The 144179-nt window shown below is 38.2% G+C and overlaps 1 protein-coding gene, 1 long non-coding RNA gene and 2 pseudogenes across 5 annotated transcripts in view; 2 read left to right on the forward strand and 2 right to left on the reverse strand.

Moving 5' to 3' along the window:
- Positions 1 to 8326: 8326 nt before the first annotated feature.
- Positions 8327 to 85114, reverse strand: LOC149119615 (uncharacterized). 3 transcript variants are annotated; one of them, XR_016227711.1, is made up of 3 exons: positions 84713 to 85114; positions 52415 to 52638; positions 8327 to 8882 (listed from the first exon to the last, which is right to left on the reverse strand). It is a non-coding gene; the product is annotated as an uncharacterized LOC149119615 (long non-coding RNA). The 3 variants fall into 3 exon arrangements; XR_016227710.1 differs by lacking the exon at positions 84713 to 85114 and adding an exon at positions 65116 to 65266; XR_016227709.1 differs by lacking the exon at positions 84713 to 85114 and adding an exon at positions 64902 to 65013.
- Positions 8979 to 24891, forward strand: LOC100352869 (eukaryotic translation initiation factor 5 pseudogene; annotated as a pseudogene).
- Positions 85115 to 104517: 19403 nt separating the features above from the next.
- On the forward strand, positions 104518 to 105217 carry LOC149119616 (signal transducer CD24 pseudogene; annotated as a pseudogene).
- Positions 105218 to 136943: 31726 nt separating this feature from the next.
- The window catches only part of LOC100347604 (BTB/POZ domain-containing protein KCTD12), a 10374-nt gene continuing 3138 nt past the window's right edge, over positions 136944 to 144179 (reverse strand). For both annotated transcript variants that reach the window (XM_008272684.5, XM_008272685.5), the window contains one exon: positions 136944 to 142255. In XM_008272684.5, coding sequence (XP_008270906.1) covers positions 141371 to 142249 — 879 coding nt within the window. In that variant the 5' untranslated portion in view covers positions 142250 to 142255 and the 3' untranslated portion in view covers positions 136944 to 141370. The remainder of the gene's footprint in view (positions 142256 to 144179) is intronic.

Genomic DNA, 144179 nt, shown 5'->3' on the forward strand with positions numbered 1-144179 from the left:
GCATGTTCATACACAGAAACTACCATACGCTCCTATAATCCCAATTGTTTATACATCCAAAAAGTGAAATAAGGATATCAGAGAGATATGTGAACTCTCTTGTTCACTTCAAGGCTATTCACAATAGCTTAGATAGGGACAAAGCTAAATGTTCATTTAAGATTAATAGATAAAGAAAATGTTGTATACGCATACAATAGAATATTATTCAGCCTTAAAAAGGAAGCAAATTCTGCCACATCAGATAAAATAGACAAACCTGTAGGATATGCTAAATGAAATTAAATAATCACAGAAGGGAAAATACTGCATAATCCCGCCTATGGGAACTACCTAAAATACTCAAATCAATGGAAATAGAGAATAGAAAAGTGGCTCTAAGAAGACAGTGGGGCCGGCGCCATGGCTCACTAGGCTAATACTCCACCTGCGGTGCCAGCACCCCAGGTTCTAGTCCCGGTCGGGGAGCTGGATTCTGTCCTGGTTGCTCCTCTTCCAGTCCAGCTCTCTTCTGTGGCCTGGGTGTGCGGTGGAGGACGGCCCAAAGTCCTTGGGCCCTGCACCCGCATGGGAGACCAGGAGAAGCACCTGGCTCCTGGCTTCGGATCAGCGTGGTGCGCCAGCCACAGCACGCTGGCCGCAGCAGCATTGGGGGGTGAACCAATGGAAATGGAAGACCTTTCTCTCTGTCTCTCTCTCTCACTGTCCACTCTGCCTGTCAAAAAATAAAAATAAATAAATAAATAAAAGAAGACAGTGGGAGAGAGAACTGGGGAATTATTCAATATGTATAAATTTTCAAGTATACAAGATATGTAACTTCTAGAAATATGCTCTACTATATGATGTGTATAATTAACAATATTTTATTATACAATTGAAAATTTGTTAAGACTGAAAATGTCATGTTATGTGTTCTTACCACAAAAATATGACATCAATCAAAGTGAGACTGCAGAACATAGTCATCTTTACTTCAACCATGAAGAAATGAACTTCTGTGTTTAATTAGGAAATGTGATAGATACAAGATGGCCAAATAGGGAGAAGCTACACTGACTTCACCAGCAATAGGATCTAAAAAAAAAGTAGGAATACATTTCCAGTGGTCTAATAGCAATACTCAGTACAGAAGCAACAGCACAAGAACACTCTATGGGACAGTGAGGAAAGGGGACAAACATGCTACTGAGTCTGGCCACATGACACACAGCCTATTGCTGGCTGGGAATCACCATCCTCCCAAATCAAGGTAGGAAGAAGTTGTCATGCACTCTGCTACCTGTAGCTTTAGATGAGAGAGAATTCCACAGTCACCCATTGATTTTTTTTAACTCCAGTCTGGGGAGCTTACTGTGGTCCAAATGACTTTCTTGCTCAGAGAAAGGAACCCATGTTGCCTCCCTCCCTTCCCCACCCTTACTGAACACTGTACTAGGCTATGGAAAGTCATGCAGCTGACCTGTGTTCCGCTGCTATAAGAACTGACCAGAGCCAGAGTCAGGGCAATCTGTGGTGTGGAAAACAGACCGACCCCTTTTATCTTGCAACTGTGGGAATTTTGTACATAAGCCCCAGACCTGTGATCACTCACTCTACATGATCCAGAGTAAGTTCCCTTCAGCTTCTTGGGTCTAGCATCACTAGCAGACCATAAAAGTTCTAGATCTAACCTGAGGAGTTTCCCTTTTCACATCATAGCTCATGGTGCTTGGAGCGACTGAACACAAACCCAGAAACACCCTGCATGCCTTGTGAGAACCAAGGGCACTTTCATCTTGTCGTGCAAAACTGGGACTCTTGTGTTGGTATCATCTTTGGAGTAATTCCCACTCTCTCCTGGTATCTGGAGTGCTCTGTCTGTAGTGCTCAGCTTTGTACTGATAGTCACCACTATCCCCACCTGGCTCCCACCCTGCAGGATCTGAATAATGACCTCACTGTACCCTACAACACCAGGACTATAATAATAAGTGCTAATTTCCTCAAACCCACTGGAATCTACCTGTTGGACATAGGGAAGAACATGCCTACATTCCACCTCTCTGGACCCATATATAGCTAGGACTGTAGAAGGTTTAAATTCACATGTTCCAGTCCTGGGACTAGGGCTTTAGGTGTTACGTGCCCCAACACCAGTTTCACTCTCCTAGAAGTATCTAAGGAAAGGCAAATCCACATCACACTGTCCTAGTGTTAGCAGATATGAGAATATGTTCTTGTATTTGTGCAATAAAAAAAATTCAGACGTGAAATAGAGGAGTGGCCAGCAAGGTAGAAAGGTTTACTGGGGTAGAGAATCTGAAAGAATGGATGGGCCTTTATCCAGATGGGATCTGAAAGAGTTTGCCCATCCATTCATACAGGGAAAAGCAAGGTTACATAGTACAATGGAAATACTGCAACTGACAGGTCGGGGAGGTGGCTCAGAAAATAGTTGAGAGCTGAGTGCACAGCCTGTATTCAAATTTGGGCTTATAAGGGAAAGAGGTCCAGTTCTTCCTGCCATTTCTCCTTTCCCTCCTTCCTCTTCTCCAGGAAAAAGTGTTTGCTGGTGTGTAATAGGTAAAATTCTTCCTGAGGCTTTGTTACCCAATGTTATCAAACTGAATAGCCCTCTTGGGCCTAGACAGAGGAGATTCACCTAGAGTGTCATTTGCAGAGAAAGGCTGTGAATGTTTTATTGCTCCATGTGAACAGTCTGGGTAACCCATTTGGTACTGAGCACAGAAGATTCTCCTAGGGGGAAAGGCTGGGACAATCTATAGTTATCAGGGTATAGGCAGGAATTTGTACTATAAAATACTGGGCTACTTCTGAGGTGTGTTTCCCAGGTTGCTAGAGTCTGCTGCATTCCTTTCCTTTTAGCAGGAGTTTTCCTTAGGCTCCTCACTCAGACATGGATAATTTCTAACTTTGTGCGTAACAGTAGAGCCATAGATATTGGTGCCACAAGCGCCACACTACTCAGGCTTATCAGTGAGACAGATGACATCTCCCTTTGTCTTCCTCAGCACCAAGAACAAGGCCCTGACTATCATAATTCAAAGTTTAACTGACACCAAAGTCTCAGAGAACTAATTCTACACACCCTAAGAAGCTCACTTTCATCTCAAAATCACAGGTCAATCCCTATGAACTTCAGCAGACTAGACCACCAGGACACATATAGAAACAGCTCACAATGATTAAAGCAAAAAGAAACCACTCAAAGGCTATACTTCAGTCTCACTTAGAAATAATACCAAAACAAGTCAAAGTGATACCCTGAAATCCATCAAGATCACAAACACTTTTAAATGAAAGTTACTCCATAAAGAAAAAAAACTATTGGAAGGAGAATTCCAAGATAGAGGAATATGGAGGGAGATTACTGCTCTAGGCTACGGGAAGATGGTTTAGAAAGAGTAGAGAGAATGCAATCCAGGGAAGAGTTAAGGGAAAACTGCAGTGGAAATTCCACAGAAGGAAGAGGGTTGCTGTGGTTTAGAAAGAGTAGAGAGAATGCAATCCAGGGAAGAGGAAAGGGAAAACTGCAGTGGAAATTCCACAGAAGGAAGAGAGTTGCTGCAGCTCTGCATGGAGGGTATGGACACACAGTACAAGAATAAACACAACACAAGACTCCAGTAGATGAGAGCCTCAGTGCCATCTTTGGAGAGTGAAGTGAGACCAGACTGCGACAGCCCAAGCTACTAGAAATATAGCTGATATAGCTGTAGGGATAACCTGGCATAAATCTGGCCTGGAGCCCTTTTAGGGAACAGGGTAGATACCAACCCAGGAGGAAATGGGGGGGGGGCAAATTTCTCTCTCCTCATCCACCCAACAATGGTGCCCTACCATTGGCTGAGAGAGGGCAGGCACCATTTCAGACCTACATAACAACTGTGCTGGCTGCACCCATGCTGGAGCACTGACCAGAACTTCTGGTCATACCCAGTACAACCTTTAGGTATTTACTGAATGAACAGACATGCCACTAACCCACAAAAGCATAGTCCAAAAATAAAAGCCATCAGAGGGGAAAAACAAGTATCTCCACAAATAAATGCAGAAATTCAAGAAGAAATAATAAGGAAGATAACATGATGTCCCAAAGGAATGCAACAATACTTCAATATTGGAAGGTGAAGATGAAGAGACTGACAAAATGCTGAAAACAAAATTCAAAATATTGATCATAGGGTTAGTCAGAACTTAAAGAAAACCATACATGGCATATATGAAATTTTTAACATGAAAATGAGGTTTTTAAAGATAAATCAAGAAAAAATATTAGAAATGAAGAATTCAGGCAGATGTCCTAAATAGCACACTGGCCTCAGAATCAGCCCTTAAGGCATTCGGATATGGTTGAAGAGCCCATGAGAGTATTTTAGGCATGGAAAGCCAAGACACCCTGGGAAAAAAAAAAGACCTAAAAGGAAGATCTCCAGGTTTGAGATCCCAGTGGAAAGAATGGGGCCATCAAAGAAGGAGGTACCTTTCTCTGAAGGGAGGAGAGAACTTCTACTTTGACTATGACCTTGTCGGAATAAGATCGAAGTCGGCGAACTCAAAAGGCTTCCAAAGCCTTGGCAACTCATGACTAGAGCCAAGGGAGATTACTGACGCCATAAACAAGAGTGTCAAATTGTTAAGTCAACAACAGGAGTCACTGTGTACTTACTGCTCATGTGGGATCTGTCCTTAGTGTGTTGTCCAATGTGAAGTAATGCTATAACGAGTACTGAAACAGTATTTTACACTTTGTGTTTCTGTGTGGGTGCAAACTGATGAAATCTTTACTTAATATATACTAAATCGATCTTCTGTATATAAAGATAATTGAAAATGAATCTTGATGTGAATGGAAGGGGAGAGAGAGCAGGAGATGGGAGGGGTGCGAGTGGGAGGGAAACTATGGGGGGGATCTATTGTAATGCATTAACTGCACTTTGAAAATTTCAATCAAATTGAAACTTGAATATAACCCTACCATTCAACCCAGCCATCCCACTCCTTGGAATTTACCCAAAGGAAATTAAAATGGCAAACAAAAAAGCTATCTGCACATTAATCTTTATCGCAGCTCAATTCACAATAGCTAAGACCTGGAACCAAAACAAATGCCCATCAACAGTAGACTGGATAAAGAAATTATGGGACATGTACTCTATCGAATACTATACAGCAGTCAAAAACAACGAAATCCAGTCATTTGCAACAAGATGGAGAAATCTGGAAAACATCATGCTGAGCGAATTAAGACAGATCCAAAGGGACAAATATCATATGTTCTCCCTGATCGGCGACAACTAACTGAGCACCAAAGGGGAAACTTGTTGAAGTGAAATGAACACTATGAGAAACGGTGACTTGATCAGCTCTTGCCCTGACTGTTGATGCACAATGTAATACTTTATACATTTTAGTATTTTTTTGTTCTAGTACTATTGGTTGAACTCTGTAATTAACACAAAACTATTCTTAGGTGTTTAAATTTTAACTGAAAAGTGATCCCTGTTAGGAATCTGGAAAGCATTATGCTGAGTGAACTAAGCCAGTCCCAAAGGGACAAATACCATATGTTCTCCCTGATCAGTGACAACTAACTGAACACCAAAAAGGAAACCTGTTAAAGTGAAATGAACACTATGAGAAATGTGACTTGATCAGCCCTTGCCCTGACTGTTGATGAACAACTTAATACATTACCCCTCTTAGAATTTTTTTGTTTATTTGTTCCACTTAATACTTTTGGTTGAATATTGTAATCAATACACAGTTATTCTCAAGTGTTGAAACTTAACTGAAAAGTGATCCCTGTTAAATATAAGAGTGGGAGTAAGAGAGGGAAGAGATGTGCAATTCGGGACATGCTCAAGCTGACTTGCCCCAAACGGTAGAGTTTGAAACATACCAGGGGATTCCAATTCAATCTCATCAAGGTGGCATGGACCAATGCCATCTCACTAATCTCAGTGATCAATTTCTGTTCACAATTGATCATAATGAGAGGACTAAGAGTCAAAGGGATCACATAAACAAGACTGGTGTCTACAAATACTAGCTGATAGAATAAAAAAGGGAGAGAACGATCCAACATGGGAAGCGAGATACACAGCAGACCTATAGAATGGCAGATGTCCTGAACAGCACTCTGGCCTCAGAATCAGCCCTTAAGGCACGTGGATCTGGCTGAAAAGCCCATGAGAGTATTACAGGCATGGAAAGCCAAGACACTCTGGAAAAAAAAAAAACCTACATGAAAGATCTCCACGAGTGAGATCCTAGTGAAAAGAACAGGTCATCAAAGAAGGAGGTACCTTTCTCTGAAGGGAGGAGAGAACTTCCACTTTGACTATGACCTTGTCTAAATATGATCAGAGTTGGTGAACTCAAAAGGCTTCCATAGCCTTGGCAACTCATGACAAGTCCCTAGGGTGATTACTGACACCATAATCAAGAGTGTCAATTTGTTAAGACAACAACAGGAGTCACTGTGCACTTACTCCTCATGTAGGATCTCTGTCCTTGATGTACTGTACGTTGTGATTTAATGCTATATCTAGTACTCAAACAGTATTTTTCACTTTGTGTTTCTGTGTGGGTGCAAACTGTTGAAATCTTTTCTTAATATATGCTAAACTGATCTTCTGTATATAAAGAGAGTTGAAAATGAATCTTGATGTGAATGGAAGGGGGGAGGGAGAGGGAAAGGGGAGGGTTGTGGGTGGGAGGGAAGTTATGGGGGGGGAAGCCATTGTAATCCATAAATCGTACTTTGGAATATTATATTCATTAAATAAAAGTTAAAAATAAAGAAAATTTCAATCAAATTAAAAAATGCAGTGGAAAGCCTTAATACCAGAATTGGTGAGTCAGAAGAGAGAATAGCTGAGTTAGAAGACAAATCTCTGTAAATTTTACAGTCAAACCAAAAAAGAAGAATAAATTAAAAAATTAAAAACAGTGTTGGAAATTTATGGAATACTATCAAACGACCCAACATACAGGTATTAGGAGTTGCTGAAAGCATGGACAGGACTGATTAGAATGGCTATTTAGTGAAATAAAACTTCCATAATTGGAGAAAGAAAGGGACATACAAGTACAGGAAGCACATAGAACCCCTAACAGTCTCTACCTGAATTGATCATCACCACAACACATTGTAGTCAAACATTACACAATAAAACATAAAGAAAAGATTCTAAAATGTGCAAGGGAAAAATGTCAGATATCTTTCAGAGGATCTCCAGTTATACTCAAGATGACTTCTCAACAGAAACCCTATAGGCTAGGAGATAATGGCAATATATATACTAAGTCTTAAGAGAAGAAAACTGTCAACCCAGATACTGTACCCTGTAAAGCTCTCATTTGTGAGTGAAAGTGAAATAAGTGCCTTCCATAACAAATAGAAATTGGAAGAATGTTGGGCAGTGAGCAAGCAAAAGGAGAAACAGGAGACAGGAACTCTTCCTCTGAAGAATGCCACCAGACAAAACTTAGCATGTCTTTTTGATTGTCCAGAATTGTATCAGTCATTTGTTCAGCATATGCGTGTGCTCATATAACTCTAAGGTTTCTTTGAAACAAGTTTAAAAGACATATTAGATAAGCATGTCTGGGAAAGCAGCTGTATGTCCTTGAGGATCCCAATGTTCTCATAAGGGCTCAATGCTCTTCTTGTTAGTAGGTCATTCACTATCCTTAATTAATTCCTGCAGCCACACTGTGTCCAGAAGGATGCGTCTTCAGTGAGAGTGCTTTGACAAAAGATATGTTACCTACATACCCCCTTTTCTTGTTTTATAAATGACTGTTAATAATATGTGGATTCCTGGAAGCAGTAATTACAAACGTTACAAGTCTGAATCAAAGAAGGAATGGACTGAAAGAAGCAGCGTTTAAGTATCAATGAGGCCATGACAGGACAACCACAAAAGAATAACTGTTTTATTTTAACCAAGTGAAATTTTTTTTAACTTTTATTTAATGAATATAAATTTCCAAAGTACGACTTATGGATTACAATGGCTTCCCCCCCATACCGTCCCTCCCACCCAAAACCCTGCCCTTTCCCACTCCCTCTCCCCTTCCATTCACATCAAGATTCATTTTCGATTATCTTAATATACAGAAGATCAGCTTAGTATACCTTAAGTAAGTATTTCAACAGTTTGCTCCCACACAGAAACATAAAGTGAAAAATAATAGATGATTTTTTTAAATGATGATGAAATCAGATCAGACCTATTGTCATGTTTAATCCCAGTGAGAGTCAAGTTGGGAATTGATCATTTCTTTTTTTTTTTTTGACAGAGGATCAGTTTAGTATGCATTAAGTAAAGATTTCAACAGTTTGCACCCCCATAGAAACACAAAGTGAAATATATTGTTTGAGTACTCGTTATAGCATTAAATCTCAATGCACAGCACATTAAGGACAGAGATGCTACATGAGGAGTGAGTGCACAGTGACTCCTGTTGTTGACTTTACCAATTGACACTCCTGTCTATGGCATCAGTAATCTCCCTATGCTCCAGTCATGAGTTTCCAAGGCTATGGAAGCCCTCTGAGTTCTCCGACTCTTATCTAACCAAGTGAAATTTGATAACATAAGGCAACACAGTATCAGCAATGAGTTTTTTTTTTTGTCAATTTAGTCCTTATGGCTATCAAGAAAGTCTCAAGGCTTTCTTCTTGGTGTTTTTCTTGAAGCAACTAATGACTTGGTGTCTCCCCAAGTAACCAGTGGTCTATCAGGATGAGGAAGTCTCTGATGCCTTCCTGCAGTCTGAGGTAGAACTGAGGGATCAGGCCCTGAAGGCCTTGAAGCCACCTTATGCTGCTGTTCAGGTGAGGCAATGAATTGGAATCCACACAGGTCCTGTGGGAGAGAGAACAGAATCATACTCTTGCCCCCACTTTAATAGTGGTTCTGGTCTTTTCCAAGTTGTATCAGGGGGATCTTTATAATACACTAATGGATGTGATGCATTCTGTAGAGGACAGAAAAGTTTCCTTGTTGGGTACTCAGCTGCCTTAAAATTGCCCGAAGGGTAATATAAGACTCATAACTGAGACAGAAATTGAAACAGTAATAAAGGCACTCCCAATAAAGAAAAGCTCAGGACCAGATGGATTCACTGCTGAATTCTACCAGACATTTAAAGAAGAACTAATCCCATTTCTTCTCAAACTATTCAGAGCAATCGAAGAAGAGGGAATCCTCCCAAATTCTTTCTATGAAGCCAGCATCACCTTAATTCCTAAGCCAGAGAAAGATGCAGCATTGAAAGAGAATTACAGACCAATATCCCTGATGAACATAGACGCAAAAATCCTCAATAAAATTCTCACCAATAGAATGCAACAACACATCAGAAAGATCATCCACCCACACCAGGTGGGATTTATCCCTGGTATGCAGGGATGGTTTAATGTGCACAAAACAATCAATGTGATACACCACATTAACAGACTGCAGAAGAAAAACCATATGATTATCTCAATAGACGCCAAGAAAGCATTTGATAAAATACAACACACTTTCATGATGAAAACTATAAGCAAACTGGGTATGGAAGGAACATTCCTCAATACAATCAAAGCAATTTATGAAAAACCCACGGCCAACATCCTATTGAATGAGGAAAAGTTGGAAGTATTTCCACTGAGATCTGGTACCAGGCAGGGAAGCCCACTCTCACCACTGCTTTCAATATAGTTCTGGAAGTTTTAGGCAGAGCTATTAGGCAAGAAAAAGAAATTAAAGGGATACAAATTGGGAAGGAAGAACTCAAACTATCCCTCTTTGCAGATGACATGATTCTTTATTTAGGGGACCCAAAGAACTCTACTAAGAGACAATTGGAACTCATAGAAGATTTTGGCGAAGGAGCAGGGTATAATATCAATGCACAAAAATCAACAGCCTTTGTATACACAGGCAATGCCATGGCTGAGAAAGAACTGCTAAGATCAATCCCATTCACAATAGCTACAAAAACAATGAAATACCTTGGAATAAATTTAACCAAGGACGTTCAAGATCTCTACAATGAAAATTACAAAATCTTAAAGAAAGAAATAGAACAGGATACCAAAAAATGGGAAAATCTTCCATGCTCATGGGTTGGAAGAATCAATATCATCAAAATGTCCATTCTCCCAAAAGCAATTTATAGATTCAACGCAATAGCAGTCAAAATACTGAAGACTTTCTTCTCAGATCTGGAAAAAATGATGCTGAAATTCATTTGGAGACACAGCAGACCACAAATAGCTAAAGCAATCTTGGAAAGCAAAAACAAAGCTGGAGGCATCACAATACCAGATTTCAGGACATACTACAGGGCAGTTGTAATCAAAACAGCATGGTACTGGTACAGAAACAGATGGATAGACCAATGGAACAGAATTGAAACACCAGAAATCAATCCAAACATCTTCAGCCAGCTCATATATGATCAAGGATCCAAAACCAATCCCTGGAGTAAGGACAGTCTATTCAATAAATGGTGCTGGGAAAATTGGATTTACACATGCAGAATCATGAAGCAAGACCCCTACCTTTCACCTTACACAAAAATCCACTCAACATGGATTAAAGACTTAAATCTACGACCTGACACCATCAAATTATTAGAGAGCTTTGGAGAAACCCTGGAAGATATAGGTACCGGCAATGACTTCTTGGAAAACACCCCAGAAGCACAGGCAGTCAAAGCCAAAATTAACATTTGAGATTGCATCAAATTGAGAAGTTTCTGTACGGCAAAAGAAACAGTCAGGAAAGTAAAGAGGCAACTGACAGAATGGGAAAAAATATTTGCAAACTATGCAACAGATAAATGGTTGATAACCAGAATCTACAAAGAAATCAAGAAACTCCACAACATCAGAACAAACAACCCACTGAAGAGATGGGTCAAAGACCTCAATAGACATTTTTCAAAAGAGGAAATCCAAATGGCCAACAGACACATGAAAAAATGTTCAAGATCACTAGCAATCAGGGAAATGCAAATCAAAACCACAATGAGGTTTCACCTCACCCCAGTTAGAATGGCTCACATTCAGAAATCTACCAACAATAGATGCTGGAGAGGATGTGGGGAAAAAGGGACACTAACCCACTGTTGGTGGGAATGCAAACTGGTTAAGCCACTATGGAATTCAGTCTGGAGATTCCTCAGAAACCTGAATATAACCCTACCATTGAACCCAGCCATCCCACTCCTTGGAATTTAACCAAAGGAAATGAAATTGGCAAACAAACAAGCTGTCTGCACATTAATCTTTATCGCAGCTCAATTCATAATAGCCAAGACCTGGAACCAACCCAAATGCCCATCAACAGTAGACTGGATAAAGAAATTATGGGACATGTAATCTATCGAATACTATACAGTGTGGGGAGCAACTCGGACTAGACTAAGTTACTGGAATGAAGACTTATTCTATGCATCTGCTCTCCCACAATATGGCGCTGGGAGAGGAGTAAACAACTTCTACACAGCTGCCTCCAGTTCGACCAGTAACCTGCAGGAGCTGATCCTGCTCCTGATTGGAGAAGAGCAGCGTACTCGGCGTGTGGGTAGCAGAGTTGGGATTGGTGGAAGAGGACTATAAAGGAGGAGAGAGACAACATGCACCAGGAACATCTATCTGAAGGAACACATGAGCAGCCCCCGAGAGAGCCGGCCGGTGGTGTACCGCTCCCCTGCGGAAGTGGGGAAAGTGGCAGGGGGAACTGCCCTTCCTGCCAACCCAGGAAGAAACAGCAGCAAACCAGGGGAGGGCTGAGCAGACAAAAGAACAACACAGGGTCCTGTGTCGTTCCTCTGTGAATGGGGGAGCGACAATACAGCAGTCAAAAACAATGAAACCCAGTCAGTTGCAACAAGATGAGGAATTTGGAAAACATCATGCTGAGTGATTTAAGCCAGTCCCAAAGGGACAAATATCATATGTTCTCCCTGATCAGCGACAACTAACTGAGCACCAAAGGGGAAACTTGTTGAAGTGAAATGAACACTATGAGAAACAGTGACTTGATCAGCTCTTGTCCTGACGGTTGATGTACAATGTAATACTTTATCCATTTTAGTATTTTTTTGTTCTAGTACCATTGGTTGAACTCTGTAATTAACACGCAATTATTTTTAAGTGTTTAAATTTTAACTGAAAAGTGATCCCTGTTAGGAATTTGGAAAACATTATGCTGAGTGTAATAAGCCAATCCCAAAGTGACAAATACCACTTGTTCTCCCTGATAGGTGACAACTAACTGAGCACCAAATAGGAAACCTGTTAAAGTGAAATGAACACTAGGAGAAACGGTGACTTGATCAGCCTTCACCCTGACTGTTGATGATCAGGTTAATATGTTATCCCTCTTAGTATTTTTTTTGTTTGTTCTACTTAATACTTTTGGTTGAATACTGTAATCAATACACAATTATTCTTAAGTGCTGAAACTTAACTGAAAAGTGATCACTGTTAAATATAAGAGTGGGAATAAGAGAGGGAAGAGATGTGCAATTTGGGACATGCTCAAGCTGACATACCTCAAACGGTAGAGTTAGAAACATACCAGGGGATTCCAATTCAATCCCATCAAGGTGGCATGTACCAATGCCATCTCACTAGTCCCAGTGATCAATTTCTGTTCACAATTGATCATAATGATAGGACTAAGAACCAAAGGGATCACATAAACAAGAATAGTGTCTGCAAATACTAGCTGATAGAATAAAAAAGGGAGAGAACGATCCAACGTGGGAAGTGAGATACACAGCAGACCCATAGAATGGCAAATGTCCTAAACAACACTCTGGCCTCAGAATCAGTCCTTAAGGCATGTGGATCCGGCTGAAAAGCCCATGAGAGTATTTCAGGCATAGAAAGCCAAGACATTCTGGGAAAAAAAGAAAAAAAAACCTAAATGAAATTTCTCCGCAAGTGAGATCCCAGTGGAAAGAACAGGTCTTCACAGAAGGAGGTACCTTTCTCTGAAGGGAGGAGAGAACTTCCACTTTGACCATGGCCTTGTCTAAATATGATCAGAGTCGGTGAACTCAGGGGGCTTCCATAGCCCTGGCAGCTCATGACAAGAGCCTAGGGTGATTACTGATGCCATAAACCAGAGTGTCAATTTGTTAAGTCAACAACAGGAGTCACTGTGCACTTACTCCTCATGTAGGATCTTTGTCCTTAGTGTGTTGTACATTGAGATTTAATGCTATAACTACTACTCAAACAGTATTTTTCACTTTATGTTTCTGTGTGGGAGCAAACTGTTGAAATCTTTACTTAATGTATGCTAAACTGATCTTCTGTATATAAAGAGAATAGAAAATGAATCTTGATGTGAATGGAAGGGGAGAGGGAGTGGGAAAGGGGAGAGTTGCGGGTGGGAGGGACGCTATGGGGGGGGGGAAGCTGTTGTAATCCATAAGCTGTACTTTGGAAATTTATATTCATTAAATAAAAGTTAAAAAAAGATTAAGTGTAAATAATAGAATAGATATTGTTTGATTAATTTGTGCCAGGGTGTTCCCCCTTTTTTAATTGTTTATTTTAACATGGGCCTTTAACCCACGACCCTGAGATTAAGAGTTCCATGCTCTACAGACTGAGCTAGCCAAGCTGTTAGGTCAAGGTTAAAGTGGTATGCTGAAGGGGTGTACAAGTGGAGGCCAGTAACATAAATTTGTATGAATTGTGGTTTGAAGTTGTTGTAGCTCTCATCCCCAGATAGTAAAGGGAATAGGAAAAATATAAGGATGGATATTACCAACAAGATGATGATCAGTGCTAAGCCAGCACTTGGACTCTGTCGGTTTGGGCCTTACCACCTATATCCACAAGGGGTCAGCAGAAACTGAAGGCAATAATGAAGATCATTGTAAAGGAATGACAGAGACATCAGTGCCAGTATCAATTAACCCAAAAAACTCCAGAGAGTCAATTTGTATAGTCATTTGAGGATGATTATTAGGCATTTCAGTAATGGCAGCCAATATCATAGATCCAAAGCCTCGATCTCCGAACAAAACATCATTACTAGAGTTAGAAATATATGGGAAGAAAAGTAGCTGAGCAACAGGAAAATGAGAGCGTAGTTCTTGGGGGTAAGTTTGACCACAATTGAAAATCTGTATAATTAGCATCAATTGCTCTAGGAATAATAAAAATGCCTTTTTATAGGCATGGAGCTTTTTTATAACTTAGTAAATATAAATTTTCAAAGTATAGTAAATGGATTACAATGGCTTCACCCCCATAATTTCCCTCCCACTCACACCCCTCCCATCTCCCGCTCCCTCTCCCATTCCATTCACATCAAGATTCATTTTCAATTATCTTTATATACAGAAGATCGATTTAGTATATATTAAGTAAAGATTTCATCAGTTTGCACCCACACAGAAACACAAAGTGTAAAATACTGTTTCAGTACTCGTTATAGCATTGCTTCACATTGGACAACACACTAAGGACAGATCCCACATGAGAAGTAAGTACACAGTGACTCCTGTTGTTGACTTAACAATTTGACACTCTTGTTTATGGTGTCAGTAATCTCCCTAGGCTCTAGTCATGAGTTGCCTAGGATTTGGAAGCCTTTTGAGTTTGCCGACTTCAATCTTATTTCGACAAGGTCATAGTCAAAGTGGAAGTTCTCTCCTCCCTTCAGAGAAAGGTACCTCCTTCTTTGATGGCCCTGTTCTTTCCACTGGGATCTCAAACCTGGAGATCTTCCATTTAGGTCTTCTTTTTTTTTTTTTCCCAGGGTGTCTTGGCTTTCCATGCCTAAAATACTCTCATGGGCTCTTCAGCCATATCCGAATGCCTTAAGGGCTGATTCTGAGGCCAGAGTGCTATTTACGACATCTGCCATTCTCTGAGTCTGCTGTGTATCTCGCTTCCCATGATGGATCGTTCTCTCCATTTTTGATTCTATCAGCTAGTATTAGCAGACACTAGTCTTTTTTGTGTGATCCCTTTGACTCTTAGACCTATCAGTGTGATCAATTGTGAACTGAAATTGATCACTTGGACTAGTGAGATTGCATTGGTACATGCCACCTTGAAGGGATTGTATTGAGATACCCTGGCATGATTCTAACTACACCGTTTGGGGCAAGTCCGATGGAGCATGTCCCAAATTTTACATCTCCTGCCTCACTTATTCCCACTCTTATATTTAACAGGGATCACTTTTCAGTTAAAATTAAACACTTAAGAATAATTGTGTGTTAATCACAGAGTTCAAACAATAGTACTAGAAAAAAAGAAAGAGAAAATACTAAAATGGATGAAGTATTACATTGTACATCAACAGTCAGGGTAAGAGCTGATCAAGTCACTGTTTCTTATAGTGTCCATTTCACTTCAACAGGTTTTCCTTTGGTGCTCAGTTAGTTGTCGCTGATCAGGGAGAACGTATGATATTTGTCCCTTTGGGACTGGCTTAATTCACTCAGCATATTGTTTTCCAGATTCCTCCATCTTGTTGCAAATGACCGGGTTTCGTTGTTTTTGACTGCTGTATACTATTCTATAGAGTACATGTCCCATAATTTCTTTATCCAGTCTACTGTTGATGGGCATTTGGGTTGGTTCCAGGTCTTGGCTATTGTGAATTGAGCTGCGATAAAGATTAATGTGCAGACAGCTTGTTTGTTTGCCATTTTAATTTCCTTTGGGTAAATTCCAAGTAGTGGGATGTTTGGGTTGAATGGTAGGGTTATATTCAGGTTTCTAAAGGAATCTCCAGACTGACTTCCTTTTTTTAAAGTTTTATTTAATGAATATAAATTTCCAAAGTACAGCTTATGGATTACATGGCTTCCCCCCCATAACGTCCCTCCAACCCGCAACCTTCCCCTCTCCCACTCCCTATCCCCTTCCATTCACATCAAGATTCATTTTAGATTCTCTTTATATACAGAAGATCAGTTTAGCATCCATTAAGTAAAGATTTCAACAGTTTGCTCCCACACAGAAACATAAAGTGAAAAATAATACATGATTTTTTAAATGATGATGAAATCAGATCTGACCTATTGTCATGTTTAATCCCAGTGAGAGTCAAGTTGGGAATTGATAATTTCTTTTTTTTTTTTTTTACAGAAGATCAGTTTAGTATACATTAAGTAAAGATTTCAACAGTTTGCACCCCCATAGAAACACAAAGTGAAATATACTGTTTGAGTACTCGTTATAGAATTAATTCTCAATGTACAGCACATTAAGGACAGAGATCCTACATGAGGAGTAAGTGCACCGTGACTCCTGTTGTTGACTTTACCAATTGACACTCCTGTCTATGGCATCAGTAATCTCCCTATGCTCCAGTCATGAGTTTCCAAGGCTATGGAAGCCTTTTGAGTTCACCGACTCTTATCTTGTTTAGACAAGGTCATAGTCGAAGTGGAGGTTCTCTCCTCCCTTCAGAGAAAGGTACCTCCTTCTTTGAAGACCTGTTCTTTTCACTGGGATCTCACTCACAGAGATCTTTCATTTAGTTTTTTTTTTTTTTTTTTTTTTTTTTTTTTTTTTTTTTTGCCAGAGTGTCTTGGCTTTCCATGCCTGAAATACTCTCAAATACTCTCATTTGCTTTTCAGGCAGATCAGAATGCCTTTCGGGCTGATTCTGAGGCCAGAGTGCTGTTTAGGACATCTGCCATTCTATGAGTCTGCTGAGTATCTCACTTCCCATGTTGGATCACTCTCACCTTTATTTATTCTATCGGTTAGTATTAGCAGGTACTAGACTTGTTTATGTGCTCCCTTTGACTCTTAGTCCTTTCATTATGATCAATTGTGAACTGAAATTGATCACTTGGAGTAGTGAGATGGCATTGGTACATGCCACCTTGATGGGATTGAATTGGAATCCCCTGGTATGTTTCTAACTCTACCCTTTGGGGCAAGTCAGCTTGAGCATGTCCCAAATTGTACATTTCTTCCCTCTCTTATTCCCACTCTTATGTTTAACAGGGATCACATTTCAGTTAAATTTCAACACTTAAGAATAACTGTAAGAGCTGCTAAGATCAATCCCATTCACAATAGCTACAAAAACAATCAAATACCTTGGCATAAACTTAACCAAGGACGTTAAAGATCTCTATGATGAAAATTACAAAACCTTAAAGAAAGAAATAGAAGAGGATACCAAAAAATGGAAAAATCTTCCATGCTCATGGATTGGAAGAATCAACATCATCAAAATGTCCATTCTCCCAAAAGCAATTTATAGATTCAATGCAATACCAATCAAGATACCAAAAACATTCTTCGCAGATCTAGAAAAAATGATGCTGAAATTCATATGGAGGCACAAGAGACCTCGAATAGCTAAAGCAATCTTGTACAACAAAAACAAAGCCGGAGGCATCACAATACCAGACTTCAGGACATACTACAGGGCAGTTGTAATCAAAACAGCATGGTACTGGTACAGAAACAGATGGATAGACCAACGGAACAGAATTGAAACACCAGAAATCAACCCAAACATCTACAGCCAACTTATATTTGATCAAGGATCTAAAACTAATTCCTGGAGCAAGGACAGTCTATTCAATAAATGGTGCTGGGAAAACTGGATTTCCACGTGCAGAAGCATGAAGCAAGACCCCTACCTTACACCTTACACAAAAATCCACTCAACGTGGATTAAAGACCTAAATCTACGTCCTGACACCATTAAGTTATTAGAGAACATTGGAGAAACCCTTCAAGATATTGGCACAGGCAAAGAATTTCTGGAAAAGACCCGGGAGGCACAGACAGTCAAAGCCAAAATCAACTATTGGGATTGCATTAAATTGAGAAGTTTCTGTACTGCAAAAGAAACAGTCAGGAGAGTGAAGAGACAACCGACAGAATGGGAAAAAATATTTGCAAACTATGCAACAGATAAAGGGTTAATAACCAGAATCTACAAAGAGATCAAGAAACTCCACAAAAACAAAACCAACAACCCACTTAAGAGATGGGCCAAGGACTTCAATAGACATTTTTCAAAAGAGGAAATCCAAATGGCCAACAGGCACATGAAAAAATGTTCAAGGTCACTAGCAATCAGGGAAATGCAAATCAAAACCACAATGAGGTTTCACCTCACCCCAGTTAGAATGGCTCACATACAGAAATCTACCAACAACAGATGCTGGCGAGGATGTGGGGAAAAAGGGACACTAACCCACTGTTGGTGGGAATGCAAACTGGTTAAGCCACTATGGAATTCAGTCTGGAGATTCCTCAGAAACCTGAACATAACCGTACCATACAACCCAGCCATCCCACTCCTTGGAATTTACCCAAAGGAATTCAAATTGGCAAACAAAAAAGCGGTCTGCACCCTAATGTTTATTGCAGCACAATTCACAATAGCCAAGACCTGGAACCAACCTAAATGCCCATCAACGGTAGACTGGATAAAGAAATTATGGGATATGTATTCTTTAGAGTACTATACCGCAGTAAGAAACAACGAAATCCAGTCATTTGCAACAAAATGGAGGAATCTGGAACACATCATGCTGAGTGAAGTAAGCCAGTCCCAAAGGGACAAATACCATATGTTCTCCCTGATCGGTGACAACTGACTGAACACCAAAAAGGAAACCTCCTGAAGTGAAATGGACACTATGAGAAATGGTGACTTGATTGGCATAGCCCTGACTGCTAATGGACAACTTCATACATTATCCCTCATAGTATTTTTTTTTGTCTGTTCTACTTAATATGACTGGTTTAATTCTGTAATTATCACACAGTTATTCTTAAGTGTTGAAAATTAACTGAAATGTGATCCCTGTTAAACATAAGAGTGGGAATAAGAGAGGGAAGAGATGTATAATTTGGGGCATGCTCGGGCTGACTTGCCCCAATTGGTAGAGTTGGAAACATACCAGGGGATTCCAATTCAATCCCATCAAGGTGGCATGTACCAATGCCATCTCACTACTCCAAGTGATCAATTTCAGTTCACAATTGATCATAATGAAAGGACTAAGAGTCAAAGGGAGCACATAAACAAGTCTAGTATCTGCTAACACCAACCGATAGAATAAATAAAGGGGAGAGTGATCCAACATGGGAAGTGAGATACTCAGCAGACTCATAGAATGGCGGATGTCCTAAATAGCACTCTGGCCTCAGAATCAGCCCGAAAGGCACTCGGATCTGGCTGAAAAGCCCATGAGAGTATTTCAGGCATGGAAAGCCAAGACACTCTGGCAAAAAGATCTCTGTGAGTGAGATCCCAGTGGAAAGAACAGGTCTTCAAAGAGGGAGGTGCCTTTCTCTGAAGGGAGGAGAGAACCTCCACTTTGACTATGACCGTGTCTAAACAAGATAAGAGTCGGAGAACTCAAGGGGCTTCCATAGCCTTGGAAACTCATAACTGGTGCATAGGGAGATTACTGATGCCATAAACAGGAGTGTCAATTGGTAAAGTCAACAACAGGAGTCACTGTGCACTTACTCCTCATGTAGGATCTCTGTCCTTAACGTGCTGTACACTGAGGCTTAATGCTATAAAGAGTGCTCAAACAGTATATTTCACTTTGTGTTTCTATGGGGGTGCAAACTGTTGAAATCTTTACTTAATGTATACTAAATTGATCCTCTGTAAAAAAAAAAAAAAAAAAGAAATTATCAACTCCCAACTTGACTCTCACTGGGATTAAACATGACAATAGGTCTGATCTGATAAACTGTTGAAATACTTACTTAAGGTATACTAAGCTGATCTTCTGTATATTAAGATAATCGAAAATGAATCTTGATGTGAATGGAAGGGGAGAGGGAGTGGGAAAGGGGAGGGTTGTGGGTGGGAGGGACGGTATGGGGGGGGAAGCCATTGTAACACATGAGTCGTACTTTGGAAATTTATATTCATTAAATAAAAGATAAAAAAAAGAATAACTGTGTATTAATTACAGAATTAAACCAGTCATATTAAGTGGAACAGACAAAAAAACTACTAAGAGGGATAATGTATTAAGTTGTTCATTAACAGTCAGGGCTATGCTGATCAAGTCACCGTTTCTCATAGTGTCCATTTCACTTCAGGAGGTTTCCTTTTTGGTGTTCAGTCAGTTGTCACCAATCAGCGAGAACATATGGTATTTGTCCCTTTGGGACTGGCTTATTTCACTCAGCATGATGTGTTCCAGATTCCTCCATTTTGTTGCAAATGACTGGATTTCGTTGTTTCTTACTGCGGTATAGTATTCTAAAGAGTACATATCCCATAATTTCTTTATCCAGTCTACCGTTGATGGGCATTTAGGTTGGTTCCAGGTCTTGGCTATTGTGAATTGTGCTGCAATAAACATTAGGGTGCAGACCGCTTTTTTGTTTGCCAATTTGAATTCCTTTGGGTAAATTCCAAGGAGTGGGATGGCTGGGTTGTATGGTACGGTTATGTTCAGGTTTCTGAGGAATCTCCAGACTGAATTCCATAGTGGCTTAACCAGTTTGCATTCCCACCAACAGTGGGTTAGTGTCCCTTTTTCCCCACATCCTCGCCAGCATCTGTTGTTGGTAGATTTCTGAATGTGAGCCATTCTAACTGGGGTGAGGTGAAACCTCATTGTGGTTTTGATTTGCATTTCCCTGATTGCTAGTGATCTTGAACATTTTTTCATGTGTCTGTTGGCCATTTGGATTTCCTCTTTTGAAAAATGTCTATTGAGGTCCTTGGCCCATCTCTTAAGTGGGTTTTTTGTTTTGATGTTGTGCCGTTTCTTGATTTCTTTGTATATTCTGGTTGTCAACCCTTTATCTGTTGCATAGTTTGCGAATATTTTTTCCCATTCTGTCAATTGCCTGTTTACTTTCCTGACTGTTTCTTTTGCAGTACAGAAACTTCTCAATTTGATGCAGTCCCCTTTGTTAATTTTGGCTTTGACTGCTTGAGCTTCTGTGGTCTTTTCCAAGAAGTCTTTGCCAGTACCTATATCTTGCAGAGTTTCTGCAATGCCAGAGTTCCATGTCTTAGGAGAGTTTGGCAAAGTAGCAGGATATAAAATCAATGCACAAAAATCAACAGCCTATATATACACAGGGAATGCCACGGCTGAGGAAGAACTTCTAAGATCAATCCCATTCACAATAGCTACAAAAACAATCAAATACCTTGGAATAAATTTAACCAAGGAAGTTAAGGATCTCTACAATGTAAATTACAAAACCTTAAAGAAAGAAATAGAAGAGGATACCCAAAAATGGAAACATCTTGACTGTAAATGGCCTCAGCTCTTCAGTTAAAAGATACAGACTATTGGATTAAAAAAACAAAATCCAGCTATTTGCTACCTATAAGAAACACATCTCATCAAAAAATATACATGCAGGCTGAAACTGAAAGGATGGAAAAAGATATTTTACGCTAAGGGAAAACAAAAAAGAGCAGGAATAGTCATTCTAATATCAGACAAAATAAGCTTTAACACAAAAATTGTTAGAAGAGATGAAGAAGGCCACTATGTGGCTATTTAAAAGAAACATTAATTGAGCTAAAGGGAGCTATAGACTCCAATACAATAAAAAGTGGCTTCAAAATGCCACTTTCAGCAATGTACAGAAAATCAGGAAAGAAACAACAGAGTTTAATGATACTATAGACCAAATAGACCTGACTGACATCTACAGAAATTTTCATCCTACAGTTGCAGAATGCCCATTCCTCTCACCTGGATGTGGAACTTTCTCTAGGATAGATCATATGTTAGGCCATAAAACAAGTCTCAGCATATTCAAAAAATCAAATTCAAACCATGCATCTTCTCTCACCACAGTGGAATGAAGCTGGAAATCAAGAAGTCAAGAATCTCAGGAACACATGCAAAAAATGGAAACTGAACAATATGCTCCTGAATGAAAAGTAGGTCATAGAAAAAATCAAAAGAACAATTCAAAAATTTCTGGAAATGAATAAAAGTGACAATGCATCCAATAAAAACTTATGGGATTCAGCAATAGCAATGCTAAAAGTGAAGTTAATAGCAAGTGGTGCCTACACCAAGAAATTATAAAGGCATCAAATAAATGAGCTATCAATACATCTCAAAGACCTAGAAAAAGAACAACAATCCAAACCCAAAATTATTACGAGGAAAGAAATAATTAGAATTAGATAAAAAAAAAAAACAAAATTGAAAACAACAACAAAAAAAAGATCAGTGAAAACTAGAGCTGATTTTGGAAACAATAGAAAAAAGTTGATATTCCATTGGCCAAGAGAGGGAGAAGGCCAAAATCAATAAAATCAGATATGAAAAAGGAAATGCAACAAAGATAAGAGAAATAAAAAAAATCATCAGAAACTACGACAGAAGTTGTATGTCCACAAATAAGTAAACCTAGAAGAAATGGATAAATTCCTGGTCACATGCAACCTACCAAAATTGAACCACGAAACACAGAACACCTAAACAGACCAATAACAAAGATGGAGATTAAGTCAGTAATAAAGACCCTCCCAAAAAAGAAAGCTCAGAAATAGGTGTCAACAATGGTGTGTTCTACCAGAATTTTAAGAAGAACTCAATTTTGCTCGTTTTTAAAAAACAATTGAAAGAGAGGAAATCTATCCAAACTCTTTCCACGAGGCCTATATCACCCTAATTCTTAAACCATAAAAAGACACAACAGAGAAAGAGAACTATAGACCAATTTCCCTGATGAACATAGATGCAAAAATCTTCAACCCAACAACAAATCAGTAAGATCATTCACCTGGATCTAGATGGGATTTATCTTTGGAATTCATGGATGATTTCACATTCACAAATCAATAGATGTGATAAATCACATTAGCAAACTAAAGAACAAAGACCACACAATTATCTCAATAGATGCAGATAAAGCATTTGATAAAATACAACAACATTTCATAATGAAACCCTTAAGCAAATTGGGTAAAGAAGGGACATTCCTCGAAAAAATCAAGGCAATTTATGACAAACACATCTTATTGAATGGGAAAAAGTTGGAAGCATTTACACTAACATCTGGAACCAGACATGGATGTCCACTCTCACAATTCCATATAATCTTGGAAGTTTTAGCCAGAACCATTAAGCAAGAAAAAGAAATCAAAGGGCTACCAATTGAAAAGAAGGAAGTCAAACTATGCCTAATTGTAGATGACATGATTCTTACATATAGGGCATACAAAAGATTCCACTCAGAGACTATTGGAAATCAAAAAAGAGTTTGGTAAAGTGGCAGGATATAAAATTAACACAAAAAGTAGCCATTGTTTACACAGAGAATGCCATGATTGAGAAATAACTTTAAAGGTGACTCAATGTAACTACAAAAAATTAAATATCTTGGAATAAATTGAACCAAGGATGTAAAAGTTCTCTATGATGCAAATTACAAAACATTAAGGATCTCATGAGGCGAATAAGCTGCAAGACATGTTGGATGGATTCATTAAAAAATTTGTTCTCTATCCTGAGTGTGAGAATCCTGAAACAGATCTGCATGTCAATCTGAAGAAGCAAACAATAGATAATTCTTGTAAAGCCTGTGGCTATCGAGGCATGCTTGACACACATTATAAACTCTGCATGTTCATTCTCAAAAACCCACCTGAGAATAGTGACAGTGGTACAGAAAAGAAAGAAAAGGAAAAGAAAATAGGAAGGGCAAAGACAAGGAAAATGGCTCCGTATCCAGCAGTGAAACACCACCACCACCACCAAATGAAATCAGTCCTCCTCCACATGCTGTGGAAGAGAAGGAGGATGATGACTGGGGAGAGGATACAACTGAGGAAGCTCAGAGGCGAAGAATGGATGAAATCAGTGACCATGCGAAAGTTCTGACGCTCAGTGACGACTTGGAGAAGACTGTGGAAAAGCACGTCAACATCCTGTTTGATTTTATTAAGAAAAAGAAAGAAGAGGGTGTCATTGATTCATCTGACAAGGAAATCGTTGCTGAAGCAGAAAGGCTGCACGTGAAAGCCATGGGCCCTCTTGTTCTGTCTGAAGTTCTCTTTAATGAGAATATCAGGGAACAAATTAAGAAATACAGGTGCCATTTTCTAAGATTTTGTCACAACAAGAAACAAGCTCAGCAGTATCTTCTTCATGGTTTGGAGTGTGTGGTAGCAATGCATCAAGCTCAGCTCATCTCCAAGATTCCACACATCTTGAAGGAGATGTACGATGCAGACCTTTTAGAAGAAGTCATCATCAGCTGGTCGGAAAAGGCTTCTAAGAAATACGTCTCAAAAGAACTTGCCGGCTGGCGCCGCGGCTCACTAGGCTAATCCTCCGCCTAGCGGCGCCGGCACACCGGGTTCTAGTCCCGGTTGGGGCGTCGGATTGTGTCCCGGTTGCCCCTCTTCCAGGCCAGCTCTCTGCTGTGGCCAGGGAGTGCAGTGGAGGATGGCCCAGGTGCTTGGGCCCTGCACCCCATGGGAGACCAGGAAAAGCACCTGGCTCCTGGCTCCTGCCATCGGATCAGCGCGGTGCGCCAGCCGCAGCGCGCCGGCCGCGGTGGCCATTGGAGGGTGAACCAAAGGCAAAGGAGGACCTTTCTCTCTGTCTCTCTCTCTCACTGTCCACTCTGCCTGTCAAAAAAAAAAAACAAACAAAAAAAAAAAAAAAAAAAAAAACAAAAACAAACTTGCCAAAAAGATTCGTGTCAAAGCAGAGCCATTTATTAAATGGTTGAAAGAGGCAGAGGAGGAGTCTTCTGGTGGTGAAAAAGATGATGAAGATGAGAACATTGAGGTGGTGTATTCAAAGACTGCCAGTGTACCAAAAGTTGAAACTGTGAAGTCTGACAACAAGGATGACGACATTGATATTGATGCCATTTAAAGGGCCGGATGCAACCTAGCTTAACAGTATAATGCTGCAACTTTTTCTATTATCAGACAGAAGTGCAACATGTATGTGCAAAAGCTAAAATAGCTTACCATCATGCTACACTTTATACTAAGAAAATCTATTACTGTGAGTGATCTGTATTTAAGCCCAATGAGAAATCTAGGGAGTCCATACACATCCGTGAGCAGATAGAGTTTGCTTATTTTATAGCACGTTTCTTTTTGAAAAACTAGTGATGGACATATTTGGATCACATTTATACAGTTAACAAAAATAAAGATTTGATTTTGGTCATTCTTAAGATTTTTGGCTCTGAATGACTTTGGCTGAAGTAATTGGCTCCTTTTATAATGTACCATCATTTAACCTGATAGGATTCTAGGAGCCTGTGATACGTTGTTAGGTGCTGAGACCATAATCAGGCATTCAGAGTGTAAGTGCCTGTATTTGTAATGACTTTATTCAGCCACTAAGAAATATAGTACTTGGAAAGTTTTGCCTCTGGTCCCACGGACTGGTGTTTGGTGATGCACGTTTAGGTCAAGGTAAACTGCTGATCAAATGACAGCACAACATCTGAGGAGCAGAAGTGACCTGAGTGTCCTATAAACGTTGATGAAGAACAGGTTTTGAAACTTGAAATTTTGTTTTTCCAGTTTGTGTACAATTTCCCCAAATTTGTAGTCTTTGAAGTCGTGTGCATTGCACGTTGGATGAGCCAAGGAAATGACTACTACATTAACAAGCAAGCATTGTATGTGTACGTAGTGATTGCTTTGTACTAAGAGAACACAAATTCTGAGGTGTGGTTAAATAGTCAGCTGATTTTATTTGGGGGAAAGTTAAAGGTGCACTTAATCTCTAAAAGAAACTGAGCATAGTTTTTAGCTTTTACCATTATGATTTAAATTATAACTTCCGAATGCTTAGACATACTATATATTTTGTTCAGTGTGATTTTTCCCTGAATATTAAGGTTGTTCTTTAATGCCTTTTTCACTTGAACCACATAGCTTACGCTTTCTAGATTTTGATTGCTAGCTTGCCAAAATAAGTGTTACTGTGCTTCAAACTTGATTTTTGTTTTTTTTCTGTCTTATTTTAAAAATAAGATTAAAAGCATATTTCTAAGTCAAAGCCTCTATTTTGGTGTAAGACTTGGGATATTTTTTACTTCACATTGAATCTAGGCAGACACCCGAGAGGTCTGTGATGCTGGCTCTGAGTGCAGGAGACTGGGGCCTCTGCCGGCCCTGCAGGGCTTCGGGTTTGGACCTGTAAGAGAATTCCTTGCTCAGTTAGCTAATGTAAACTCACTCGATCTGAGTTCTGACTATATTTGAGTAATCATCTTCAAGATGGAAAATTGTTGTGTTTATTCCTTTCTGCAAAAAGTGCACTGTGGGAATTGGGAGTCCGTATGGTTAAGCTTGTTTGGAGGATTTTTACAACGTTTCCTTATTTGCTTGTGACCCATTTCACAGATTATGAGACTTTAACAAATGCATGTAAAAATTTTTTCATATTGAAATTATACAGACATTTGATAAAATAAAACCTTGTTAGCTTGAAAAAAAAGAAATAAATAGAAAAAGACAAGAAAAATGGGAAAATCTTCCATGTTCATGAATTGGAAGAATCAATATCATAAAAATGTCCATTCTACCAAAAAGCAATTTACAGATTCAATGAGATTCCAATTAAAGTATCAAGGACAATCTTCACAAATCTATAAAATCGATGCTGAAATTCATATGGAAACACAGGAGACCCCAAACAGCTGAAGAAATTTATACAAAGAAAAAAAGAGACAGAGGCATCATAATACCTGTTTTCAAGACATACTACAGAGTAATTATAATTTTAAAAAAAGTTTGGTACTGGCACAAAAATGAATATGTAGACCTATGGAATGGAATATAAACTCAAGAAATCAATCCACACGTCTACAACTGACTTATTTTTGAAAAAGAAGCTAAAACCATTCCCTGAAGTAAGGATAGTCTCTTCAACAAATGGTGCTGGAAAAAACAGATCTCCACATGCAGAAGTATGAAACAAGACCCCCATTTAAAGCTCACACAGAAATCCACTCAAAATGGATCAAAGATCTATATATGACTATATGACCTGACACTATTAAATTATTACAAAACATTGACTGCCTGTGCCTCCCGGGTCTTTTCCAGAAATTCTTTGCCTGTGCCAATATCTTGAAGGGTTTCTCCAATGTTCTCTAATAACTTGATGGTGTCAGGTCGTAGATTTAGGTCTTTAATCCATGTTGAGTGGATTTTTGTGTAAGGTGTAATTCTGCACGTGGAAATCCAATTTTCCCAGCACCATTTATTGAATAGACTGTCCTTGCTCCAGGAATTGGTTTTAGATCCTTGGTCAAATATAAGTTGGCTGTAGATGTTTGGGTTGATTTCTGGTGTTTCAATTCTGTTCCATTGGTCTATCCATCTGTTTCTGTACCAGTACCATGCTGTTTTGATTACAACTGCCCTGTAGCATGTCCTGAAATCTGGTATTGTGATACCTCCGGCTTTGTTTTTGTTGTACAAGATTGCTTTAGCTATTCGAGGTCTCTTGTGCCTCCATATAAATTTCAGCACCATTTTTTCCAGATCTGAGAAGAAGGTCTTCGGTATCTTGATTGGTATTGCATTGAATCTATAAATTGCTTTTGGGAGAATGGACATTTTGATGATGTTGATTCTTCCAATCCATGAGCATGGAAGATTTTTCCATTTTTTGGTATCCTCTTCTATTTCTTCTTTAAGGTTTTGTAATTTTCATCATATAGATCTCTAACGTCCTTGGTTAAGTTTATTCCAAGGTATTTGATTGTTTTTGTAGCTATTGTGAATGGGATTGATCTTAGAAGTTTTTCCTCAGCCATGGCATTGCCTGTGTACACAAAGGCGGTTGATTTTTGTGCATTGATTTTATACCCTGCTACTTTGCCAAACTCTTCTCTAAGTTCCAATGGTCTCTTAGTAGAGTTCTTTGGGACCCCTAAATAAATAATCATATAATTTGCAAAGAGGGATAGTTTGAGTTCTTCCTTCCCAATTTGTATCACTTTAATTTCTTTTTAGAGAAATTTTAGAGAACATTGGAGAAACCCTTCAAGATATTGGCACAGGCAAAGAATTTCTGAAAAAGACCCGGGAGGCACAGGCAGTCAAAGCCAAAATCAACTATTGGGATTGCATCAAATTGAGAAGTTTCTGTACTGCAAAAGAAACAGTCAGGAGCGTGAAGAGACAACCGACAGAATGGGAAAAAATATTTGCAAACTATGCAACAGATAAAGGGTTAATAACCAGAATCTACAAAGAGATCAAGAAACTCCACAAAAACAAAACCAACAACCCACTTAAGAGATGGGCCAAGGACCTCAATAGAAATTTTTCAAAAGAGGAAATCCAAATGGCCAACAGACACATGAAAAAATGTTCAAGGTCATTAGCAATCAGGGAAATGCAAATCAAAACTACAATGAGGTTTCACCTCACCCCAGTTAGAATGGCTCACATTCAGAAATCTACCAACAACAGATGCTGGCGAGGATGTGGGGAAAAAGGGATACTAACCCACTGTTGGTGGGAATGCAAACTGGTTAAGCCACTATGGAAGTCAGTCTGGAGATTCCTCAGAAACCTGAATATAACCCTACCGTTCGACCCAGCCATCCCACTCCTTGGAATTTACCCAAAGGAATTCAAATTGGCAAACAAAAAAGCGGTCTGCACCCTAATGTTTATTGCAGCACAATTCACAATGGCCAAGACCTGGAACCAACCTAAATGCCCATCAACGGTAGACTGGATAAAGAAATTATGGGATATGTACTCTTTAGAATACTATACCGCAGTAAGAAACAACGAAATCCAGTCATTTGCAACAAAATGGAGGAATCTGGAACACATCATGCTGAGTGAAATAAGCCAGTCCCAAAGGGACAAATACCATATGTTCTCGCTGATTGGTGACAACTGACTGAACACCAAAAAGGAAACCTCCTGAAGTGAAATGGACACTATGAGAAACGGTGACTTGATCAGCATAGCCCTGACTGTTAATAAACAACTTAATACATTATCCCTCTTAGTAGTTTTTTTGTCTGTTCTACTTAATATGACTGGTTTAATTCTGTAATTAATACAAAATTATTCTTAAGTGTTGAAATTTAACTGAAATGTGATCCCTGTTAAACATAAGAGTAGGAATAAGAGAGGGAAGAGATGTATAATTTGGGACATGCTCAAGCTGACTTGCCCCAAAGGGTAGAGTTAGAAACATACCAGGGGACTCCAATTTAATCCCATCAAGTGGCATGTACCAATGCCATCTCACCAGTCCAAGTGATCAATTTCAGTTCACAATTGATCATAATGAAAGGACTAAGAGTCAAAGGAAGCACATAAACAAGTCTAGTACCTGCTAATACTAACCGATAGAATAAATAAAGGGGAGAGTGATCCAACATGGGAAGCGAGATACTCAGCAGACTCATAGAATGGTGGATGTCCTAAACAGCACTCTGGCCTCAGAATCAGACCTAAAGGCATTCCAATCTGGCTGAAAAGCACATGAGAGTATTTCAGGCATGGAAATCCAAGACACTCTGGCAAAAAAAAAAAAAAAAAAAAAAAAAAAAAAAAAAAAAAAAACCACCCTAAATGAAAGATCTCTGTGAGTGAGAGCCCAGTGGAAAGAACAGGTCTTCAAAGAAGGAGGTACCTTTCTCTGAAGGGAGGAGAGAACCTCCACTTTGACTATGACCTTGTCTAAACAAGATAAGAGTTGGTGAACTCAAAAGGCTTCCATAGCCTTGGAAACTCATGACTGGTGCATAGGGAGATTACTGATGCCATAAACAGGAGTGTCAATTTGTAAAGTCAACAACAGGAGTCACTGTGCACTTACTCCTTATGTAGGATCTCTGTCCTTAATGTGCTGTACATTGAGACTTAATGCTATAATGAGTACTCAAACAGTATATTTAGCTTTGTGTTTCTATGGGGGTGCAAACTGTTGAAATCTTTACTTAATGTATACTAAACTGATCTTATGTAAAAAAAAAAAAAAAGAAATTATCAATTCCCAACTTGACTCTCACTGGGATTAAACATGACAATAGGTCTGATCTGATTTCATCATCATTTAAAAAATCATCTATTATTTTTCACTTTATGTTTCTGTGTGGGAGCAAACTGTTGAAATCTTTACTTAATGTATGCTAAACTGATCTTCTGTATATAAAGAGAATCTAAAATGAATCTTGATGTGAATGGAAGGGGAGAGGGAGTGGGAAAGGGGAGGGATGCGGGTGGGTGAGACTATATGGGGGGGAAGCCATTGTAATCCATAAGCCGTACTTTGGAAATTTATATTCATTAAATAAAAGTTAAAAAAAAAACATTGAGGGAATCCTGCAAGGCATTGGCACAGGCAAAGAATTCTTGGAAAACATCCCAGAAGCATACACATAATTAAAATGAAAATTGTCAAATGGAATACATCAAATTGAAAAGCCTCTGCATTGAAAAAAAAATGCTCAGGAAAGTGAAGAGGCAACTGACAGAATAGGAGAACATATTTCAAACTATGCAACTTATAAATGATTAATATCCAGAATGTGTAAACAGCTCAAGAAACAACAAAACAATCCAGTTAAGAAGTAGACAATAGACTAAAACAGGTATTTTTCAAAACAGGAAATTCAAATCGCCAATGGACACTTGGGAAAATGCTCAGGGAAATGAAAATGCCATCAGGGAAATGAAAATCAAAATACAATGAGGTTTCACCTCACCCCAGTTAGAATGGTTTCTCATACAGAAATCAGCAAACATCAAATGCTGGCAAGGATGTGGGGAAAAACATACCCTGATCTGCTGTTGATATGAATGTAGATTGGTACAACCATTGTGGAAGACAATATGGAGATACCTCAGAAATCTGTATGTAGACCTACCATATGATCCAGCCATCCAATTCCTCAGAATTTACCCAAAGGAAATGAAATCAGCACATGAAAGAGTTATCTGTACCCCCATGCTTATTGCAGCTCAATTCACAATAGCTAAGATATGAAATCAAACCAGATGTCCATCACCTGAAGACTGGATAAAGAAATTATGGGGTATGTACACCATGGAATACTACACAGCAGTAAAAGAAATGAAATCCTGTCTTTTGTTGCAAGATGGACATAACTGGAAACCATTACACTTAATTAAAATAAGCCAGTCCCAAAAGACAAATACCATATGTTCTCCTTGATCTGTGGTAACTAATATAGTACCTAAAATGTAATCTGTCGCAGTGAAATTGATACTTAGAGATGCTTTGATGTTGAACAGTACTGTCTCAATTGTTGAGGAACAGGGTTTTTTTTTTAATACTATTTGCTGAACTCTTTACTTAGTGCAGGGTTAGTCTTATGTGTATAAAGTTAATTGAAAATAGAACTTTGTGAAAATAGAATAATAATAGGAGAGGAAGGAGGAAAAAGCATGGGAGTGTGCGTGGGAGGAGGGTATGGTGGGAAGAATCACTATGTTCTGAAATTTGTATATATGAAACACATGATGTTTGTCTATCTTTAAATAAAGGGTTTCCAGGTTAAAAAAAAAACAATTAAAAGCCATACTGTGGCAAAATAAAAAATGTAAATGTTAGTATGACTTTCATGATTACATAAACAAATACATGGATATAAGCAACTCAAATTAACAAATAAAAGTTTATATATATATATGTGTGTGTATATATATATATATATATATATATATATAACTATGTTGGCACCCTGATCTCAGAAGTCCGGGCATCACAAGTATGAGAATTTATTTCTTTTGTTTATAAGCCACTCAATCTATAATACTATAATATAGCATCCTGGATTAAAACAACACCCCTTCCAAACTCTTCTAATCACCACTGTAGAACAAGAATTTTCACATTCTCCTGAATTTTCATGATTTTTTTCCTCAGTTTCAGTTCCAGAACATAACTGTCATCTTCTGTCATACACAGTTGTATCAAAGTGATCTTACAGAGTTGAGATTCGCTGAATTTTCAATTGTGAATTCATCTGTGTATACATGCCTCCATCATGATCATTTCATAGTGTTATTTTTGGTTATATTTTCAAATTATTTAGTTGTACTTCCACCCTCCATAAACATGCAATCTACACAGTACTCCTAGAATCATAATAAAATTGGATTTGATGAAATAAAAATTCACATACAAAGCAGTAGCATTTTTATACACTAATGATGAACTCATCGAGTTTCAAGAAAGGAACTGCAATCACAATAGCCACAAAATTAATCAAGAATAAACTTGAAAGTTATAGTGAAAGATCACTATAATGAAAATTATAAAACAGTGATGAAGGAAATCATCAAGGACAGAAATAAATGGAAAATATCCCTTGCTTATGAATTGGAACAATCAGTATCATCGAAATATTTATATTACCTAAAACAATCAACAGATTCAATGCACTCCTTATCAAAATATTAATGACATTCTTTACATAATTAGAAAAAAATCTTAAAGTCCTTATGGAATCACAAAAATCCCAGAATATCAAAGTGATCCTGAGTAAAAATCAATCTGGTGGCATCACAATGCCTGACTCCAAAGCATACTACAAATCAATAGTAATTAAAACAGCATGGTAATGACATGAAACTGACAAATACATCACTGGAACAGAATAGAAAGTCTAGAAAATAAGCCATATATATGCAGCCAACTGATTTTTGACAAATATGCACAGACCAAACATTTCAGTAAGGTTAATCTCTTCAATACATGGTGCTGGCAAAACTGGATTATGTAGAAGGATGACATTAGATATATATTTCACACCATATACAAAAATTAATCCAAGATAACCAAGGACCTAAATTTAAGACCTGAGACTGTAAAGTTGCTGGAAGATAATGTAGGAGAAATAGAAACATTGGTGTAGTTGATGACTTCTTAGGTAAGACTCCCAAAATAGATGCAGCAAAAGCAAAACTAGACAAATAAGATTATGACAAACTCAGAAGCTTCTGAAAAGCAAAGGCAATAATCAATAATGTGAAGGGGCACCCAAGAGAATGGGAAAAACATTTGCAAGCTAAGTATGCAACAAATGATTCATTTACAGAATATACCAGCAACTGAAAAAAACTGAACAGAAATATATTTAATCCAGTTATCAACAAAGAACCTCAATAGACAGTTCTCAAAAAAAGAAATACAAATGTCCAACACATATATGAAAAAATGTTTAACATCACTAGCCATTAGGGAAATGCAAATCAAGAGTACAATGAGGTATTACTTCATGCCTGTCAAAATGCCCATTATCCAAAAGATAGAGTAACAAATGCTAGTGAGGCCGTGGAAAAATGGGAACTTTTATACACTATTGGTGGGAATATAAATTAGTGTATCAACTGTGGAAAGCAGTGTGGAGATTTCTTTTTCTTATTTTAAAGATGTATTTATTTATATATTTGAAAATCAGAGTTACAGAGAGACAGAGAGAGGGAGATTTTTTCATCTGATGCTTCACTCTCCAAGAGCCATAATGGCCAGGGGGGGCCAGGCCAAAGCCAGAAGCTTCTTCTTGGTCTCCCACAAATGTAACAGAGGCCCAAACACTTGTCCGCCTCCACTGTTTTTTTCCAGGCCATCAGAGGTAGCTGCATTGGAAGTGGAGTAGTCAGTACCTGAATCAGCGATGTCAACATCGCAGGTGGAGGGTTTACCCATTACTTCACAACACCAGCTACAGAAATTTCTTTTAAAAACTGGAAATACACTTGGCATATGATCCAGCAATCACTCTACTTGAGTATATTATCCAAAAAACGTCAACATGTTTTATCACAGAAATACCTGAACCACCATGTTCATAGCAGCATTAAACAGTAGCCCAATTATGTAATTGGCCAAGGTGTCCATCATCAGTTAAATGAATAAAGAAAATGTGGTATATATACACAATGGAATTTTATTCAATTATAATAAAAGAATGAAACTACCCTTTTGCAGCAGAGTGGATGCAATTGGAAGACATCATGTTGAGTGAAATAAGCCAGACACAGAAGACAAATAACTAATGTTCTCCCTTATATTTGAGAACTAAAATTTAAAAAAATTGAAAAACAAATAAAAAAACACAAAGATGCATTGTGTCAGTATTGTTGCAAATATAGTTTTGTCAAACTTTGTTGTAAAAATTGTCAACCTATGGTTAAGAATGATACACTACTATAGTTTTATTGATCTATGATGTTTAAAAAATTAGTATATAGGAGTGAGATGGTCATCTTTTCATTTGATTCATTCATTGTTCACAGCTTATACCTATATTCCTCCTAAATATTGGTGATTTTCCTTTTCACTTGTTCACCTCTTTGTTCAGTAGATTATTGTGCCTTTGAGTATAATGCAAATTAAACATTTTCTCTCAAAAACTGAAAAACAAAAAAAGGGAGGGAAGGAAGGAAATAAGGCAGGCAGGAAGGAAGGGAGGAGGGAAGGGGATGAGGAAGGGAAAAATATATATATTCTTAAAAATTAAAAAAAATTCACATGCTCATGGATTGGATTGGAAGAATCAATATCATCAAAATGTCCATACTACTGAAAGCAATCTAAAGATTCAATGTGATACCAATCAAAGCACCAAGAACAATCTTATTGGATATAGAAAATGATACTGAAATTCATATGGAAACACAGCAGACCACGAATAGCTAAAACAATCTTATACAACAAAAACAAAGCCAGAGACATCATAATATCTGATTTCAAGACATACTCAAGGACAATCATAATCAAAACAATCTGGTACTGGTACAAAAACAGATAGATAAACCAATGGAACAGAATAGAAATGCCAGAAATCAATCCAAGCATCTATATCCAATGCATCTTTGACAAAGGAGCCAAAATCAATACCTGGAGCAATGACAGTCTCTTCAAATTGTGCTGGGAAAACTGGATCTTCACATGCAAAAGAATGAAGCAAGACTCCTACCTTTCACTCTACAAAAAAAATCCACTCAAAATGGATTAAAGGCTTAAATCTATAACCTGATACTGTCAAATTTCTAGAGAACATTGCAGAAACTCTGCAAGACATTGGCATAAGTAAAAAGTTATTGGAAAAGACCCCAGAGGCACAGACAGGCAATCAAAGCCAAAGTCAACAAATGGTATTGCACAAAATTTAGAAGCTTATGTAGTGCAAAAGAAGCACTCAGCAAAGTGAAGAGACAACCGACAGAATGGGAGAAAATATTTGCAAACCATACAGCTGAGAAAGAATTAATAACTAGAATCTACAATGAGATCAAGAAACTCCACAACAACAAAACAAACAACCCAGTTAAGAAATGAGCAAAGGACATAAGCAAACATTTTTTCAAAAGAGGAAATTCAAATGACCAAGAGACATATGAAAAAAATGCTCAGGATCACTAGCCATCAGGGAAATGCAAATCAAAAGCACAATGAGGTTCTACCTCACCCTGGTTAGAATGGATTACATAAAGAAATCAACAAATAACAAATCCTGGAGAGGATGTGTGGAAATAGGCAACCTAAACCACTATTGGTGGGAATATAAACTGGTACAGCCACTCTAGAAAACAGTATGGAGATACCTTAGGAATCTAAATAAAGACCTACCATATGATCCAGCCATCACACTCCTCGGAATTTACCCAAGGGAAATGAAATCAGCAAATAAAAGAGCTATCTGCACCTCCATGTTTATTGCAGCTCAATTCATAATAGCTAAGACATGGAATCAGCCTAAGTGCTCCTCAGTGGAAGACTGGATAAAGAAATTATGAGATACGTACTCTATGGAATACTAAACAGTGGTAAAAAAAAATGAAATCCAGTCATTTACAACAAAATGAATGAAACTGGAAAATACTGTACTTAGTGAAATTAGCCAGTCCCAAAGGGAAAAATACCACATGTTCTCCCTGATCTGTGATAGCTAATAGAACACCTAAGGTCAATCTGAGGAAGTGAAACTGAAACTTTGTGAAGCAATCGCTTTGAACCTCTCTTGTCTTGATTGTTGAAGAACAGTTTGCTTTTTTTTTTCCTTCATTTGTTTCTCTTTTTTCTTCTTTCTCATACTATCTGTTGAACTTTTACCCAAAATAGAGATAGTCATATATGTATAAAGTTAACTGAAAATAGATCTTAGTAAAAAACAGGAGTGGAAATAAGAGAGGTAAGATGAAAGGGGGTAGGAGTGTGGGTCAGAGGGTGGGCACTGTGGGAAAAATCATCATGTTTCTAAAGACATAACTGTGAAACATATGAAGTTTGCAACTGCAAAACTGTATAATTCTTCATATATTCATACAGACCTATTCCTAAGGATACAGTTTAAAAACTTACTATGAGTTCCCAAACTTCCTTAAACTGGGTGGAAAAAATAGCATTTGGAATGTTAGAGAGAGCATGGAGATAAGATTAAGTGATAAAGTGATCACATTGATAGGATTTAGATTTAAAGTGATCATATAAATAGGACTAAATATTTGAAAATAATAATAGAAAGAATCAAAAAAAAGTGAATGCTCCAACATTGGAAGCAATCCATTCAGCAGACTCAGAATGACAATCACTTCAAATAACACTCTGACTTCAGAATCAGCCATTAAGGCATTGTGGTCTGGCTGAAAAACCTCTGAGAGCATGTTAGGAATGGAAAGCCAAAACACTGTGACAAAAAGTTTCCCACATGAAGGCCTTCTGTGGGTGAGACTCCAACAGAAAGAAGTGATCATCAAAGAAATATGTACTTACTCTGAAGGGAGGAGAGAACTTCCACTTTGCCCATGGCCCTGTCTAAATAAGGAAGGAGTCAGTGTATTCAAAGAAGCTTCCACAGCCTAGGCAGCTCACATCAAGAGCCTTGGGTGATCACTGTTGTCATACATAAGAGTGTTACTTGTTAAATTAACAATAGTCACTGTGCACTAACTTCCCATGCAAGACCTCAAAGACTTATACTATGAAAGTTAATGGTAAAACTTGACCACAACGATTGACTTCGTTTTAAGGTAAAGTGGAGGACATCATCTATGTATGACAAGCCATAGTCTAACCACTTGCAAAAGATGCATCATTCCTGGATTCTTCACCAAAGTTAACTCTCTAAAAAAATAGATAGATAGATAGATAGATAAAGTCAAATCTCAAAAAAGTTTATTTTTATTGACTTAAAAAGTATTTTCTTCCCTTATTGTAATAGCAAGTCTGTTGTTGTTCTATTGCACAGTAGTGTAATAATAATTAGCAATAACATACTGTATGTTTCTAAATAGCTAGAAAAAAACTTCTGAATATATACACTACAAAGAAACCTTGAATATATGAAATGATGGATGCTAATTATCCTGAATGATCATTCAAATGTATGCATGTATCAAAATATTACATTGTACCCCATAAATAGTCACAATTACTGTTTGTCAATAAATTTAAAAATTTTTGAAATTTAAAAAAATAAAAAGAAAAACATGCAATATATATATATTCTTAAAATGGTATCTATGTACTACACTGAATCTGTTCTCTTTGTATTGATGTTAGATTAACATGAAAAAATAAACTAAAAATAAAGAAAATTTGACTTTATGGGCAACTGAATCATCAATAAATTTGTGATATTTTCATGTCATTCTGGTAACAGAGAAAAAAATTTACCTCAGCAAAACTAAACAGACATTGTGGGGATATATATTGATGAAACATCTCTATTCTAAGATTACACATGCTTCAATTGTACTATGGTTTCATTTGTCAAAACCATGATCATACTTTGAATTAGTGTGAAAATTATGAAATGTTATTCAAAAAGAGGAACATATTGAGACTGAACTTTATAATCAATTAAGTATATTGAAAATAAGAAGCCCATTTGATCTGAAACCTTTTTCAAAGCCTTCCTTTTCAATACCTGTGTTAATAAAAATAATCTTATCTCTGCTTGGGTTGCTGCATAGACTATAAATTGGATATAAAGCAAAATTAGTGGGAGGGCAACAGTTAAAAGGTTCTTATAAAAGTATAGAGATCTGGGCAGGCACTGTGGTGTAGCAGGTAAAGCAGCCACTTGCAGTGCTGGAATCCCATATGGGTGCCAGTTCAACTCCCAGCTGTTCTAATTCTGATCCAGCTCTCTGCTATGGCCTGAGAAAGCAGTAGAAGATGGCTCAAGTCCTTGGGTCACTGTACCTACATGAGTGACCTGGAAGAAGCTCCTGGCTCCTTGTTTCAGATTGGCCCAGCTTCAACTGTTGTAGCCATTTGGGGAGTGAACCAGCAGATGGAAGACACACTCTCTCTCTGTGCCTCTCTGTAGCTCCACCTTTTGAATAAATAAATCTTTTAAAAAACGTATAGAGATTAGTAATGAAAACACAAAATAGGGAAGTGTCACTGCGACTGGAAAGTATAGAAAATACTGAAGAAACATTTATGGAGTAGAAGGGCAGGATTTGATAACTGATAAGAAATAGAAATCAAAAAGCATGGAGAAATTAAAATGAGTTTCAGATTTCTAGTATGGCTGAACGAAGTAGAGTATGTTAGCAACCTTAGACCAGTAGGAATTTTAGACTGTATTTGGAGATGTTAAGTTTGAGGCATCTAAGATGTGGAGACCATAATAAGGTCTGTGCAAGTAACAGAAATTATGGTATCACCAATAGAGAGGAGGAGTTGGAAACATTCAACCATTAATCTACAAAGTATTAAATAATCAAAATGTAAAATGTATGGTTCTAGACACAGGGTGTACAGTGATGATTGAGGGAGACCAGATCTTTCTTCATAGAGCTGACACACTAGTTTTTGGAATTGTCCAGAAAGACTATAAAAAAGAGGGGCAGGGACATGGCGTTGCACTTATTTGTGACATTCACATTTCACGTTGAAGTGCTCCGTTCATGTCCCAGTTCCTCTGCTTCAAATCCAGCTTTTTGTTTATGTGTACCCTGGGAAGCAACAGGTTATGTTTCAAGTATGTCCTTGCCATCCACATGGGAGACCCAGATGGAGTTTCAGGCTCCTGGCTTTGGCCTGCTCCCACTCTTACCTTCGCAGAAACTTAGGGAGTGAGGTAGTAGCTAGACAATTTCACTCTCTCTCTCTCTCTTTCAAATAAAATGTGAATAAATAAAAATTTCAGAAAATAATAAAACAAGTACAGGACAAAAATAGTCCTAGAATTCTAGGGAATATTAATATTAAAGTACAAGATTGAGGAAGTAGATATATCAAAGGATGCCAAGAAGAAATAGTCAAAACTAGAACAAGTTTGAGGTGATGAAATGTAAAACCGAAGCATTTTAAAAAGATTGATAGTATCAGATACAACAGAGGAATCAAAACAGAAAAGGAGTGGAAACAATTACTGTTTTGTTTTGTTTGGTCACTGTTTTATAACAATCTATTTGCTAGATTAAAATGTTCCATATAATAGCCATAAAATATAAAACTATGAAACTTCAAAAATATTTATTAACTGATATTAAAACTGTCCAGAGCATACTGTTTAAAAAAGAATCCCAAAGTACTGCAGAGCAGTGTGCATTAACTACTGAACACATTGCCCTACTGATTTCAAGAGGGAAAATAGTGTATATTCTGGCCTTGTTTATTTTTCCATAAATACATTGGTAGGAGAGGCAGCAAATTATTGAAAGTATTCAAAAGGTTCTTGGTTTGTGAGGGAGAAAGGTATGACAGCAGAGTGCAAGAAAACTTTTGATGCATATCATTTTATATTGTTTTGTTTATTAAACTATGCTTGTATTATCTAGTAAAAATGATAGAGCAAAAATGGCTTATAATGAATTTATATTGGTAAACATTGATAGCTAAAAACATTTTAGAGGGGCTAACATTGTGATGTAGTGGGTTATGCCACTGTTTGCAACACCAGCATCCCATATTGGAATACCAGTTACTGTTCCCCTTCCAATCCAACTTCTTTTTTTTTAACTTTCATTTAATGAATATAAATTTCCAAAGTACGATTTATGGATTACAATGGCTTCCCCCACATACCGTCCCTCCCACCCACTACCCTCCCCTTTCCCACTCCCTCTCCCCTTCCATTCACATCAAGATTCATTTTCAATTATCTTAATATACAGAAGATCAGCTTAGTATACATTAAGTAAGGATTTCAACAGTTTGCTCCCACACAGAAACATAAAGTGAAAAATAATAGATGATTTTTTTTAAATGATGATGAAATCAGATCAGACCTATTGTCATGTTTAATCCCAGTGAGAGTCAAGTTGGGAATTGAGAATTTCTTTTTTTTTTTTACAGAGGATCAGCTTAGCATACATTAAGTAAAGATTTCAACAGTTTGCACCCCCATAGAAACACAAAGTGAAATATACTGTTTGAGTACTCGTTATAGCATTAAATCTCAATACACAGCACATGAAGGACAGAGATCCTACATGAGGAGTAAGTGCACAGTGACTCCTGTTGTTGACTTTACCAATTGACACTCCTGTCTATGGCATCAGTAGTCTCCCTATGCTCCAGTCATGAGTTTCCAAGGCTATGGAAGCCCTCTGAGTTCTCCGACTCTTATCTTGCTTAGACAAGGTCATAGTCAAAGTGGAGGTTCTCTCCTCCCTTCAGAGAAAGGTACCTCCTTCTTTGAAGACCTGTTCTTTCCACTGGGATCTCACTCGCAGAGATCTTTTGCCAGAGTGTCTTGGCTTTCCATGCCTGAAATACTCTCATGGGCTTTTCAGCCAGATCGGAATGCCTTTAGGGCTGATTCTGAGGCCAGAGTGCTATTTAGGACATCTGCCATTCTATGAGTCTGCTGAGTATCTCACTTCCCATGTTGGATCACTCTCCCCTTTATTTATTCCATCGGTTAGTGTTAGCAGGTACTAGACTTGTTTATGTGCTCCCTTTGACTCTTAGTCCTTTCATTATGATCAATTGTGAACTGAAATTGATCACTTGGAATAGTGAGATGGCATTGGTACATGCCACCCTGCCAATCCAACTTCTTGCTAAGCACCTCAGAAGGCATCAGACAATGACATAAAACTTGGGCCCCTGCCACCCATGTAGGAAGCCAGGATGGAATCCTGTCCTACACCTGGGTGATGTGACCATTTGTAGAGTGAACCAGTGGGCAGAGGACTGATCTCTCTCTCTCTCTCTCTCTCTGTGTGTGTGTGTGTGTGTGTGCCTCTTTCTGTTTCTTTGCCTTTTGAATAATAAATAAGAAAATAAATCTTTAAAAAATAAACATTTTTCAAAATTCAAAGCAATCATTAAACAAACGTTAACTTGAGGCATTTTTAAAGATTCAAACATATGAGTAGGCTTATTTATGGTTGATGATGTTTGGTTTTTCATAAAGACAATGTAATGCTTTTATAATTTAAAAACAAATGACAATATAAATTTTCATCTTATGCTTGAAATATGTTTAAAATTTAAGTTTTAATTTAAAATTTAAATTTAAATGTTTCCTTTGTAAACTTAAAACTATTATGAAATGGAAAGATTTAAAAATCATTTTGTCTATATAGGATTACTTATGGATGATAAATGTGTGTCAATGTATGGCTGTGAGTAAGATTACAGTTATAGGAACAAATAAAAAAGACCATTAAAGGTAAATATATTCAGTAGCTTTAAGAATGCAAGAGTTACAGATAGCAACATTTCTAGAATAAATGAACATAGATTCCAAGTGATAGTTTTTAATGAGGAACACTTCATATTTTTATTGTGTCAAAAAATAACAGAAGCTGGCGCCGTGGCTCAATAGGCTAATCCTCCACCTTGCGGCGCCGGCACACCGGGTTCTAGTCCCGGTTGGGGCGCCGGATTCTGTCCCGGTTGCTCCTCTTCCAGTCCAGCTCTCTGCTATGGCCAGGGAGTGCAGTGGAGGATGGCCCAGGTGCTTGGGCCCTGCACCCCATGGGAGACCAGGAAAAGCACCTGGATCCTGGCTCCTGCCATCGGATCAGCGTGGTGAGCCGGCTGCAGCGGCGGCCATTGGAGGGTGATCCAACGGCAAAGGAAGACCTTTCTCTCTCTGTCTCTCTCTCTCACTGTCCACTCTGCCTGTCAAAAAAAAAAAAAAATAACAGAAAATCTACTCTGTTAAAAATATTTTGAATATGGGGCCGGCGCCGTGGCTCAATAGGCTAATCCTCCACCTTGCGGCGCCGGCACACCGGGTTCTAGTCCCGGTTGGGGCGCCGGATTCTGTCCCGGTTGCCCCTCTTCCAGGCCAGCTCTCTGCTATGGCCAGGGAGTGCAGTGGAGGATGGCCCAGGTGCTTGGGCCCTGCACCCCATGGGAGACCAGGAAAAGCACCTGGCTCCTGGCTCCTGCCAGGATCAGCGCGGTGCGCCGGCTGCAGCGGCGGCCATTGGAGGGTGAACCAACGGCAAAAGGAAGACCTTTCTCTCTCTGTCTCTCTCTCTCACTGTCCACTCTGCCTGTCAAAAAAAAAAAAAAAATTTGAATATGAGCTACCTTGTTGCTAAATACATGCAAAATTTTAAATAGCAGACCTAAAACTGTTTCATCTTTCATGACTGAAACTCTATACCCGTTGAACAATAGTTCCCCAATTCCCTCTCCTCCCATCTCTGGCAACCATTATTCTATTTTTTTCTTTTAAAAATGTTTAACTTTTATTTAGTAAATATAAATTTCCAAAGTACAGTTTATGGATTACAATGGTTTCCCCCCTCATAATTTCCCTCCCACTCGCACCCCTCCCATCTCCTGCTCCCTCTCCCCTTCCATTCACATCAAGATTCATTTTCAATTATCTTTATATACAGAAGATCGATTTAGTATATATTAAGTAAAGATTTCATCAGTTTGCACCCACACAGAAACACAAAGTGAAAAATACTGTTTCAGTACTAGGTATAGCATTACTTCACGTTGGACAACACATTAAGGACAGATCCCACATGAGAAGTAAGTACACAGTGACTCCTGTTGTTGACTTAACAATTTGACACTCTTATTTATGGCATCAGAAATCTCCCTAGGCTCTAGTCATGAGTTGCCAAGGCCATGGAAGCCTTTTGAGTTTGCTGACTCTGATCTTATTTAGTCAAGGTCATAGTCAAAGTAGAAGTTCTTTCCTCCCTTTAGAGAAAGGTACCTCCTTCTTTGGTGGCTCCGTTCTTTCCACTGGGATCTCACTCGCAGAGATCTTTCATTTAGGTCTTCTTCTTTTTTTGCCAGAGTGTCTTGGCTTTCCATGCCTAAAATACTCTCATGGGCTCTTCAGCCATATCCAACTGCCTTAAGGGCTGATTCTGAGGCCAGAGTGCTATTTAGGACATCTGCCATTCTATGAGTCTGCTGTGTATCCTGCTTCCCATGTTGGATCGTTCTCTCCATTTTTGATTCTATCAGTTAGTATTAGCAGACACTAGTCTTGTTTATGTGATCCCTTGGACTCTTAGACCAATCAGTGTGATCAATTGTGAACTGAAATTGATCACTTGGACTAGTGAGATGGCATTGGTACATGCCACCTTGATGGGATTTTATTGTAATCCCCTGGCACGTTTCTAACTTCACCATTTGGGGCAAGTCCGATTGAGCATGTCCCAAATTGTACATCTCCTCCCTCTCTTATTCCCACTCATATTTAACAGGGATCACTTTTCAGTTAAAATTTATACACCTAAGAATAATTGTGTGTTAATTACAGAGTTTAACCAATAGTACTAGAACAAAAAATATACTAAAAGGGACAAAGTATTACATTGTACATCAACAGTCAGTACAAGGGCTGATCAAGCCACTGTTTCTCATAGTGTCCATTTCACTTCAACAGGTTTCCCCATTGGTGCTCAGTTAATTGTCGCTGATCAGGGAGAACATATGATATTTGTGCCTTTGGGAATGGCTTAATTCACTGAGCATAATGTTTTCCAGATTCCTCCATCTTGTTGCAAATGACTGGATTTCGTTGTTTTTGACTGCTGTATACTATTCTATAGAGTACATGTCCCATAATTTCTTTATCCAGTCTTCTGTTGATGGGCATTTGGGTTGGTTCCAGGTCTTAGCTATTGTGAATTGAGCTGCAATAAACATTAAGGTGCAGACAGCTTTTTTGTTTGCCATTTTAATTTCCTTTGGGTAAATTCCAAGGAGTGGGATGGCTTGGTTGTATGGTAGGGTTATATTCAGGTTTCTGAGGAATCTCCAGAATGACTTCCAGAGTGGCTTAACCAGTTTGCATTCGCACCAACAGTGGGTTAGTGTCCCTTTTCCCCCACATCCTCGCCAGCATCTGTTGTTGGTAGATTTCTGTATGTGAGCCATTCTCACCAGGGTGAGGTGAAACCTCATTGTGGTTTTGATTTGCATTTTCCTGATTGCTAGTGATCTTGAACATTTTTTCATGTGCCTGTTGGCCATTTGGATTTCCCCTTTTGAAAAATGTCTATTGAGGTCCTTGGCCCATCTCTTAAATGGGTTGTTTGTTTTGTTGTTCACTTCCCAAATGCTTATAACAGCCAAGGTTAAACCAGGAGCTGGAAACTCCATCCTGGTCATTGCTGTGAGTGGTAGTAAACAATGTACTTGAGCCTTTCTCTAATGCCTCCCAGGTGCATTATCAGGAAGCAGGATTAAAAGAGAAGGAGGGGTTCAATACCAGGTACTTAGCCACTTTCATATGTGTTGTAGGCATCCCACGTGGTGGCCTAACCTGTTGTGCCACAATGCCCACATTGAGAATGCATTTCTAGAAAGTTCTTGGATGATTCTTGAGAACTAATGGATTAGAGCTGTATAATTCAACGTTTGCTTTATGTTTTTCTGTATACATATATATTTGACATAAATGTTTTTATCACATTATTGTTAATTCACTAAGCTAATTTGTGTTAGAATATGATGATTGCATATGGTAAAATTACATGATAAAAATGCTTTAAATTTTTTAAGATACAAGGTAGCATTAGTAAAAAATGAGACGTGCCTTACATCATGACAAATATAAGAAAGAAACATTCACAAAAATGAAAGGAGTAATAGACAGAAACACAAAGCTCTCATTTGTAAACTAAGATGAAGTAAAGACCTTCCAAAATAAGCAGAAAATTAAAGTGATTTATCACCATTTTTCCAGTCTTACAAATGATTCTTAAGGATGTGCTACACACAGGAAGAGAGAACAATTATCATCATTACAGAAGACTGTGAAGACAGGAAAAATTGCTTAATAAAACTACAAAGCAAACAATAGCAATAATTATGGGAAAATGATAGGTGCAAATCATAAATAATCAATAATGAATCTGAATGTAAATGATCTAAAACTTGAATATAAATGAGCTAAAATTAATAGATGCAGACTAGGTTAATTAACAAGACCTACCTATTTTCTGCCTACAAGAAGCATACCTCACCAACAAATATACATGCAGACTGAAAGTGAAACAATGGAAAAAGTTATTCCATGGTAACTGAAAGCAAAAAGGGCAGGTGTTGCCATCTTAATATCATACAAAATAGACTTTAACACAAAAACTCATAAAAGATACAATCAAGAGCTTTATATAATGATTAAAGGTTAAATCCAACAGGAATATTTGAATATAAGTGTATATATAACCATGCCAGGGTATCTGGCTATTTAAAAAATATTAATAGATATAAAGGGAGACATAGATTCCAACATAATAGTAATGAGGAACTTCAACCCCCAACTGTCATCAATGGAGAGATTAACTAGACAGAAAATCAACAAAGAAAGGGCAGAGTTAATCGACACTATAGACCAAATGGACTTAAATGATATCTACAGAATTTTTCACCCTACATTTTCAGAGTAATCATTCTTCTCATCAGTGCATGGAACTGTATCTAGGCTATACCATATGCTAGGCCATAAAGCAAGTCTCAGCAAATTCAAAAAATTCAAACCATACCATGCATCTTCTCTGACCACATGGAATGAAGTTGGACATCAATAACTCAAGAATCTCAGGATCATATGCAAATATATTGACAGCAATATATTGAAAAACACACTCTTGAATGAATAGTGGACCATAGAAGAAATCAAAACTGAAATCAAAAATTTTCTGGAAACAAATGAAGATGGCAATACAACATATCAAATTTATGGGATTCAGCAAAAGCACTCTTAGGAGGGAAGTACATAGGTATTAGTGGCTACTCAAGAAAGTGGAAAAGCATCAAATAAATGACACATTGATGCATCTTAAGGACATAGAAAAATAGCAACAAACCAAAGCCAAAGTAGGAAGACAGAAATAATTAAAATTAGAGAAGAAATAAGCGCTTAAAAAAATTAAGCAAAGTTGAAACCAAAGGAAAAAAAAACACAGATAGGTGAAATTAAAAGCTGATTTTAAAAAAATCAACAAAATTGATATCTCACCATCCAAAGTGAACAAAAAAAGAGGGAGAAGACCCAAAATAATAAAAATCAGAGATGAAAAAGGAAATGTAAAAATGAATATCAAAAAATAAAGAGAATCATCAGGAATTACTATAATTAGTTATTTAAAAACAAATTGGAGAATATAGAAGAAATAGATTTCTGGATATAACAATCTACCAAACTTGAGAATGAAGACAAAGAAAACCTAAACAGACCAATAACCAAGATGTAGATTGAATCAGTAATAAAGACCATTTAGGAAGAGAGTATGGAAATTCCTCAGAAATTTGAAAATAAATCAACCATATGATCTAGCTATCCCTTCCTGGTTATTTACCCAAATGAAATGAAATTATCCTATGAAAGAGTTATCCATAACTCCATAATTATTTTTATTTTAATTTTTGAAGATTCATTTTATTTATTTGAAAGACAGTGTTAGAGAGAAAGAGGGAGAGACACAGAGAAAGGTCTTCAATCAGCTTGGTCACTACCTAATGGTTGAAGCCAGGATCCAGGAGCTTCTTCCATGCCTCCTACATGAGTGCAGGGGCCCAACAACTTGGGCTTTCGTCTGCTGCTTTCTTAAGTGCATTAGTAGAAAGCTGGATTGGAAGTGGAGCAGCTGGCACTTGAACCGGCAAATGTATGGGATGCTAGTGCTGCAGATGTTGCTTAAACCATTAAACTACAGTATGGAATGAGGTTTCACCTCATCCTGGTGAGAATGGCTCACATACAGAAATCTACCAACAACAGTTGCTGGTGAGGATGTGGGGAAAAAGGGACACTAACCCACTGTTGGTGGGAATGCAAACTGGTAAAGCCACTCTGGAAGTCAGTCTGGAAGTCCCTCAGAAACCTGAATATAACCTTAGCATACAACCCAGCCATCCCACTCCTTGGAATTTACCCAAAGGAAATTAAATTGCAAACAAACAAAAAAAAGCTGTCTGCACCTTAATGTTTATTGCAGCTCAATTCACAATAGCTGAGACATGGAATCAACCTAAATGCCCATCAACAGAAGATTGGATAAAGAAGTTATGGGGTATGTACTCTACAGAATACTATACAGAAGTAAAAAAAGTGAAATCCGGTCATTTACAACAAAATGGAGGATCTGGAACACATCATGCTGAGTGAATTAAGCCATTCCCAAAGGGACAAATATCATATGTTCTCCCTGATTGGTGACAACTGACCGAACACCAAAAAGGAAACCTGTTGAAGTGAAATGGACACTATGAGAAACAGTGACTTGATCAGCCCTTGTACTGACTGTTGAGGAACAACTTACTACTTTATCCCTTTTAGTATTTTTTGTTCTAATTAATACCACTGGTTGAACTCGTTAATTAACACAAAATTATTCATAGGTGTTTACATTTAACTGAAAAGTGATCACTTTTAAATAGAAGAGTGGGAATAAGAGAGAGAGGACATGTACAGTTTGGGACATGCTCAATCAGACTTGCCCCTAATGGTAGAGTTAGAAACGAGCCAGGGGATTCCAATACAATCCCATCAAGGTGGCATGTACCAATGCCATCTCACTGGTCAAAGTGATCAGTTTCTGTTCATAATTGATCATAATGATAGGGGTAAGTGTCAAAGGGATCACATAAACAAGACTAGTGTCTGCTAATACTAACTGATAGAATCAAAAATAAGAGAACAATCCAACATGGGAAGCAGGATACACAACATACTCATAGAATGGCAGATATCCTAAATAGCACTCTGGCCTCAGAATCAGTCCTTAAGGCATTCGGATCTGGCTAAAAAGCCCACAAGAGTATTTTAGGCATGGAAAGAAAAGACACTCTGGCCAAAAAAAGAAGAAGACCTAAATGACAGATTTCTGTGAGTGAGACCCCAGTGGAAAGAACGGGCCATCAAAGAAGGAGGTACCTTTCTCTGAAGGGAGGAGAGAACTTCCACATTGACTATGGCCTTGTCTAAATATGATCAGAGTTGGCAAACTCAAGAGGCTCCCACAGCCTTGGCAGCTCATGACAAGATCCTTGGCTGCTCATGATTACTGATGCCATAAACAAGAGTGTCAAATTGTTAAATCAACAACAGGAGTCACTGTGCACTTACTCCTCATGTAGGAGCTCTGTCCTTAATGTGCTGTACATTGTGATTTAACAGTATAACTAGTACTCAAACACTACTTTATACTTTGTGTTTCAGTGTGGGTGCAAACTCTTGAAATCTTTACTTAGTATATACTAAATTGATCTTCTGTATATAAAGATAATTGAAAATGAATCTTGATGTGAATGGGATGGGAGAAGGATGGTTGCGGGTGAGAGGGAGGTTATGGGGGGAAAACCATTATAATCCAAAAGTTGTACTTTTGAAATTTATATTTATTAAATAAAAGTTAAAAAAACTACAGTGTGGGCCACTTCCCAATGATAATTCCATCTCAGTTCATGAAAGCTAGGACAGGGAGTCAACCAAGATGTCCATCAATCAATGACTGGTAGAGAAAATGTGTTATATATCCATTACTCAGCCATAAAAAAGAATGAAATCCTGTCTTTTGCAACAAAATAAATGCAACTGAAACCATTATGCTTAGTGAAATAAGCCAGTCCCCAAAAGACAAATATTGTATATTTTCCCTAATCTGTGGTAACCTTAGAGGACAAAAAAAGTAATGTATATATGAGCTAAATTGACATTTTGAGATTTGATTATTTTTTGCAGCCCTTGTCTCTACTGTTGAGGAACAGTGTTTTGTTTTGCTTCTTAAAATTTGTTGGTTGAAGTGTTTACTGGGTGAAGGATTAAGCTTGTGAGTATAAAATAAACATACTACAGCCATCCCACTCCTTGGAATTTACCCAAAGGAAATTAAATTGGCAAACAACAACAACAAAAAAGCTGTCTGCACCATAATGTTTATTGCAGCTCAATTCACAATAGCTAAGACCTGGAATCAACCTAAATGCCCATTAACAGAAGATTGGATAAAGAAGTTATGGGGCATTTACTCTATAGAATACTATACAGAAGTAAAAAAACAATGAAATCTAGTCATTTACAACAAAATGGAGGATCTGGAACACATCATGCTGAGTGAAATAAGCCATTCCCAAAGGGACAAATATCATATGTTCTCCCTGATTGGTGACAACTAAACGAGCACCAAAAAGGAAACCTGTTGAAGTGAAATGGACACTATGAGAAACAGTGACTTGATCAGCCCTTGTACTGACTGTTGAGGAACAACTTACTACTTTATCCCTTTTAGTATTTTTTTGTCCTACTTAATACTACTGGTTGAACTCTTTAATTAATACACAATTATTCATAGGTGTTTAAAGTTAACTGAAAAGTGATCTCTGTTAAATATAAGAGTGGGAATAAGAGAGGGAGAAGAGGTATATTTTGGCACATGCTCAATTGGACTTGCCCCTAACGGTAGAGTTAGAAACGAGCCAGGGGATTCCAATACAATCCCATCAAGGTGGCATGTACCAATGCCATCTCACTGGTCAAAGTGATCAGTTTCTGTTCATAATTGATCATAACGATAGGGGTAAGTGTCAAAGGGATCACATAAACAAGAATAGTGTCTGCTAATACTGATAGAATTAAAAATGGGAGAATGATCCAACATGGGAAGCGGGATACACAGTAGACTCATAGAACGGCAGATGCCCTAAATAGCACCCTGGCCTCAGAATCAGTCTTTAAGGCATTCAGATCTGGCTAAAAAGCCCATGAGAGTATTTTAGGCATGGAAAGCCAAGACACTCTGGCAAAAAAAAAAAAAATGACCTAAATGAAAGCTCTCTGCAAGTGAGATCCCAGTGGAAAGAATGGGCCATCAAAGAAGGGTAACTTTCTCTGAAGGAAGGAGAGAACTTCCACTTTGACTATGACCTTGTCTAAACAAGATCAGAGTCGACAAGTGTGGGATGGCTGGGTTGTATGGTAGGGTTATATTCAGGTTTCTAAGGAATCTCCAAACTGACTTCCAGAGTGGCTTTACCAGTTTGCTTTTCCACCAACAGCAGATTAGTGTCCCTTTTTCCCCACATTCTCACCAGCAACTGTTGGTAGATTTCTGAATGTGAGCCATTCTCACCGGGGTGAGGTGAAACCTCATTGTGGTTTTGATTTGCATTTCCCTGATTGCTAGTGATCCTGAACATTTTTTCATGTGTCTGTTGGCCATTTGGATTTCTTCTTTTGAAAAATGTCTATTGAGGTCCTTGGCCCATCTCTTAAATGGGTTGTTTGTTTTGTTGTTGTGGAGTTTCTTGATCTCTTTGTAGATTCTGGTTATTAATCCTTTACCTGTTGCATAATTTGCAAATATTTTTTCCCATTCTGTTGGTTGCCTCTTCACTTTCCTGTTTCTTTTGAAGTACAAAAACTTCTCAATTTGATGCAATGCCAATTGTTAATTTGGCAGCCATCATTTTAACATGTGTAACTTCAATCATTTACTCAAACGTCTTCATTGGTTTCCTATGTTGATCCTTAGTTTTGCGTGTAAGGCGCTACACAATCTTCATCACCCTATCTACCTAATTTTATTCTCCTTTACCTTTTTTCTCATTCTTTCCCCTGGTTTATTCCACTCTAACCACTCTGGTCCCTTCGTGTTCCATTTTTTGGAACACACCAAGTATAATCTCTTCTCAGAGCTATTTGTAGTTCAGAACCATCCTCTGCCTAGAATGCCCTTCAGCTAGAAAGCCATGTTAATTGATACCTCACTTTCTTCAAATATCTACAAAATGTAAATCTGAATCTCCCTGACTAGCCTATATACAAAAATATCCCCTTGCTGCTTATTCCTTTTAAGATGTATTTTGTTATTTGAAAAGCAGAATTACAGAGAGAGAATGGGAAACCCTCCCCCACACACACACGGAAGGAGAGAGAGAGAGAGAGAGAGAGAGAGAGAGAGAGAGAAAGACATAAGAGAGGAGACAGATCTTACATCCATAGTTTCACTCCCCAAATGGCTGCAATGGCCAGGGCTTGGACAGACCAAAGCCAGGAGTCAGGAGCCTCTTCCTATGTGGGTGCAGGGGCCCAAGCACTTGGGCCATCTTCTGCTGCTTTCCAAGGCACATTAACATGGAGCTGGAATGGTAGTGGCTCAGCAGGAACTAGAACTGACACCCACATTGGATTCCAGTGATGCAGGCAGCTTTACCCAGTATACCACAATACCACAACCCCCCTTGTCACTTTCTAACTAATATCCTTCCCTTGGTTTTTCTCATAAGACTCAATTAACCTAATTTACTTCAGATAATTAATTCATTATTTGTTTAGTGTCTGTCTCTTCCAGTGAAATGTCAGCTCCATGAGGGCAGGCATTGATACCTGTCTTGTTTAGTACTGAATCCCCAACTCCTAGGGTGGCATCTGGTACATTATTGGCACCCAATAAATATTTGTTCAATAAATTAAAGGGGGAAAGGAAATTAGCTGAAGGAGAGATGAGGTGGAAAGGGCAGTTCTCCTGTATTTTTAAACATGAGATTTGTATATGTTTTTAAGCTTAGGCGATAGAAACAGAGATTAAGCAGTTAAAGATATGGGGAGAAAATATGAAATAACAAATGGAAATTCAATCTCTATGGACACAGGATTTGATGGGAGGGAATAGGTTTGTAATAACTGGTGAAGTTTTTGAAAGAATAGGAAAACTTTCCTTTTTTAATCCAGGGAAAAAGAAAGAGGATGTAATGCAAAGAGAAGGAATTTATTGAATGCATGCTCTACTTCAGACTCTATCCTAGTTGTTTTCACAAATCATTCTCACTTAATTGTCACAAAAATCATGTATGGTATATATCACTATGCTTATTATTCTTAAATAAGGAGAGTTTTTACAAAGTTTAAGTATTTTTACAAATATGATTCAGGTAAAATGTTGTAGAATCAGAATTAGAAATCCATGGGAGGGCATTTGGAACAGTGATTATGATGCGACTTGGGACACTCACATCTCATATCAAAGTATCTGAGTCTCACCTCCAATTCCAATTCCGGCTTCCTAATAATGTGCTCCCAGGAACCAGCAGGTGATGGCTTGAGTAGTTGGGTCTCTGCCACTATGTGAAAAACTGTGATTGAGCTTCTAGATCCAACATCAGCCTGGGCCAGCTCCAGCTATGGTGGGCATTTGAAGAGAGAGACAGCAGATTGAAAATCTCTCTCTCTCTCTCTCTCTCTCTCTCTTTCTCTCTCTCTCTCCCCTGCCAATCAAATAAAAAAAGTTAATTAAAACCATTAAAATCCAGTTATATATGACTCCCAAATCCATGGCATTTCTAATATACATATTGCATGACAAATAAAGAAATAAATTTTTATGAGAAGTTTTAGAGTTCAATTCTCAACAAGTAATATATTTTCTGTGAGATGATCTGCTGAGATTAAGGAAGCAAGATGATGTAAGGGGTTAGGGAAACTTTAGGAGAGCTATAATAGGAAGCTGACTGTGGAAAAGTATATGTATTACTGAACTACCCAGAGGGAGGTAAATGAGAGGAAACATAAGAAGAACGTAGCAGTATTCTGCCCAAAATCAAAGACATCCCTGAAACAAAGAATTCGCTGAGATTAATTCCTGGGTTTTCTTGAAACAGTTAAGGAACTGAAGTCCAGTAGTTAAAATGGGCACAAGGTATTCTCTGAACCACTTCAGAGATAGATAGATAGATAGATAATAGGGAGAGATATAGTCTTCCACCCCCGGGTTTACTACCCAGGGGATTCCAATACAATCCCATCAAGGTGGCATGTACCAATGCCATTGCACTAGTCCAAGTGATCAATTTCAGTTCACAATTGATCACAATGATAGGTCTGGAGTCAAAGGGATCACACAAACAAGACTAGTGTCTGCTAATACTAGCTGATAGAATCAAAAATGGAGAGAACAATCCAACATGGGAAGCAGGATACACAGCAGACTCATAGAATGGCAGATGTCCTAAATAGCACTCTGGCCTCAGAATCAGCCCTTAAGGCAGTTGGATATGGCTGAAGAGCCCATGAGAGTATTTTAGGCATGGAAAGCCAAGACACTCTGGCAAAAAAAGAAGAAGACCTAAATGAAAGATCTCTGTGAGTGAGATCCCAGTGGAAAGAATGGAGCCACCAAAGAAGGAGGTACCTTTCTCTGAAGGGAGGAGAGAACTTCCACTTTGACTATGACCTTGTCGGAATAAGATCGAAGTCAGCAAACTCAAAAGGCTTCCATGGCCTTGGCAACTCATGACTAGAGCCTAGGGAGATTACTGACACCATAAACAAGAGTGTCAAATTGTTAAGTCAACAACAGGAGTCACTGTGTACTTACTGCTCATGTGGGATCTATCCTTAATGTGTTGTCCAATGTGAAGTAATGCTATACCTAGTACTGAAACAGTATTTTACACTTTGTGTTTCTGTGTGGGTGCAAACTGTTGAAATCTTTACTTAATATATACTAAATCGATCTTCTTTCTGTATATAAAGATAATTGAAATTGAATCTTGATGTGAATGGAATGGGAGAGGGAGCGGGAGATGGGAGGGGAGTGAGTGGGAGGGAAATTATGGGGGGGGGAGCCATTGTAATCCATAAACTGTACTTTGGAAATTTATATTTATATTTACTAAATAAAAGTTAAAAAATATTTTTCTTCATGATCCATAATAAAAAATTCATTTCCATTATGATTCAGTATGAAAAAAAAGTTTAACAACAAAATTCTTATCTCTTTCATAGGTAATAAGCCAAATAATACAAAGCAAGTAACTTATATACTATTTTAATTTTAAGTGCAACATAGGTAACCTAATTGAAACAAATTTAAAACCAAGAATTGGGAAATCAGTACAGTTTTTATTAAATTAAATGGGTATTTGTGATTCTTTTTATTAATTAATGTATTAAGATTTTCATTAAAACATGTCTGTTTCATGTTAGTGAGTTCCTATTTGGTGGAGTGAAAATTAAGGTCAGGAAGAATCAGAAGAAAACAGAACTCTAAATTCTTAAAACGTATTTAAGTCTTCCAATGCTTTATGCTCCAAGAACTGGTTTATGTGGTCTATTTTCTATAAAACTGAATAATTCAATTTAATAAAACTTATATAAGTACTTAAATATGTCCCTTCCCCGCTTTACTCTATACAATAGATTTACACAAGTAGGAGAAGGCAAATCAGGTTAGCTTAGACTTTTTTTTTTATTTTTTATTATTTTTATTTTTTGACAGGCAGAGTAGACAGTGAGAGAGAGAGAGACAGAGAGAAAGGTCTTCCTTTTCCGTTGGTTCACCCTCCAAGTCGCAGCTATGGCCGGTGCGTTTCGGCCGGCATGCTGCACTGATCTGAAGGCAGGAGTCAGGTGCTTCCTCCTGGTCTCCCATGCGAGTGCAGGGTCCAAGGACTTTGGGCCATCCTCCACTGCACTCCTGGGCCACAGCAGAGAGCTGGAGTGAAAGAGGAGCAACCGGAATAGAATCTGGCACCCCAACCGGGACTAGAACCCGGGGTGCCGGCGCCGCAGGTGGAGGATTAGCCTAGTGAGCCACAGCGCTGGCCGTTAGCTTAGACTTTGACAGATAACAGGGTACTGGATGAACAGGAAGGTGGCCTCTGTCTCTATCTCTTGTTACTAAGCATCACAAGGACATGCTTTGCAAAAACTGAATAGGGAACTTAAAAAGAAAAAGGTTAGAGACTGCAAATTTACAGAAAACTAGAGAAAACCTTGTGATTGTCTGCTAACAATCCCACGGCTATGAACAGCAATATAGGTTAGCATGGTTAAACCATAGCTAATACACCTGGGACCTAAGACTGATCAAATTGGGGAAATGGGAGATACGAAGGCAGGATGAGCTCACAGAAGAATGAAGATTTTTCTTAAAAAAACCCTTTACAAACTTTTCAGAGGGTATAAACACTTTGATCACTTCCTTTCAATGACTTTTCTTTCTTAGATAAACCCTTCCAGGTTAATTTCTTCTCCTTTCAATAAAGTCTTGCTTCACTCTGCATCCACCCTCTGTCTGTGGTCCTCATTCTTCCTTGACAAGACAATGAACCCAGGTGGCTAAGGAAAATTAGGACCTTAGCCTCAATCAAGATAAGTATTTAGATTCATGAAGGTCACAAAATAACCAAAAACACCATGTGTTTTTTTCTTCAGAACTAACAATTATTAACCCTTGCCCCATTTCCTTCATTTTTTTTAGAACAAAAGAAATAAAAGATCACAGGTAAAACAAATCCTCTTTGACAATAAATAGTCACTTCTTCATTGGTTCCCTTCCCTCATCCATCCAATTCCCACCCTGAAAAAAAAATTAACCTGAATTTAGAAATCACATTTTTGGGTGCCTGTGTTGTGCCACACTGGGTTAAGCCACCATCTATGACACTGGCTTCCCATATGAGCACTGGTTCAAGTCCCAGCTCCATTTCTGATCCAGTTCCCTGATAATATGCCTGTGCCTAAGAAAACAGCAGAGGATGCTCCAAGTACCTGGGCCCCTGCCCTGATCATAGGAGAATACGATGGGGTTCAAGGCTCCTGGCTTCAGCATGGCCTACACTAATATTGTGGCCATTTGGGGAATGAACCAGTGAATGAAAGGACTCTCTCTCTGTCTCCCCCTCTCTCTGTAATTCTGACTTTAGAATAAATAAATAAATAAATAAATAAACAAACAAATAACGAAACCATCTTCCCAGAGCAAGGTGAGAGGATTCTGCAGAATCCTGTGCTTCAGACTGTGATATTGTTTGAGGACAAGAATTAGTCCAACTACCATTGATTGTAGGCAGACAATTTGGTGCAAGGAAGATTGCCCACTTAACTCTTTGAACTCAAGGCCCATCACTCCTTGTCCCAAGCGCTGGGAAAGTGCCATCTTCCCAGAATAAGGTGATTGGAGGCTGTTGTGGCCTGTATGCCTCTGGTGGATTTTGTCAGAGGGAGAACCCTGTAGTCCCCACTGACTTTGAGTCCAGGTAGAGGAGTTATGGGGATAGGGTTCCCACTTAACTCAGTGAATGGAGGACACATTGCCTTGCTCCCCTATCCTCACCACAGTGCCCAGCTCAGAGATAGAGAGGCTCGTTCTTTGGGTGGATTGGCTCCCAGGGAAAATAGTGGATCCCCCAGTGTCTGTGACTGCAGGAACCCTGCATCCTGTGACCATGGGAATTCTGGGACTGTGCAATAAACCAGGAGGACTCCATGCTAAGACTATGCAGCATATAGATCTTTGTACAATTCATTCAGCTGGGGGAGGTGCAGGCAAAGAGAGATTCACCTTGACAGAGATCACCAGCCAGAGTGATCATATCCTCTCCCCTACTGACTATAGAGCAGAGCTACCACACATATTTTGGGTGTTTCCCTGTACTTCTACCCAACCCATAAATGCAGGCCAGAGCTCCCTGCTCCCAATCAGCACATACCTCTGGGTATCCACTGAAGGTGTAGAAATCTCACTATGCCTAGGGACACATTCCCAAAGACATCAGAGGAAATATGGTTTCTCTAAATGCATAACAATCATAGAAATACAAAAATATGAACAATGAAAAATATATGACTCCCAAAAGGAACATAATAATACTCCAATATTATACTGTGAAAATGAGGAGATTCCTGGGAAGGAATTCCAAAGACTGATTGTAATGTTACTCAAAACAGAGAAAAAATAACAGGAGTTAAAGAAATTGGTGAAAGCCATGGATGAGAATTTCAGCTGGGAAACAGAAATATTAAAGAACAATCAAACTGAAATATTGGAAAAGAATTAAATATGTCAAATAAAAATGCAGAGGAAAGCCTGAGCAACAGACCTGGTGAGAGAAAGAAAGAATATCTAAGTTTGACAACAAAGCTTTTGGAAGACAAAGAAGAAGAAAAAGAAGAAGGAGTAGGAAGAGGAGGAGAAGGAGAAGGGGAAAAGAAACAATAAGAAAAAGAAGAAAACAGTGTTCAAGATCTATTGAATACCATCAAACAACAAGATATACATGTCCTATGCATTCCTGAAGGGGTGGAAAAGTAGAATGAATTAGAAAAGTTATTCAGTGAAATAATAGCAGGAAATTGCTCAAATTTGGACAAAGATATACAAGTACAGGAAGCACATAGGACCCTAAATACACACAGCCAGAAATCTTTACACAATACAGTATATTAAAACTTTCAAAAGTGAAAAAAGCAAAGAAAAGATCTTAAAAAGTACAAGATAGAAATTCCAGATTACCTTAAAAGTCTCTCAAATCAGATTGACAGCAGATTTCTCATCAGAAATCAAAACAGGAGAGGACAGAATGGGGTGATATAGTCCAAATTCTTAAATGATAGTAATAAAAAATCTTTCAGCCCAAAATACTTTACCCAGAGAGCTCTAATTTATAAATGAAAGTGAAACAAACAGAAATTAAAAGAATTTGTTGGGGCTGGCGCTGTGGCATAGTGGGTAAAGCTGCCGCCTGCAGTGCTGGCATCCCATATGGGAACTGGTTCGGGTCCCAGTTGCTCCACTTCCAATCCAGCTCTCTGCTATGGCCTGGGAAAGCAGTAGAGGATGGCCCAAGTCCTTGGGCCCCTGCACCCACCTGGGAGATCCAGAGGAAGCTCCTGGCTTAAGTCACCGCAGCTCCAGCCCTTGCGGCCAATTGGGGAGTGAACCAGCCTATGGAAGACTTCTCTCTCTGCCTCTCCTCTCTCTGTGTAACTCTGAATTTCAAATAAATAAAATAAATCTTTAAAAAATGTCACCATGAGGCCAGCCTCACGAAAGATACTTAAAAATGTGCTACAAACAGAAACAGAGAATGATAACCAACATCATGAAAGAATGTGAAGGCAGAAAATCTAATAGTACAAAGGAGATACAAAACAAACAATAGGAGTGTCTATGGTAAACTAGCAAGATCAAGTGATCACTTATTAATAATAACCTTGAATGTAAATGTACTAAACTCCCCAATTAAAACATATATACTAACTGAACAGATTAAAAAGCAAGACCCATCTCTATGCTGCCTACAAAAAACACACTTCACCAATAAAGATACACACAGGCTGAGAATGAAAGGATGGAAAAAGATATTCTATGGTAGTGGAAGTCAGAAATGAGTAAAAGTGGCTATTGTACAAAAAGAGACAAAGAAGGTAATTAAGTAATGATTAAGGGAGCAACTCAAAGGAAGATGTGACAGTAGTAAATGTATATATGACCAATGCTAAAGCACAAAATAGTTTAAAACAAATGTTAATGGATCTAAGAGGAGACATAGGCTCCAATACAATAATAGTAGGGGCTTGAACACCCTACTTTTATCAATGGATGTATCAACTAGACAAAAAATCAACAAGCAATGGAGTTAATCTACACTATGGTCCAAGTGGACCTAATTGATAGCTACTCAACATTGTATCCCATAGCTGCAGAATACACATTCTTTTCATTGGTTCATGCAACTTTCTCTATGATTGACCATGTGCTAGACCATAAAGCACATCTATGCAAATTCAAAAAAATTGAAATCATACCATGTCTCCTTTCTGACCACAGTGGAATGTAGCTGGAAATCAACATAAGAAACTCCAGAAAATATACAAACATGTGGAGACTGAATAACATGCTCTTAAATGAATAATGGATCATAGAAGGAATCAAAAGAGGAATGAAAAAATTCCTAGAAATAAATAACACACCAAATCAAACTTTTGGGATACAGTAAAAGGAGTGTTAAGAGGAAAGTTTATAGCAATTAGTGTCTACATCAAGTTATTAAAACATCAAATAAAATCTAAAAATACATCTCAAAGACAAACAAGAACAAACCAAACCCAAAATTAATAGGTGGAAAGAAATAATTAAAATTGGATAAGAAATTTAAAAATTGAAACAAATAAGTAATACAAAAATATGTACATGAAGAGCTTGTTTTTTTGAAAATATAAGCAATATTGATGTAATTGGCCCAACTAACCAAGAAAAAAGAAGACACAAAATAATATCAGAGTTTAAAAGGAGTATGTTACAAAGGATATCACAGAAATAAAAAGAATCATGAGGAATTGTGACAAACAGCTTTATGCCAACAAATTGGAACATCTAGAAGACATGGACAGATTTATACACACGTACAATTTACCAAAATTGAAGCACAAAGACATAGAAAACCACAATCAACCAATAACCAAAACTGACATTGAATCAGTAATAAAAACTCTCTCAAAGAAAAGCCCAGGACCTTATGGCTTCACTGCTGAATTCTAACAAACTTTAAAGTACTAAATTCAGTTCCTGTCAAACTATTCAAAACCATTGAAAATGAGGAATCCTCCCAAACTCTTCTAGTGAGGACAGCATTATCTTAATTCCAAAACCAGAAAAAGATACAACTAAACAGAACTAGGATAAATATTCCTGATGACCATGGATGTAAAAATCCTCAACAAAATATTTGCTAATTGAGTCCAACGATGCATTGGATACATCATTCACCAAGACCAAGGAGGGATTTATCCCTGGAATGCAGGGATAGTTCAACATGAATAAATCAAAAAATGTGGAAAACTAACAGCACATTAACAAACTGAAAAACAAAAATCATATGATTATCTCAATAGATGCAGAGAAAGCATTTGATAAAGTACAACAACTTTTATGACTAAAACCTTAAGCAAATTGAGCATAGAAGGAATATTTCACAACAAAATATGTCAACTCCACAACCAGCATCATATTTAATGGGGAAAAAATGGAAGGATTTTCACTAAGATCCAGAACAAGAAAAGGATGCCCATGATCATCAATGTTTTTCAATATAGGTCCGGAAGTTTTAACAAGAGCCATTAGGTGATTAAAAAATAAATCAAAGATATATAAATTAGGAAGGACAAAATCAAATTATTCCTGTTGGCAGATGACATGGTCTTATATAGGGGAACTAAAAGACTCCACTAAGAGACTATTCAAAAGCAGAAGAGTTTAGAAAAGTTTCAGAATATAAAATCAACACAAAAAACAAGAGCTTTTGTATACACAAACAATGTCATGACTGAGAAACATTTATAACATCAATATCATTCAAAATAACCATAAATTTTGAATAACTTGGAATACAATTAACAAAGGAGCCAAAAGATCTTTATAATGAAAATTACAAAATAATAAATGAATAGAAGAAACAAAAAATGGAGTGGAAAAATTAATATCAAAATGCCCATACTATCAAAAGTACTTTACAGATTCAATGCTATCCCAATCAAAATACCAAGGGCATTCTTCTCAGATCTAGAAAAAAATGATGCTAAAATTTGTATGGAAACACAAGAGACCCATAATAGCTAAAGCAATCTTAGAAACCAAAAACAAACCCAGAGGCATCACAACACCAATCTTCAAGACATACTGCAGGGCAGTTAGAATTAAACTTCCTTATATTAGCACAAAAATAGAAATGTAGACCAATAGAATAGAATAGAAAACCCAAAAATTAATCCACACAGCTACAACCAATTAATCTGTGATCAAGGAGATAAAATTGATCCTTGGAGAAAAGACAATTTGTTCAACAAATGGTGATGGGAAAAGGGGATCTCTGTGTGCAGAAGTATGAAATAAGAACCCTACCTTATACCTTATTCAAAAATCAACTTACAATGGATCAAGGATCTAAATCTATGACTTGATGCCATCAAATGACTAGAGGAAAACATCAGGGAAACTCTGCAAGATATTGGCATAGCCATAAATTTATTGGGAAAGACCCAGAATCACAATAATATAAATGCAATAAATGCAAAAAAAGACAAATGAGATTGCATCAAGCTAACAAGCTTCTGCACTGCAAAAGACACACTCAACAAAATAAAGAGGCAACAAACAGATCATGAGAAAATATTTTCAAACTATGCATCTGATCATGGATTAATATCCAGGACATATACGGATCTCAAGAAACTCAACAATAGGAAAACAAACAATTCAGTTATGAAATAGACAAAGGACATGAACAAACATTCAAGGATGAAATATAAATAGCCAACAGATACATGCAAAAGTGCTCGGGATAACTAGCCATCAGGCAAATCAGACCCACAATGAGGTTTCACCTCACCCCAGTTAGAATATCTATCATCCAAAAAAATCAAACAATAAATGCTGTCAAGGATATGGGGGAAAAGGTAACCTAATCCACTGTTGGTGGTAATGTAAACTAGTACAACCATTGTGGAAGACAGAATGGGGATTCCTCAGAAATATTAAAACAGACCTACCATGTGACCCAACCATCCCACTCCTGGGAATTTATCTACAGGAAATGAAATCAGCACATGAAAGAGTTATCTGTACCCCCATTTTTATAGCAGCTCAACTCAAAATAGCTAAGAAATGGAATCACCCCAGATATCCATCAATAACTGACTAAATAAAGAAAATGTGGTATATATACACTTTGGAAGGCTATTCACTCATAAAAAAAGAATCAAATCCTGTCTTTTCTGAATGCAACTGGAAATCATTATGCTTAGTGAAAAAAGCCAGTCCCAAAAAGACAAATATCATATATTTTGCTTGATATGTGATAATTAACACAGAATACAAAGAAAATGTATAGGAATGAAACAGATATTTTGTTATTTAATTTTTGTTGTCAGCTTTTCTTTATATTCATGTGGAACTGTAGTCTTTCTACTTTTTACTGGTTGTATATTCTGATTGGTATTGCATTAAGCCTATGAATATAGAGTGTATTGAAATTCTGTTTTTACCAAATGAACAATAACATAAATTAAGAAAGGAAGGAAGAGGTAATAGAGGGAAGGAGAAAGATAGGGAGGGAAATACGGTTATCTTCTTACAATTGTACCTATTAAATACATGAAACCTGGTTTTTAAAAACATTTAAAAATAAATAAATATGGGGCTAGCACTGTAACTTAGCTAGTTAAGCTTCTTCCCACAATGCCAGCATCCCATATGGACACTGGTTTGAATCCTGGTTGCTCCATTTTCAATCCAGCTCCCTGCTAATTCACCTGGAGAGGCAGTGTAATACGGCCTAAGTCACTGGGCCCCTGCACCCATGATGATGCTCTTTGCTCCTGGCTTTGGCTTGGGCCCAGCCCCAGTCCTTGAAGACATTTGAAGAGTGAACCAGTGGGAGATAGATCTCTCTCACTCTCTCTCTCTCTCTTTCCCTCTGCCTTTCTTTGTAACTCTGACTTTCAAATAAATACATAAATCTTTAAAAAATAAATAAAATTCACAGGTTTCCTTCCTACCCATTTTTATACTTTGATGTACATAGATAACTATAAACTTTGTGTAGCAAGCTGTAGACTTTTGCAATTGTAATGGACACAATTTATTTCACACTGAGTATCTTTTCTAACTTTCTTTTTCAATGAACATGTTTTTAAGAGCAATCTCTGTACAGTTATATAAATTGAGGCCATTCCATTTAACTACTGTGTAGTATTCTATTGTATACATAACAATTTTATTATAATTTTTGTGGATATTTAGGATATTTCTAATTTTTACATTATTATGAAACTGCTGCAGTGAGCATCCTTGTACTCTATTCTTCTTGGATAGGATTTACAAAACATTGGTAGGGGGGCTGGCATCCCATATGGGTGCCAGTTGAAGTCCTGGCTTCTCCACTTCTGATCCAGCTTTCTGTTATGGCATGGGAAAGCAGTATAACATGGCCCAAGTCGGGGAAGGGCTCCAAGATGGTGGAATAGGGAGAGAGCTCACTGATAGTCCAGGGAAAGATAGTTTAATAAAAGTGGAGATACTGTAGTCTCAGGGAAGAGTTAGGGAAAAAACTGCAGAGGAAACTCTTCCAGAATTAGTGGGACATGGTGGACCTATGGGGAGGGCATGGACGCCCACGGCTCGGGACCCCAGCTGCTGAGTCTAAGCATCAGTGCAGGAAAGGCAGGCGAGGTGAAAACACAGTAGCCCAAGACACTGGCAGAAAAGTGGCAGGAAAAGCCTAGAAGGAACGAGATTTGAAGCCCCAGCCTAACTATAGGAGAGAAAAAAATATAAAAGGGACTGTTATGGACATGATTCTCTCTCTCCACTCTCCTTACAAAGGTGGGGAAGACAATAGAGCAGGGGCCATTTTGGACATACATAACAGCTGTGCCAGCTAAAGGCTGCCCCTGCTCTCAGCCAAGTGGAAAAACCTGACTCTGGTGGGGAGCAATTACTGGAGATTAAGACCTAGTGAATGTGTGGAGCTTATGAACCAGGACTGTGAAAAAAAAAAAACTGTGGGTGTGTGGGAGAACTCACACTGTGGCTGAGACGTGAGTAGTCTCAGTGAGAGACTCCACAAACTCGGCAACCTTGGCAACCCGGTGAGAGAGATTGCAGGGGAATCTGAGCTTATACTGAGGACTTGACCGATCCTTTGAGTGGTCCTTGGGACAGAGCAAATACTATACCCACTGGGGCTAGCACCCAGGCACTGATTGCCATAAAAGAGAAGAGCTCAGCTGAGTGGAAATACTTCCCTTCTGAATAAAAAAGAGAGAGAAAGAGAAAGAGAGAGAGAGAGAGGGTTTGATTTACCATGCCAAACCTGGGTGTGTCACTTTTGGCACACCCTAAACCCTGAAATACTGAACAGAGCTCTCTGGCCACACCCACCACAAGCCACTAGAGATGCACCAAAAGCAGACAGTCCATTTAATGTAGAGCCATAGTATAATGAGAAAAGCCACCAAAGCTAGAAAAAAAAAGAAGAAACCAAAGAATATCTCCATGATGCCAAAAAACAAACGCAAAAACCAAGGAAACAAGAACAAGGAAAACATCATGATGCTCCCAAATGAACATAACACTCCAATACAAGATTATGAAGGTAATGAGATAGAAGGAATGCAAGATACAGATTTAAAACATTTATGATAAGAACATTTAGAAATTATCAAAAACAAATGCATGAACTATAGAAATCCATACAGGACAGGACAGAAAATCTCTCTCATGAAAATGAAATCTTAAGGAGGAATCAAAATGAAATGAGGAATTTAGTAGAACATGAAAATGAGATATTGAAGAGAAATCAGAATGAAGAATTTAATAGAACAAATGAAAAACACATTTGAGAACCTTAAAAACAGAATCAGTGAGACAGAAGAGAGAATATCGGACTTAGAAGACAGAGCACAGGAAAGTATACAGTCAAAACAAACCAAAGAAGAGGAAATTAGAAATCTAAAAAATATTGTTGGGAATCTACAGGATCCTATTGGAAAACCCAACATTCAGGCTCTAGGAGTTCCTGAAGGCATGGAGAGAAAGAAAGGATTAGAAAGCCTTTTTAGTGAGATACTAGCAGAAAACTTCCCAGGTTTGGAAAAGCAAAGAGATATCCAAGTAAAGGAAGCACATAGAACCCCCAATAAACATGACCAAAAGAGATCATCCACGGGTTTCTTTCTCTTGGCTCACCTCTCAAGGGCGAGCAAGACAAAGAACAGGCGCCATCTTGGACATACGTCATAAGCAGAGCAACCTCAGGTCTGCACTGGCCCTGAGCCTAGCAGAAAAACCTGACTCTGGGAGGGGTGAATTAACAGAAGATTAGGACCTAATAAATTTGTGGTGCTACTGAACTGAGACTGTGAAAAAAGAGACGGTGGGGGAGAGAACTCACGGAATTCACCTGAGTACTCTCCAGAGACGCTACAATTCCGTAACTTTGGCAACCCAATGGGAGGCTGAAGGAGAATTTGAGCCCACTCTGATGGCAGATCAGATTCCCTGTGTGGTCCTTGGGAAAGAGCTTCCGATCTCTGGCTCCTGTGGGTATATCATTTGCCTGTTAACTACCTCCAACTTCGTTCAGCTGTGCGGAATTACTTCCCTTTTGAATCAAAAAAAGAAAGAATGAGAGAGAGAGAGGTCTACCACGCCTAACCTGGGAGTGTCACATTTGGCACACCTAACAGAGCTCTCAGGCTACACCCATCTCAAGCCCTAAGGCTCCATCAAAAACAGACAGTCCACTTAATCTAGAGTCATAGTATAACAAGAAAAAGCACCACAGTGAAGAAACCAAATATCTCCAATATGCCAAATAACAAACGCAAAAACCGAGGTAATAAAAACAAGGAAGTCACCATGACGCCCCCAAATGAAAAAGACACCCCAATTCAAGATTATGAAGATGATGAGATAGAAGAAATTCAAGAAGCTGATCTCAAAAAATTGATAAGAACATTAAGAAGTTCTCAAAAACAAATTCTTGAACTACATAAAGCCTTAATGGACAAGATAGAAAATCTCTCTCGTGAAAATGAAATATTAAGGAGGAATCAAAATGAAATGAAACAATTAGTACAACAGGAAACTGCGATAGTGACGAGAAATCATAATGAAGTGAAGAATTCAATAGATCAAATGAAAAACACAATAGAGAGTCTTACAAACAGAATGGGTGAAGCAGAAGAGAGAATATCAGACTTAGAAGACAGAGAACAGGAAAGGATACAGTCAGACCAAAGAAAAGAAGAGGAAATTAGAAATCTAAAACATATTGTCAGTAATCTTCAGGATGCTATTAAAAAACCCAACATTCGGGTTCTAGGAGTTCCTGAAGGCATGGAGAGGGAGAAAGGATTAGAAGGCCTTTTTAGTGAGATATTAGCAGAAAATTTCCCAGGTTTGGAGAAGGACAGAGACATCCTAGTACAGGAAGCTCACAGAACCCCTAATAAACACGACCAAAAGAGATCCTCACCACGACACGTTGTAATTAAACTCTCCACAGTGAAACATAAAGAAAAGATTCTAAAAGGTGCAAGAGAGAAATGTCAGATTACTCTCAGAGGATCTCCAATTAGACTCACAGCTGACTTCTCATCAGAAACCCTACAGGCTAGGAGGGAATGGCAAGATATAGCCCAGGTACTAAGAGAATAACACTGCCAGCCCAGAATATTATATCCTACAAAGCTCTCATTTTTGAATGAAGGTGAAATAAAGACCTTTCAGAGCAAACAGAAATTGAAAGAATTTGTCACCACTCATCCAGCCCTGCAAAAGATGCTTAAAGATGTGTTACACACAGAAACACAGCCATCAATATGAAAGAAGGTAAAGCAAGAAAATCCCCTAGTAAAAGGTCACAGGAAGTTCAAAGCATATATTAGGAATATCTTTGGGAAAATGGCAGGGCAAAGTTACTACTTATCAATAGGCACATTGAATGTAAATGGCATCAGTTCTCCAGTTAAAAGACACAGACTGGCTGAATGCATTAAAAAAAAACAGCTATTTGCTGCTTACAAGAAACACACCTTTCCAACAAAGATGCATGCAGACTGAAAGTGAACGATTGGAAAAAGATATTCCATGCCAACATAAACCAAAAAAGAGCTGGCATAGCCATCTTAATATCAGACAAAATAAACTTTAACACGAAAACTGTTAAGACGAAGAGGGGCAATATACAATGATTAAGGGAGCAATTCAACAGGAAGATGTAACTATTATAAACGCATATGCACCTAATTATGTGTCAATGGTTTATTTAAAAGATATGTTAAAGAACTTAAAGGGAGACTTAGACTCCAATACAATAGTATTGGGGTTCTTCAATACTCCACTTTCAGAAATAGACAGATCAACCAGACAGAAGATCACCAAGGAAACAGCAGATTTAATCGAGACTATAGCCCAAATGGATCTAACAGATATCTACAGAACTTTTCATCCTACACTTAAAGAATTTACATTCTTCTCAGCAGTACATGGAACCTTCTCTAGGATTGACCACATACTAGGCCATAAAACAAGTCTCAGCAAGTTCAAAAGAATTGAAATCATACCATGCAGCTTCTCAGACCACAGTGGAATGAAGCTGGAAATTAGCAACCCAGGAATCCCTAGAGCATATGCAAACACATGAAGACTGAACAACATGCTCCTGAATGAACAGTGGGTCATAGAAGAAATCAAAAGAGAAATCAAAAATTTTCTGGAAGTAAATGAGGATAACAATACAACATATCAAAACTTATGGGATACAGGAAAAGCAGTGTTAAGAGGAAAGTTTATGTCAATAGGTGCCTAACTTCAAGAAAATGGAAAGGCACCAAATAAATGAGCTTTCAATGCATCTCAAGGATCTAGAAAAACTGCAGCAAACCAGACCCAATTCTAGTAGGTGAAGAGAAATAATTAAAATTAGAGAAGAAATCAACAGTATTGAATCCAAGAAAGCATTACAAAAAATCAGCCAAACGAAGAGCTGATTTTTTGGAAAAAAAAAAAAAAAAGAAATAGGCACAGGCAAAGACTTCTTGGAAAAGACCCTGGAAGCACAGGCAGTCAAAGCCATAATTAACAATTGGAATTACATCCAATTGAGAAGTTTCTGTACGGCAAAAGAAACAGTCAGGAAAGTGAAGAGGCAACCAACAGAATGGGAAAAAAAAATTTGCAAACTACAAAACTGAAAAAGAATTCATAACCAGAATTTACAAAGAGATCAAGAAACTCCACAACAACAAAACAAACAACCCATTTAAGAGATGGGCCAAGGACCTCAATAGACATTTTTCAAAAGAGGAAATCCAAATGGCCAACAGACACATGAAAAAATGCTCAGGATCATTAGTCATCAGGGAAATGCAAATGGCCTAGGGTGGAAGCTGGGCCGCTGAGGCGCTCAGCAGAAGCACCCTGCCCTGCTCCCACAGGTTGGAGGGCCAAAGCTAATTAATCTGTCACACTTAGGCTGTGGGTGGGCACAGAAAGGGCCAGAGACATGAAGGGTGCAGGTTTCACCTCACCCCAGTGAGAATGGCTCACATACAGAAATCTACCAACAACAGATGCTGGTGAGGATGTGGGGAAAAAGGGACACTAACCCACTTTTGGTGGGAAAGCAAACTGGTAAAGCCACTCTGGAAGTCAGTTTTGAGATTCCTTAGAAACCTGAATATAACCCAACCATACAACCTAGCCATCCCACTCCTTGGAATTTACCCAAAGGAATTTAAATTGGCAAACAAAGGAGCTGTCTGCTGCTTAATGTTTATTGCAGTTCAATTCACAATAGCCAAGACATTGATTCAATCTAAATGCCTATCAACAATAGACTGGATAAAGAAATTATGGGATATGTACTCTATAGAATACTATACAGAAGTAAAAAATGAAATCCTGTCATTTGCAACAAAATGCAAGAATTTGGAAAGCATCATGCTGAGTGAATTAAGCCATGCCCAAACGGACAAATATCATATGTTCTCCCTGATCTGTGACAAATAACCGAGCACCTAAAAGGAAACCTGTTGAAGTGAAATGGACACTATGAGAAACAAGGACTTGATCAGCCCTTGTTCTGACTGTTGAGAAACAGCTTACTACTTTATCCCTTTTAGTATTTTTTGTTCTAATTAATACCATTGTTTGAACTCTTTAATTAACACACAATTATTCATAGGTGTTTATACTTTATACTTTGTGTTTCTGTGTGGGGGCAAACTGTTGAGATCTTTACTTAATATATACTAAAAATAATTTAAAATGAATCTTTTTTTCTATAGAAACAATTTGTTTTTATTGCCATTGAATACTGCAGAATAAATTCATGTCAAAGTAAAGTTAATCATTTGGAGTGACTATTCAAATATTCTCTCTTTTTTTAATTTTTATTTAATGAATATAAATTTCCAAAGTACAGCTTATGGATTACAATGGCTTCCCCCTCACAACTTCCCTCCCACCCGCAACCCTCTCCTTTCCCGCTCCCTCTCCCCTTCCATTCACATCAAGAATCATTTTCAAGTCTCTTTATATACAGAAGATCAGTTTAGCATATATTAAGTAAAGATTTCAGCAGTTTGCACCCACACAGAAACACAAAGTGTAAAATACTGTTTCAGTACTAGGTATAGCATTACTTCACATTGTACAACACATTAAGGATAGAGATCCCACATGAGGAGTAAGCACACAGTGACTCCTGTTGTTGACTTAACAATTTGACACTCTTGTTTATGGCATCAGTAATCACCCTAGGCTCTAGTCATGAGTTACCAAGGCTATGGAAGCATTTTGAGTTCACCGACTCTGATCATATTCAGACAAGGTTGTAGTAAGAGTGGAAGTTCTCTCCTCCCTTCAGAGAAAGGTACCTCCTTCTTTGATGACCTGTTCTTTCCACTGGGATCTCACTCGCTGAGATCTTTCATTTAGGTCAGAAAATGAATATTGATGTTAATGGGATGGGAGACGGAGCGGGAGATGGGAAGGTTGCAGGTGGGAGGGAGGTTATGGGGGAAAAAGCCGCTATAATCCAAAAGTTGTACTTTTGAAATTTATATTTATTAAATAAAAGTTAAAAAAAAAAGATCACCAAAGTCTTTGATTACGGCCTTGTCTAAATAAGGTCGGAGTTGCTGAACTCAAGGGACTTCCATAGCCTTGGCAGCTCATGAAAAGAGCCTCAGGTGATTACTGATGTCATAAATAAGAGTGTTTATTGCTAAGTCAACTACAGGAGTCAATGTGCTCTGACTCCCCATGTAGTATCTCTGTCCTTAACGTGTTGTACTATGCAAATTAATGGTAAATCTAGTACTCAAACAGTACTTTATACTTCGTGTATTTGTATGGGTACAAACTGTTGAAATCTTTACTTAGTATATACTGTTTATCTTCTGTATATAAAGATAATTGAAAATGAATCTTGATGAAGAATGGGATGGGAGAGGGAGTGGGAGATGATTTCAAGTGGGAGGTTGGTTATGGGGGGAAAAGCTGCTATAATTAAAAAGTTGTACTTTCAAAATTTATATTTATTAAATAAAAGTTAAAAATAATAAATAAGTAATGTAAATCTTAAAAAAAAATGGCCCAATTTCTTGGGCCTCTGAACCCACGTGGTGTTCCTGCTTTCAGATCGGTACTGCTCCAGCCATTGCAGCCAGTTGGGGAGTGAACCAGTAGATGGAAGACCTTTCTTTCTCTCTGCCTCTCCTTCTCACTCCCTGTAACTCAAACAAGTAAATAAGTCTTTAGAAAAAAATGATAATATTTGCTAAGTTTAAATTTTAACTGAAAAGTGATCCTGTTAGGAATTTGGAAAACATTATGCTGAGTGAAATAAGCCAATCCCAAAGGGACAAATACCACATTGTTCTCCCTGATAGGTGACAACTAACTGAGCACCAAAAAGGAAACCTGTTAAAGTGAAATGAACACTATGAGAAACGGTGACTTGATCAGCCCTTGCCCTGACTGTTGATGATCAGGTTAATATGTTATCCCTCTTAGTATTTTTTGTTTGTTTGTTCTACTTAATACTTTTGGTTGAATACTGTAATCAATACACAATTATTCTTAAGTGCTGAAACTTAACTGAAAAGTGATCACTATTAAATGTAAGAGTGGGAATAAGAGAGGGAAGAGATGTGCAATTTGGGACATGCTCAAGCTGACTTACCTCAAACGGTAGAGTTAGAAACATACCAGGGGATTCCAATTCAATCCCATCAAGGTGGCATGTACCAATGCCATCTCACTAGTCCCAGTGATCAATTTCTGTTCACAATTGATCATAATGATAGGACTAAGAACCAAAGGGATCACATAAACAAGAATAGGGTCTGCAAATACTAGCTGATAGAATAAAAAAAAGGAGAGAACGATCCAACATGGGAAGTGAGATACACAGCAGACCCATAGAATGGCAGATGTCCTCAACAGCACTCTGGCCTCAGAATCAGCCTTTAAGGCATGTGGATCTGGCTGAAAAGCCCATGAGAGTATTTCAGGCATGGAAAGCCAAGGCACTCTGAGCGGGGGGGAACCTAAAAGAAAGATCTCCGCGAGTGAGATCCCAGTGGAAAGAACGGGTCATCAAAGAAGGAGGTACCTTTCTCTGAAGAGAGGAGAGAACTTCCACTTTGACCATGGCCTTGTCTAAATATGATCAGAGTCGGTGAACTCAGGGGGCTTCCATAGCCTTGGCAGCTCATGACAAGAGCCTAGGGTGATTACTGATGCCATAAACAAGAGTGTCAAATTGTTAAGTCAACAACAGGAGTCACTGTGCACTTACTCCTCATGTAGGATCTCTGTCCTTAGTGTGCTGTACATTGAGATTTAATGCTATAACTAGTACTCAAACAGTATTTTTCACTTTGTGTTTCTGTGTGGGTGCAAACTGTTGAAATCTTTACTTAATGTATGCTAAACTGATCTTCTGTATATAAAGAGAGTCGAAAATGAATCTTGATGTGAATGGAAGGGGAGAGGGAATGGGAAAGGGGAGGGTTGCGGGTGGGAGGGAAGTTGTTGGGGGGGAGCCATTGTGATCCATAAGCTGTACTTCGGAAATTTATATTCATTAAATAAAAGTTAAAAAAAATTTTGCTAAGTTTTTGTGAACTTAATGATGTCTATTTTATTTTCCCTAGTCACTAGTGATTTTAATACTGTTTTCATTTTAAAAATTAGTTAAATAATTTTCATTTTACTTGAAAGATATAGACAAACAGAGAGACAAAGAGATGTCATCCATCTGCTGATTCATTCCACAAAGTCCCACACAGTATTCATGTCTGCAACAGGCCAAAGTGAAAAATCTGGAACTCAGTCCTGGATTCTCAGGTAGGTGGCAGAGACACAACCATTTGAGCCATATCTGCTTCTCCCAGTATGTGCACTAGTGAGAAAATGGGTTGGAAGAAGTGGAACCAGGACTCAAACCAGACACTCCAATGTGGGATGTAGGTATCCCAAGCAGTGTCTTTACTATTGTACAAAATGTCTACCCTGAATGCATTTTCATATGTTTACTAGCTATTTAATTTCCTTTTTTGTGAATTGCTGTTAAAAGCCTTTGCTTGTTTATTCTCTGGTAATTATTTGTCTTTTTCTTTCAATATTTTAAAAGATTTATTTACTTGAAAGTTTGAGTTAGAGAGAGGGATGGAGTGTGGGAGGGGGAGAGAGAGAGAGAAAGAGAGAAAAAGAGAGAGAAGGGCTGGGACAAGCTGAAGCCAGGAGCCAGAGTTTCTTCCAGGTATCCCATATGGGGGACAGAGGACCAAACAGTTGGGCCATCTTCTGTTGCTCTTCCCAGGCCATTAGCAGGGAGTTGGATAGAAGTAGAACAACTGGGACTTGAACTAGCACCATATGGGATGCTGGAGCTGCAGGCAGTGGCTTATCCTGCTATGCCACAATACCAGCAAGAATTTTAAAGCGTTTTTACCGAGTTGCTTTCGCAGAAAAGGGGAAGGCCACAGAGACCTAAGGATTACATGTTTTAAGTTATTTCTGTATCAAGTACCTGGGAGATCAGAATTCCACTGTTTCAATTATTTGAAAGACATAGATGGATACAATTCTACTAAGAAAAGCCTGGTGATAGTTAATTGTAATGTGAATTGGTACACTGAGTATATTTTTAAATATCTCCTTAACCAAAGATCAAATTATTGCTGATAGCTCTATCCATCTCCCTAGGGCCAAATCAAAATAATGAGGACAAGTTTTTTGGGGTGAAAGAAAGAGAATATTTAATCTGTACACAGATGAGAGGGTAGAAGACTTCTGGTTCCTATGGACTACAACACTCTTAGATAGGTGTTTTGGTGCTTATGAAGGGGCTACAAGGAAGGTGGTATAGATATAGCAAAATCATGAAAGAGCTGTAAGTCTTTGGTGTCAGGTGCCAAGACATGTCACTAGATCCATGACAATACAATACATTCCTGTTATTTTTCCTCGTGGTGGATCTTAGTGTCCACTCATGATGATATTATATCTAGCTTCATCAGGTCTTCCTGTTCTGCAAAAGAAGTTAAGAGAAGAGAAAGTATGTTGCACCTTATGGCATGGGCAAGCGGGAAGTCATCAATCCATCCCTGAATCATCAGCTTCCCAGCTTTACATTTAAGTAGTAAAAGTTGCTTACCTAATTTTTTGCAATTTTTATTAAGTTAAAGAGAATAGAATTCATGTATTTCATAGATAATATTTTAAGGTGATAACCATACTTGCCCCCACTCAATTTACCCTCCTACCTTTTTCCTTTAATTTTCGCAATAACATACTTTCAATTTGCTTTATAATCACAGGCTTAATGCACTACTAACAATAATGTTCAACAAGTAAAAGGTAGAAATATCAAAGTTCTACAGGAATACAACAAGGGCTAAAAGCAATAATCAAATTATAAGATGTCAGATTCGTTCTTACTTTTTGTATTTGAATACTTTTGTATTCCCTCATGTCAGGGAAAATATATGATATTTGTCTTTTTGTGACAGGCTTATTTCACTAAGCATAATGGTCTCCAGTGGCATCCACTTTGTTGCAAGATACAGGATTTCATTCTTTTCAATGGATGATTAGTAATCCATTTTGTTAATGCAGTCATCAGTTGATGGGCATCTGGGTTGATTTTATATCTTAGGTGTTGTGAACTGAGCTGCTATAAGGCCATACAGATAACTCTTTTTCTATGCTGATTTCAATTCTTTTAGAGAAATTCCCAAGATTGGGATGGTTGGGTCATATGGTAGACCTATTTTAAGATTTTTGAAGAATCGCCATATTGTTTTCCACAATGGTTGTACTAGTTTAAATTATTATCAACAGTGTATCAGGGTGCCTTTCCCTCCACACCCTCACCAGCATTTGTTGCTGCTTGATTTTTGAATGATAGCCATTCTAACTTAGGTGAGGAGAAACCACATTGTGGTTTTGATTTGCATTTCCTTGATGGGTAGTGATCCTGAGCATTTTTTCATGTGTCTGTTGGTAATTTGTATTCATCCCTGAAAAATGCCTGTTCATGTCCTTTGCCAATTTCATAACTGTATTGCTTGTTTTCCTGTTGTTTTCTTGAGCTCCTTATTTGTTCTGGATATTAATCCTTTATCAGATGCATAGTTTGCAAATATTTTTTCCCATTCTGTCAGTTGTCTCTTCACTTTGTAAAATGTTTCCTTTGGAGTGCAGAAACTTCTTAGGTAGATGTAACCTCTTTTACATATTTTTGCTTTTATTGCTTGTGCTTCTGGTGTCTTATTCAAGAAGGATTTACCTATGCTAGTGTCTTGCAGAGTTTCCCCAATGTTTTCCTCTGGTAATTTGACAGTATCAGCTCATGGATTTAGATCCTTGATCCATTGTAAGTTGATTGTTGTATAAGGTTACATAAAGTAGGTGTCTTCTTTCATACTTCTGCAGGCCCAGATACAATTTTCACAGGGCCATTTGTTGGAGAGATTGTCCTTCCTCCAGGGAATAATGTTACCTTTTTTTCCCAAAGATTTATTGATTATAGATGAGTAGATTCATTTCTGGAGTTTCTATTATGCTCCATTTGTTTGTTTTTGTGCCAGTACCAGACTGTTTTGATTATAAATGCCCTGTAGACTGTCTTGAAGCTTATGTTATTCTATGCCATTTTACACAATGGCTACCATTTTCTCTGGGGATTTCCCTCCTCCTATATTCAAAGTGTTAATATTTGTGTAGCCATGTTTGTACTGTGCCATCCAACCCATTTGCTGTAACTGACTGGACCAAAATATTCATCTAATTAAACAATATCCTCTCTTATGAGAATTTGCAATAAGGATCAAGGAATAAATTTAAGCTTTGTATAAGTATGTAATCTGAACTTTAACATATAAAACTGACATTTTGCCAGAGCCATAGTCAAAACACCATATGCATACAAAGAATCAAAAGAAAAGTGATCTTCCTAAGAAACTAGGACAAAACATACACATGGGTAAAAGCTGATCCAATCAGTTGAGAATTATTTGAAATGATCTCTGAGACTATGTTTTTTGTCCCTTCCTAACAGTCTATGAAACTCCAGTTTGGGACATAATGGTTTCAGAATACATTCCTGAATATTTTTATTCCATTTCCTCTTTTTTACATAGATTAACCTGAATTTGTTTCTGGTAATTGCAAAAAAAAAAAAAAAAACTGTTTTAAGTTAAAGAGTGAGGTCTACAAGTTGTAAACAAACTGATTTTTTTTTTTTTGACAGGCAGAGTGGACAGTGAGAGAGAGACAGAGAGAAAGGTCTTCCTTTGCCATTGGTTCACCCTCCAATGGCCACTGCGACCAGCGCGCTGCGGCCGGCGCACCGTGCTGATCTGAAGCCAGGAGCCAGGTGCTTCTCCTGGTCTCCCATGGGGTGCAGGGCCCAAGCACCTGGGCCATCCTCCACTGCACTCCCTGGCCACAGCAGAGAGCTGGCCTGGAAGAGGGGCAACCGGGACAGAATCCGGCGCCCCAACAGGGACTAGAACCCGGTGTTCCGGCGCCACAAGGCGGAGGATTAGCCTAGTGAGCCGCGGCGCCGGCCAAGAAACTGATTTTTTAGAGTGTCTGTTCGAGACGTTTTCCAAGCAACTTGAGCCCATATCCTAAAGAAAGCAAGTAACGAATGATAGAAATTTGCTATAGCATATTATATCAGTGTCTCAAAGGGAGCTCAAAGATTAAGTCCCACCTAAATTTGTCCGTGTGAATTTTCATCTTTTTTTAAATTTAAGTAAGTTGTCCTAATTGTAACAAGCATATTACCACTGGTTAAAAGTCAGAGATTTTTGAGTGACAACATTTACTTACACTAAACTCTTTTGTTCTGTTTGAAAGGATGTCTGCCAAAATCATGCAACAAAAGACAATACATGCAGTAGGGGAGTGGGAATAAAAAGGAAACAGCTCACCAAATGAGTCAAGGACAGAAATCCTGTTTGTATAAAAATTTCTTTATAGGAAACTAAGTTCTCATGCTGCCAAGAATTTTCTTCAAGCAAAATGTAGAATAGAACGTACTGTCCTTTTTAGCACACATAGGAACACAGATATCTTGAAACTGCCTGGGTTTAACAATTAATAAAATATCAATAAAACCTATCTTTTAACTAGGCTTTGAGAGTTAAATGAGTAAGTGTTTGAGGCTGAAATACAGCAGCTAACATCTCCAGTTTGATTTTCTCATTCTGCTGAAACAAATTTCTTATCTGTTAGGAGATTTTTGACAGTTGGATATGTTACAGAAAGCAAAATTTCAACCTTACCTAATTAATATCTGGCATGAAAGGATAAACAACAAATATTGTTCAACATTTATTATAATTGCTTGAAACTGAGCTTCAAAGTCTTAAGGAAAAAGCAAGAATGATGTTTTCCTACTGTGTTATTATTTTTCTTTCACATTTCCAAGTACAGCACCAAACTTCTTTCTATGAGTAAATGCAGATTTACCATTGAAGTTAATATTAAATCTTCTCAAGGGCTATAGTTGGATCTTTGCTTCTTCTACACAATTTGAGTATGAAGATCAATAAAAAATAGAGTGCTAGTTCTTTACAAATCGGTTCATGCTTCAGCATCTTAACAAAACTCTTCTTAATACTCCAAGTTTAACCTTGGCATCATTCTTCATTATTTCCCGAAGTAAATGTGGCCACCCTCTATAAGTGTAGATTGTTAGTTGACAGGTAAGATTATACTATATTTATCTTTGTATTTTCCTCAGCTAATATAGTGCTTTAGACAGGGTTCAAAATTATTGTTGAATAAATTATAAATATAACAAGCACTTAAAGAATACTTGTTGAATGAGTTCTTGCTCTACTGCTGAAAAACTACTATTCTTCATTGGCACACAATCAAAAGACATTAACTACTCCTAAGTTAACTTGCTCAGACTAGAGGTACAGACTATAATCACAGAGAAGTTGGCTCATACAGATATGAGTTCCATAACCCTGACTCATTAGTTCATATTGAGACAATAAAGCAAAACAAATAACTTTCCTGTTAACTAAAATGGAGTGTGGAATAACATTTTGGTAATTACTGTCAGAATATATTAAAAAAGTCAAGTCCATATTTCAATTTAGTTTTCTTTGAACTCATCTTCCTCATTCATAAGCACATTTTTATGGTATGTTCCAGAACTAACTGGCAGAATTTCTCAGTGACAATATCTTTTTGTCAATGAAAATTTATAGATAAACCATAGAAAAAGATCACTCGACCATAAGTAATGATCATTATCCTTTTAATAGCCATAAGAGTTTTTTAATTTACCTCTATTGTTTGTCCTATTAGTTGCAGCATGATATCATAACCTATTAAGCATCAGGTGTAACGGGTTAGGCAGCTGCATGTAGTGCTAGCATCCCATGTGCTTGCTGGTTCAAGTCCCGGCTGCTCCACTTCCAATCCAGACCCCTGATAACATACTTGGGAAAGCAGCAGAAAAAAGCCCAAATCTTTGGGACCCTGTATTCATGTGAGATATCTGTATGAATCCCCTGGCTCCTGGCTTTCTTGGCCCAGCTCCTCCTGTTATGGCCATTTGGGGAGCAATGAAATAGATAAAAGTTCTCTGGATCTGTAGCTCACTCTCTATAACTCTGATTTTTAAATGAATACATAAATTGAATCTTTAAAAAAATCATTCCTGTTTCAGAACAAAAATCAGTCATAATCAAGAATCACAAGAGATATTTCTAGGATTAGAGGAGATACAAGATTAATAATCTATTTTTTCCACATAAGTACATTAGGCACTTTAGGATATGATTAGATAACTATTAAGTACCATAAAACCTAATCAAGATACATGGTGAGAGATCAAAAAGCACACCTCTTAAAACTTCTTCTACGATACAGATGGAAGAGAAAATCCATTTTTACTACACACTTTCCTTCTCCAAAATCCCCCAAGAAAAGAAAATCACCAGAAAGAAAAATAATGAAAAGATGGATAAATAGGTAGATATCATCCATTTGATTATTTAAAATCTTCCTCTGCTGAGATCACCTTTTGGCAAGAATTCATGTGAGATATAAACATGTTTTTCCCATTATGATAAGTTTTTCCACTGTCATAACATTCTATAGGCCATTTCTTCTATGAATCAACTTACTTCACATCAAATAAAATGACATAACTGGTCCATACTCTTGAAGTTCACTGATCTTAATATGTTCTCCATCATACTAAAACAGCTGCCTTTACTAACATTGGAATGTCTTTTTGAAGACTCAGTTATCAGATAATTGGGAATATTTTGCAGGACTGAGGCAAGGTACTCCAGAACATTATATATTTTCTGAAATTGTGGGAACTATATGGAATTGCTCCTATGATAGTCAGAAATCATAATTACAGGAATCAAATGGTGGAAATGGGAGTGACCTCATCCATTATTGCCTGTAATGACCCACCAGTAAAATTTTTGCTTCCTGTTCTCACAGCTGTACTCTACTAGCCCAGAGGTCTTGTTTCCAAGGAGAGAACTGTTTCCACCAGAAAATACCATAAATAATGGAGGTACTGCATTAGTTGGTTCAGTGATTCTGAATGCTCAGGGGAAACTGGATGACTATTCCACAACGTATGTAAAGGTTATGTCAACAATACAGGAAACCCATTAAGAAATTGTGCCTTGTTAAGAAAGCAGTGTAAAGCTATAAAAGCCCAATCCAGACAGGACTACTAATGGCCTAGGCCCTTTCGAAAGGAAGGCTTGTCTCACCCCACGAGGTAAACACCTAAAAATAGATATATTGCTTGCTGAAGACAAAGGAAACGTGTACTAGTCCAAAAATATAGTTTTAAATGCAGACTACAAGACATGGTCAATTACAGAAACAAAGGCTTTAATAATCAAATTATTTCTCCTTATTTTTATGAACATATATGTATAATATCTTTCTGCCATATCTTGCTCCTTTATTACATAACACAAAATGTACTGGTTTTAGATCACAATATTAAATATACATCCCTAAGGATTTTACCTCTTTTTCAAAGGAAACAATTAGTGCATTTTCAGTTATAGACCATATAGATGTATCATATTTGATGGAATTGTGATCATTTATTATCTTTATCTAAAAATTAAATATGTTTTAAGGATAGATGTATGGCTGTCAAATAGACAAGTGGTAGACTTGTGATGACTGATTTTCTTTATGTTTCAATTTGACATGGCCATGGAATGTCCAAATGTTTCAGACATTATGAAAAATTATGCTGTATGAAACATTATGTTGCATGCTTTTTAAGGGTGTTTTTGGATGTGATTAATATTTAAATCAGTAGTCTGAGTGGATTGCCCTCCCTACTGTGGGTGGACCACATATAATCCACTGGAGGCCTAAATAGAACAAAAAGACTGAACCCTCCCCAAGTAAGTAATAATTCTCGTATTCAACTGTCTTCTAATTGAGACATTGGCTTTTCCCTGTGTTTTAACTCTTAACTAAAACATTGATTTCTTTGTCATTTCAACATTGTCAGTCTTCAGACAAGAACTGCATTATAAGTTTTTCTATACCTGTTGCTTTTTTACTCACTCTGCACATCTTGGTAATTACCCTCCTCCATAATCATGTGAGCTAATACCTTACCATTAATCTCTCTTTCTCTCTCTCTCAGATAATTAGAATATATATATATATATCTGAATATATATATAATATATTATATATTATCTCTCAGATAATTAGAATATATATCTGAATATATATAGTATATATATAATATACATATTATCTGAATAACCCTAAAGAGATAGATTGATAAATACAAAAATTACAACTTCAGTGAAACAAAGACACTACCATACTAAATCACAAATTGTGGAGCATTCCTGAAATGCTTTGACACAGAGTAGGGAGTATACTGACAGCCAATGATTGCTCCATGATTTCTTAGTGGAGGTAAGGAGAGTTAGAAGCAGAAATCTTTGATGCCAAAATAAATAAAAAATGGACAGTGAAGAACAGGTGAACACATTTCAGAGAAGAAAACACAAAATGAAATCAAGATGACATAAGATGTTAATATTACTACATTAAAAAGATTATTGATATTCAGGTTAGAAAAAAAATCATGAGTATAACAAAAGAAAACTATTCAGAAATAAAGACAATGGTGGGCTTTTGGCTTGGTAGTTAAGACATCATATGGTATGTTCATATACAATATCAGAGTGTCTGGATTTGAATCCTGGTTCTGATCCCAATTCCAGCTTCTTTTTGCGATACACCCTGGGAGGCAAGAGATGACAGCACAAATGATTTGTTCCATGCTAGCCATGTGGGACACTTGGATTGAGTTATCAGCTTCCAGCTTTGGCCTAGCCCATTCCCCTAGCTGTTGTGAACATTTGGGAAGTCAATCAATAGATGGAAATGTTGTCTCTCTCTCCAATTGATTCATTCATTCGTTGATGTGAAAATAAAAAAAAAACTGAAGGTGTAGGCCAAAAAATGTTAAGTATATTCCAGTTTCTGATCAAGCAGGTAAGGAAATTGGAAGTTATTTCTTCCATTTACACAAGAGAAATACTGCAAAAACTAAAAATAGATAGCATTCCTAAGATCAATCAGAGAATTAATACTACAGGCAGTTACACCAACAATCAAAGAGACAGATAAACAACTATACACAATCAATAATTACCAAAACAGAAGTCAAGATCATAGAACTTCACAAGAACAATCACCACAATAGGAAAACTTAAACTATAATTAATGAATCCCAGAAGACTTTGTGTGGACACGTTTGAGAGTTAAAATTCCAGAGTGGCCACTTTGTAATATATTTAGACTTTACCAAAGCTAAACTGACCCTCTTAAAAGGAAATATCCAAATCCATCTCCTCCTGCTTTCAAAGTAGAGGAAGGGAAGCACTAAAATGAAGTACATTCTAACCCTTTATGTGGGGGAAAGGAAACAGTTACAAGCCCACTGTAGCCCTCCTGTCACACTTAAGAATGAACAATCACAACAATTAAGAAGCATTTGTAATGATACAAACAAGAGACACAGGCTCATGAAATCCAAGAACTAATCACTGTGTTACATAACTCTTTCCTCTCATACTTTACCACCACATCAGAAAGGATCCTTTCATGACAAAAGTACAATACAGTTGAAAGAACTATGCATTTCTGATTACGATTAAGAAGACTACAGGGAAGTTCAAATATAAAAGGGAAAACAAACTACTGGGTATATCCCCAAAAGACATGAACATGCTGTCTCAAAGAAATGCCTATGCCACTATGTTTATAGAAGCACTATTCACAATAGCCAAAATATGGAATCACCTGAGATGTTTATCATCAGATGTATGACTAAAAGAGTGTTACACACACACACACACATACATACACACACACAAGAACATTATTTAGCTATAAAAAAGAATGAGGGGCCATAGTTGTGATGAAGCAACTTTAAACTGCTGTGTGCCATGCTGGCATCCCATATGAGTGCTTGTTTGGGACCCTGCTCTGCTTCTTATCCAGCTCCCTGCTAATGTGCCTAGGAAAACAGTGAGAGTTGACCCAAGTGCTTTGGTCTCTACATCCATGTGGGAGAACAGAAGAAACTCCTGGCTCCTGGCTTCAGCATGGCACGGCCCTGGCCAATGAAGCCATTTAGGGAGTGAAGTAGCAGGTGGAAGGAAGACCCATCTCTCTCTCTCTCTCTCTCTCTCTCTCTCTCTCTCTGTCTCTCCCTCTCTCTCTGTAACTCTTTCATTTTTTTTTAATTTTTAAAAAAGAATGAGGGGCCAACACTGTGGTGTAGTGTGTGAAGCCACTGCCTGCAGTGCCAACATCCCATGTGGGGCACCAGTTCAATTCCCAGCTACTCCACTTCCAATCCAGCTTTCTGCTGTGGCCTGGAAAAGCAGTAGAAGATGGCCCAAGTTCTTGGGTCCCTGCAGCTGCATGGGAGACCTGGAAGAAGCTCCTGGCTCCTGGCTTCAGATCGGCCCAGCTACAGCTGTTGAGGCCCTGTGGGGAGTGAACCAGCAGATGGAAAACTTTCTCCCTCTCTCTCTCTCTCTCTCTCTCTCTGCCTCTGCCTCTTTGTAACTCTGCCTTTCAAATAAATAAATAAATCTTTAAAAAAAGAATAAAAGTCTACCATTTACATCAAAATGGATACAACTTAAAGACATCATGTTGAGTGAAACAAACTGGACATGAAAAGACAGAAACACATATCCTCCCTTATATGTAGGAGTTAAAATTTAAAAATAAATCAAAAAGTAAGAAGTGACTGTGTGTATCAGTATTGCTGCAAATATAGTTTTTTCATACTTTGTCTTATATCTTTGACAAACTAACGCTTAAGAATGATACACTAGGGGCTGGCGCTGTGGCGTAGCGGGTTAACTCCCTAGCCTGAAGTGCTGGTATCTCATATGGGCGCTGGTTTGAGAACTGGCTGCTCCTCTTCTAATCCAGCTCTCTACTGTGCCCTGGGAAAGCAGTAGAAGATGAACCAAGTCCCTGGACCCCTGCATACGCATGGAAGACCTGGAAGAAGCTCCTGATTCCTGGCTTCAGATTGGCGCAGCTCCTGCCCTTGGGCCTAATTGGGAAGTGAACCATCAGATGGAAGACCTCTCTCTCTCTCTCTGCCTCTGCTCTCTGTGTAACTCTTTCAAATTAATAAATAAATCTTTAAAAAATGATATACTACTATAGTTTTAATTATCTGTGATTATTATTAAAATTTACTGTAAATATGTGAAATGAACATCTTTTCATTTGATTATTGTTTGTAGCCCTTGACAATATTCCTGCTGAGCTAGGGCCTTCTATGTTTTACTTGTTGAACTCTTCATTTAGTGGAAATTAAGCCTTTGACTATAATGTAAATAAAATATTTATTCAAGAAATAAAACAAAGAAAAAGAAAAGAGACAGAGAGTGGAGGGAAGGAAGGTAGGGAGGAAAGTATCATTATATTCTGAGAATTGTATCTATGAACTACATTGAATCTGTTCTCTTTGTATTAATATCACATTAACATAAGAATTGTATTGTAGTAATTATCACACATTTGCTGTGACCCTGAGAACCTAATGTATTAATAAATTACTTCGAACAACAAAAAACAAAGATGTTAGTGATAGAGCAAGGGCAAAAAACCTTAGATCATGTTGATCTCTCACCTACATAACAGCAAGCAGGCCCCCATTTCTCTGTCCTGCTAACACAGCTCCACCTTGATTGACAAATGCTGCCCTGCTTTGACTGCTGGACACACCACTATCTGAAGAGTCCAGCTATCAGCCTGAGCTCTCCCCACTCCTCCCAAACTCCCAAGTCAACAGCTCAGCCTCAGGGTCCAACCTCAACCTCAGCCCAAATCCCTCACACTGTAATCTCACAGGACCTTTAAAATTATCCCAAGCTCTCCCTCTATCTCAGGAGCCCAGCTTTAGCTCAGATCCCCAAGCCCCTTCCTATTACTTTGTACTATATAAACCAATAGTCTGTAAGGGAGACTCTTGTGTGTTCTCTGCTATGTTTTTGCTGGCAACTCTGCTGTGTGTTCATCTTGGAGTGAGCCACTCCCAGACTTTATTCTTCTAAAGAAACCTGGTCTGGCTGTGGCTTCATGCTGTGTCTCTTCTTTCCTGACAGGATAAAAAACAAACCATAAAGATAGCCAATAAACATAAAATTCTTATTGATGGCATAATTCATCATAGGACAAAGAAGACAAAAGCACAGATCACAGAGATAAAATAAGTATTGGGACTAGATTCGTAAGTGGCAGAACTCTTGCATGTATCATAACAGGAATGTAAAATAACTAAGATTCATATATTTAAGACTATAATGAAGAAGGACACTACATTCGAGACTATAAAGCTAACACAGAAATCGAGAAACTTGAAATAAGAGTCAAAACAACATATGTTGGAGCCATAAACAAGGAAAAAGCCTCAACCTGAATACAGAATGTTGATTACCTGAGGCTGGGAGGTGTGGTCTCAAGAGATAATGGGAACTTGGATTAAAAAATAAAAAAAAAAAAACAGGGATCCGGCAAGATGGCGGAATAGGAAGGGAGCACACTGATAGTCCGGGGAGAGATAGCTTAATAAAAGTAGAGATACTGCAGGTTCAAGGAAGAGTAGGGGAGGAAACAGCAGAAGAAACTCTTCCGGAACGCGTGATTCACAGCGGACCTGCGTGGAGAGTGTGGGAGCTCACAGTTCGGGACACCAGCAGCAGACTCAACACACCAGCGCTGGAACGTGAGGTGAGCCGAACCTCAATAGCCCGAGACACCGGCAGGCAAGTGGAGAGAGGAGACTAGAGGGAACGACCCCCGGGGGGGAAAGTTCACCGGGCTAACTGGAAGAGAGAGAGAGGAAAAAAAAAAAGGTGACTGGTACGGACATGGGTTTCTCTCTCTCCACTCACCTCTCAAGGGCGAGCAAGACAAAGAGCAGGCGCCATCTTGGACATACGTCATAAGCAGAGCGACCTCAGGTCTGCACCGGCCCTGAGCCTAGCAGAAAAACCTGACTCTGGGCAGAGCGAATTAACAGGAGATTAGGACCTAGTAAATTTGTGGTGCTACTGAACTGAGACTGTGAAAAAAGAGACGGTGGGGGAGAGAACTCACGGAATTCACCTGAGTACTCTCCAGAGACGCTACAATTCCGTAACTTTGGCAACCCAGTGGGAGACTGAAGGAGAATTTGATCCCACTCTGATGGCAGATCAGATTCCCTGTGTGGTCCTTGGGAAAGAGCTTCCGATCTCTGGCTCCTGTGGGTATATCATTTGCCTGTTAACTACCTCCAACTTCGTTCAGCTGTGCGGAATTACTTCCCTTTTGAATCAAAAAAAGAAAGAGAGAGAGAGAGATTTACCACGCCTAACCTGGGAGTGTCACATTTGGCACACCTAACAGAGCTCTCAGGCCACACCCATCTCAAGCCCTAAGGCTCCATCAAAAACAGACAGTCCACTTAATCTAGAGTCATAGTATAACAAGAAAAAGCACCACAGTGAAGAAACCAAATATCTCCAATATGCCAAATAACAAACGCAAAAACCGAGGTAATAAAAACAAGGAAGTCACCATGACGCCCTCAAATGAAAAAGACACCCCAATTCAAGATTATGAAGATGATGCCATAGAAGAAATGCAAGAAGCAGATCTCAAAAAATTGATAAGAATATTAAGAAGTTCTCAAAAACAAATTCTTGAACTACATAAAGCCTTAATGGACAAGATAGAAAATCTCTCTCGTGAAAATGAAATATTAAGGAGGAATCAAAATGAAACGAAACAATTAGTACAACAGGAAACTGGGATAGTGACTGAAGTGAAGAATTCAATAGATCAAATGAAAAACACAATAGAGAGCCTTACAAACAGAATGGGTGAAGCAGAAGAGAGAATATCGGACTTAGAAGACAGAGAACAGGAAAGGATACAGTCAGACCAAAGAAAAGAAGAGGAAATTAGGAATCTAAAACATATTGTTGGGAATCTTCAGGATACTATTAAAAAACCCAACATTCGGGTTCTAGGAGTTCCTGAAGGCATGGAGAGGGAGAAAGGATTAGAAGGCCTTTTTAGTGAGATATTAGCAGAAAATTTCCCAGGTTTGGAGAAGGACAGAGACATCCTAGTACAGGAAGCTCACAGAACCCCTAATAAACACGACCAAAAGAGATCCTCACCACGACACGTTGTAATTAAACTCTCCACAGTGAAACATAAAGAAAAGATCCTAAAATGTGCAAGAGAGAAACATCAGATTACTCTCAGAGGATCTCCAATCAGACTCACAGCTGACTTCTCATCAGAAACCCTACAAGCTAGGAGGGAATGGCGAGATATAGCCCAGGTACTAAGAGAGAAAAACTGCCAGCCCAGAATATTATATCCTGCAAAGCTATCATTTGTGAATGAAGGTGAAATAAAGACTTTCCATAGCAAACAGAAATTGAAAGAATTTGTCGCCACTCGTCCAGCCCTGCAACAGATGCTTAAAGATGTGTTACACACAGAAACACGGTCATCAGTATGAAAGAAGATAAAGGAAGGAAACCTCACAGCAAAAGATCACAGGGAATTCAAAGCATATATTAGAACTTATCTTTGGCAAATGGCAGGGCAAAGTTACCACTTTTCATTAGTCACATTGAACGTTAATGGCCTGAACTGTCCAGTTAAAAGACACAGATTGGGATTTGCTTCTTAACCTGATGCAATTTTAAATGATGCTTAATTTTGTTTTTAAATTTCAAATCCTAGCTCTTACCCATACATGGAACAACAATGAAATTGTACATGTAATTTGCCACTTTGCTACACTAACATTGTTCCAGGGGTACTTATGATGTACTTTTGAATTTTCTCTACATGCAATAATGACATTTGCTAGCAGTTTTATGTCTTCCTTCCCAATATGTATGCATTTTGTATCCTTTCTTTGTGTTACTGCACTGTCTAGTAATTCCACCATAATATTGAAAAGTAGTGGTGAGAAAAAGACACTTCCCCCTTTCTCCAACTTAAGGGAAAACTGTCCAATTTCACTATTAAAGCTGGTTTTGATAGATATTCTTTATCTAGATGAGGAATTTCTCTTCTGTTCCTTGTTTGCTCAGTTTTTTTATGCCAAATATCTTCTACAAAAGTTGATGTAATCATTTAACATTGTTGCAGTTTGTGTAGTATGTCCAATTTATTGATTTTTTTAAATGCTGACAGCCTTGCTTACATGGGATAAATACCACTTGCTTGTACTACATAAAAAAAAATAAAAATAAAAAAAAACAACTAAGAATGAGGCCAGCATTGTCTAACAGTGGGTAAAACCACCACCTACAACAACAGCATCCCATATGGGCAGTAGTTCCTATTCTGGTTGCTCCACTTGTGATCCAGCTCTCTGCTAATGTCCTGTGAAAGCAGCAGAAGACGGCCCAAGTCTCTGGGACCCTGCCACCCACATGGGAGACCTAGAAGAAGCTTCTGGTGCCTGGTTTCAGCTTGGCCCAGCGCTGGAGGAGTGAATCAGTAGAAGGAATATGTGTGTGTGTGTGTGTGTGTGTGTGTCTCCATAACATTGTCAAATAAATAAGTAAATCTTTTAAAAATAGAGGAAGCCGGGAGTGGTTCTATAACTGTGACAAATACACTAATGTGATATGTCAATAGGGGGAATCAGGAGAGGGGTATATGGGAACTCAACTAGTGTGAAAACAAGAGGCTAGAAATCAAAAACACTACAACGTAAATGAAGAAGTCTTTGATGGACTCATGGATATTCAGTTGAAATCAGAAAAGACACATAAATAGACTTGACACATCTGAAAAGAGGAATCAGTAAAAAATATAATAAAGTCAGTAAAAACTTCTAAAACTGAAATGCAAAGGGAAAAAGTAGACTTGGTCTGAACTTGGAATTGTAATTGTTAGCTGTTTGGAAGGATGGAATGAGGGAGATAGAGGGAAGTTGGAGAATGTTTACTGTTAGGTTTTAGTATTTTAGGGTTTAAAAAAGGAGAGGAAGTGGCTAAAGTAGAAAATACTTTATTTCAGAGGCTACAGAATGGGGGGGGCGAGAGAGAGAGAGGAGAGAGAGAGTAGGGGGTGAGCCTGCCCAGACAGAGAGCAGAGGGTTAACCTGGGCTTCATTCTGTTTGAGCAGCAGGTAGAGTTCCTTCTTAAGCTGCTTGTTTGGGGTGGTGCAGAGTGACACATTGACCCTGAAAATGTGATTGGGGGCTACAGACAGGCTCCAACAGTGTAATGTTAGCAGTTTAGAATATGTGGGGCTTTCTGAAACAATAAACATTCAATTAGCCTTTACATTACCTACCAGTGTCCAGCTTCATCAGGCCTGTTGGTTCAGGCCCAGTACTCTCACAGGCACCAAAACACAGTTAGATTGAAATAATAAGTCATTTTTAAAAAATCAATAATAATTTCTGGCATTCCATAGCACAATGAGGCAACTACAGTTTACAATAATGTAGTATATACCATCTGAGGAAACAGAAGAGAGGAGCTATAAACTTGAACCAAAGGTGAGAAAATAAAAATGCTAGTTACCTAAATTGATCAGTTTATGATGCACACTTGTGTTGAAAGATTTTACTGTACCACAAGTATTACATGTTCCTCAAATTTTTAAACCAAAGGGACAACTACTACATGTTCATCAAATTTTAAATCAAAGATACAAGAGAATGAAAAGATAGAACATAATGTTCAATAATTGAAGGATAATTACACAATATGTTACATACATGTACTAGAAAAAAGAAGAAATCTAAAACTGAACCAGATGAAATATTTGAAGCAATAATAGCTGAGAAATTCCTAATACTAATGATAGACACCAAATCACAGATACAGAAAGGCCAGAGAACAAGTAGGGTAAATACTAAAAGAATTTGCACCTAGGTGAACCGCAGAAAATTAATGACAAAGCATGAAAGAAACCAAAGGAAAAAAAATTTTACTATAAATGTACATGAATAAGCATTACATCAGGCTTCTCTTCACAAACCATGTCAGAAATAAGATAGTAGAATGAGATATTAAACATTTTAAAAAGAAAGAGCCATCAACCTAGCATTCCTTACCCAGCAAAATCTCCCTTCACACATGAGGAATAGTAAATACTTTCTCAGATGAACAAAAATTGGGGGAATTTGTCATGAGTGGACCTCCTTGAAAGAAATATTAAAAATATTATTCAGAAAGAAGAAAACCTATTATAGGACAGTGTTAGATTGGAAGATAGAAATTGGCCTACATGTGTGAGAGCGGCCTAAGGAAAACAAAGCACCAGCACTGGCAGAAAGGAATGTAGCAGCCTCTGGCATCCTGAGAAGCAGGCCTTGGAATCAGCCCAGTATTTTACACTACAAGGTCCTCTCCATACTCCCAATAACTTTTTAAGTGATCCTCCCCTGCTAAGGAAATCACCTTAGGAGAATCCTCTCTGACTAGAGCCAAGTGGGCCACTTTGTCTGATGATATTGGGCAATAAAACATTCATAGCCTTCCTCAAGAAAGTCACCTCAGGACAATCCTTTCTGTCTGGTGCCAAATGTACCACTCAGTCTGATAAGCATTGGGTAATAAAATATTGAAGGAATTTTATTTATTTCACACCCAGCAAATCATTTTGTCCAGGATAAGAGGGTGGGAGGAAGGAGAAACCATGGGAAGAGCTGGACCCCATTCTCTTATAAGACCCACTCTGAGTACATACTGCTCTACAGCCCTTTTTTGAGATGCTGCCTTGACTATTCAGGTGTATTACTGTCAGCTTTCAGCTCTCTCTGCTCCCAGTCCCTTGCTGAGATGCCCACCTGAACTGTCAGGTGTATTTGCTCCATTAAACTATATAACCTTATTTACCCCAGCCTGAATGGCTTGGCACTCTCAGCTTCCATCTGGAGACATGCCATTCTGATGCATGCTCTACCCCATTAAACCTTGCAACCTTGATTACTACCACTTTGTTTCATATCTGAATTCTTTCATGTGCAAAGATAAGATCCTCTGTTCCAGCCATGTCTGCTAATAACAGGAACCCAGATTTACTTCAGATCTTGAGAGTGTGAACAAATTTAAGTTAAAAATATTTTATGCCTCTCACACTTAATTATAAAAAAGTAACATCTTGCTCAATCTAACAATTGAAAGCTACATTCAGTGATTATAGCTCATGGATTAACAACAGCAATATTTTAAGACCTAGAAAGGGGAATTTGTGAATACAGTGTTATACTTTCAGGACTTGGATAAGTTGGAAACATACATAGCAGTCTAGAGAAACCATTTAAAAGAGAAAGAAAGTTAAAGTGAGAGAAGAAAAAATCCAATCAGACAAAACACTGAATGAAAGTCATAGAGGGCAGAAAATTAGTGGATGGAAAAAACAGAATAAAGAACAAGAGCAATAAACTGCAAGTAGTAACAAATGTGGTAGATATTAAGATAACTGTATCAATTGTCACTTTAAATGTCAATGGTCTAACTAAAATGATTAAACTATAGCTAATATCAGAGCTAATAAAAATGATTCACATAAATGTTATTTCTAAGAAACACAATTTAAATGTAAAGAGATTCATAGATTGGAAGTGAAGAGATGAGTAAAGATACATTATGTTAATTTTAAGAGGGGCTGGTGCTTTGCACAACAGGTTGAGCCCGTCTGCAGTGCCAGCAGCCCATGTAAGGGCCAGTTTCAATCCTGGCTGCTCAACTTGTGATCCAGCTCCCTGCTAATGCACCTGGGAAAGCAGTGGGAGGTGGTCCAAGTGCTTTGGGCCCTGCACCCATGTGGGAGACCCAGAAGAAGCTTTTGGCTCCTGGCTTCGACTTGACCCAACCCCAGACATTGCAGCCATTTGGAAGTGAACCAAAGGATGGACTAGCTCTCTCGTTGTCTCTCCTCTCTCTGTAACTCTGCCTTTCAAATAAATAAATAAATGTATCTTTAAAAGATATCGATATAAATAAAAAGAAAGCTAGAGTAACTATATCAATTACATGGCAGACTTCAGAGCAAGAAAGATTATCTGAATCTAATTGATATCTATAGAACGTTTCATGCAGCAACACGGGAATATAAAGTCTTCTCAAGCTTATAAAGGATATTCCCTATAATGAACAAAAATAATCTAGGTAACAAAAACATCCTGCCAAACTACAAAGACTAAAAAGAATGTTCTCATTGAACATTTTGTTCACAAAAACAATGTTCTCATTGAACAAAATTAAATTAAGAATGATTAAGAGAAACATGAAATAGCAGATTATTGTTTAATAGATACATTCTAAATAATACATAGGCTACAAAAGTCTCAAAAGAAAGTAAAATACATTTCAAATAAAATCAAAATTAAAACGCAATTTAACAAAATTTATAAGATGCAGCAAAAACAGGGCTTAGGGATAAATTTGTGCTATTTAATGCATGTACTATTTTAGAAAAGAAGAAAAATCTAAAATTAATAATTAAGCAATTGCCTTAGGAAACTGAAAAAGGAAAGCAAATTAAAGTCAGCAAAAAAATAACAAAAATTAGAGAATAAATCAATGAAAGTGAAAACAAAAGTCAATAGAACAAATCATGAAACTAAAAGCTGATTCTTTGAAAAAATAATTAAAAAGTAGAGGAAACAATAATAGCTGATATAAGAAAGAGGCAATTTTTCTAATACAATCATCATGAAAAATTCAATGGAAACACTATACAGGGTCAGTGTTGTGGTGCAGTAATTAAGCTAGCATATATGATAACATTGTCCCAGATTAGAGCAACAGTTCAAATACCAACTGCTCCACTTCGGATCCAGCTTCCTGCTAATACACCTGGGAAAGTAGTGGAAGATGATCCAAGTGCTTGGGCCCCTGCAACCCACGTGGAAGACCCAGATGGAATTCCTGGCTCCTGGCTGTGGCCTGGTCCAGCCCTGGGCAATTGTAAGCATTTGGGGAGTGAATCAGCAGATGGAAGAATCTCTCTCTCTCTCTCTCTTTCTCCCCTTGTCACTCTGACTTTCAAATAAATAAATCTTTTAAAAGAACACTATCTACATAAATTTGATGGGATGGATCAACTTCTTAAAAGGAAATCTACCAAAAGTAATACCAGGAGAAATGAACAATTTGTGTAGAGTTGTATCTGTTAATGAAATTAAATAAACCATTAGTAACTTACTAAATTAAAAAAAAAAACACCTGGCATAGGTGAATGTAATGGCTCAGGTAAGAAATTGTGCCAATTCTTGACATTTCTTCAAAAAAATAGAAGAAAAGGGATCACTAATTCATCTGGGATACAGCAGTAGCCTAATGCAAAACCTAACAAAGACACCACTTGAAAGGAAAAATATAGCTCAACATCTCTTATGAACCTAGATTAAAACTCCTAGATGAAATGTTACCAAGTCAAATATAATAATGTGTAAAGGGAATAATGCTTCATGACAAAGTAAAATTTGTTCTCGATATTAAAAATTGACTAATATGCATTACAGACTGAAAAATAAAAATCTTACTAATGATAACAAAACTTCCAAAAATTCTTTGACAAAATTTAACAATCTTCATGATAAAAACTCTCAACAAGCAGGAATCCAGGGGAACATACTCACCTTGGTAGAGAGTTGCTATAAATAATCTATAATTGGTATCATAGTTTTAGTTGTGATAAACTAGGTGCTTAAGAGCAAGGAAAAAGCAAAGATGTTCTCCTTCACTAACTTGGTTCAAAATCATTCCAGAATTTGCAGCTAATACAATAAGACATGAAAAAGAAATCAAAGGCTTAAAAATTAGGAAGCAGGGAATGAAATTACTTTTTTTCCAGAAGCCATGATTGTGTGTGTAAAGAATCCCAAAGAATAACAAAAAAAACTTTGGAAAAAAGAAATAACTATAGCAAACATACAGGATACAAAGTTAGTATATAAATTAAAAAAATTATTTGTGTTGATTATTGATTTGTTATTTGACAGATAGCAATCATGCAAGATTGTGGGATATGATGTGGTGTTTTGATCTATGCATACACACTATACAAAGATTCAGTCTAGTTAATACATCCATCATCTTAACATATTATATTTTTGTAGTAAGCACATTAGAATCTATTCCAATAGCATTTGTAAATATAGAATACATTATTTTAATTGTAATCACTAAAACTTATTCTTGTCATTTATTATGAGCAATGAATAAATGGAACTTCAAATTAAAAACATAATGCCATTTGTATTTACTTACCAAGTATTTAAACATTTAGATATCAATTTTGAAAAGTTTACAAAATCTAAATGAGAAAAACTACAAAATTCTGATAAAATAAGTTAAAGATCTATATAACTGAAAAATAATTCACATGTGTGAATAAGAAGTCTCAATATTTTCAAAATGTCAGTTCTTGCAAAAATTCATCTATTGATTTAAGGAAATTCCAACGAAGTTCCAGATATTTAGAAGATAATAAGAAGCTGCTGCACAGCAAAAGAAAGAGACAATAAAGAGAAGAAACAACTGACAGAATGGAAGAAATATTTGCAAACTATGAATCTAATAAAGAATTAATATGTAGAATATATAAGGAACTAAAAAATAACCTCAACAACCATAATGCAATGACTGGTTAAGAAATGGGCAAGGGATTTAAATAGCTCTCCAAAGAGGAAAGACAGGGGTGGACATTTGAGATAGTGAGCAGGAGTTTTCATTGGACATCTGCAGCTCTTATTATGAGTGCCTGGGTTTGAGTCTTGACTGTGCTCTTGATTCAAACTGTATATCAAATGTATACCATGGGGAGAATAAGGAAACCACTCAAGTAGTTGGGTCCTCACCACCAATGGGGGAGACCCAGGTTGAATTTTAGCTTCTTGCTTTAGTCAAACTTGGACTTTGTGGGCATTTGGGAAATGAGCAAGCAGATGGAAGTCAGTTTCTCTCTCTCTCTCTCTCTCTCTCTGTCTCCCTTTATTTGTCCCTCTGCCTTTCCAATAAAAGTAAAGAAATACAGATGGCCAACAAATACAGGAAAATGCTCCATATCACTAACCATCAGACAAATGTAAGTTAAAACCACAATGAGGTATCATATTACCCTGTTAGAGTGTCTATTGTTGACCTAAATCTATGACTCAATACGATCAAATTATAGAACACTGGAGAAGCACTGCAAGATATTGGCATAGGCAAAGACTTCATGGAAAACACCTCAGAAGCAAAATCAAAATTGACAAATGCGATTAAATAAAATTGAGAAGCTTCTGCACTTCAAAGTGAAGACGCAAATGACAGGATGGGAGAAAATATTTGCAAACTATGCAACTGGTAAAGTGTTGACATCCAGAATCTGTAAAGAGTTCAGAGAATGCAACAACAACAACAACAACAAAAAAAATCCGGTTAAGAAATGGGCAAAGATTTTTTTTTCAAAAGAGGAAATTCAAATAGCCACAAACACATGAAAATCAGGATCACTAGCCATCAGGGAAATGCAAATCAAAACCAGAATGAGGTCTCACCTTACACCAGTTAAAATGACAGCGGCCATTGGAGGGTGAACCAATGGCAAAAGGAAGACCTTTCTCTCTGTCTCTTTCTCTCTCTCACTGTCCACTCTGCCTGTCAAAAAAAAAAAAAAAGAAAAGAAAAGAAAATACATATTACATATGTCAAATAAGCAAGTGGTAACATTATCAGTGTAATGCATCATTAGGCAATTACAAATTAAAATAATAAGATATTACTAAACACCTATTAAAATGACTAAAGTATAAAACACTGAAATTTTAGAGCTGCTGTGCTATGTCTAACCCAACAAAACTTTTCTTGCTGGGACTTTTAACTGGACTCTCTGTGTCCCGTCTAAACACATCACTTTGCTCCTGCTTGCTGGGTTCTCTGGCCCAGAGTTTCTGTGCTCTGGCCAGGATAAGCATGAGGCTCCTGGCTCCAACCCATCTGACACAGAAGTTGCCAGATTTTTGGTGCTTCTGCTTACTTGTGGCTTGGATCTGAGATTATTGTACCAAATGGAGCCCAGCATGAGGGGTGTCCCAGATTTCTTATCATTCTCACAGATCCAGCCACACTTTCGATGAGAATCTGTAGAACCAACCTCCTCCACCTAGCATTAGTGCATCTTTTGGATCTCTGGAGCTGGACAGCAGCTAGGAGTCTCCAAGACTATCTTGTTCCTGGAGCCAACACTGATATTGCAACTTCTGCTCTTGACTTGGATACTGGCTTGGAGTCTATGTGCCAGGCACACCTACAACATCAGTTAGGCCTGCTCCTAACAACTGAGAAGCACATTGATTCCTCACTTGACATACAACTGGAAAACTGCATAACAGAGATCTCAGTGACCACACAGAACCACAGGAACCACCCACAACTACCATCAACTAAAGCAAATAAAGTATACAGGAATTATATTACAAAATGCAACCACAACTAAAGCTAAAATAGTCTAACAAATTAATATCCAAAGACACGTCTCCAGGAAAAATCTCTGAACCTCATGATGATACATTATAGATAAATTTTCAACAGTAAAGCACAAATAATATGCTAACATTGGTAAGAAAAAAGTGCCAGGACACTTTTAAAGGAACTCAAATCAGATTGACTGCAGGTTTCTCAACAGAAACCTACAGACCAAGAGAGACTGGAGAAAACAGTACAAGTTCTAAGAGAAAACACTTCCAACCCAGAATACTTTATTTACCCAAGCAGGCTTTCACTCATATATGAAGATAACATAAAACTCTTTCAAGACAAGCAAAAATTGAAGTAATTTATTACCAACCAGACAGCCTTACAAATGATACTTATGAATATACCACATTGAGAGACAAAAAGCCAATCAAAATAATAAAAGAATGTCAAGGTAGATAATCTACATATAGAAGAACAAAGACTATCAAAAATGAGAATTTTAAAGTAAAAATGGCAAGACCAAGTCATTACTTATCAATAATAAACTTGAAAATAAATAGAATGATTTACTCTAGTTGAAAGATACACACTGACTGAACAGATACAAAAAAAAAACAGACTGTAGTGTATGCAGACTTTAGAATAATCAAAATTCACCAGCACAGACAAACATGGACTATAAGTGAAAGAATGGGAAAAAGATATTCATTGTAAATGGACCTCAAAAGCAAACGGGAGTAGACATACTTATATCAAACAGAATATATGTTAAAGCAAATACTTAAAAGAGACAAGGAAAGTCACTAAATAATGCTTAAGAGATAAATTCAGCAACAAGATATGACTATAGTAAATGTGTGTGCACCTAATTCTAGGTCATCCAGCTTTATAAAATAAGTGCTAATGTATTTAAATGGGGAATAAACTCCAATATAGTACCTGGAGATTTCAAAACCCCACATTCATCAATGGACAGATCAAATAAACAAAAAAGAATAGAGAGACAATAGCGCTAGTCTACACTATAGACCAAATGGACCTAATAGACATTTATAGAGCATTATATATCATAGCTCAGAACACATATTTTTTGTCAGTGCACAGAACATTCTCCAGCATAGACCATATACTAGGCCATGAAATAAGTCTCAATAAATTTGAAAAAATGAAATTACATCATGTATTTTTTCTGACTACAATAAAGTGAAGCTAGAAAGTAACAAGAAAAAGTGTATTAGCATGCTGTTTTCTCCACAACATCAGCAGCAGTTGTTATTTTTTGATTTTGTATGAGTCATTCTATCTTTAGTGAGATGATAACTCATGGTAGTTCTTATTTGCATTTCCCTGATAGTTAGTGATCCTGAGCATTTTTCATGTGTCTTTTTAAAAATATTTTTTTATTTTTAAAAGATTTATTTATTTATTTGAAAGAGAGAGGGAGGGAGGGAGGGAGAGAGAGAGAGATTCAATCTGCTAGTTAACCCCAGATGGTCATGTTGTCCAGGGCTGGGCCAGGCTGAATCCAGGAGCCAGGAGTTTAATCTGGTTCTCCCATGAGGGTGGCAGGTGTCCAAACACTTAAGGCATCTTCTAATACTTTTCCCAGACCATTAACAGGAAGCTGCTGTATTGGAAGTAGGGAAGCTGGGACATGAACTCATGCCCAGATGCATCGTTTGCACATGATTTCTGTGTTTATGTCCCTTGTCTCTTCATTCTATTGGTTTCCTTGTTATGCAGAGGCTTCTTAGTTTGATATAATCCCATTTGTCTATTTTTTTCTTTTATTGTCTGGGCTTTTAGGATCTTCAACCAAAAGTCTTTGCATAGGCCAATCTCTCACAGTGTTTCTTCTAAGCTTTCATCTAGGATTTGGATAGTGTCAGGTCTTAAATTTAGAACCTTAATACTTTAAGTTTATTTTGGTGTAGGTGAAAGATAGGGAACTTTTTTAAAACTTCTGCAATGGGGAAATCTAATTTTCCACATACCACTCATTGAAGAGTCCATTATTTTTTGAGGGAAATTTTTAATAATATTTGTTAAAGATAAATTTGTTGTTAGAAATGTGCCAGGAGATTCCAATACATTCCCATCAAGATTGCATGTACCAATGCCATCTTACTAGTCCAAGTGAACAATTTCAGTTCACAACTGATCACACTGATAGGTCTAAGAGTCAAAGGGATCACATAAACAAGACTAGTGTCTGCTAATACTAACTGATAGAATCAAAAAGGGAGCTAATGATCCAACATGGGAAGTGGGATACACAGCAGACTCATAGAATGGCAGATGTCCTAAACAGCACTCTGGCCTAAGAATTAGCCCTTAAGGCATTCGGATCTGGCTGAAGAGCCCATGAGAGTATTTCAGGCATGGAGAGCCAGGACACTGTGGCAAAAAATGACCTAAATGAAAAATCTCTGTGAGTGAGATCCCAATGGAAAGAACGGGCCATCAAAGAAGGAGGTACCTTTCTCTGAGGGGAGGAGAGAACTTCCACTTTGACTATGACCTTGACTAAATATGATCAGAGTCGGCGAACTCAAAAGGCTTCCATAGCCATGGAAACATGACTAGAGCCTTGGGAGATTTCTGATGCCATAAATAAGAGTGTCAAATTGTTAAGTCAACAACAGGAGTCACTGTGTACTTACTCCTCATGTGGGATCTTTCTCCTTAATCTGTTGTTCAATGTGAATTAATGCTATAACTAGTACTCAAACAGTATTTTACACTTTATGTTCCGTGTGGGTGCAAACTGATGAAATCTTTACTTAATACATACTAAATTGATCTTCTGTATATAAAGATAATTGAAAATGAACCTTGATGTGAATGGAATGGGAGAGGGAGTGGGAGATAGGAGGGGTGCGGGTGGGAGGGAAGTTATGGGAGAGAAAAGCCATTGTAATCCATAAACTGTACTTTGGAATTTATATTTACTAAATAAAAGTTAAAAAAGATAAATTTATTTCTGGGGTTTCTATTTTGTTCCATTGGCCTATATGTCAATTTGTATGTTAGTACCATGCTGGTTTTAATATCTCTGTAGTATGTCTTGAAATCGGTGTTGTGATGCCTTCATATTTGTTTTTTATTGTTCAAGAGTGCTTTCTCCAGCGGAAAAAAACACAAGCCTTTTGCCAGTACAAGTTCTAAGAGAAATCACTGCCAACCCAGAATACTTTACCCAACCAGTCTTCCCTTAATATATGCAGATAACATAAAGAACTTTCTTTATTTCTTTTTTTTTTTTTTTTTTTTTGGACAGAGTGGACAGAGAGAAAGGTCTTCCTTGGCCGTTGGTTCACCCTCCAGTGGCTGCCGCGGCCACCGCGCTGATCCGAAGGCAGGAGCCAGGTGATTCTCCTGGTCTCCCATGGGGTGCAGGGCCCAAGCACTTGGGCCATCCTCCACTGCACTCCCTGGCCACAACAGAGAGCTGGCCTGGGAGAGGGGCAACCGGGACAGAATCCAGCGCCCAGACCAGGACTAGAACCTGGTATGCTGGTGCCGCAAGGCGGAGGATTAGCCTATTGAGCCACAGCGCCAGCCATAAAGAACTTTTAAGACAAGCAAAAATGGAAATAATTTTAGGGCCGGTGCTGCGGTGCAGCGAGTTAACGTCCACGCCTGAAGTGCTAGCATCCCAATTTTGCTGGTTCTAGTCCTGGCTGCTACACTTCTGATCCAGCTCTCTGCAACAGCCTAGGAAAGCAGCATAAGATGGCCCAAGTCCTTGGGCCCTGCACCCATGTGGGAGACCTGGAGGAAGCTCCTGGCTCCTGGCTTAGCATCAGCACCGCTCTGGCCATTGCAGCCAATTGGGGAGTGAACCATCAGATGGAAGATCTCTCTTTCTCTCTGCATCTCCTCTCTATGTAACTCTGACTTTCAAATAAATAAATAAATCTTTGTTAAAAAAAGAAATAATTCATTACCAGTCAGCCTTACAAATGATACTTATGAATATACCACACTGAGAGACAAAAAAGTCAATCAAAATCATAGAATGTCAAGGTAGATAATCTACTTGTAGAAGTAATGAAAAAGAATAGGGAGATTCCTCAAATTAAAAAATAGATCTACCATATGATCTAATTACCACCCTTCTGGGAATAAATTCAACAGAAATGAAGTCAGGACATGAAAGAGATACTTACACTTCCACATTTATAGCAGCCTAATTCACAATAGTTAATATGTGGAATCAGCATAGATGTACATTAACTGATGATTAGATATGTAAAAGTTGGTATATATACATGATTGACTATTACTCAGCCATGAAAACAAATGAAATTCTGACTTTCCAACAAAATGGATGGAATTGGAAATCATTACACAAAGTGACATAAGCCAGACACAGAAAGAAAAATAGCACACCTTTCCCCATACATGGAAGTTAATACATAAAGACAACTTTTATGAATTAGTTATTGTATTTTATCAAACACAATTATTTTATAAAAATTAGAAAGATATTTCTTAGAATAATGAAGATTTTTTTCTCATTTCATTGTTAAGGTGATTTTGAATAGGAAAATTTTGCATTATGGAGAATCACATTTATTATTTGCTTTATGTGTCATCAGATATTCTTTAGTGTTTTATGTAGAATGATGGGTCTATTTTAATGATAACATTGGCTTGTACTTGTATTTCATATACTATCAAGAATAATATAAGTAGGTGTTAGATTAATGTTTATAGAGACCTCAATAAATGAATCAAGAGGTGTAAACTCTTTCTCTACTTTGTTGTTTTCCCTAAGCAGATCAAAAAAATCCAGAAAAAAATTTTCCATCAGAAAAAAGAATTTTCATAGGAAGGAAAAATCCTTACTTTGAAAATGGATATCTGATGTTCACATGGATATCTGATGTTCACTCAACATAGATTAAAGATCTAAATCTACACCACAAAACCATCAAATTATTTGACAACATTGGGGAAACCCTCAAGATATTGGCACAGGCAAAGAATTCCTGGAAAAGACCTCAGAGGCACAAGTAGTTAAAGCCAAAATGCACAAATGGAATTACCTCAAATTGAGAAACTTCTGTACAGCAAAAGAAACAGTCAGGAAAGTGAAGAGGCAACTGACAGAATGGGAGAAATTATTTGCAAACTACACAACCAATAAAGGATTAATAACCAGAATCTACAAAGAGATGAAGAAACTCCATAGTAACAAAACAAACAATCCAGTTAAGAGATGAGCCAAGGACTTTAACAGGCATTTTTCAAAATAGGAAATACAAATGGCCAACAGACACATGAAAAAATGTTCAAGATCTCTAGCTGTCAGGGAGATGCAAATCAAAACCACAATGAGGTTTCACCTCACCCCAGTTAGACTGGCCCTCATATAGAAGTCAACAAACAACAAATGCTTGAGAGGATGTGGGGGAAAAGAGCACCCTAACCCACTGTTGGTGGGAATGTAAACTAGTAAATCCACTATGGAAAAGATTATGGAGATACCTCAAAAATCTGAATATAGACCTAACATATGACCCAACCATCCCACTCTTGGGAATTTACCCAAGGGAAATGAAATCAGTAAACAAAAGAGCTATCTGCACCTCCATGTTTATTGCAGCTCAATTCACAATATCTAAGACATGGAATCAACTTAAATGCCCATCAACTGAAGACTGGGCCATGAGAGTATTTCAGGCATGGAAAGCCAAGACACTCTGGCAAAAACAAACAAACAAACAAACAAACAAAAAAAAAACAAATCTAAATGAAAGATCTCTGCGAGTGAGATCCCAGCGGAAAGAATGGGCCATCAAAGAAGGAGGTACCTTTCTCTGAAGGAAGGAGAGAACCTCCACTTTGACTATGACCGTGTCTAAACAAGAAAAGAATCGGAGAACTCAAAAGGCTCCCATAGCCTTGGAAACTCATGACTGGAGCATAGGGAGATTACTGATGCCATAAACAAGAGTGTCAATTTGTAAAGTCAACAACAGGAGTCACTGTGCACTTACTCCTCATGTAGGATCTCTGTCCTTCATGTGCTGTACATTGAGACTTAATGCTATAACGAGTACTCAAACAGTATATTTCACTTTGTGTTTCTATGGGGGTGCAAACTGTTGAAATCTTTACTTAATGTATACTAAACTGATCTTCTGAAAAAAAAAAAAAGAAGAAGAAGAAATTATCAATTCCCAACTTGACTCTCACTGGGATTAAACATGACAATAGGTCTGATCTGATTTCATCATCATTTAAAAAATCATCTATTATTTTTCACTTTATGTTTATGTGTGGGAGCAAACGGTTGAAATCTTTACTTAATGTATGCTAAACTGATCTTCTGTATATAAAGAGAATTGAAAATGAATCCTCATGTGAATGGAAGGGGAGAGGGAGTGGGAAAGGGGAGGGTTGCAGGTGGGAGGGATGTTATGGGGGGGAAGTCATTGTAATCCATAAGCCGTACTTTGGAAATTTATATTCATTAAATAGAAGTTTAAAAAATAACGTAAACATAAAAAAAAACTGAAGACTGGGTAAAGAAATTGTGGGATATGTACACTACAGAATACTACACGGCATTCAAAAAGGATGAAATCTGGTGCTTTGCAACAAAATAGAGCAAGCTGGAAAACCTCATACTTCGTGAGATAAATACCATATGTTCTCCCTAATTTGGGAGAATTAATAGTGCTCCTAAAATAAAAGCTATAGAAGCAAAATTGACACTTTCAGAATCAATGACTTGAATAGTCCTTGGCCTGACTGTGGAGGGACATTTTATTATTGTTACTTTTTATTTTGTATATCCTTTTTTCTCTGTTTTCTTTCTTTTCCTTTTTTCTTCTTAATACAATGTGTTGAGCTCTTTATGTAACATAGAGTTAATCATTTGTACTTTAAGTCAATTGGAAAAAGATTCCAGTTAAAAACAAGAGGGTGAATAAGAGAGGGAGGAGGTAGTCTATGATTGTAAAGCAATATAGTTCTGCATACAGTCCTACAGACTTATTTCTAAGGGTACAGCCTAAAAACTTGACATGGGATTCCAAACCCATAAAATCAGTGGTATAAATACATCTTAACTGTTGAAATGATCATGTTAAATGTTAAAGTCAATATATACATAGTGTAAAAGTGATCTTGTAAATAACATCAAGTACCTGTTAATAATAATAGAATTAAAAAGGAAGGAAAGTCCAATATGGGAAGCAGTACACAGCGCAAACTCCTTAGAATGACATTCGCTGTAAATAACACTCTGACCTCAGAATCAAACCTTAAGGCTTCCTGGTCTGGCTGAAAGGCCTGTGAAAGCATTTCAGGCATGGAAAGCCAAGATTCTGTGACAAAAAAAATATCCGACACAGGGAATCTCTGTGAGACCTCAGAGGAAAGAGAGTCATCAAAGAAGCATGCACTCTTCACTGAAGGGAGAAAAGAACATCCATTTTGCTTATGGCCTTGTCCAAATACTGATGCAGTCTATGGTCACAAAAGGCTTCCATAGCCTTGGCAGCCCATGGCAAGAGCCTCGGGTGATCACTGACATTATAAATAAGAATGTTAATTGTTAAAGGAATAACAGAAGTCATTGTGCACTTACTCCCCTTATAGGACCTCCATAGTTAGTTGTACCACGTGAGAATTGACTGCAAATCTTGTTCTCAAACTGTACTCTATATATTGTATGTGTGTATGGTGCAAACTATTGAAATATATGCTTAACATGGAGTTGGTCCTCTGTATATAAAAATCAAACTAAAAATGAACCATAGTGAAGAAGGAGATGTGAGAGGGAGAGGGAGGTGGGATGGGAGTTGGGGTGGGAGGGTGGGTATGGGAGAAATAATCACTATATTCCAAAATTTGTATCTATGAAAAAATCCATTCATTAAATAAAAACTTTAAAAAAGAAAATGGGTATCTGAATGAGCTTTTGTCAATAAAAATGCCAATTCAATGCCAGGTTCAAGACTTTTGAGTAAAGTATAAGGATCTTGCTTGTCTACAGTTACAGTATTCAAACTGAAATCCTTTGTGATCTGCCACAGTGAGAATCCCAGATCTTTCAGCATATCAATAAGTCTACTACAGGAGAAATGTCATGGGTGACACAGTTCATCTTCCAAAATGCTCTACTGAAGTTCTAGGCCAGAGAAGTGGAGAAGTTCTGCTTGGGGAATAACATACCTTTCAGGAGTTCGTTTATTTTTCATAACTCTCCTGTACATCCTCCTTTTATTGCTGATCATCCTAATATTAAAGTGGTATTTCTCCATGCAATCACTACCACTATGATCCAATCAATGAATAAAAACTTATAGGCGGTCTTAAAGTCTACTATTTAAGAAGGACCTTTTCCCAGGCTACTGCTGGAACTGAAGAAAACATTAAGACACTGATGTAATTATGGATGAATTAAAGAATCTATAACCACATGTATAATCTTGCTTTTGGGGTGGGCATAGGAAATTGCAGTTAAGCTGCTGACTGGAAGGCCTGCATCACACATCAAAATTTTTATGTTTGATGCCCAGGTCTAGATTCCAGCTTGCTGATAATGCAGACCCTAGGAGACAGTGGTGATGTTGCGTGTAGTTGGGTTCCTGTCATCTACATGGTAGAACTGGATTGAGTTTACAGCTGCCAGTTTTGCCATACTCACAGCCATTGCAGTAAGTTGGCTCATTAACCAGGAGATAGGAGATCTCTCTCCTCTCTCTCTCTCTCTCTCTCTCTCTCTCTCTCTCTCTCCTCCCCGCCCGTGTGTGTGTGTGTGTGTGTGTGCAACTCCCTCTCTTTCTGGTCTCTCATATTAACTTTTTTAAAAATGAAGAACCTTTTTTGTTCTTAAGGTATATCACCAAGTCTGTATACATGACATCCAGAAGGTATTTGAGAGATTTGTCTATGCTTTCAATTGACTTGTCAAACTTGAGGAGGTTAGGGGCTGGCATTGTAATGTAACAATGCTGCCACCTGCAATACAAGCATCCCATAGGGTGCCTGTTTGATTTCTGCCTGCTTTATTTCTGTTCAAGCTCCCAGCATGGAAAACAGCAGAAGATGCCCCATGTTCCTTGGCCCTTGCCACGCATATGGGAGACCTGAATGAAGCCCCATGCTTCTGGCTTTGTTAGGCCTGGCTGTTGTGGTCATCTGGTGAGTAAATGAGTGGATGGATCTTTCTTTCTCTGTCACTCCCTTTTTCTCTGTAACTATGACTTTAAAAGTAAATTTAGCCACCTCGCCTGCGCCCGCCCGGAGCCTGCTGATCCCCGCGCACCCGGCATCCCACGAGACGCGCCGCGCACCGACGGAGTGGACATGGGCAGAGCAATGGTGGCCAGGCTTGGACTGGGGCCGCTGCTGCTGGCACTGCTCCTACCCACGCAGATTTATTCAAATCAAACAACTGTGGTAACAATGTCAAGTAACTCCTCCCCGAATGTTTCTTCGACTGCTCCAAGTCCAACCAATGCCACCAGTAGGGCAGATGGCAATGTCCTACAGTCGTCAGCAGCCAGTCTCCTCATGGTCTCACTCTCTCTTCTACATCTCTACTGTTAAAAGAGACTCAGACCAAGAAACATCAGCATTTTCCCCTCTTCTAAACCCAATCCAGATGGCGACTAGAAGTCCAGCGTGGCCAGGAAAAACCAGATCTTTATCAAATCTACTGATTCCATGCCATGTTTTGTTGACACAGAGAATGTTGCGAATCCCGAATTTCATTGGCTTGAAGAACACAGGAAGAGTTTGGCCAGGTGATGAATGCCAATATTAAATCTGCTGGAGTTTTATGTTCAAGATGAAGAGAGACAACATCCAAAATTAAAGACATCATTTTCTTGAATGTGGTTGAAGAAATTCATGAACACTTAAAACTCTACCTTGAAAATCCAAATAGATTTTTGTCTTATCTAGAGATAAAGGGTGGGATGTGGAATGGAGATTCACTTTTCATTTGGTTTATCAAATGTATAAAGCCATAAACCAGTTAGGTGATACAAAAAGCGCCCATGATTCTATTTATATGTACATTAGAAGGAATTCCAGGTGTTCTTGTAGCTCCTCAGTGTGTTGTTTCAGCAGTACTAATTGAATGCTGATCCTCTCTAAAGTTTCACATGGTTAAGTTATCTGTTCTCTTAAGGACTGAACTCTTTCTTGGAGGCTTTGGATTTGACATTGCATTTGACCTTTTGTGTAGTACTTGACTTGTACCAGGGCAATGATGGATTGGTATCTACCCCCAAATCCAAGCATGAGTAAATCTTGCTTATCCTCATAAAGTCAAACGGTAGGCATTTTCCACCCCGTATTTTCTTTCAACAAGAGTGTCAGGATCATTTAAACCGATTCCAAAGAGTAGAATTGCACTGACCTCAACTAATTTCAAAATGCTGCTGCTTTATTTCTGCCTCTGTTGAGTACTTTTTGCAGTTTCCAAAAGGGTCTGTTCTAAAGGTGAAGTGAGACATGTTGAAATAAAAAAATAGGCAAGAATGCAAAGAAGCCAAAATGTAAATCAAGTATTTGGGAAGTGAAGACTGAAAGCTAACTTGCATTAAATTCACAAAAACTTTTATACTCTTTATGTAAATACTTTTTTTTAGAAAAAAAGAATCCAACAACGATGGATCAGAATAGCCACATTTGGAACACTTTCTGTTACCAGTCAATATTTTTAGATAGATAGTTTTAAGCCTAACGTTGGCTTCAGTCTGCAGTAAATCTTTCACAACTCCCTCGATGCACAGAGACCTTTTAAAAGAAAAAAGACACTCCCTGAAATCTTTTGTTCGCATGGTCACACACTGATGCTTAGCTGTTCCACTATCTAATTATGGCCACAGGAGTCTTTAACCAAGGTCTTTTGTTTTTTTCTTAACCATCCCTAGAGACCTACATGGGAACAACCAGATTGGACAGATCTGAAGCTACTGTGTGTGTGAATGAACACTCCCTTTTGCTTCATACCTAAATGCTGTACATCTATTTTGGATTGTATATGTGTTTGTGTATTTATGCTTTGATTCATAGTAACTTCTCATGTTATGGAATTGATTTGCATTGAACACAAACTGTAAATAAAAAAGAAATAAATGGCAAAAAAAGGTAAATTTAAAAATCTTTAAAAAATTAGCATGAGGAAGATGCAAAAAGTCAACAACATGTGGTTGAGATGGCAAGCAACTTTAATCTGAGGGTACATAGGAGGATCTGTTCTTGAGAGCTCCAAGTTGGCTGAACAGGGGAAAGATGTACTGCTTTAGACAAGAGGAAAATGGGGAAAAAGTTGAGGGAGTGCATTTCCAGGGGAGAGTTGTAGAGAAATCTGCAGTGGAAACTCTACAGAAGAAAGTGGAAGTTGCATACACCCAGCAACAAGAGCAGGCTCCACACACGACCCAAGTAGCCGAGAGCTGGAGGATATGGCAGCTTTGGAGAGTGACATGAGAACAGACCGAAGCAGTCTGTGCCACCTAGTGATATTGCCTAAATAAGAGCCTTGAGGACCACAACGTCGTCGAATCAGGCCTGGAGCCCTAACAGAAGGCAGGGTATCTACTTAATAATGTGGGGGGAAAGCATGTTTCCTGCTCTTCATACCCCAAAAAAGGGTGCTGGGCAATCAGAAGGGAGAAGGCACCGATTTGACACCAGGAATGGCTGTAGCAGCTCTTTTGCATTCCTGTTACCCAGGGATTTTATGAAAGGAATAAATTTATGTTCTGCACTGACTTTGAGTCTGGCTGGAAGAGTTCACAGGAGGATGGGCACCCACATAGAACTCTGAGGTGCCTTCGGTCTCTCAACATATCACAGGCTCCGGGACTCAAACCACCAAAGTAGAGCATTTGCAGGGAACTTCTAGGAATTTCCTGCTCTTTCAGTGGACTGTACAGGCCAGCAGGGTGGAGCAGTTCTTCTTTATGCATTGACTATGGGAACTGTGTACTGAGACTGGGGGAGCTACATAACTACAGAATAGGGTGCTGGTGTAGCTGGGTCTCTGGGAAATCACTATGTCTGGTGCCAGAGCCTGAGAGCTCCCTGATTGCATGGTATACATCATTTAGAAGGATCTGTGCACTGAGGATTGCACAGATACGTTGGTGAGTTCATGCCACAGCACAAATGAGTGTTGCACCCACTGTGGGCTAACTCCAGACATTGAATTACTTGTAAAAGAGGAGGTGAGTATGTGAATACACCAAAGAGGTGATCACAGCACCCCCCCAACAGAAAATAGAGGAGATCTACCATGCTTAAAGTCAACATCAACCTTAATACTCAGCCCAAGCTGAAGCACTGACCAGAACTCAAAGGGGACACCCAGCACATGCCTCTGTGTATTCACCTTAAAGAGCAGACTCCATTAAGCCATAGAGGCAGAGTTCAAAAATAAAAGCCATCAAAGGAGAAAACCAACAACTATTTCCACAAATGCCTAGGAATAAACATAGAAAGTCATAAAACAAGAATAAGGAATAAGGAAGAAAACATGACTCTCCCGAGGGAACATAACACCTCAATATTAGAATGTGAATACAGAAAGATTTATTAAATGCCTGAAAGGGAATTCTGAAGATTGATCATAGGATTACTCAAAATCAATGAAAATCAAATTCACAAATTAAAGAAATCTATACATGACATGGAGGAAAATTTTTTTCCATGAGACTGAGATTTTGAAGGAAAATTAAACTGAAATATTCAAAATGAAGACTTCAATATGTCAAAAAATGCAACAGAGAGTCTTTTTAAAAATATTTATTTATTTATATGAAAGTCAGAGTTACACAGAGAGAGGACAGGCAGAGAGAGAGAGAGAGAGAGAGAGTCTTGCATCCGATGGTTCACTCCCCAATTGGCTGCAATGGCCTGAGCTGTGCTGATCTGAAGCCAGGAGCCAGGAGCTTCTTCCGTGTCTCCCACGTGGGTGCAGAGGACCAAGGACTTGGGCCATCTTCTACTGCTTTACCAGGCCATAGCAGAGAGCTGGATCAGAGTGGAGCAGCCAGTACTAGAGCCAGTGCCATATGGGATGCCTGCACTTCCGGCCAGGGTATTAACATATGCCTTACATATGCTTTACATATGCCTTGCCCTTGGCACTGACCCCACGTCCAGCCCAGAGAACACTGGAGGAGGACACTCTGGTTGGTTCTGCGTGTCCGTTTTCTTCTGTGCCAAAGACAGACAGAGGCTGAGAGGCCACTTCCACGTCCTCACAGGAGCCGGGTTTTCCCCCAGAGCCGGACTGGCTGGGAGGAGACAGCAGGAGCCCTGACCTCCGTGGCCCCCCATGGCCCCCAGGGGTGGTATTACCAAGACGGAAGGGGTCCGTGGGTTCAGTCGTTGCACTTTGGGGAAGGCTGGGGCCTCCTTGCTGGGGGACCCCTGCTCATCCCTGTCCCCACTGCAGAGATGGCTCTGGGCAGCTCCCTCCTGGCTTGGCAGACCGCCTGTGGGGAGGGGCCTGTTAGCTGTCAAGGGTGCCTTCCCCTCCTCCCCGCCCCAGGCGGACCCTCTGCCCGGCTGGGAGCCAGCAGCACTGCCAACTACCTCGCAGAGCCCAGAGGGCCTGCTCCAGCCTCCCATCCCCTGGGGCCGCCCCCACCCCCGCACCTCAGGCACTCCCCGTGAAGTGTTGGTGGGAGGAGTTCCTAGCGGCTTTGTGGTTCCAACTCTGGCTGTTTTCCTAACTCGTTGACATCCAGTAGGAGGAAAACACGGCCCATCCTAGTGATCGCAGAAAGCAGAAGAGACCCCCACCCGTGCCAGGGGACGCGACAGCCATCTTCCTTCCAGGGATTCCATAGCTTGGATACACGTTCTCTCACATTTCCACGTAAACTTCCACCAGCGGGAATCTCCCCGGTGTCTTTCCTTTGGATACACAGGGCTTCTCCCTCGGGTAACAGAAGGCGGCTGGAGAGGGTGGGCAGGGCCCTGGCCCCAGCCCGCCCCCGGCCCTGCGACCCTCTTGGCAACAGTCAGCAGGTTCAATATGGACTGACAAGAAGAAAAGGATTTTTTGTTGTTCTTAAATGAAATAGCAAGGAGCTCCTTGGGAGCATGTGTTTTGAGTAACCACAGGTAATGGATGCTACGAGTATAAATGGATTAACTACCTCAATCCTTACAGTCAGACTGGAAGCTGAGGGCAGGGACTCGTGCGTCAGGGTATGGATCCCAGTTGGAAGTGAATTTGAAGCTTGTGCCACGAAAGGTTTGTCCTCGGGGGACAGACAGGCCTGCCAGGACCCCCACTCAGACAGGTTGGGTCCGGAGAGGGGGCTGCTTCCGGCCCCCACCCCTGACCTTCCTTGCCTATGTTCTGCCCCGTCAGCTCTCACTGCTACAGCCGTGTTGGACCAGATGGTGAGGAAAGGTGTAGCCGCCCCCGCTCTCAGAGGGGTTGCGCGGGCTGGGGCTGGGGCTGGGGTCTGGGCCTGGCCTGGCGCCCATCACTCGGCCCCAACATCAGGAAGCTAGGGGGGCAGAGCTGAGACCTTTTCCAGCCATGTCGTTGGGGTTCCCCGCCTCCCCAGTGGTCCCCCCACCGTCTTCAGCAGGGCGTGGAAGGTGGTCCGAGGTCCTGGCCTCCCCCGCACGCAGGCGTCTTGGTAGTGGGGCAGCGTCACCAGGCGAAGCCGGCCCCTCCCCACCCGCTGATGGACCTCCTCCTAGAAGCCCCGTTTCACCTTGTTTTATCTACCTCTTAGCAGGCACTTGCTTAGGTTGGGGGGGGGGGGGGAAATGATGTCTTTTTCCAAAGGAAAAAAAAAAGTTACCTTAAAAATACTTTCCAAAAAACTACAAAAAAAATTTTTTTTAATAAAAAGAGGGAGATATTTTCCAGTGACCACTGGATTGTTTTAATTTCCCAAACTTTACTCCCCCCCTCCCCATAATGAAGTTTCACTCTTTGGCGATTTTCTTCACGTATTTAAGATAATGCTCTAGCTGTTCCGACAGGTACACCTGTCACTCTGTCCCCTTGGCTCGTCTCACCCGTACCCCGTTCCAAGGAGCCCTACCTGGACCCCTCACCTCCTCCCCCTCCCAGCCAGGTGACTTCCGGGGTCTTCACCAGGGACGAAGGCGTTATGTGTATGTGTGTGTCGTGGGCACTGACGTCTGGACCCTGAACTGCCTCCGGAGGGGCTGGGGGACCCCTTGTAACATTTCTGTGTGGATTTCCTGGAAGCCACTGCTACGGGAGGGTGTTTGAAATGAATTTCAACAGCTCATGAGTTGGCATAACGAATGAACCACCTCTGTTTTTGTGTGAGTTCTCACTCTTTTTCCAGAATCTGCAGCCAGAATGTGTCACAAGAGCCCCTTTCCTGATGTTGGGTGGGTTGGTGTGCATCTCCTCCCGACGCGGGAGAGCGGCGGGTGTATTTTTATGAATGTGGGAGGGGGGCTGAGCACTCCCTCTTGTGACTTGTGATTTTCAGAACGAGTGCTACCTTACTCTGTAATTGCGATAACTTTGAAAACTGTACATGACTGGAAATCTGCCAGCCACCGCCATCCCAATTCTGATTGTACCTCTTCCAAGCCTTCAGTCTGTTCTGTGCTTGTCTGGGGGGTGGGGCAGCTGGCTCTGACCTTCGCAGGGCACACCCTCTGCTTCTCTTCTCCGTGACAAACCACTGCATTCCGCTGTTTCAATTTCAAAATAAAAGCAAACTTATATTCAAAAAAAATGTTTGGGGGGGGCAGAGTTGTGCTGCACTGGATTAAACCATCACCTGAGACACTGGCATCCCATATGAAAGAAGGTTCAAGTCCTAACTGCTCTACTTCTGATCCAGATTCCTGCTCATGTGACTGGGAAAGCAGCAGAGGATGGCCCAAGTACTTGGGCCCTGCCATTCATGCAGGAGACCTAGATGGAGTTCCAATATCCTGGATATAGCCTGATCCAACTCCAACCATCGTGGTCATTTGAAGAGTGAACTAGCAGATGGAAGATACCTTTCTGTTTGTGTGTGTGTATGTATGTGTATGTGTGTGTGCATGCATGTGTATGTGTGTATGTATGGAAGATACCTTTCTGTTTGTGTGTCTGTGTGTGTATGTATGTATGTATATAGCACACATGTATGTATGTATATGTGCTATATACATACATACATACACACAAACACACACACTAGAAACTTATTTCTCACATTTCTAGAGCCTGGGACACCTAAGATCAAACTGTCAGCAGATTTGGTGTCTAGGGATGGTTTAGAATTAGTGGTGCCTTCTATGGTTCCTTGCATGTGGAAAGGTCAAACAAGCTCCCTCAAGCTCTTTTGTAAGGGCACTAATCCCATTCATGACAGGAAAACCCTTACAAACTAATCACCCCAAAAGAGTTCAAATATTTTGTAAAATTTTATTTCATTTTTGATTAACATTTAATATTTGCATGTTTTGTGGAATGCAGTGAATTATTTTAATACATGTATACAGTAGAAACTCAAAATTAGGATAATTAGCCTTTCAACTTTTCTTTATGCTTGGAGCCTATGAGTTCCTCTATTCAAAATGTTCATACTATATATGATACATTATTCTGATGTTCTTGGCTCAGAAGCCATTTATTACTCGATAGGTAATATGTGAGTCAATGTAAAGAAGAGGTAGGAAAAAGCAAACACCTGTTCACTAAAGAGGGCTTCATTAAATAATGAAGTGCCAGGGGATTGGTAAGGAGACAACTCAAGTATGGAAAACACAAATTTTGTATTCAGACATTCATCATGATTATTTTAGGTGTACAATGCCATCTTACTAGTAAAACCGATAAGTTTAAGTTCAAAATTGATCATAAAGGTAGGATTAAATGTCAAAGGGAGCACAGAAACAAGACCAGTGTCTGCTAATAATAACTGATAGAATTAAAAAGGAGAGAATGAACGATCCAACATGGGAAGCTGGATACACAGCAAACTCATAGAATGACAGATGCCCTAAACAGCACTCTGGCGTCAGAATCAGCCCTTAAGCCATTCGGATCCAGCTGAAAAGCCTATGAGAGTATTTTAGGCATGGAAAGCCAAGACACTGTGGCAAAAAAAAAAAGAGGACCTAAATGAAAGATCACTGCGAGTGAGATCCCAGTGGAAAGAACAGGCCATCAAAGAAGGTGGTGCCTTTCTCTGAAGGGAGGAGAGAACTTCCACTTTGATTATGACCTTGTCTAAATAAGATCGGAGTTGTAGAACTCAAGAGGCTTCCATAGCCTTGGCAGCTCATGTCAAGAGCCTCTGGTGATTACTGACGTCATAAATAAGTGTGTCAATTGTTAAATCAACAACAGGAGTCACTGTGCACTTACTCCCCATGTAGGATCTCTGTCCTTAATGTGTTGTACTATGTGAATTAACGCTATAACTAGTACTCAAACAGTACTTTATACTTTGTGTTTCTGTGTGGGTGCAAACTGTTGAAATCTTTACTTAGTATATACTAAGTTGATCTTCTGTATATAAAGATAATTAAAAATGAATCTTAAGAATGGAATGGAAGAGGGAGTAGGAGATGGGATGGTTGTGTGTGGGAGGGAGGTTATGGGGGGGAACCATTATAATCTGAAAGTTGTACTGTTGGAATTTATATTTATTAAATAAAAGTTTAAAAAATTTAGGTGTAAACTTGACTTGATACATAAACATCTGGCAAAGCATTATTTCTGTATGTGCCTGTGAGGGTGCTTCAGGAGAATGGAAAGTATATCAGTGAACCAAGTGAGGAAAAATTGTCTTCAATGCAGGTAAGTACCAGCAAATGCACTGGGGACCCAGATGCAAAAAAAAACTTCCTTCCGGAGCTTAGACAGATTTTTCTCCTGCCCTTGGATATCAAAACTGCAAATTCTATTGTTTTTTTACTCTAGGACTTATATCATCAGTTCTCAGGCTCTCAGGTCTTTGGTACAGGACTGACTATACCAAATACTTCCCTGATTTTGAGGCTTTCGAGCTACTGGGTTTCCTAGTTCTCTAGCTTGCAAATAGCATAGCATAGAAAGTTTTAGCCAAACATGCATGTGAGTTTTGTTCCCCCAACGAATCCCCTAATCCAGTTTCTTTCTCTCTCTCTGTTTCTCACTCCCTCTTGGTTCTCTGAGTAATCTTAACTAATCCAGACACACAACTTCGTTTGAACTCGAGTCTGTTGTATGCTAATAATACACAATTTGGAGAACATTATACCCCTCTGAGTTTCAATATTGTCATCTGTAAAAAGGATAATACCACTTTCCTCCTGGGTTTCTTTTCTTTTGAAAGATGCTGTGAAATGAGAGACTACAAACCTCAATGACATTTCACACATGAGGGTGATCATTACATATTATTTCCTTCCCATTTTAGGAAGTCCAGATTCCAAACTTGAGAACATTAGCAGAAATCCATGGAACTCACAGGAAATGTGAGTTTAAAATTCAAAGGTCCATGTCAGGTGAGTCTCCAGAACTTACAATTAGTCAATGTTTCATCAACTCCCTTTCAAATTATTTAAACCTTCATTTAACTGAGTTAACACAATTCTTATCCAATACTCAGCTTCTCTAACTCAGGATACTGGAATCATATATTTTGTTCAGTAATTATGGAAAAAAATTACTAGGGAACAGAGATAAAAATAATTATACAGACGAAGACAATGATGCTGAGAAAGTTGTAAAGTAAGTTGTTGGGCAGGATTCAAACTCAAAAACCTACAAGGGACATAAATGCGCAAAGCAAGTCAAGTATCTACTATTTGAAGAAAAATAGAATGACAGGGATTTGGGAACTGAAGAGTAATCAAAGGCAGGCAACTATAGTCAATTCCCAATAACTGCTGGCATGTAAAAATGTGGGTCCATTGTTACCAGATACCCTGATTTTAAAGAGAAGCAATAAACTGACTGAACACCAAAAAGGAAACCTGTTGAAGTGAAATGGACACTATGAGAAACGGTGACTTGATCAGCATAGCCCTGACTGTTAATGAACAACTTAATACATTATCCCTCTTAGTAGTTTTTTTGTCTGTTCTACTTAATATGACTGGTTTAATTCTGTAATTAATACACAGTTATTCTTAAGTGTTGAAATTTAACTTAAATGTGATCCCTGTTAAACATAAGAGTGGGAATAAGACAGGGAAGAGATGTACAATTTGGGACATGCTCAAGCTGACTTGCCCCAAATGGTAAAGTTAGAAACATACCAGGGGACTCCAATTTAATCCCATCAAGGTGGCATGTACCAATGCCATCTCACCAGTCCAAGTGATCAATTTCAGTTCACAATTGATCATAATGAAAGGACTAAGAGTCAAAGGAAGCACATAAACAAGTCTAGTACCTGCTAATGCTAACCGATAGAATAAATGAAGGGGAGAGTGATCCAACATGGGAAGTGAGATACACAGCAGACTCATAGAATGGCGGATGTCCTAAACAGCACTCTGGCCTCAGAATCAGCCCTAAAGGCATTCCGATCTGGCTGAAAAGCCCATGAGAGTATTTCAGGCATGGAAAGCCAAGACACTCTGGCAAAAAAAAACAAAAACAAAAACAAAAACAAAAAAACAAAAAAAAACCAAACACCTAAATGAAAGATCTCTGTGAGTGAGATCCCAGTGGAAAGAACAGGTCTTCAAAGAAGGAGGTACCTTTCTCTGAAGGGAGGAGAGAACCTCCACTTTGACTATGATCTTGTCTAAACAAGATAAGAGTCGGTGAACTCAAAAGGCTTCCATAGCCTTGGAAACTCATGACTGGAGCATAGGGAGATTACTGATGCCATAAACAGGAGTGTCAATTTGTAAAGTCAACAACAGGAGTCACTGTGCACTTACTCCTCATGTAGGATCTCTGTCCTTCATGTGCTGTACATTGAGACTTAATGCTATAACTAGTACTCAAACAGTATATTTCACTTTGTGTTTCTATGGGGGTGCAAACTGTTGAAATCTTTACTTAATGTATACTAAACTGATCTTCTGTAAAAAAAAAAAAAAGAAGAAGAAATTATCAATTCCCAACTTGACTCTCACTGGGATTAAACATGACAATAGGTCTGATCTGATTTCATCATCATTTAAAAAATCATCTATTATTTTTCACTTTATGTTTCTGTGTGGGAGCAAACAGTTGAAATCTTTACTTAATGTATGCTAAACTGATCTTCTGTATATAAAGAGAATTGAAAATGAATCCTCATGTGAATGGAAGGGGAGAGGGAGTGGGAAAGGGGAGGGATGCGGTTGGGAGAGACGATATGGGGGAAGCTATTGTAATCCATAAGCCGTACTTTGGAAATTTATATTCATTAAATAAAAGTTAAAAAAACAGATAAACAATGTAAAAAAAAGAGAAGCAATAATTTAATTTTTAAAATTTGAAATATCATGTTTTTTTTAAATAGTGATATGTTTGATTTTAAAATTTGAGTTTATGTGGACAAAGAATATTCAGTAAAATAAATGCACTTTTGAGATGCCTTTGCCCCACAATCCTTCAGCTTACCATCTCTCTTCTAGGAACTGGAGAATTGGGTAGGCTCCATGATGAAATGATTAAGATTAGAGGCATTGAGAAAATGATTCTAATGCACAAAAAATGAAAGAAAATGAGATGCAAACTTAATAGAAATAAAGATACTGTACAGGTGTAGGTTCATTTCAAGGTAGTTAATAAAGCTGATGTGTCAAGGATTCATTGAACCAAATCTGGTAAACACTTAATCTAAATTAAGCCTGTTGTGACGAGAACAGGATTATCCTGAAATGAGGCTAGATACAGATTGCTATTTTAAATTTATTTCCTTTTTTTAAAGACTTATTTATTTGTTCGAAAGGCAGAATACAGAAAAATAGAGGTAGAGGCTGAGAGAGTTCTTCCATCCACTGTTTGACTCCACAATTGGCCACAACGACCAGAGCTGTGCCAATCCAAAGCCAGGAGCCACAACCTTCTTCCAGATCTTCTCATGAGGGTGCAGGGGCCCAAGGACTTGGACCATCTTCCACTGCTTTCCCAGGCCCTAGCAGAGAGCTGTGTTAGAAGTGGAGCAGCCAGGACTTGAACCAGTGCCCATATGGGATGCCAGCACTGCAGGCGGTCGCTTTACCCACTATGTCACAGTGCCAGCCCACAAATTTATTTTATTTATTTGAAAAGCAGAGGGAGAGAGAGGGAGAGGGAGAGAGAGAGAGGTTTTACATCCTCTGGTTCACTCCCCAAATGGCCACAATGACCAAGCCTGGACAAGTCTAAAGCCAGGAGCATGGAAACTCTTCTGGGTCTCCCAGACAAATGTAGGGGCCTAAGAACTTGCCATCTTCCACTGCTTTCCCAGGCACATTAGCAGGGAGCTGAATCATAAGTGGAGCAGCGGGGACTTGAACTAGCACCCATGTGGGATGATGGTGCCACAATCAGGGGCTTTAACCCACTGTGCCACAGCACTGGTCCTATATATTTTTTTAAATTCATTTGAAAGGGAGAGAGGAGAGGGGGGAGATAGAGAGAGAGGGAGAGAGAGAGAAGAGAGGGAGAAGGAGACAGAGAGAGGAGAGGGCAAAGACGAAGGCGAGGAGGAGAGGGGGGGAGGGGAGGGGAGGAGAGCGAGCGAGAGAGAGAGAATATCCACGTTATTAAAGGGGCAAGTGCTGACTGCTACTAGTTCCTGAAGAGTTTTTAGAGATGTTAAAATTCTTTAATTCACTGTTTCTGAAAATAATGCATTCCTCAAAGCCTTTTTGCACTATACTATAGTGGATACAGCAAGGATGGTATTACAGGAAAAACTAATGGTAGGTAATAGAAGCAAAATCCTTTTCTCTCCATCTGCTAGACTTGTTGCTGGGGAGATTCCCTGGGAATGTGCAGGCAACAAATGGAAATGTTTTTGCAGACTCCTGGATTTCTCTTAAATCTCACAAACATGTAGCATAAAAAAGTTTTTGGATACTTTCTCAAATGATAAATTAAACCTTGTAGTCAGATTTTGCTTGCCTTCTCATCCCACACTATTCTTAGCCAACTATGTTAGACACTACCAAATAAACATATACTCTAAATTACAAGCTCTAGGCTTGCTAGTCAAAATGGCTTCACTTTAGCTCTTAAGTAACCACACAATCATAAAGCAGAGGTTTCACTAAACTAAGATCCCTTCCAGGCAAACCTATTACCCCTCTCTGAAAAAGACTGTCATTCCAAAATGTCTATGATTCAGAAATCCAAGAGGCCGGTGCCGCGGCTCACTTGGCTAATCCTCCACCTGCGGCGCCAGCACCCCGGGGTTCAGTCCCGGTTAGGGCACCGGATTCTGTCCCGGTTGCTCCTCTTCCATTCCAGTCTCTGCTGTGGCCCGGGATAGCAGTGAAGGATGCGCAAGTCCTTGGGTCCTGCACCTGCATGGGAGACCAGGAGGAAGCACCTGGCTCCTGGCTTCGGATCGGCGCAGTGCACTGGCCGCAGCGGACATTTGTGGGGTGAACCAATGGAAGGAAGACCTTTCTCTCTGTCTCTCTCTCTCTCTCTCACTGTCTAACTCTGCCTGTGAAAAAAATAATAAAAATTAAAAAAAAAGAAATCCAAGAGCTGACACTGATTAAGCAGCTTAATCAAAATGTAGTTTTCGTAAAAATCTGTCCATTGATGCCATTTTTCAAAAAGAAAAAGCTAAGTTTTAACAATTCATTAGTCAATGTGTAATGCAGATAGGCAAAATTGTATGACAATGATAGAGAGCACAGTTTTGGAATAAATACTTCTTAGACTTGAGTCCTCACTTCAGACTCTCTTAGCTTTCTGTTCTTTAAAATATCTCTTTAAAAAAACTTCATTTATTTACCTGAGAGGCACAGTTACAGATAGAGAGCCAGATCAGAAGAGGAGCAGTTGGGACACAAACTGGCACCCATATGGGATACTAGTGCCTCAGGCAGAGGCTTAGCCTACTATGCCACAGAGCCAACCCTAAAAGATCTCTTAAACTTACTAAGCCTCCTTCCCAATATCTGGTATAATGGAAATCTACATCATAATTTTTATGTGAAATAATACACAATAAGTGCTTGATGCAATGCCTGGGAGATAGTAAGTACAACATAAATGAACATAATTGTCATTATTGGAGAGGAACCAACTGGGATTGAGTTTGTGATAGATGTGCAGGTTCATTTATATTTTAACATTGTTGGATGTATATACCAATTATAAAAGCCACTTCAAGTACCTTTTGTAAACAGACAATATGCAACATTATAAAGCAATGTATAGCTATGTAAATATGGAGAACATTTTGCACTCTAGATATACTTTTATGGAAATAATCATATTTTAGAAGAAATGATTTAATAAACTGCTTGAGATAAGGGGTGATTAAGCTGCAAAGGGAGCTGGGAAATCATTATGAAGAAAATATGGAAATTAATTTGTTTCACTCCTAATATGGGAAAAATAATGTCTGGGTGGGGGAAGAGGCAGCTAAATCAGTGAATTCATAGACTTGACATTGCATGATGTGGTGGCAGACTCATAGAATAGCGGATGTCCTAAACAGCACCCTGGCCTCATAATCAGCCCTTAAGGCATTCGGATCTGGCTGAAAAGCCCATGAGAGTATTTCAGCCATGGAAAGCCAAGACACTCTGGCAAAAGAAAATGACCTAAATGGAAGATCTCTGCGAGTGAGATCCCAGTGGAAAGAACAGGTCATCACGGCCGGCGCCGTGGCTCAATAGGCTAATCCTCTGCCTTGCGGCACCGGCACACCGGGTTCTAGTCCCAGTCGGGGCGCCGGATTCTGTCCAGGTTGCCCCTCTTCCAGGCTAGCTCTGTGCTATGGCCCAGGAGTGCAGTGGAGGATGGGTCCTTGGGCCCTGCACCCGCATGGGAGACCAGGAAAAAGCACCTGGCTCCTGGCTTCGGATCAGTGCAATGCATCAGCCGCAGTGGCCATTGGAGGGTGAACCAACGGCAAAAGGAAGACCTTTCTCTCTGTCTCTCTCTCTCTCTCTCACTGTCCACTCTGCCTGTCAAAAAAAAAAAAAGAAGAAGAGGTCATCAAAGAAGGAGGTACCTTTCTCTGAAGGAAGAAGAGAACTTCCACTTTGACTATGACCTTGTCTAAATATGATCAGAGTTGGCGAACTTAACAGGCTTCCATAGCCTTGGAAACTCATGACAAGAGCCTAGGGGGATTACTGACGCCATAAACAAGAGTGTCAATTTGTTAAATCAACAACAGGAGTCACTGTGCACTTTCTCCTCATGTGGGATCTCTGTCCTTAATGTGCTGTACATTGTGATTTAATGCTATAACTAGTACTCAAACAGTATTTTTCACTTTATGTTTCTGTGTGGGTGCAAACTGTTGAAATCTTTACTTAATATATGCTAAACTGATATTCTGTATATAAAGAAAATTGAAAATGAATCTTGATGTGAATGGAAGGGGGGAGAGAGCGGGGGTGGGGTGGGAGAGAAGTTATGGAAAGGGGAAGCCATTGTAATCCATGCGCTGTACTTTGGAAATTATATTCATTAAATAAAAGTTAAAAAAAAAAGACATGGAATCAACCAAAATACCCATGAATGGAAGACTGGATAAAGAAATTATGGGATATGTACTCTATGGAATACTACACAGTGGTAAAAAATATATACAGTGATTTGTCCCAAAATGGATTAATGTGAAAAACATTATACTTAATGAAATAAGCCAGTTCCAAATGGACAAATACCATATTTCTCCCTAATCTGTGATAACTAACAGAGCACCTAAAAGGAAACCTGTAGAAATGAAATACACACTATGAGAAGCAATGTCTTGAACAGCCCTTGACTTGACTTTTGAGGAACAGTTTATTATTTTTTATCATTTTTTTGCTAATTAATACCATTGATTGAACTCTTTACTTAACATAGAATTAATCATAGGTATTTAAAGTCAATTGAAAATAGATCCTGGTTAAAAAAATTAGAATGGGCCTGCGCAGCGGCTCAAAAGGCTAATCCTCTGCCTGCGGCGCTGGCACCCCAGGTTCTAGTTCCGGTCAGGGCGCCGGATTCTGTCCCGGTTGCCCCTCTTCCAGGCCAGCTCTCTGCTGTGGCCCGGGAATGCAGTGGAGGATGGCCCAAGTGCTTGGGCCCTGCACCCGCATGGGAGACGAGGAGAATCACCTGGCTCCTGGCTTCGGATCAGCGTAGTGCGCTGGCTGCAGCGCGCCGGTTGTGGCGGCAATTGGAGGGTGAACCAACGGCAAAGGAAGACCTTTCTCTCTGTCTCTCTCTCTCACTGTCCACTCTGCCTGTCAAAAAAAAAACAAAAACAAAAACAAAACAAAACAAAACAAAACAAAAAAAATTAGAATGGAAATAAGAGAGGGAGAAGCTGTATAGTTTGGCACACATTCCCATGGACTTATCCCTAAGGTTAAAGCTAAAAATCTGTCATGGGACTCCAAATTCCATTAAGCTGGGTGGTACTAATACCATCATATGTGCTAAAGTGATCATATTAAGTGTGTAATTTACCATATAGATAGGATTAAGTGTCAAAGGGATTGCATAAATGAGACAAGTGTCTGGTAATAACAATAGACAGAATTAAAAAGGAAAGAATCTTCCAACATGGCAAGCAATCCACATAGCAGACTCATAGAATGACAAACACCCTAAACAGCACTCTGACCTCAGAATCAGTGATTAAGGCAATCAGATATGGCTGAAAATCTCATGAGAGCATTTAAGGTATGGAAAGCCAAGACATAGTGGCAAAAATTGTCCTACATGAAGAATCTCTGTGAGTGAGACCTCAGTTGAAAGAAGGCGTCATCAAAAATGTATGTACTTTTCTCTGAAGGGAGGAGAGAACTTTCTATTTGCTTCTGGCCCTGTCTAAATACTGATGGAGTTTGTGGACTCCAAAGGCTTCCATAGCCTTGGCAGCTCATGTCAAGTGCCTCAGGTGATCACTGACATCATAAATGAGAGTATTAATTGTTAATTCAACAACAGGAGTTACTGTGCACTTACTCCCCATGTAGGACCTCTGTCCTTACTGAGTTATACTATGAGAATTAACCGCAAAACTTGTTCTCAAACAGTACTTTATACTTTGTGTGTGTGTGTGTGCAAATTGTTTAAATTTTTACTTAGTATAGAATCAGTCTCTGTATGTAAAGTTAATTTAAAAAGAATCTTAATGAATAATGGGTTGGGAGAGGGAATAGGAGGTGGGATGGGAGTGGGGGAAGGAGGGCAGGTATGGGGGGAAGAATCATTATATTCCTAAAGCTGTACCTAAAATTTGTATTCATTAAATAAAAGCTTTCAAAAAAACAAAAAAAAAGAGAAACAGACTGACTAAATGGATTAAAAAATAAAACCCATCTATTTGCTACCAAATAGAAACCCATCTCACCAACAAAGATGCATGCAGACTGAAAGTGATAAGATAAACTAAAATGTGATCCCTGTTAAATATAAGAGTGGGAATAAGACAGGGAAGAGATGTACAATTTGGGACATGCTTAAGCTGACTTGCCCCAAATGGTAGAGTTAGAAACATACCAGGAGATTCCAATTCAATCCCATCAAGGTAGCATGTACCAATGCCATCTCACCAGTCCAAGTGATCAATTTCAGTTCACAATTGATCATAATGAAAGGACTAAGAGTCAAAGGGAGCACATAAACAAGTCTAGTACCTTTCTCTGAAGGGAGGAGAGAACCTCCACTTTGACTATGACCTTGTCTAAATAAGATAAGAGTTGGAGAACTCAAAAGGCTCCCATAGCCTTGGAAACTCATGACTGGAGCATAGGGAGATTACCGATGCCATAAACAGGAGTGTCAATTTGTAAAGTCAACAACAGGAGTCACTGTGCACTTACTCCTCATGTAGGATCTCTGTCCTTAATGTGCTGTACATTGAGATTTAATGCTATAATGAGTACTCAAACAGTATTTTTCGCTTTGTGTTATCTACAGATCTTTTCATCTCACAGTTGCAGAGTACACAGTGTTCTCATCAGTGCACAGAACTCTCTCTGGGAAAGATCATATACTAAGGCATAAAGAAAGTCTCAGCAAATTAAAAAATAAAATAATAAAATGCATCTTTTTGATCAAAATGAGTTGAAGATGGAAAGCAACAACTGTAAAATCTCTAGAACATATGCAAACACATCGAGCCTGGACAACATGCTCCTGAATGAACAGTGGGTCATAGAAGAAATCCAAAGAGAATTTTAAAAATTTCTTGAAATGAATGAAGAAAACAACACATCATATCAAAACTTATGGGATACAGTAAAAGCAATGTTACAGAGAGACGTTCATAGGATTGGTGACTCAATCAAGAAATTGGAAAGGCACCACATAATGGGCTGTCAATGCATCTCAAGGACCTGGAAAAACAACAGGAAACCAAACCCAGATTAGTAGCAGGAAAGAAATAATTAAAATTATAGAAGAAATAAATAAAATTGAAACCAAGATAACAATACAAAAGGTCAGTGAAATGAAGAGCTGTTTATTTGAAAAAATAAACAAAATTGATACACCATTGCCCAGCTAACCATAAAAAGAGGGAGAAGACCCAAATCAATAAAATATGAAATGAAAAAGAAAATATAAAAACAGCACAGAAATTTAAAAAATCATCAAGAATTACTACAAAGAGCTGTATGCAAACAAATCAGGAAACATAGAAAAATAGATCCCTGGGCGCATACAATCTATGAAAATTGAGTCATGAAGACATAAAACACCTAAAGCGATAAATAACCAAGATAGAGATAGATTGAGTCACTAATAAAGACACTCCCAACTAAGAAAAGCCCAATGGATTCCCAATGGATTCACTGCTGAATTCTAACAGACATTTAAAGAAGAACTAATTCTAATTTTTCAAGCTACTCAAAACAGTTGAACAGAAAGGTACATCCCAAACTCCTTCTGTGAAATCAGCATCACACTAATTCCTAAACCAGAAAAAGAAACAACACAAAAAGAGAATTATAGACCATAATCCTTGATGGACATAGATACAAAAATATCAACAAAATACTAGCCAATTGAATCCAACAACACATCAGAAAGATCATTCACCCAGATAAAATGGGATTTATCACTGGTACGCAGGGATGGCTCAACATCAGCAAATCAATAAATTTGATACATCACATTAACAAACTGAAGAATAAAAAACATATGGTTATCTAAACAGAAATCATTTGTTAAAAGGTAACATCCTTTCGTGATGAAAATCTTAATCAAATTGTGTATAGAAGGAACATTTCTGAACATGGTCAAGGCAATCCATGAAAAGCCCATAGCCAGAATCTTTTCAAATGGGGAAAAAATAGGAGGCATTACCATTAAGACAAGGATGCCCATTCTCAACATTGCTATTCAATATATTCCTGGAAGATTTACCCGAAGCCATTAGGCAAGAAAAAGAAATCAAAAGAATACAAATTGGCAAAGAAGAAGTCAAACTATCCCTATTTGCAGATTACATAATTGTACACATTAGAGATCCAAAGACTCCACTGGGAGACCACTGGAACTAATAAAAGAGTTTGATAAGGTAGCAGGATATAAAATCAACACACAAAAATCAACAGCCTTTGTATACACAGAAAATTACATAGCTTAGAAAGAACTTCTAAGATCGATTCTAGTCACAATAAGTATAAAAGGAATTAAACACCTTCAAATACATTTAAGCAAGGACATCAAAGATCTCTAGGATGAACATACAAAACATAAGAGAAAAAGTAGAAGACGACATAAAAAGTGGAAAAATTTTTCAATGTTCATGCACTAGAAGACTCCATATCACAAAAATGTCAAAATTATTAAAAGCAGAGCATTCCGTTCGGTAGAGGCACTTGATCAGCATAGCCCTGACTGTTAATGAACAGCTTAATACATTATCCCTCTTAGTAGTTTTTTTGTCTGTTCTACGTAATATGACTGGTTTAATTCTATAATTAATACGCAGTTATTCTTAAGTGTTAAAAATTAACTGAAATGGGATCCCTGTTAAACATAAGAGTGGGAATAAGACAGGGAAGAGATGTATAATTTGGGACATGCTCAATCGGACTTGCCCCAAATGGTAGAGTTAAAAACATACCAGGGGATTCCAATTCAATCCCATCAAGGTGGCATGTACCAATGCCATCTCACTATTCCAAGTGATCAATTTCAGTTCACAATTGATCATAATGAAAGGACTAAGAGTCAAAGGGAGCACATAAACAAGTCTAGTACCTGCTAACACTAACCGATGGAATAAATAAAGGGGAGAGTGATCCAACATGGGAAGTGAGATACTCAGCAGACTCATAGAATGGCAGATGTCCTAAATAGCACTCTGGCCTCAGAATCAGCCCTAAAGGCATTCGGATCTGGCTGAAAAGCCCATGAGAGTATTTCAGGCATGGAAAGCCAAGACACTCTGGCAAAAGATCTCTGTGAGTGAGATCCCAGTGGAAAGAACAGGTCTTCAAAGAAGGAGGTACCTTTCTCTGAAGGGAGGAGAGAACTTCCACTTTGACTATGACCTTGTCTAAGCAAGATAAGAGTCGGAGAACTCAGAGGGCTTCCATAGCCTTGGAAACTCATGACTGGAGCATAGGCAGATTACTGATGCCATAGACAGGAGTGTCAATTTGTAAAGTCAACAACAGGAGTCACTGTGCACTTACTCCTCATGTAGGATCTCTGTCCTTAATGTGCTGTACATTGAGATTTAATGCTATAACGAGTACCCAAACAATATATTTCACTTTGTGTTTCTACGGGGGTGCAAACTGTTGAAATCTTTACTTAATGTATACTAAACTGATCCTCTGTAAAAAAAAAAAAAAAAGAAATTATCAACTCCCAACTTGACTCTCACTGGGATTAAGCATGACAATAGGTCTGATCTGATTTCATCATCATTTAAATAAATCATCTATTATTTTTCACTTTATGTTTCTGTGTGGGAGCAAACTGTTGAAATCCTTACTTAATGTATACTAAGCTGATCTTCTGTATAATAAGATAATTTCAAATGAATCTTGATGTGAATGGAAGGGGAGAGGGAGTGGGAAAGGGGAGGGTAGTGGGTGGGAGGGACGGTATGTGGGGGAAGCCATTGTAATCCATAAATCGTACTTTGGAAATTTATATTCATTAAATAAAAGTTAAAAAAAAAGCAAGCTATAAATTCAATGTGATCCCAAATAAAATACCAACAACACTCTTTTCACTTCTAGAAAAAATAAAGCTAAAATTAATATGCAAAACAGGAGACCCTGAATAACTAAAGCAATCTTATACAACTAAAACCAAGTTACTCTCTCGAGGCATCTGTAATTTTTTTCTAAAATGAATATAATGATATTTTTTTCTACCTGATATTAGAGGCTAAGTCTGTGATCTTGTGAGGGTCTCCCAGCTCTTGAATCTAAGTTTCTAGTATTCTGCTGTCTTTTTCATTGGCTTACTTCTATATTTTTAGTTCCAGTGTTTTTTGACTTCAGGAAGTGCCACTCCAACATAAAATAATAAGGTCTGAACTTTATCCTTCCTTAGGTCTCTGGAGCCATACCAAACTATTTTAAGCATACACGGAAAGAGAAGCTAAAAATAAAAATATATTTTAAAAAACTGGTTTATGACACAAAAATCACAAGCAACAAAAGAAAAAGTAGGTAAGTTGTACATTATTAAAATTAAGACATTTTGTGAATAAAAGGACATACTTTCAAAAAGTTAAGAACAATATATCGGTGAGATAAGATATTTTTGAAAATATGTTTGAAAGGCAGAGTTGTGGGGAAGTGGTGTGGGGAAAGAGGTCTTCCATCCACTGGTTCACACCCCAAAATGTGGCAACAGCCAGAGTTGGACCAGGCTGAAGCCAGGAATTCTATCTGGGTCTTCCAGGTGGGTACAGGGGCCGAAGTACTTTAGCCATCCTTTACTGCTTTCCCAGACACATTAGCAGTGAGCTGGATCAGAAGTGCAAAAGCCAGAACTTGAACTGGAAATCCTATGGGATGCCAGCATTGCAGCCAGTGATTTAACCTGCTGTGCCACAATGTTGGTCCCTGAAAGAAAACATTTTCAGTCATATATCTAATGAGGGATTAATTTACACAATAAATAAGTACTCACATAACTCAATAACAACAGAACAAACAACTTTATTTAAAAATGAGCCAAGGACTTGAATTGACATTACTCTAATAAGATATACAAATGGATAATAAGCACGTGATAAGTCACTCAACATCGCTAATCATTAAGGAAATACAAATCAAAATCACAATGAGATACTACTTCATGCCTACTAAAGTGATTATGATAATAAAATAAAAATCTGAAAAACAGAAACATATAAGGGGAGAACATGGAGAATTTAGAACCCTTGTGTGTTGCTGATGGGAATGTGGAATGGTGCAGTTACTGTGGCAAACAGTCTGGTGGTTTCTATAAAGGTAAAACATAAAAGTATATGTGAGCCAGCAATTGCACCCCTAGGTACATATATCTAAAAGAATCAAAAGTAGGGATTCAAACATCTATAAATCAATGTTCCAACAGACATAGCAATATTATTCACAATAGTCAAAAAAAAAGCAAAAACAATTCAAGTATCTGTCAACAGACACTGGAATATTATTCAATCATAAAAGTCTACCTTATTCTTAGTGAAATAATCCAGACACAAAAGGAGAAATATTATATGATTCCACTTACATGAAGCATCAAGAATAGGCAAATTCAAATATAAGGGCAATCTGACTGCAACATCTTTCACCTTATTGATCTCTAAGGTTGATCTGGCTGGCCGCCTGGCTGAACAGGTGTCTCCATTCTCCCTCACTGTTCCATATGCATCCCCCCTGAAGCTGCATGCTCTCTCAGTCAAAGAGGACAATCTTCATCACTAGAGGAAGACAGGTCTTTGGTCAAGGATATATAAGTAGCTGTATTCTTCTGCTACAAGTTCCAAACAAGTTCTCAAGAATAGGCAGATTCATATAGACAGAAAGTAGAATATCAATAGATTATTAGGGATTTAGAGGAAGTAGGAGGAGGAATTATTAACAGGTATAGAGTTTTTGTTGGAAATGATGAAAAGTTTGGATTATATATACATTATATATAATGGTGGTTACAAAACATTATAAATCTGTCTAATGCCACTGAATTGTACAGTAATGAATGGTTAAAATATTATGATACATATACTTTACTATAATAAAAAATTAAGCTACATGAAGCAGTGGTTTCTTTACTTTTCTGAGTGTTTCCTTGATCTGAAGAGCAAGAGAATCCTAAATTGAATGACCCGCTGTGTGCCCGGTATAGAATTTTCTTAAGATGCAATGGAGGGGCCAGCGATGTGGTACAATGGGTTAAAGCCCTGGCCTGAAGCATCAACACCCCATATGGGGGCCAGTTCTAGTCCTGGCTGCTCCTCTTCTGATCCAGCTCTCTGCTGTGGCCTGGGATAGCAGTAGAATATGGCCCAATGTGCACCCACGTGGGAGACCCGGAAGAAGATCCTTGCTCCTGGCTTTGGATAGGCGCAGCTCCGACTGCTGCAGCCATCTTGGGAGTAAACCAGAGGATGGAAGACCTCTCTCTCAGTCTCTACCTCTCTCTGTAACTCTGTCTTTCAAATAAATAAAATGAATCCTTAAAAAAAAGATGCAATGGCAAATCTTATGTGATAAAGTGATCATACTAGCTATGGAATTGATCATATAGATAGGACCATAAGTCAAAGAGATCACATAAATAAGGTCAAGTGCCTAGTAATACCAATAAATAGAATTACAAAGGAGAGGAAGTTCCAACATGGGAAACAGTCCACTCAGTAGACTCATAGAATGACAAACACTCTAAACAGCACTCTGACCTCAGAATCAGCCCCTAAGGCATTTCGATCTGACTGAAAATCCCATGAGAGCATTTCAAGTATGAAAAGCCAAGCCATAGTGACAAAAACGGTTCTGGATGAAGAATCTCTGTAAGTGAGACCCCAGTGGAAAGAAGGGCCATCAAAGAAGGATGCACTTTTCTCTGAAGGGAGGAGCGAACTGCCACTTTGCATATGGCCCTGTCTAAAATCCGACAGTTTGTGAACTCAAAAGGCTTCCATAGCCTAGGCAGTTCATGTCTAGAGCCTCTGGTGATCACTGATGTCATAAATACGAATTTCAGTTGTTAAATCAACAACAGGAGGCACTGTGCACTTGCTCCCCATGTTGGACCTCTGTCCTTAATGAGGTGTGCTATGAGAATTAACGGTAAAACTTGTATTCAAACTGCTATTTATACTTTGTGTGTCTGTGTGGGTGCAAATAGTTGAAATCTCTCCTTAGTATGGAGTTGGTCTTCTGTATACAAAGTCAATTAAAAACAAATCTTAATGGAAAATGGAATGGGAGAGGGAATGGGAAGTGGGATGGCAGTGGGGGTGGGAGGGTGGGAATGTGGGGAAGAGACACTATATCCCTAAAAGCTGTACATATGAAAATTTGTATTGGTTAAATAAAAACCTTCAAAAACGCAATGGCAAAAAATGCAATGGCTTCCAAATATTGTGATTATGCAATTATAATAAATATAGCTACTAATTCAACAAAGGAAATCCAGAGTAGAAATAACAATATAGTGAAAATCTTACATCAGAAGGGATATGGTTAAGCAAAATGTGGTGTCTTTACCCATTGGGACACTATGAAAAAGCTAAAAAATTATATATAGAATATCTTTCCAAAAATTATGTATATGTGTGTGTCAATTGACAAACCTCAAAAAAGAATTATTAGTGAAAAAAAGTAGAATAAAATGTAAAAAATGATATTTCTATAAAAACACATTAAACACTAGTATGTATTTTTATTACTATAAGGAAAGGTACTTTAAAAGTTAGTGTCTAAAAATATTTTTCAAGACAAACTCATAGCTGTGTTACCTTTAGCATGGTTGGAGGGGAAAACCATGATGGAAAGTAGATGTCAAAAAGTAGTTTAACTTCTCCCAAATATCAATTTTTAAAAGAATATGCATCTATCTATTACCAATACAATTTAAAAAAAATGAAAATACTCAAAGTATAAAAAGTCTGTCAAATGTTTTTTATTGTTGATTTATTTGAACTTCTCATTGTTAAAAATTTCTAAGAAGAAAGAAAATATGATTGCAAAAATTCAATATTGGTCAACATTTAGTGAAAACAATGGAAGTAATTCTAACTAGTTTAGGCAGCATGATAATTAGAACAGGAAATTAGATGCCTATTAGATTGCTGGAAGGGCTAGACTCTGAGCTGTTTTGCTTCTGTGAACAAATTTTAATCCTCCAAAACACTCCATGGTAGCTGAATTAGGAAATTTGTGAAAATTACTGCATGAAGCTGACAATACAGGAGACTGCCAAATATGAAAGCTGCCATTATTGCTGTAAATTCCAAAATTACGTTATTTCTACCATGGTTCACACTAGCAAAATCAATACTCCACACATTGCCCCTCACCACACCTGACTCATTTTTTGAATCAAAATCTCTCAGATATGTATCTGACTAGTAAACCCTGAATCAAGTAGAGAACCCTAGCCACAGGGAATCAAGAGAATTATTAACTTTCTAGCCTCTACTTAGTAGAGATTAGAATAGACATTAAGCAAGCTAACCACACCATTCACTATGTGACTGTAGAAACTGTAGAAAAATATCAATATTGATGCTTCAACGTGTTTTGAGCTCATGTGTGTGTTGTGAAAGTATACAAAAATCATTATACAACTGAAATGAGCCATAGGAAACAATAGGTGAAGGAAAAAGATTTCTAAAGAAGGTTATCACACTAAACCTAAAGCTATTGATACTGAAATTGCTCTACTTCACTACTTCAAATATGAGATTGGATTGTGAACACATCAGCCTATCTTAATGAGCATGTGTTATTAACTGGAGTCAATAAAAGTTTAAACTGTAACCTATGTCAATTACAATTTATATTACTGTAATTTTCTCAATATTAGGAAATTGTCTTCAGTGTAAAAAAGAATTACAAAGGCAAACAAACTTTTCAGACTTTATTTGCTAGAGGAAGTTATTGAAGATTTTTTGAGCAAGAAAATCACATGCAAAAGTGGGATTTTAGTAAGATTATTCTTAGACCTATCTGGAGGATGAATTAAAATGCAGGGGATAGAAGGAGAAATAGGAGACAGGAAAACCAGTAAGCATACTGTGAAATCTGCCCATGCCAAAGTTCCTGAACTAGAAAATTTGGCAGTGATGTTGGAAAGAAACAACGAAGAGAGATAGTTTACATGCAGAATCAGCAAAAAAATTATAATTTAGTGGGCATAGTTGGCAGGGGGAAAAAAGCCAAAAAGAAGTTCAGGATAATTACATCAAAATGAAAAATTAGAATTCCTGGGTTTGAGTCAGGGTAGAGAATAGAGATTCAAAGATTATGAATTTGGATTTGATCATATTGAGTTTGAGGTATTGGTACATCAATGAGATATTTTTCAGACAACTCAATATGTAGGAATGAAACTAGGGGAAAAGATGGGATTGAAAATTTCAATTGCTATTTATCATGTAATTATTATTACATTATTATTATGTCAAGACATTCAGAAGGTTAAAAGGAAAGAAACTATGAAGACATGAAAAACATGGAAAAATCTTAAATGCATATTACTTACTAACTGAAAGAGTAATTCATATTACTTACCAATCTGAAAAGGCCTCATGCTATAACATGACATGCTGGACAAAAAATAAAGCGACTTTAAAAAGGTTGATGGTGGGACTGGCATTGTCGCATAGCTGATAAAGCTGCTCCCTGAGATGCTAGCATATCATATTGGTGCTAGTTCGAGTCCCAGCTGCTCCATTTCCAAATCAGAACCCTGATGATGTGCCTGGGAAAGCAGCAGATGATGGCCCAAGTGTTTGAGCCCCTGCACCGAGGTGAGGCACCTGAAAGAAGTTTCTGGTTACCTGACTTCAGACCAGCCCAGCCTCAACTGTTGCAGCCATTTGGGGAGTGAACCAGTGAATAGAAGACATCTCTCTCTCTCTCTCTCTCTCTCTCTCTCTAATTCTCTATTACAAATAAATAAATAAATCTTAAAAAAAAAACTTGATGGTTTCCAAGGGTTTGGAGGCAGGGAGAGATGAATATGTGGATTATAAAGCTTTTTAGGGCAGTGAAACTATTGTTTATACTATAGTGAAGCAAATATACCTCACTGTGATATTATGAAGGGGAAGCTGTGTGTGAGTGTGGCAAGGAACGGTTCTCTCAATTTTTATGTCAACCTAAAACTGTTCAAAACTTTGACTATGACCTTGTCTAAAAAAGATTGGAGTCGGCGAACTCAAAAGGCTTCCATAGCCTTGGCAACGCATGACTAGAGCCTTGGGAGATTACTGATGCCATAAACAAGAGTGTCAAATTGTTAAGTCAACAACAGGAGTCACTGTGCACTTACTCCTCATGTAGGCTCTCTGTCCTTAATGTTGTTCAATGTGAGTTAATGCTATAACTAGTATGGAAACAGTATTTTACACTTTATGTTCTGTGTGGGTGCAAACTGATGAAATCTTTACTTAATATATACTAAATCAATCTTCTGTATATAAAGATAATTGAAAATGAATCTAGATGTGAATGGAAGGGGAGAGGGAGTGGGAGATGGGAGGGGTGAGGGTGGGAGGGAAGTTATGGGGGGGATAAAGCCATTGTAATCCATAAACTGTACTTTGGAAATTTATATTTACTAAATAAAAGTTTAAAAAAAAAAGACAGAGTTACAGAGAGAGGCAGAGCGAGAAAGAGGAAAGTCTTCCATTCCACTGTTTCATTCTCCAAATGGCCACAACGGCCAGAGCTGAGCTGATCCAAAGCCAGGAGCCAGGAGCCAGGAGCCAGGAGCCAGGAGCCAGGAGCCAGGAGCCTTCTCCGGGACTCCCACGCAGGCACAGGGGCCCAAGGACTTGTACCATCCTCTACTGCTTTCCCAGGCCACAGCAGAGAGCTGGATTGGAAGTGGAGCAGCCAGGACTCGAACCAGCTCCCATTATAGGATGTTGGCGATGCAGGCTGGGACTTTAACCCACTGTACCAAGCGCCGGCCCCTTTCTTGAACAGTTGGAATAATATAATCTACACTACTTCAGGGGTATTCTACTCTACTTTCTAAAAATCCTAAAAGTTGAATGTTATTATGTGTGGGAATTATTTATGTGTGTAAAAGTATGAATGCAATTTTAAAAGAAGAATAATTTAAGAGTCATTTCATTATTCTATGCTATAGATCACATTTTTCTTACTTCCCATGGGATAAGGATTGCATTGTGGTGAAAAGTGGAGCTATTATTGGGTGATCTAAGAAATTTAGATTCTAGGAAACACTCTACTACTAGATTCCTGGAATTTCCTGGGAATCATTTTTTTTTTCCAAGTAAGATAGGGAAGTTGGATTATATTGTCACTAAGACAACTTGTAGCTTGAATATTTATCCTTCTGTGTAACAATTATAGTGTTCTAACAAATCTTTAAGTTCCCCCAAGATAGCACTGCTGCGCCTTTACTACAAGGAAGATAATTTTATAATGAAACATATATGAATGTTGTGATCTGAGAGTGGGGTTGAAATTCATCACAATGTTCTGAGACTCCTTCACACCATGATTTGGCTCTGAAAAGGCACATGTTGTCCTGCTACCCCAATCCAATTTTCCTTCTGAATCAGATTATCTGAAATTGCTGCTGTAACCCTGGATAGTCCAATCCTTAAATCAAAACTAACATAAAGGGAGACAGAGCCTAGCCCTACAATGAGTCACATCTTTGGCCATGGGGTAAAATAAACTTTAGGTTATTTACTCTGATTTTGTATTTATTCATCAAATCCCTTTCCTTTGGTTTCCACCCCTCTATCCAAATGTGATACGGAATGCATATTATGAGGTCAAAAAGTGTTAGAATTCAATATTAAGGCCGGCGCCGCAGCTCACTAGGCTGATCCTCCGCCTGCAGCGCCGGCACCCCGGGTTCTAGTCCCAATTGGGGCGCCAGATTCTGTCCCAGTTGCTCCTCTTCCAGTCCAGCTCTCTGCTGTGGCCTGGGAAGGCAGTGGAGGATGTCCCAAGTGCTTGGGCCCTGCACCCGCATGGGAGACCAGGAAGAAGCACCTGGCTCCTGGCTTCGGGTCAGCGCAGCGTGCTGGCTGCAGCACACTGGCCATAGCGGCCATTTGGGGGGCTGAACCAACGGAAGGAAGACCTTTCTCTGTCTCTGTCTCTCTCTCACTGTCTAACTCTGCCTGTCAAAAAAAAAAAAAAAGAATTCAATATTAAGCATAGTTACCATATGTATGCTATGTTTTATTTAACCTGTGTGGCCCTCCATTTCCTCATCTGTAAAAAAGAATATAACATTCACAAGAGTGATTGTGAAGATTAAATAAGATAATATATTTTTAAAGATTTATTTATTAAATTGACAGAGTTACACAGAGAGAGGAGAGGCAGAGAGAGAGAGGTCTTCCATCCGCTGGTTCACTCCCCAGTTGGTCACAATGGTCGGAGCTGTGCCAATCTGAAGGCAGGAGCCAGGAGCTTCTCCAGGGTCTCTCACGCAGGTGCAGGGGCCCAAGGACTTGGACCATGTTCTACTGTTTTCCCAGGCCATAGCAGAGAGCTGGATCAAAGTGAAGCAGCTGGGACCTGAACCAGCGCCCATTTGGGATGACGGCACAGCAAGCAGCGGCTTTGCCCACTACTCCACAGCACCGCCCCCATGATAATGTATTAAAACTATTTGACAGTGACTAAAATATAATGTTAACTCAAAATGTGTTGATTCTTTCTTCAATTTGTTCCTCCCTCATTTTTGTTCTTTCTTTTTTTCTTGTTCTAATTGAATCCTCAGCCTGAACTTTATACATAATTGATGGAGGAATTCTATGTATTTGATAAAGCCTTTGACCCATATTGACCAATCTTGCCTGCTCAGTCGAATCCAACACTATCTCTCATAAATGAAAATTGGGCAGATATCTGAGAGTACTGTGAATTAGCTTAGGCATTCTTATTGTTTTCACACGTGTCACTTCTATCTTATAATCTGAGCTGCTAACACACTTACCTGGCCATAAGCATTACAGCATTCTGACAACTTAGGAAAAATGTATATTTTTGAACAGCAAATAAAAACAGTAAAAAAAAGGATGCTATATTATTTGATATATAGGTAATTAGAAATGTTGTCTTCATTGAGTTATACCCCTTACACAATAATATACTTTTTATAGTTTCCCTTATGTCATTCTTACAAAAGTATGCCATAGATTGCTATTTGTCCTCTTGATAACTATTTTCTCCTATAAACATAGACATTTTAACTACATATATAACAATTCAGGAAAAAAAGATTATATTTTCCAGACCTTTCTGAAGATAGATGAGTCTATATGACTAGGCTCTTGACAGTATGATGTGAAGCAAAAGTGATATAGAGAATTTCAGTGTCATGTTCATGAAGTGAAAGGAGCTGGCCTTTCTCTTTTCTGCTTCTCACTGTCTAATTTTTCTTGGTTGTATTGGACCATAGGGCATGAAGAGAATACATCATAGCAGCAAAGAAATGCAAAATAAAATGAGCCTAATCCCCTGTTGTCTTAGCATAGAAATGTTCCAATTTGGAACTGGCTTAAGATTTGTATAAATATTTTGAATTTTCTGTCAAATGCAGCTGAATCTATAGCCTAATCATACCTATATTAAGGTTAAACTCAAGTAGTTTTCCTCAGGGTACAATGTGAAATACTGTGATTTTGGAGACAAAATGACCTAGGTTTTAAGCTTATCATTCTCTCTTACAAAATCAGTGACTTATAACAAGCGACTTCATACCTCTGAATCTCACTTTCCTCATTTCTAAAATGGGATAAAATAAATGAATAAATAAATAAATAAATAAATAACATGTCACTCATAGGTATAAGTGGTAATCAATATTTTCCTCTCCCAAGTTCCTATCCGCACTTCTAAATTTGAAAATTTAGGGGCAGCAATTTGGTGAACTGGTTAACTCAGATTATTATACCTGCATGTGAGCACCTGAATTCTATACCCAGCCCCAGCTCCTGATTCCAGCTTCTTGCTAATGTAGATCCTGAAAGACAGTGGTGATGGTTCAAATGATTTGTGTTCCTGCAACCTACTTAGGAGACTTGGATTGAATTCCCAGAGGAATATCAGCTTCCTGGCTTTGGTCCTGGTTCAGGCCTGATACTTTGATAGGTGTGGGAATTTCAACAAGTGAACCAACAGATGGGAGTTCTCTGTGTGTGTGTGCACATGTGCACATGTGTGTGCCTCTCAAGTTTTTTAAATCGAAAAATAAGTCTTCTGGGAAGAGTTCTTTTTCATTTCCTCACTTAATTCCTCCTCATGGAAGAAAAAGTGGTTATCTTCTTGGTGATATTGGTGAAAAATTTTTCACAAATATGACCCATAGTCGTTCTTTTGCAAAGTAATCTATCCACAAAATGCTTAAAGCATGATTTAAGCATTCCCATAATTTATCTGCCCATGCAGAATATGAACTACCGATCTTGTTCCTCTACCAAATGTTTATTGTTGGAGGGAAGAATTAGAATTGTAACCACAGATTTAAGGAACATTCTCAGGTTTAGTTTTGACAATAATAAAACTGATAGTTTCATCTTTTAATTCTGTGTCTGTTTTTCAACTGGTTCTGAATTCACAGTAAGATCCTGAAGTGTGATGGCACCTAAAACTTCAATAATATTTTTAAAAGATTGAAATTAAATAATGGATAAAAACCATGCAGTTCCTTATCGATGCTCAATAAATGATAAGACTCCCTAGTATTATTTTAAATTCTTCACATTAAATAGTAAAAAATACAATTTCTCAGGATTATTTTAAGGATTAAATGAAATAGCATAGGTAAAACACCCAGGACTATGCTTACACTTAAGAGTTGATCTAATGTTTAGATATTAGGTCAAATTATTGGCTGTAAAACTGTTTCTCCTTGAAATGCTAAAACATGAACAACTGCTTCAAACCATAAAATTATAACCCACTGTGGGAACTTAAAGAGTTAGGGTTTTTCACAAATCCTTCATTAAACTGACCCTAGACATTATTTAAAATTCCTTGCTTCTGCCCTCTTAAAAAAATTGCTTTGATTTCAAAGCAATGAATTTTTAATTTCATGTTATATAGTTATAAATATTGCTTCACTGAATTATACCATGTATAAGACAATATACCTTCCTTTCCCTGCTTTATAATCACTGTCACAAATCCCATATTTGTGATATTAATATCCCTGTTATCAAGAAAAAATACCGTATATGTGTATGTATATAAAATGTCTTCATGTGAAGTATGACAAAAATGTTAAAAGTTGTTAAATCTTAAAATTAAATAAATAAAAAATAGAAATAATGAATAACTCAAAACACATGCACACACACACACACACACAGAGAGATACAAACTATGCTGGGTGGAACCCTAGAGTTCCAAAAGGGTTTTCAAGAACAGTAATAAACATAAAATATTGCATATTGTTTGAGTAGTCGCTTTATTGATTTTATTTATTTTATGTAACAAAGTTTCAAATAACAATTTTATTCTTTTAAAATTTCTACTAAAATGCTTGAGCACTATTAGCTTCAAACCATAATTACTAAAAAGACTCCCATTCAGACATAGCTGTAGACTCAAAGAATGACGATCACTTTAAGTAGCACTCTGACCTCATCCCTTAAGGCATTCTGGTCTGGTTGAAAAGCCCATGAGAACATTTCAAGCATGGAAAGGCAGGACACTCATGAAAAAAAAAGTGTCCCTACATGAAGAACCTCCCTAGGTGAGACCCCAGTGGAAAGAGTGGTCATCAAGAAGGATGTACTTTTCTCTGAAAGGAGGAAAGAACTTCAACTTTGCCTAAACACTGACAGAGTTTGTGGATTCAAAAGGTTTCCATAGCCTAGGCAGCTCATTTAAGAGCCTGAGGTGATCAATGACATCATGCATAAGAGGGGTCATTACATATTAACTTCCCATGCAGGACTTCTGTCCTCAAAGAGTTGTATTATGAAAGTTAACAGTAAAACTTGCTCTCAAAGATTTATTTTATTTTAGTGTATTAAATGGAGGATATTCTTATGTTTCATAAGTTTTAGTTATGCCTAAGTGTTCAACTCCATTGCTTGCTTTCTTAGGTGCTTCCTTAATTAATGATAAAACTTATTCTCAAAGATTTACTTTATATTAATGTATTAAATAGAGGATATTCTTATGTCTCATAAGTTATAGTTATGTCTAAGTGCTCACAAAAGATATATCATTCTTGGGTGCTTCTTTAAAGTTGATTAGAAAAAAAAATAAGTGAAATCAACTTAGATGCAATGACTTTGAACAGCCCTTCTCTTGACTGTTGAGGGACAGGTTTTTTGTTTGTACAAATTGATGAACTCGTTACTTAGTATAGAGTTGGTCTTTTGTGTATAAAGTTAATTGAAAGTGGATCTTAGTGGAGAGTGGGACTGGGAATGGGAAAGAGAGGAGGAGGTGGGGTGAGAGTGGGGGTAGGAGGGGAGGTATGGTAGGATGAATCACTATATTCCTAAAGTTGTACTTATGAAATGTATGAAGTTTGTATTCCTTAAATAAAGTTTTCTTTGGGAAAAAAGCAAATAAATTTTATAAAATACATAGATGTGCTACTTCCATGAAGTAACATGTAATACTGTCTTTTAGGTTTGTTTTTTTCAAACTAATGCAAATCCCTAAACTTAACTGAAGACCTGAAACCATTGTTAATATTTTAAAGAAAAACAGACACAAAAATAAGCTTTATCAGCTAACATTTTGTAAATTTTCACCATATGGATAAGAGAGTATGCAATATGTTTTTTGCTTTTTACAGCTCAATTGACTTTCTTCTGAGTCCAAGTAGACAGCAGTCATTTTCGAGGCCATCCAAGATCATAAAACCTTATATTTAGGAGCTTGTTTCTATTTTAATAAGTGAAAGTTCTAGAGCTTTCTCAAGCTCTCTTCGAGTTTTAGTGTGCTGACACACTAAATCTCTACCAGATAGACACATTTGCCCGGAGTGGCAAACTAGTGACAGGAAGAAATAGGGATTGTCTAGAGTTCATTTTGACGATGGGTGATGGATGATAGTAGAGAAAATAATTATAGAGATTCTAGAGGCAGTGGTATTAGTGTTCATTGCTAGTGGTATAGACAGTGCAAGTTACAGTAGTGAAAATGCCCAAGAGTCACATTATTTAATACATTATATAAACGAATATATTGAACACATATTAAATGATTTCCTTTTCTACAAAATCAACTAAATTCAATTTCTAATGCTTCAAACAAATCCCTTGTTATAAAACTTTATAACTTTAAGTTTTAGCAATTACCTATGAACACCTATCTTAATAAAGGCTCTCAAATGAAAACAAATATGCAATGACCTGCCTAGTCAATGAGATACCCCTTATTTAGCTTATGAATCTTCCTATGTTCTTTAATGAACAACACAAACCTTGGAGAGATTCCTACAACTTATAACCATTCTTTTTCCTACTGCCTTTCTGGTAGGTGATAGGATAATTATTTAATTGAACTAGTATGATCACAATTTGAAGAGAAAGTGGCAATATTTTGGAAATAATTTTAATACAAGAGTACAGTAAATTTATGACAGGATAAAAGTCCTGGTTCTAAAAAATATTACAAATCTCTCTAAAATTGGTTAGCTATATTTCTTTGAGACCAAGCTTGAGGAAATTACATAGAGCAAAAAGCCATCATTGTCCATCTCCCTACCTTTACATACTAACTGTAATATATATACAACTGGTGGAACAAATAATAGCCTTCTCCCTACTGGAGAGATGGAGCTGTTGCAACCTGAGAATATCAGAAACATGGTAGAAGAGTTAGGGCTAGTAAATATCCTCTCTAAAATGTTGCTTAGGTCTTAGATTAAGTGCTTGATTATCTTCTAAAACCATCCGCCATCCATCAGAAGGCAGTTAGCACAGCTATATTGGAAGAACATGCAAAATGTTCCCTGACCACATTCTAAATGTATCACATCCATTGATCTGGATCCTGACACCTGTGGAAAGACTCATCAAATAGTCAGTTACACACTAAACATTTATTGTGTGCTATGTGTAAGCACATCTGGTAATTCATGCAGAAATGTCAATTACAGTCCCCTGTTAGAATTGAGCCTACTGCCAACTAATCTCTCTGTCCAAGGCTCCACATGATTGGTATTTTGATATGAGATAAGTCATTAAAGACATTAATTATGGAAAGTATAGACAAGAATGCAAATTCATTGAAGAGCTTACATGAATGTTTCAGGTAAGGTATTACTAAGAAAAAGAAGGTGAACTGTATGGAGGGAGAAATATGAAACTAACAGGCTCTAGAGGTGACTAAAGCCGTCTGGTTTCTGAGAGACAAGAGAGATCATCAGTTTTTGACAGTTCTCAGGTCCTTTGAAACTGAATTGAACTCCATTTTGGTCCTTGGACTCAACAGGACTGCTATGACATCACTCACACCCTGATACATATTTTTTTTTATTTTTCTCAAGTCATTATCAATGAGTTTTATCTTCTTTCACTCAAAAGAGTCCTGACTGGAAAATAAATCAGAAGACAATAAGTGCAACAGAGAATGGTGTTGGGGCAAAGAAGAAGCATAAAGACAGAATAAATGAAAAATAAGGCTGTTTGATCAATGAAATGTTAAGCTATTCAAAAAGAGATAAAGATCCTCTAAAATGTGTCTTCAAGTCCCTTTCATGACATGTCTCATAATTTCCAGTAATTCAACCATGTGTCTCAAATACTAGATGTTTTCATATGAGGATTTTGTTTTCAACCTACCTAATAAAAATTATCACTAGGAATTCCATCAAATAAAAGTTTATTTATTTGGGGTTTTTTAGTCCTTTTCCTTTTTTTTCCTTTTGTACTGCCTCTGTTCCTACTCCTACCCCAGATACACACACACACACACTCAATTAGTTAATAAAAAGCAACAGTAAACAGCTGACATATACATCCAACTATTTAGTGAAAACTAAAGCACTACATATATGTATTCACATGAAGTAGTTATTTACTTGCCATTCCTTTATCTATATGGATAAAACATATTTTGGGCAAAATCTTTTAAAATGGCATACATGCTTATGTCTGTGGAATAGTCATGATATATATCCTCACTATCCTTTTCAAGTAAAAGCAATTTAAATTCTCGGAAATAATTACATATGCAATTTTTCATTTTTCACTATTGAAAATAATTGGCAATTTTAGAACTTACTGACCTTTCCTGGGCGATTTTTATCACCTTCTTCTACCCAGTCTGTTAAGAACAATAGTGCCCTCACATTTTGTGTGTGTGTGCGTGAGAGAGAGAGAGAGAGAGAGAGAGAAAGAGATTTAGTGAAAAAAAATATGTGTATATATATTCATATTTACTCTAAATATATGGTTCACAATGAGCATATATGATTAAAGGACTTTTCCTAGGTAACTATAAGAACAAGGGATTTAAGCATATCCACAATGTGGTGCTAAGAAACTATTTAGAAACCGTTGCTCATCATTTCTCAACAGAATCTATGGTTTTGTCTGTGTTTGCCCAACAAATATCTCTATTGTCTATTGTAATGAGCATGTACATATGCCTCCACATTGAATATTTTTCCCCTAAAGGCATCCAGCTCCACACTCCAAGGCATACTGAAAGCCATACAAAATTGGGTAATGTGTAACAAGGAAGGTACCAAAGAAGGTTTAATTAGTAATGGTGACAGTAGTGACACTTTCCAAAATTAGACAGAGGATTATGTGTCTATTTCTACAGGAGAACACGTATGCAGGAACAGAAAGGGGAGGCAGAGCTGGCTTTTTGGTTTATATTTTCCAGATGATTTCTAAGTGTTACTCACGGTGGAAAACGTATTCAGTATAAGAGGTCCAGATCTTATCATTTGTCTGATCAGGAGTAGCAGTGCAGGTACCAGTGGAGTTGCATGCTACCATATGGAAGCCAGCATCAGCTAGTTTGTCAAAGGCTTGTTCCAGAAAAGTGAATTTGAGGTAGTATCGAGAAGTGTATCGCTCAGGAGGACGATCGGGATCTCGGCTCTCATTCAGAGTATCTCCAAACACTTCTTTGGCCAATGAAATCTTGCCACACACCATGATTCGGGCTACACGGCGGAATTTAGCATCTGTTTGGCTGTCCCGACTCAGAGTATAGGAGCCTCGATAGCCAATAGTGATGAAGCCTGCCTTCTTGAGGCCAGAACCAGTTCCCATTTTCAGAGCTAGGGGATTAACAGGGCCACTAATTTGGATAATATTACTTGAAGAGAGGTTATACATGGTGTCAGTGTTGGGGGACAGCTCGTCTAGGTCACTTTGGCATATGTCAGTGCCAATTAAGTTGAGCTTGTTTATTTTAGGAGTCAACATCTTGACAAGCTCTGGCAACTTGAAGTATTCCGCTTCTCTCTGGAGCCGACCCCACTCTGGAAAGTGGTCAGGAAGCACTACTTGCTTATCTCTCATGTAGTCTAACACATAGCGAAACAGGAAACCATCTCGATCTACAAAGAATCTCCCTTTGTTGTCCTGGATCAGGGAGCAAGGATTCTTTTCACTGAACATTTCCCAGAGCAGGGAACCAGGAATGCTGACCAAAGTAGGATAGCGAGTGATATACACCTGACCACCTACATTGAGTTCAATAATCTCAGGGAAATGACTGGAATCCTCACTTTGTTTGGTACAACTTGATTTCTCTGGCCAGGCCATATTGATCTGCAAAAGCAAAACAGATTGGTCTTGAATATGAGCTTACAATGTGGAAATTATTTTTATTAAATTAATTTTCTGTACGCACACAGAGACACATACACACTAACTACACATCAAGAAGCATAATCTTTTACTGATTAATTTTACATTTAAAAAGTTGTATTGAGAAATAGTACAATATTTAGCTTTGCAATTTTTTAAAATATTTTTCTGAATGCAGGTGTATTAGATGATCATACTCATCAACTCACATCATGTCATCAAATTTCATGCAAGAAACCCTCTCTGTGATTTTTATTTAGTTCTAATATATTCTCACTCTCAATTTCCATTTCTGACCCTGTCCCTATCAAAGGCAACCATCCGGATAAGTTTCTTTTTGTTTATATGTATTCTTATAAAATGGGTTTTGTGATTTTAGATAGATGTATATGTTATTGTATTAAATATTTCATTCTTCATTCCTGTATTTTCACTCTCAGCACTATATTTTGCAGATTCATTCTATACTAATATAAGAACATAATTCATCTGGGCATATCTGGTCTCTATCTATCAACATCTATCCTCTGTCCCTCATCCCCAAGATATCCTAAATATTGTTACAAGATTGGTTATTCTCACATTACGTTCTACTCTGTTTACCCATTTCTAGTAGCTCCACTTGGGCTATATATCAAATACAAACCCCTTACCCTGAAATTCAAAACTACCTATAAGCTAGTCATATTCTGTTTATAATGATAAGAAAAATTAAACTTATGTAGAACTTACTATGTTCTAGACATCATTCTTAACCAATGAGGTGGGTAGTATTATTATCCCCAACTAGTAAATAGCTGGTAAGAAAAAAGATTGTCCAATATACAACAAATAAGTGAATGATGTGGCATTCAAACTCAAGCAGTAGCACTCCGGTGTCTACATTCTTAAACACTAAACTTTCTTGTTCCCTTTTGATTATATTTGCTAAGACTTCTTTACATGTAGAAAAATGTTGCATGCCCATGATATGATCATTTTTGCCTTTACTCATTCCTTCTCCCATTCTGTAAAATATTAGTTCATTGCCTATATATCCATCTATACTTGAAATACCAATTCAAGCCCCAAATAAGGTTAGCCTCCTCCTCATATTTCTATATTAAACTTTAAATCCTTAGATTTAATGAATTCATACAGTTTCTTACCCTTTCACATAATAATAGTAATAGTAGTTTCAATAATAACAATAGTTAATATTTTTGAAGCAGTTACTAGAAACCAGTCCTCTTCTGATCTATTTATTTTATTTTTTTTTTATTTTTGACAGGCAGAGTGGACAGTGAGAGAGAGAGAGAGACAGATAGAAAGGTCTTCCTTTACTGTTGGTTCACCCTCCAATGGCCACTGCGGCCGGCGCGCTGTGGCCGGCACACCGCGCTGATCTGAAGCCAGGAGCCAGGTGCTTCTCCTGGTCTCCCATGCGGGTGCAGGGCCCAAGTACTTGGGCCATCCTCCACTGCACTCCTGGGCCACAGCAAAGAGCTGGCCTGGAAGAGGGGCAACTGGGACAGAATCCGGTGCCCTGACCAGGACTAGAACCCGGTGTGCCGGCGCCGCAGGTGGAGGATTAGCCTATTGAGCCGTGGCGCCGGTGGATCTATTTTCATATATCTAAATACTATTACAATTCCTGTTTCTTAGAGGAAAAATAGACACAGTCTTTTACAACTTTTCAGAGACTATTGCTCCACTTACTAATCTGCCCTTCATACTATAACTAGAATTACCTTACTAAAATGCAGAACTTATTTTGGTCTTCCTTGAATAAACTTTGTCAACAATTCCTGAAAGATTATAGATTTTTAACAGCCATATTAAATGTGTTATATTAAATGCTCTACACTCTCTACTTTGCCTTGCCTTCAGGCTTTAATTCCAATTA

The sequence above is a fragment of the Oryctolagus cuniculus genome, chromosome X (assembly GCF_051225735.1).
Source record: "Oryctolagus cuniculus isolate XC-2025 breed Fujian yellow rabbit chromosome X, ASM5122573v1, whole genome shotgun sequence".
NCBI classification, from domain to species: domain Eukaryota; kingdom Metazoa; phylum Chordata; class Mammalia; order Lagomorpha; family Leporidae; genus Oryctolagus; species Oryctolagus cuniculus.